This window comes from Lygodium microphyllum, chromosome 1 (assembly GCF_053477565.2).
Source record: "Lygodium microphyllum isolate KBCC chromosome 1, Lygodium_microphyllum_v1.1.10, whole genome shotgun sequence".
NCBI classification, from domain to species: Eukaryota; Viridiplantae; Streptophyta; class Polypodiopsida; order Schizaeales; family Lygodiaceae; genus Lygodium; species Lygodium microphyllum.
Window position 1 is genome coordinate 133,848,487 of NC_141135.1, and position 144,179 is coordinate 133,992,665.

Below are 144,179 nucleotides of genomic sequence, written 5' to 3' on the forward strand. Positions count from 1 at the left end.
CATAAGACACTTGTAAAAATTGTTATCAAAATAACTTTAAGTTGATGCCTAGTCATGGTAGGGTATCCGAATTCCAAAGCCCTAACTGCTAGAGTAAGGGAACTCCTACCTCAACTGCACTCTCACATTGAAAACTTGTATAGTCTTCAAAAGATAGGGTTTTATCTTTCACAATGATCACAACAACAACTTCTTCACCCAATGTAGAAAGAAACAAGACTCCATCATGTAGCTTCAAAACACTTAAGGGAATTAGGTTTGGTTTTTCATTTGAGCCTTTGCAAAAGTGCTTTCACTTTAAATGTTACGAATAGATTGTAAGGGGTTTTAAGCATTTGCATTTCATTTGAAGCTTGATTTTGTTGTGTTTTTAAAATGGATTTGTCTTAAAGGATATATTTCTTGTCAAAATGGTGGGGCTTCATTTAAAATTACTCTCTCCTATGGGTATATGTGAAATGATGACACTAAAAGAAGCACAAAAATAGTGCACAACAAAATCTATACATACACCATATTTTCATTTTTTGTGAAAAAGATAACAAGCACATTGTTAAAAAATCACTAAACAATATCCCACATAAGGGGGAGGGGGGTTACATCTATTAAAGTCAATGGTATGCTTTCAAGTATTGCGTACATGCATTTGTAAAGGATAGGAATACTCAAAATTAAAGGCAAAAGGCCTTATAATATCAAATGTATCAAAGTTTCAAAGAAATAATAAAATACAAAGGGGTGTGCTTTTTGGGGAAGAGGTGGGGTGGAGTGCACGAGTGATTATGTGCCTCTTTCCCTTCCCTCTCACTTCTCCAATCACATATTCTCCCTTTTGGTGGTGCAAAAAATTTGTCCTCTCTCCTTTGTGCAAAAGTTTCTCTTTCTCTTTCCCCCTCCTTTCTCTCTTTCTTGTGAGTGATGGAAATGGTAATATCTAATGAGGATGATGAAGACAATGTTTTTATTTATCAATAAGAGAGAGAGATTTCAGGTTTTGTTGTGGTTTTGAGATTAATGGCACTGACATGTGCATAGATTTTGCATGCTTCTACCTTGGTTTCGCGTTCATTTTCTGCGGTGGGAGGGCTGCCTTAATTTTTTGGTGTGCAGCCAAGGAATGAAACTGATCTCAAGTATTGATTGAGGCTATTCATGGTACATGCTCCTAAAGCAGAAGGTCAAAAGGATGCATTTTCAAGAGGTTGCAATCTGGTTTTAAAAAATGATGGTGGAGAAAGAAGACATCATGGGAAGATTTGTTTTCTTCTCCTCCTTGGGTCGCATGCACACATGTTTTCTTCTCCTCCTTGGGAGAAAGAAGAAGAAGAAGAAGAAGAAGAAGAAGAAAAGAGAAGAAGGAGGAGGAGGAGGAAGAAGAAGAAGAAGAAAAGAGAAGGAGGAGGAGGAGGAAGAAGAAGAAGAAGAAGAAGAAAAGAGAAGAAGGAGGAGGAGGAAGAAGAAGAATAAGAAGAATAAGAGCAGGGAGAGAGGGGAGAGAGAGGGAGGGGTCGGGGAGAGAGAAGAAGAAAGAAAGAAAGAGAGAAGAGGAGAGAGAAGAGGGGAGAAGGAGAGGGGGGAGGAGGGAACCGTTGAGGAGGGGGAATTTATTTTTTATTTATTTTTTTAAAAAGAAGATAAATAATAATAATAACGAGAAAAAGAAAAACAAGGGAGTCTCCCCTTGTCCTGCGCATAGCAAGGCGGGGGTAAAAAATTTTTCACTTGCGGGATCGGTTAACGGCCACGACACCAGCAGGGGGCGAACCGTGTGACGGATGCAATAGAGGACGCGTAAATTAAAAAACACGGATGTTCACGCACAATGTGGGAGGCGCATACACACGTAAAAACACGAAAAAATAGATAAAACCTAAACCATGCATCAAAATGAAATGCCGTAAAAATGAAAAATGTGTCGGAAGGCAGGGGAAAGACAATGGAAAAATGCAATAGGGGCTTCGGGGAGAATGTAGGGTATTCACATGGGACGAAGGCAAAAATCAAGCTCGAAAATACATATGGGGATTAATATCAGAAAATCCACACACCAAAATGTAGGGCAGAAAGAAGAAAAGATGTGCAAAATAATGTGCCCAAAAAATTGATCACGTCAAAACACGAGTCCGATTGAGATAGAATGTGTTCACATGGAAAAAACCCATAAAATAGACTCGATAATGGACTCGAAAATTAATACGAAAAGAACCCAGTACCGGAACAAAGGATAGTAAAAAAGAAAAATGTCCGAGGGAAGGGGATACACAGGGGGGTCACATCAATACTCATGTCGGGGGGAATGAGGAGGGGTTCACATGCGAAAAACACAAAAAGATACCCAAAAACACATTAAATTTTTAATAACCTAAAATCCAACTGGCAAAATAGGGTGGAGAAAAAAGAAAAAATGTGGAGAAAGGGTGGCTGGACACGGTTGGCAAATTGAACTAGAATGCCAATGAAAATAGGACATATTCACATGGAAAAATGTAAAAAAATATGCATGAAAATGTCCTAAAAACTCACAAACATTAATAACCTATGAACATGCATTGGAATGACAAGGTGTAAAAAGGAAAAATATCAGATGGAAGGGGTAGGGTAGGGTTGTCATGTCAGATTGTTTTTCTAAAGCAAAAAGAATGTGTTCACATGGAACACGTCCAATTGACAGAAAATCATTCAAAAATTAGTAACTCAAGAACTGAGGAACATAGGATGCATTCATATGAAAAAACTTCAAAATAAGGGATAAAGGGAAAGAGAGAAGGAACTGATCCAAGAGTGGGTTGAAAGTGAAAGGGCAGGGGGAAAGGGACCCCATCATGGTAAAAGCACGTCATGGCATAGATGCATGATCAAATTGAGGCATATGCAAGGGGTTATGCATCAAAGACGTGCAAGGATATGTCCCCACACTTAAAACCTTAACGGGAAGGATAAACCGAACATCAGGGACCTAGGACCACACATTAGACAAACAGCTGACATCCCCACACTTAAGACTTTACCATCACTAATAAACAAAAGGGTTAGGGGTAGAAAAACTTGGCTCATGTGGGAGAGAATCGAGGTTGACGGTCGATGTTGCATACTGTGTCGCAGTCGAATGGAGGAGAGACCAAGGTGTCTTTGCATCATGTACATGTCCAACAGGGTAGAGACCACACACTAGCAATACCCACGAAGGAAGTTTTGTTGAGGGAATCACGTGAAAACCGTCGACGACGAAAAATATTGCACTCAGCTCATGGTCACTCAAATGGAATGAAAGAATAGTCACTCGCCCCAATACTGACATCACTTGAGTGAATCATGATGAAAACCCAAATCTCACACTCAGATTAGGAATCGACAAGGGTGATGGTATAGAGGGAGTATGCCAGGGTGCATAGTTGATGGTACAGCACTGTAGCCCGCCCTGTCTAGCACATGTGCAGTGTACAGAACAGAGTGGCGTGTCCTGTGGTGATAGTAAAGATCAATCCTGTGTGTACATAGGGAAACGAGAATGTACTTGACACCAATTGTCGTAACGTCCCTCAATCCTCACCTCTCAATATGTGATTGAGGAAACACCAGTCATACTCAACCCCCCTCGATCTCACACCCTGTTGATAGATACATGAGGGCAACCTGTTTCTGAAACCCATTGATGTTAGCCTCATAGTCACTTTGTGTAGAGGTTGTATACCTTGTGCACATTTGATGGTGTTGCAGTAGTGTATCTCGCACTGTGCTGGCACACAGTGCGAGAAGGAATGCTAGAGATATAGTGCAATGCAAAGGAACATATCGTGCTTTATACATTGAGAGGCCCAACCCATGCATGAAACACTCCATTCACACATCACACCACTCTGTTAAATGTAAAGGGTAAGGAGTGGTCACTCACCCCACCCTCTGTCTCACACTCACTAATAGATATAGAGGGCAGATCATACTCACAACACATACTATTAGAATGAAAGCTCACATCACTCAACTGTTTGTCAATGAAGATTGCTTCATCTATTATTGTCATCACGGTGTTGAATATGAGGCATACCTAGGGAGGTGGCCAATATATCTAGTACTATAGATTTTTTGGAGATCATGTCATCTGTGTGAGGGAATCACATGTTCTGCAGGGAGTACAGAGATAGCACACCAAGGGAGGTGGCTTTGGAATTTCTTTTGGAAAAGTGACTACTGATGATTCAACTATCTTGGACCATGGGATGTTACCACCTTTTCCACAGCCAGCTTTCTGCCCAAGGGTATTTACCACATTTTCTTGGAATGAGGCCTGCTATGACATGGAATTTCTTCCTTTTCCCCCATAGCAGTTTTTTTTGTTTTTTTAATTTCTTTTCTTGTTTTTTTTCTTCTTTCCTACTCTTGAGGATATTTCCACCTTTTCTCGAAAAATAGGTCGACATGACAGGGACCTATGTCCTTTTCTCCCATGATCGATATGGTTTTTTTCTTTTTTTTTCTTTAATAAAGAGAATGGTAGAAATACCATGTGTTAGGACCATCCTTACCACCACTACTAGATCAGATGAGAGGAGAATAAAGTAAGAATGGGAGGTGTCTAGGCTAGCAGAAGAATGCCGCCTCATAAAGAAGAGCGTAATGGCTATCAGTAGCACAAGGAATAGGGCAGTGCGACTCCTAAAAGGGAAAGGGTGGATCGACTGTGATTGTCAAGATCTCCACGGAGGGAAGTACTTCTTCAGGCGATAGCCATTGATTAGGAAGGGATCATCAGAGGCATTAATTGTCTAGACTTGGACGGAGTCATTCAGATTGACGGAAAGTACCTTATAAGGACCCATCCAACGTTGTTGAAGCTTCCCTAGAAATTTGCCAAATTAGGAATCATTAGCGAGAACTAAGTCACCTTCCTTGAACTCCTTCTGCTTAATGAAGCTATCATGATAGACTTTTCTGCAAGCTTGCATGACTTCCATGCACTATATAGAGCCATCCTGTGGATCTCATCAAACACGCGTTCATTGATGGCCACACGCAAAGAGGGTAGCTTGATTTTAACAGGAAAGACGGCTTTTGCTCCATACGCCAACTGGAAAGGAGTTTATCCTATAATTGCCTTATTGGAGGTTCTGTATGTCCAAAGGGCCTCTATAAGTTGATCACCCTAATCAGGCAATGTGCGACAATCATCCTTGTTAGGATCGAGCAGAGGATGCGATTGGTGACTCCAACTTGGATATTGTCTTTGGGGGGTAATAGGGGGTGGACTTATGATGGCAAATCTTACACAGTTTTGTCAATTCTTCTATGATTTTGTTAAGGAAACGGGTACCTCTGTCATTGACAAGCTCTAGGGGACTGCCAAAATAAGTAATGATGTTCTCGTACAGGAACAAGGCCATGCTATTACCATCGTCCTGCTTCAGAGCTTTAGCTTCACACCACTTGGTGGCATAATCCGTACATACCAAGATGTATCTATTCTGCTTTTGTCTGGTGGGGGATCAATTGGACCCATGAAGTTGATGTCCCACTTCTCGAATGGCTTCAAGGGAAGGATAGGTTGCAGTGGCATGGCACTGGTCTTGGTGGGTCTTCCCATTTTTTGACAAGCATCACACCATTTGGAGTAATCATAAGCATCCTTGTGGAGGGTTGGACACCAATATCCTACAAGTAAGGCCTTTTTGGTTGTCGCTTCTCCTGTGAAGTGTCCACCACAAGGCTCGTCATAGCATGCTTTCAATACTATGCCAATTTCTTCTCCTACAACACATTTTTGCAAGACTTTGTCCTTTCCTATCTTGTACAGAGTGCCACCTAATAGGGTATAGGGGGATGATTCCAATAGAAGCTTCTTCTTCTCACGGCTCAAGATGCTAAGGGATATTGTTGGGTTGCCAGGAGGTTGGCTATGTTTGTGTATCATGGGGTAATTGTTTCGACTAGAAACAAGGAAGCATCAGGAAGGTCTTTCTCATCTTCATCATCGCTTTGAGGAATTTACAAAAGGTGATCAGTCAGGATATGAGAGCGACCGGGTTTGGTAACTAGTTCAAAGTCAAACTCTTGAAACAAAAGGAGCCATCTCATCATTCTTCCCTTCACATCGACCTTGTTCATCAGAAAGGAAAGGGCTTCATGGTCCGCATAGAATTTGAAATGTGTCGATAGCAGATAATGTCACAACTCCTCCAAAGCAAACACCATTGCTAGACATTCAAGCTCTATCATCATTATGTAGTTCTGCTCTCGGTTGGTGCTCTCGGTTGCTTACTTTTTGACTTGCATAATAGATTGGTTGATCTAACTTAGAGGGGCCCTTTTGGCATAAGACTGCACCTAGGCCTTCAATTGATGCATCAATGTGAACATGGAACTCCTTCATCCAATCAGGAGGATGCATGATAGGTGCTTCAATCAAACATTGCTTCATGGTGTTAAATGTCTCATCATAATCAATTGTACATGTAAACTTGACATCTTTTCTTAGGAGTTTATGTAAAGGGCCCTCGTTGCAAAGTGTGCAATGAATCTTCTGTAATAGCCCACATGGCCAAGGAATCCCCTCAATTGCTTAAGCTTAGTTGGGGCTGTCAAGGTAGCAATCTTCTCAATCTTAGTAAGATCTGTTGCTATCCCTTGTTGTTAACCCTTAGACGAACAAGGTGGAAAATCCGGAAAATCTAAAGCTGAAATGGAAGACGAAGGCGTGCCAAGAAAAATATGGAAACACAAGAAGTGCAAAAAAGTCTTAAATAAAGGAAAAAGGTGCACAATAAAAAGCGCAAGTCAATACTTTTGTAAAAGAGCACAAGCGCATCATGATTTAATTTCAAGAGTGTCGGGCTCTCATCCTTGCAATTTGTAAATGTAGACGGGCGGTGGAAAGGAAGCTAGGAAGATGGGAGGACAATGGGAAAAAGGGCCTAGGCCATGGCCGGCCATGTAAAAAGGGAGATAAGGGGATGACCGCCCAAAAGGGATTTAGGGTTTTGTATATAAAGTTGAAAAGTGAATGAGAAGCTCATTCTTGTGTGTGGCAAAAAGTGGCTCTCTTCTTCTTCTTCTTGTTGCTTGCTTGAGCTTGTGCTTGAGAGAGGAAGTGTGAGAGTGTGAGGGAGTGAGTGTGTGAGGGTGAGGGACTGGGGAGGAGAAGCTCTCCATCTTCTCCTCTCTTCTTCTCTTCTCTTCTCTTCTCTTCTCTTCTCTTGCTCGCGAAAATGGATCTTGGAGCGTGGAGCTTGAGGATGGAGCTTGCTTGAAGCTAGCACCTAGGATCGTGGAGCCACCGACTTGTGTGAGGGGGGAGGCAACTCGTTTTGGCATCAAGGTAAGCTCACTACACCTCGAGAGGATCGACGACACGTCGGCTAGGTGAGAGATAGCCACGAGAGCTCTCTTGGAATGCTTGAAGCAATAGGCAGTCCATGGGTCTTTGCGGTTGAGCGAAAGCTCCCACATTTTCGTTCCGTTGTCCGGACCAACGGATTCAAGTCTTGAGCGCTTGCGGACTTCGAATCGAGCATCGAAGTAGGGTTTTTCCCAAACCAGTGCTTGAGGTAGATAGGTAGGAAGAGAGGGAGTTTGAAGAGGTATTTAATCTCCTTAGCAAGTAGGTTTCTGGTTTTTGGACTTCGAAAAGCATGATGGAGTAGTGTAGGTATTTCCTTATGATTTTTCTTGCATATAGGAAGGATAGGAGCAAAACATTGGACCAAAAAGTAGGGTTTCCTATTGCTGTATAACATGCTGAAACAAGGAAAAGAAGGGCAAAAAAATGAAATTTTGGATTAAATGTTGGTGAAGGGAGCAAGACTAAGGTGAGTGCAAGCCTGGGCAGGGTGATAAGGGGCCAAGAGTGGCAAGAAAGGCCACATTTTGCATTGCAGGGTTTCATTGAAGAGAGCAAGAGAGCTTCATCATGTGGATTTGCTTTGATCTAGTCATCTAGGAGTTATTTGCCAAGCCCAAGTAATTCCACACCTTCCCCTATATGAGTAGCTTGGATCTGGAGATGCTTAGCAGGTAGGAAGCCCTCATCGCTCGGCACGACGAATTCTTTGAAGTCCGACAAAAATCGTGTCACGCTCAGCCCGTCCGAGTGATGGCAATTTTGGGCCAAGTCCCAAAATCGGCCCTTGGACCACTCGGCCCATCAGCCCTCGGATCATTCAACCATTCGGCCCGCTACACTCGGACGCCTTCCACTCGGCCCGTCGGAGTAAAGCATTCAAACCAACTTTTAAATTTGGCCCTCGGCCCTACCAACTCGACCCAACCCCACTCGGACAAGTTGATTTTCATCCCAGCCGAATTCACCATTCGGCCCTCAGTCCACTTGAATCGGCCCACCTAACTCAGCCCTCAGCCCTCGGACAACCACACTCGCACTGGCCGAATTTGACATTCGGACTAGTTACATTCGGCCCTTTTTCATTTGGCCCTCGATCATTCGGACGAGCCAAATCGGGCATTCAGCCCCTGCAATTCGGACCTCTTGGGCCGAATTTAGATCTTTTTTTCAAATCTTAACCTGTAGACCCTGAAACTGACCAAGAGATCATATAGAGCCGAAAGCACATCATAGACCTATCACGAGACTGAAATCTAGAGCAAGTAGTTCAAAACTTGGCTATAAACGGTCCTTCAAATCACACATGGCATTTAGTGTAACGGCCCTGCGGGCCAGTGGGGACTGTCCCCCCCCTCCCCCTGACCCGCGCAGAGGGGCCTTTGCCCCCTCCGCACCTCCCCCAAGTAGGTTGGAGAGAAAATGTAAATCGTGACAAGTCCTCCAAATTAAACCCTAGTGTAGTAATCACTCTACACAAGCATGGATTCTCACTTGCAAAAGAGCAACCAAAATCCCATACCCAAACAAAGACAAACAGAGACCCTAAAAACCTCAATGGGCAAATCTAGCCAACATGGGCAAAAAGGCCATACCACAAAATTACGTATGTGTTGCATTCGGACTGCATCTAGTCAAAGCGAAAAGCAACAACATCAAGCTACAACTACGAGGATGACTAGATATACAGTCCTAACGATAGACGCACCTTGAAAAGCACTATACAGGCGATCTAAGGCATAAGTGGAGAATACATATGTGTTCGTGCAGTTGGAGGCTCAAGGTCATTTGTCAATAGGCTTAAATTTATAAGCCAAAACCTAGAAGATGAAGACATAGTACCTCCTGCTTATCTTAGGGTCAAACTCACCACGAAAAGAGAACACACTATCGATGCTCTGATTGATGAAGGAGTAGAATTTAATATCTTGACCTATGAAGCATGGACCCTACTAGGCCAACCAGAGCTCACCCCGACTAATGCAACTCTTAGCCCTTACGGGGGGACACCCATAAGCACTCACAGGGAACTACAAAATCCTTGCAATGATTGAAACTCAAAGCTTGCCTATCCTATTTCATGTTCCTCCAAATAGTGCTAATTGCGGGAAGGAAACCCTCCTAGAAAGACCCTTCAAAAGGGCGACCAAGTGTGAGGCTGATTATGTAGCACAGAGGATACACTTGCACTACCGCATATGAGGATAGTCACAACCTTTAGCGAGAGTGACCTCATCGAACCTCGAGGGAAAGGCAAGGAAGGTGCTGACATAACAGGCAAGCCTAGTAATGGGAACAAGGACCTGTTGGAAGAGTTGATATAAGCACAGGTTGAACAATGAGAACCAGTGAGTGAGGCCATGCTTGAAACAAGGAGGTCAGGAGCCAATGCCAAGGATAAGCTTTGGACTTATGAATATCATAGAAGACCACAAAAGAAGCCCAATCCTTATAGACGAAGGCATCGATGGACAGCCAGCACAACGCCGAGATAGATATCCAAAGCGTTGCTACGTGCTCAAGGGTATTACGCAAGTAACCGATGGATTTGGATACCAAAACCCCCTGCTAAACCTCATCTATAAGCTAAAGGCCAGATGGTATCAAGAGTAAAGAAGCGTAGGAGGAAATCTAAACGAAAAACCAAGTCTCCAGTCAAAAACATTGGGGTGACCAAACCCCTCACGATCGAAATCAAGAAACCAAACAGGACTACTCAAAGAGTAGAGCCTCATCCTAGCATGCTTAATAAGCAGATGTCAGATGTAACCATTCAACATGCAGAAAGACCACTAGTGCTCAAGGAGCCTTTGATTTCCCAAGAGGATAACAGGCATCATAGCCACAACATTGCTCATGGCAAGGTTAAATGCTCAACAAAGCAAATGGCAAAATCATTTAATAGCCATGAGAAAATCTTCCAGCCAGTGTCACAGCCACTTAGGAGTCCCAAGTCTCCTATACCCTCTTTCCTGAAACGGACACAATAAGCACAACAGCAATTGTCAAGTGCAGCTGCTCAATCCCAATCTCTATCTCCATCTAAGCTTACAAATTTCCAAGAGGTGGGACATGACACCACTCATAGCTCTCAAGCCAAGGATATGCCTATGCAATCTAATGTGACCAGATCAATTGAGGCTTGATTTGCATAAGTGAATGTTCAAAGGGCAACAAAAGACACACCCACTTTCTATCTCTGCATGAGGAGCTAACACCGCAATCTACTAACAGTAGCCAGTACACTGAACTAGCCATTACTACTTCCAATCAAGAATCATAGCAGTCATAGCCTTTGTCCGTGACGATGCCCCTTGCAGAACATGTCCTTAGCCATTCACTTGTGAAAGAGGTTTTGCAACCAACATCTTTGACACCATTTTGTGGCACTGCCAAAGCACCTGAAGCCTAGGTTTCAGGAGAGACCTCTCAAAGATGTGGCCAAGAAGATGGCACATCCGACCAATCAACCTAGCAAGGTTGTTCAGTAGGTCACAGCTAAGTCCCATGAGAGCACATTAGAGAAAGAGAGTGCTAAGGCCCAACCAAGCTTGACCTAGTTCAAGGTCCTGAGTCCTGAAAGGAGACACCACAATTTCCCAAGAAAAAGTGGACAAAACAATGGAAACAACAGCAGTTGCAAGTGGTGGTAGATGCCGATGAGATCGAGACCAAGAGCACGGAAGAGTTGAGGAATAAAACATCAAGCCCATCCACCAATGGACCTATTGATGTCTCTCCTAGCAGCAGTGAAACCTCAGACACATCCAAGTGCTCTGAAAAATCAAAGCAACCATTACCATCAATGGTTGCTCACAACACTCAATCCATCGATAACAAAACTCGCATTGACCAATAAAGAGTGGATACAACACTATCACAGCAAGGTAACAAGACTATACCGGTCACATCCAAGGAGAACCATGATAGCAAGGCCTCAAGAGAAACATGGAAACCCTGAGAGCATAAGCAACCCTAGCGTTGACCAATCTTGCTCATCTAGGCCTGAGCCCCCAACTATGCTAAAGCCTAGGGAAACTCCTAGAACCTTGCATGAGATAGCAACCGAGCAAGCCCTCGTTGAACATAGAAGTGTCGTAGAGTGCTTAACTGAGTTGGATGTTAAGATTAAATTGTTCGCAGGTGTCTATGTTCTTGCAGACATGGGCGCATTCCCTAAGGAGCAGCTTGAAGAATACTTGCCATTCTCCCTATCCTGGGAAGAACAAGAACATCTTGACGAGCACTATGGCAGGCTCCTGCATGAGCACATGCGACTCACCTCTGACGAGAAAGCCGACGAACTACGCTTAACTGTAACATTCAATGATGTGCTCTGCCAACCAAATCTCTTAGAGATGGAGCAACTAAAGTGACAATCATAGGATCGAAGTCAATTTGAAAAACGTTGGTTTGAAAACCGTGTTGCAATGGCTGAACTAGGATCCCAAATTATGGCAGTCTCAGAGGAGTGATTGGCCAAATGGCGGTCTCAAAGAGACCTAACCTATGTGGCACCAACTTCCTTTTGAGTGCTGACTGCAATTCGAGGTACGCACTTAGCTAGAACTATCCAAGAGAACTCTCTCGCTAATAAGGTTCTCATTAAGGAGGAGTTACATGTTTGCTAGTAGACTCGGACAAGGTACCATACTACTCGATGTTGCAAAATATCTATCATTATTGAGTAAGTTGCCACGAGTACTGGATGCATGTGCCACACTCCAATACAATCTCGAGAACTAGAATTGGTTTTTATCCTCATGAAGTGACATGGATTCGTAAATATGTACATAAATAAACAATGAATTTTGTGACCCTCTATAGATAATATCAACACACACAAGAAAAGGTAGTCAAGTGCAGGGAGAAGAGTTGGTTTTGACAGGCTGAGCTCCTCAGGTCCTTCTCTCACCACACGTTTAGAAGTCATGTGACCATTCCCACCACCAGGTGGAGGGCATGCAACTCTCATTACCGCCACAGGAAACCCTAACCAACATCTTTGATGGTGTAGATGGGGCACCGTCCCTTTCTATACACCTTTCCCCTTTCTGGTCTATCCTTCAGGGGATGAGCCATGCTCTACTCCATGACGAACAGTCAAAGCAACTTAGCATAAGCCAAGATCTGCTAATGGCTAGAGGCACAACAAACATAATCACGAAGGTCGTCCCTCTACAACAAACACTGCATGCCTCACCTCTCCCCTCCTTGTCATATGCGCTTAATAAACCACTGTGTAATCCCTTCCATGTGAATAGTTTTATCTTGTCTCAGGGCCTAACCCTCGGTTCACATTTTGTAGGTTCCCCTAGGGTAGAAGTCATGGACCACATAATGCAACTGGCCTGCAAGGAAGCTCTCCGCTATCGGAAGGAGCATAAGGCACTAGCACCCCCACCAGAACGCTACGTGCCTACTCTGAAGAGACACGCGCCAAAAAGAGGCCCCAAATGGCACCGCCCAAGATGCAAGCCAAAAACTCCCCAAGCCAAGAGAACGAGGGCTCAAGGGAGCACACAGGGTGTGCAACACCAGCCGTGCAGGCCCCACCACACATACAGGCACCAGGTGCTCGAAAGAGAAGACGGCAGCTCGAGACAAGCAAGAATTTGATGCATTGTCCAAAAGCATTCTGAAAATAGTTGCGGCCAGGGACTACATTATTTGGGTCTCGACCAATATCTTTCCCGCCCAGCCTCACGGGAGCCCCTCATAGCACAGTCCTGATCGCCCGACCACCTGGGCTCACCCCGCCTTGTACAAATAGAGTAGCCCCTACATTGTATAAGCTGCTTAACAAAGGCCATCCTGCCATAACTTTTTGTCTTTAAATGGTTAAAGGGGCAAGCTCCCCACCTATATACACTTCCCTTACCTATTGCTAATATATGCCACGTCTATAACAAGCATCGGATTATACATCACAGTCAGCATCATAGGATTTTGATAGAGTAATATCTTATCGTGTTGCATCTGTCATTATACTTTATGCATGCGACTAGCATATACTCTCATGAAGTGACAAGTGGATGCAGGACAATGCAGGTCTTTGTGTGAAAGTGTTCAATGCCCAAGACCACCAACCTCACAAAGAGTCATGACAAAGTCACACTACCAAAAGCAAACATCTCCCTTGCCGATAGTCCACATCGCATGGCCCACAGCGTGATCAGTGGAAACTCTCTCTTTTTAGGTCAAACTCTACCCCTGGCACTCACAGCAGCTGTTACATCAATTGTACCAACATTTCATGTTACAAAGAGGTTTCGCAAAATCTCCAGTGTATCTCCCCATCTCAACAATTGTTCCTCCAGCAACAAGGCTGGGACACAATCATCACTGTCATATCCAGTTTTGTAGCCTTTGAATCTCGACATTTCCCAATCCAATTGAAAGGATGTGGCCTCAATGTATTGCAATGGTTGTACTCATGTTATTCTTTTTTTTTTTAAGTGTGTGGGAAAGAAAAGGAAATAATAAAAATAAAAATAAAAATAAAAAAGAAAATAAAAGAAAATAAAAGAAAAGAAAAAAGCACTCACAATCACAACACAACACCTCAAGTTAGGTACGCCCAGTGACCTTGGTTGGCTGGCTCCGTCCCTAGTCCCCTAGCCCTCTACACATCCCCCACAATTGCTCAGGGCCCATCAAGGGTAGGGCATACCTAGGGAGCTTGTCTCGCCTACAGTTAGACCTATCACCCTGACCCATTTGCACGATTCCTTTTTGCACTCCGCCTTAGTATCATTGCAATCAATCGTGGTAAGCACCGCACAAATGGCCATGAAAAGTACACCGTACTCATCGAGAAAGCCCAGTAGCTACTAGATACCAAAAGTTGTTGGGGGTAAAGGCGCCTCTGCCTAGCCGCCTGTGTATTACTACACTGACAGTCTCTCCCTTTCTTGCTCTTACTCTCCCGCCATAGCTCTCGAGTCCAACTTTCAATCCATCACTCCCTTTCAACTGGTGTCAGAGCTTTGCTTTCCGATTCTTGAGCTTGGTTTGTGGAATTCTCAACATCCCATCGACTCCCTACTTGCATTGGGTCTCCTTCCCTACAGCCATATCCGACTCCTTCGAGCTCCCGTCACTCCCTGGCTTCCCGAGCACCTTCCCGGCATTGTTGGGCACATTCAAGGCATTACATCATAGGTATTTGATCATTTTCTTCAGGTTTTACTTCAGTTCTCAGGTCTCACAGGCTGTAAACAAGATTGGGGTAGCCACCATTGAAGCTCCCTTGCTTCATATCTCACTTGCCTTTGAACAAGACTTGCTGGAGCTTGTTTGAGGCCTTCCTTGGCTTTAACCGGACCCCTCCAAAGCTTGGCCACCATTTTTTGCAGCCCCAGGACCAGCATTTATAGTTGGCTAAATCACACAGCCCTCCCATATATGTCTTCAGCATTGACAGTCACAACAGTAGCTCTCCCCCTCCATTGGCACTTGGAAAGGCTCCATTTCGGGCATATGAACATACTTTGATGCTTGGTTTTGATGGTTGATGTGTTGGCATAGCATTTGAATGATTTAACACTGTTTTGGAACTGTCATAATAGTCCACATGCAGTTTATGATAGTGTTACACTAACATTTGATGCTATAGCTTGTTTGGCTTTGTCATTTGATGTCTGGTTGGTCCCGTTTGATGCCCAGATGTTAGGGGAATGTATGCCTATTGTTTGGCAACCATTTGGAGCTGATTTTGGTGCTGAGATTCTTAGTTTTGAATAGCAAATCACTACTGTACACAGTTAGGCTGAAGTCATTTTACTCATGTATACTTATGCCTATGCTTTTCGAGCTATGTTTCGGACATATATGGTGATGTATTGACACTTGGGGCTCAACATTGTCAAGATTGTGGGAGAGAAGGAAGGAGTCTCACTTGTAGCTTTCTTGCTTGCACAATGGGGGAATACACACAAGGGTGGAGGCTGAAAACAGTTTTCCTCTTCTTAGTTGTGTAAGCCAAAAGAACTCAAGTACAAAGAAATAGAAGAACCCTCTATATGGGTCTCAAACCAAACTCAACTAACTAAGGTGGCATACTAACTGAGCCACGAACTAGAGTAGATAAGGATAGCTATCATGTAGCTATTATTCAGGGGCGGTGTACCAATCGCATCTGCAACTGACAAGTCGGTGACATAAATACACAACGGTCACCCTGGCGTATCACGAGTGGAGCTCGATATCTCAACACTCCCCCTCGAGCTCAATCCCAATTCCTGCACACCAAGCAGGTCTCTGAACTTGCGCAGCTTCTCTGCGCCCAATGCCTTCATGAATATGTCAGCTACCTGATCCTCTGTGCTGACATAAACTAGATCAATAAGACCTAGTAAAACCCTCTCTCACACATAGTGATAATGCACCTCAATGTGCTTTGTTCTAGCATGATAGACTGGGTTATTTGCCAAGTGTATACTACTCATGTTGTCACAATAAATGACAACTGGCCCATCTGTAGACTGATGCATATCATAAAGTAGCTTATGCAACCAAGCTACCTCACATGCAGCCATTGCTGCACCCCTGTACTCAGCCTCTGTGCTCGACAAGGCAACTGTAGGCTGTTTCTTGCTGCTCCAAGTGACTGCAGCACTCCCAAAAGAGAACACATATCCACTGGTAGATCGTCTATCAGAAATACTACCAGCCCAATCAGCATCAGTGTATCCATGCAACTGTATCTGAACCCCAGTCTCATAAAATAGTCCATACTGCAATGTGGACTTCACATACCTGAGTATGCGTCTAGCCGCATCCAAATGTGGTTTCCTTGGAGCCTGCATAAACTGACTTACCAATCCAATAGCATAGCTCAAATCTGGCCTGGTAATAGTAATATAAATCAAACTTCCTACTATGCGTCTACACATAGTAGGGTCTTCTAGAAACTCACCTGCATCTGTGCTCAGCTTCACATTCTGCTCCAAAGGAACTGAAATAGGCTTACAGCCTGTCATCCCATATTTGGACAACATGTCCAATCCATACTGCCTCTGCAAGAGCTGTATCCCACTTGGTGATCTAATCACCTCAATGCCCAAGAAATAACGCAGCTCTCCCAAATCCTTCATCTCAAACTTCTGCTTCAATAGCATTTTCACATGAAGGATATCTTCATCACTGTCACCTGTCATAATCAAATCATCAACATAAATGACAAGTAGCATAATACCTTTCTCTGTTTTTCTCACATAAAGTGAGAAATCTGCCTTGGAAATCTGAAAGCCAATAGTGACAAGATACTGTCCTATCTTGTCAGACCATGCTCTAGGTGCTTGCTTCAAGCCATACAAGGCTTTCTTCAACCTGCAAACAAACTCAAGATGAACAGCATGCACATAACCTGGTGGCTGCTCCATATAGACCTCTTCTTGCAAATCACCATGCAAGAAGGCATTCTTTACATCCATCTGATGTAAAGACCATCCCTTTGATGCAGCCATAGCAATGACTGCTCTTACGGTTGCCATCCTTGCAACCGGACTGAATGTTTCTTCATAGTCAATGCCATATGTTTGTGCATACCCCTTGACTACTAATCTTGCCTTGTATCTGTTCACAGAACCATCTGCATTGTGCTTCACCTTATAAACCCACTTACAGCCAATTGCATTTTTACCTTTAGGCAAAGGTACCAATTCCCATGTAGCATTTGCTTCCAAGGCATCCATTTCTTCATCCATGGCTTTCTCCCATTTTTCTTTTCCCATGGCTTGCTCAAAAGAAGTGGGTTCTGGTTCCTGTATCACCTTGACCATATATGCACAGTGAATGGCTGTAAATCCATCATATTTCAGCCTATCCACAGGATACCTAACTCTGGTAGACCTGCGCAAAGTGGGTTCACTCCCAGGTGCTCTCAAAACATCCCTGGTCTTCCTTACTCTAGGTGTAACAATAGAAGGAATACCCAACTCATCATCAATGCTCTGTTCTGAGCCACTGGATTCACCATCCACATAAGAGTGACCTGCATTCACATCAAACATAGGCTGATCAACCTTCTCTTTTCCTTTTCGTGATACCTGCATACCACTATCTGCATTACTTTGAGAAGATTCTCCTGATCTCAATCTGCCTGTCCATGGTGAAGAATGTGAACCACTGCTAGAGGACGCTCCAGGTCCACTAATATTTTGTGACTGCTGCTGTGAATTTTATGCAGCATTACCATTTTGTACATCTACATCATCAATCACATTTACTGGTTTATACCAGCTACTCATCTCATCAAAAACAACATCTCTGCTCACTGTAAACTTACGAGTAGAAGGGTTATAGCATCTATACCCTTTTTGCTGCAGAGAGTAACCAATAAAGATGCACTTCTCAGCTTTTGGATCCAACTTGGATCTCAACTCATCTGGCACATGTACATAGGCAATGCAACCAAAAATTTTCAAATGAGAAATATCTGGTTTCCTACCAGTATACCTCTCCTCTGGAGTCATTCCATGTATTGCTGCAGTGGGAGTCCTGTTCATTATGTAGACTGCTGTAGCAATTGCTTCAGCCCAATAAAAATCTGGCAAGTCTTTTTCATTGAGCATGGCACGAGATACCTCTCCAATATGCCTGTTTTTCCTTTCTGCAATTCCATTTTGTTGTGGGGTATAACTGCATGAATATTGCTGCTTTATGCCATGCTCCTGCAAGAACTTTGCAAACTCATTTGAGAGGTACTCTCCCCCTCCATCTGACCTTAGGCATTTTATTTGCAGACCTGTTTCTTTTTCAGCCATAGCTTTAAGGGTTTTGAAATGCCCAAAAACTTCACTTTTCTTTTTCATAAAATACACCCAAACTTTTCTGCTATAGTCATCAATAAAAGTGACAAAATAATGACAGCCTCCAAGAGATGCAGCTTTAGTAGTCCACACATCAGAGTGGATTAATTCCAATGGCTTCTCACTCTCTTGAACATGTCTAGGAAATGGTTTCCTTGCCTGTTTTCCAAACTGACAGGCTTCACATACCTTATGCATTTCTGCAACCTTGAATTTAGGCAATCCTGCAACAATATTTTGGGCCTGCATTGATTTAAGTCGCTGTACATTAACATGACCAATGCGTTTATGCCAGATATCAATATCTGCAACTACACCGGTCCCATGTGCAAACATTGCTGCACTCAATTCAGACATGTCTGCATCCAACGTAAACATTCTGCCCTTCTTCTTTCCTTTTGCTATCAAGCGACCTTTATTTTTCATATCCTCAACAAAGCATCCATGAGGATTAAATCTGACCTGCAAGCCCTGCTCAACCATTTGACCGACAAAAACCAGATTCTTGGTGATATTCGGGACATGAAATACATCGGACAGGTATTTCTTTTTCCCATCCTGCATAGACAAGGGAATTTTTCCAATCTGCACAATAGAATGTGCAGTATCATCACCAGTCTCCACAAATCCTGGTTTTTCCATTTTCCTTGCATCCTCCATCCATTCTGCATGACCTGTCATGTGGTTTGATGCACCTGAGTCAACATACCATACATCATTGCTTTCTTATGCACTTGTCACAGAATTGTTCATGTGCTGCACCATGAACAAATGCTCATTTCTGTCATCACCCTGTCTGCTAGAAGATGCATAATTCCCTTGTTGCAGTTTTCCATTCATGATGTCATTCTGCTTTTTATAGCAGTCTTTAGCCATATGACCCATTTTACCACAGTAGTAGCATTCAACATTATTGTTTGCATTTTGGCCTCTTTGCCATCCACCACGACCTTTTTGGCTCCCCCTGCCTCTAGAGTTACCACGTCCTCCTCCATAGGACTGGTTTTCTTGAGTTTGCTGCATATTCTGATTTCTGCCACGGCCTCCAAATCGGCCTCCTCTACCTCTGCCTCTACCTCTTCCAGCATTTGAGTAGAAGACAGCTTCTTTTGAAGTTCCTCCTGAAGAAGATGCACCACCATTTCTCTGTTCCTCAGAAATTAGAAGAGCAATCAACTCCTCAAAATCAGGAAATCTTTCACGAACTGAAATGGATGTCCGAAACTATGCATAATCCTTTCCTAGACCATTCAAGGTCACGGAAACTAAATCATCATCTTCCACTGGCGACCCAATGGAAGCAAGTGCATCTGCAATCTTCTTCACCTTCATGTGGTAGTCGTTGATGCTCATACTTTCTCTTTGCACATTATGCAACTCTTGCTTGAGCTGCATTTTCCTGGCTTGCGTATTTGTGCTGTACATTTTTGACAAAGTATCCCATGCCTCCTTTGGCGTACTTGCATCCTGAATATGCACAATCATAGAGTCTGAAATACTGATAGACAGCCAATACATAACTTTCCTGGCTCTCTCATGCCATGTTTTGAATGCCTGCATTTGCTGTTGATTGGGAACATCAGGAAGAACTGGTTTTTCTTCATTTCCTGCAACAAATTCCCAATATCCTTTTCCCATAAGGAAATTCGTCATTCTAAACTTCCATGCTTGGAAGTTGTTCTTGTCAAGCTTTTCAGTTACAATCTGTGAAAGAGAATCAGACGCCATTACAGAACACTTCGAAAAATTCTGTCACTGCAAAAACTCAGCTTCACCCTCACAAGGGCAAATCTGCAAAACTGGCGAAAGTGGTATTTGACCACACAGTCACTTCCTAGTGACGATTTTGCATAAACAGGAACCAAGGATGATTCTGAAACTCCCAATGTCTCTGCGCACAAGCATACGATGCAATTTCTACAGTAACTTTTCACCGACTTGTAGAACAGTGGCTGCACAGCATAAAACTGAACCTTTTCCTGAGTGCGTGCAGAAAACTTCCGTCTGCGAAACAGGCCCCGAAATGGCCTCAAATCAAAAAAACAAGGTCGCCCAGGGCTAAAGCCCTGTCCCGCAGCATATACTACCCTCTTGCTTCACCGCGAAGGGCGTCTCAACCTGAGACAATGCACTCCTGCACTTTCCGGCTGTGCTACCTGCAGAGATCTGCTCCCAAAACAGAAAATGAAAGCAACACTGCTCCTCTTACCAGAACACCGCGAGCTTGGCTTGCTTTCTTGAGCTCCTTACCACGAACAAGGCTCTGATACCATGTCAATATTGTGGGAGAGAAGGAAGGAGTCTCACTTGTAGCTTTCTTGCTTGCACAATGGGGGAATACACACAAGGGTGGAGGCTGAAAACAGTTTTCCTCTTCTTAGTTGTGTAAGCCAAAAGAACTCAAGTACAAAGAAATAGAAGAACCCTCTATATGGGTCTCAAACCAAACTCAACTAACTAAGGTGGCATACTAACTGAGCCACGAACTAGAGTAGATAAGGATAGCTATCATGTAGCTATTATTCAGGGGCGGTGTACCAACCGCATCTGCAACTGACAAGTCGGTGACATAAATACACAACGGTCACCCTGGCGTATCACGAGTGGAGCTCGATATCTCAACAAACATAGAGCTTGGTTTTGATTCGGGATCGTTGGTTGAGCTTGAGCTCGCTTTGCAAAGCATTTGAATGCTCCGTCTTGGATGTACTTATGGCATGTATGTTGCTTATGTCTGACCGTTTGACATGCTTAGCGTATGCCATTACTACATGCTAGTTACATTGTTTGGAGCCTATTGCTATTGGAGCTCTTGGCTTGACCTTGGATTCTTGGAGCTTACTTGAGCTATTTATTGTCTTGCCAAAGTTGTATCTTGGGATGTACTTGATGTCTTACATGCTTATGGATGCTTCATGCGGATGCTCTACCGTCTACATGTTCGAGATGTACTATTGAGGTATTGTCTTGGACTTATGTCATTGGCATTGTGTCTTGCCTTGGCTTGAGCTCTTGAGCTCGTACATACGGCTTTTGTGCCAGTGGGAGCATTCTTGAATGCTTATCAGACATTAAGCAGGCGGTACTTTTATGCATTGAGCCGTTACATGCTATTGACAGACACTTGAGACTTTGGGACTTCTTACCTTTTGGGATGATACATCATATGTCTTGGTTCACTATATGCTTATGAGCTAAGTCTCAATTTGGGATCCGTATCTTTGCACCTACTTGTGTCAAGTTTTGGTAGTGGCAGGAGCACTTTGCCCCGTTGCCTGGGGGGTGTGCCTACTCACTCGCATATGTTTGTATGACATACTTGGGTGTTGGATTCATGCTTATCGACCATCATATGCTTATGCTATGCCCGCATGATGCTGGATTTGGTCTTGACAGTATCTGATTGCCTTGGGATCCAATTTTGCACTGTTAGCTCTCTTTTACTAAAATCTGAAATTTATTACATCAAGCTTATATGTATGGACTGACATGGATTTTTCATGTTGAAACACTCTGAAATGATGTACTTTCACTAATACTTGGTGGGCAGCAGCTTTAGTTCCACTTTCTTCGCCATTCCTCGATTTTGGTGATCTTTTTATCATTTTCTGCAGTAAACAGCAAGCAATTTTGAGCTATCTACAGTCTTCCAACCTGCATTATGGCGAGTTCGTCCACTGATCATGCTATTTTCAACATCACTAAGCTTGATGGTACGAATTACTCTTATTGAAAGAGCCATATTTGGCATGTGTTGGTGCAAAAATCGCAGATCGAACCTTTGAGGTTAAGCGGACATCCGCCTGCAACTATGCCAGATGAGGAATGGCTTGAGCTTGATGAGTTATGCAAGTCCACTATTGTATTGTCTCTCACAGATTTGGTTCACTATAATGTCTTTGAGGAAGAACAGAGTGCATGGCAGTTGTGGGAAAAGATCAAAAATCTCTATGACAAGAAAAGTCTAGCGAGTCAGATGTATTGGCTAAAGAAGCTTATGGATTTGCGCATGAAGGAGAATGTGACTATGTCTGCTCAGTTGAGCCAGTTCCATGCTATACTCAAGAACTTGACTTTGCATGACATCACTTTTGTAGAGGATGTCACTCCTCTTTTCTTGCTTGGTACTCTTAATGAGTCATGGGATGTATTCCACACTACATTATGTGCCTCTACTGCTACCTTGAAATTATCTAATGTTGAGAGTGCTCTTCTGCAGGAAGATATTAACCGTAAGAATTTGAATGCCTCTCGTGTGTCTCATGCTATGATAGTTAGAGGCATGAATGATAGATATGGAAAGCGTGGCAGTGGTAGTGGCCATGGATGGGATTCTCAGAAATCTCGGTCCAAGTCTTGTAGGAAGTCACGTAGCAAATCCCGTGGCAGGAATGCAGATGTTACTTGTCACCATTATGAAAAAAAGGGCCATATTAGGCCACAATGCCATGGATTGCACAATGAAAGGCGCAAAGATAAGGGGAAAGAAAAAGTGCAAGATAAGTCTTCTGATCGCAGCATAGTACCTACAAAGTCTAGTGTTAAAATTGAAGAGATCAATGTTATGCAGCCTGAGAATGTTGATGATGATGATTATATCCCAGCAACTTCTTCTAGTGCTTTGCAGATGACAGAGATACACTCTATGTATGCACAGTGTTGGCTCTTGGACTCAGGTGCATCCTTTCATGTGACACCTTACCGAGAGTGGTTTCATTCATGCCATATTGTTTCGGGTTCTGTGCGATTGGGTGATGACAGCTCTCTTGATATTGTGGGCATTGGTGATGTTAGGCTGCAGTTTCCTTCTGGCAGCAGTTTTGTTATGCAGGATGTACGTCATGTACCTGCTTTGACAAGTAGTCTCATGTCAGCTGGACAGCTTAATGATGCAGGATATCATGTATGTTTTGGAGACTCGGCATGGAAGATCACTTGTGGTAGACTTGTGATTGCAAGAGGTGCCAAGGCTGGCAATCTCTACCCCCTGATTGCATCAGCTTCTTCCCTTGATCATGTTTTGTATGTGGGTTCTATCCCACATGTATCTCTTTGGCATGCCCGTTTGAGCCATATGTCTTTGAAGGGAATGAAAATGCTTTCTAGTTTGCAGTACTTACTACCCCTTGATTATGCATGTTTTGATTCATGTGAGCATTGTCTTTATGGCAGGCAAACTAGGTCTACGCATAAGAAGTCTGGTAGGCCACGCATGAGTGAGCCCTTAGCATTGGTACATTCGGATGTCTGTGGGCCCATGCCTTGTCAGTCTATGGGGTGGTGCAAAGTATTTTGTTTGTTCATAGATAATTTTTCATAAAAAGTTTGGGCTTATCCCATTAAGCTGAAATCCGATGTCTTGGTTGTGTTTCATAGATGGCTTGCATTGGTTGAGAACCAGTCTGGGTATAGGCTAAAATGCCTAAGGACAGATAATGGGGGTGAGTATGTCTCACGTGCTTTTGAGCAGTTATGTGATGAGAGGGGTATTAAGCATTAGTTGACTGCCCCCTACACCCCCCCAAGAATGGTTTGGCTGAGTGGATGAATAGAACTATCCAGGAGCGTGTACGCAGTATGCTTAGCCATGCAGGCCTACCATAGAACTTTTGGGCTGAGGCAGTTAGTATAGTTGTGCATGTCATAAACAAATCACCCTCTAGTGGTTTGGATTTCGAGGTTGCAGAGGAGGTATGGACTGGAAAACCCCCCTCTTATGCGCATCTCCGTGTCTTTGGATGTGAGAAATTTTTCCATGTTCCCAGGGACAAGAGAAGTTGGATCCCAAGAGTGTCAAATGCATTTTCCTAGGTTATGGGGATGCAGGCGAGATGGGTTACCATCTCTAGGATCCACAGGCACGAAAAGTCATCCGCAGTCATGATGTAGTCTTCCATGAAGACAAAATGCATAGGCATCCTAAGAGAGTTATTGAGATCTGCATGGTCATATTTCAGGAGGAGCCGAGAGCTCCCACACAGCCAGTTGGACAGCCTACAGCTGCAGTAGATGCTCATGGTCAGGGTGTTAGACAGGCAGTTGGCCAGGCAGCAGAGCCTACCGTGAGATGGTCTTTTAGAGACATATGTTCACCTAATAGATTTCAGCCCTCGATGCATTATGTCTTGGTTACAGATGCAGGAGAGCCTTTCACCTATGATGAGGCTATGTGCAGGGGTAACAGTCACTCCTGGGAGAGGGCTATGCAATTTGAGATAGACTCCCTACATAAGAATGACACTTGGGATTTGGTTTCCTTGCCTACGGGTAGGAAGGCTTTGCCATGCAAGTGGGTGTACAAGCTAAAAATTACCCCTGGACACCCCAAGCCGGCATACAATGCTAGATTGATAGCAAAGGGTTTTAAGTAGGAGCATGGTGTGGACTTTGACAAGGTCTTTTCTCTTGTGGTTAAGATGACCACCCTACGCTTAGTCTTGGCTTTGGTTGCTCAGCTTGACTTGGATTTATACCAGATGGATATCAAGACGGCTTTCTTACATGGGGACTTGCATGATGAGATTTATATGGAGCAGCCTAAGGGCTTTGCAGAACCTGGCAGGAAGCACCTAGTGTGTAAATTGAAGAAAAGTCTTTATGGCTTGAAACAGGAACCTAGGGAGTGGTATCATAATTTCGATGCCTTTATGCAGTCACAGGGCTACAGCCGGAGTGCTATGGATCCGTGTCTTTACACGAAGAAAGCCCGTGATGGTTCTTTAATGATTTTGGTACTCTATGTGGATGATATGCTGATAGTAGGGAAAGCTCATGATGAGCTAGATGCTCTTAAGGTTCAGCTCAAGAAGAGCTTTGAGATGAAAGATCTAGGACAGGCCACTCACATACTCAGTATGCGTATTAGACGCGACAGACATCAGGGACTCCTCTACTTGTCACGGAGGGAGTACATACATAAAGTACTTGAGCGCTTCCGCATGCAGGACCTAAAGCCTATTGGTTGTCCAATTGCCTTCTTATGTGAAGGTATCAGAGGCTGATTGCCCGCGGACAGATGATCAGAGGGCCGAGATTGCCAAGATTCTCTATGCATCTGCAGTGGGTAATCTTATGTATGCCATGATAGCCACTCATCTAGATATTGCCTTTGCAGTTGGTGTTGTGGCACGCTATATGGCTACACCTGGCAAGAAGCATTGGGATGCCGTGAAGGGTATCATAAGGTACCTGAAGGGCACTGCAGATATGTGCATATGCTATGGAAGCCAGGATAAAGGAGTCGTGGGGTACACTGACTCTGATTATGCAAGACATGCAGATAGTAGGAAGTCCACTTTCACCTATGTATTCACATATGCTGGAGGTGTTGTTTCTTGGATGTCCAGGGTGCAGAAATGCACGACCCTTTCTACTACAGAGGCCAAGTATGTTGCAACACTTAGGCTTGCAAGGAGGCCATTTGCTTAGGTCGTTTAGTTGTTGACCTTGGTATTGATGCTATCCCTACACTGCATTCGAATCCTACAAATCTGCTCACAAAAAGCCTCTCTACAGAGCGCTTTGCCTTCCTCAGAAGGTTGATGAGCGTGGGATGAGATGACGTCTTTCCTCATCCTGTTGTACATGTGTACATGTTGTATTGTCTTTTTTCTTTTTCTTTTCACTCCTCACTAGGGCATATTTGCCTTTAAGTGGGAGGTTGTTGGGGGTAAAGGCGCCTCTGCCTAGCCGCCCGTGTATTACTACACTGATAGTCTCTCCCTTTCTTGCTCTTACTCTCCTGCCATAGCTCTCGAGTCCAACCTTTGATCCGTCACTCCCTTTCAAAAGTTCGGTGTCAATGTGTTTGATTATGCTACATCGTGTTGTCACAACGCAAAGGATGTCTCATAAACCTTCATGTGTACTTCTTCTCAACATGGATAACTTTGCTTCATCTACACGTTGTTATGAGGAACCAGCCCAGGGTCTTCTTACTACGTAATATCTAAGTATGCACAAGCACTCACATAATATCTGCACCGAAATATATATACACAGTTTGGGTCCTCAAGTGCAGGACAATACTCTCAGCTTACTTAAGAGTTCGACCTGTCTCCCAAACTAATTGAACTACGCCTTGTGCACGATAAAGAAAACTAGTACTACCCCGAGGGAGAGACCATATATGAGAGGTTTTCAATTGCAATTATTCAAGACTCCAACGAAAGTGCCATTCGCTCTTCATTGACACTCAACTCTGAATTCTTATCCTTTATCATCCTGCAAGCCCGCTGAGAATCGTCATGTGTAGAATCCCCTAAAACCAATACCTGTGCCCGTCATCAATCCAATCCCCAACAAAGAACAGCCCTATCATCAACTCCAACAACCCTACCACTAGCCACCCATGCCAACAACATGCCCCCAATGACCTTCCTTCGCACCACCACCAACATGCCTCCACAGCAACCACAAATGTCCCACATCTTCGGTGCATGCCAAAGCCTACTACCTACGATGCTGAGTGCCATGGACTGGCACTTGTCTAGGAGGGGGATAATATTAACCCTCAGACGAACAAGGTGGAAAATCCAAAAAATCTAAAGCCAAAATGAAAGACAAAGGCACACTAAGAAAAATATGAAAACACAAGAAGTGCAGAAAAGCCCTAAATAAAGGAAAAAGGCGCACAAGAGAAAGCGCAAGTCAACTCAACCACTCGACTACCTGGCCCTCGGACAACCAAACTCGGACTGTCCGAATTTGACATTTGGACTAGTTACATCCGGCCCTTCTTCATTCGGCCCTCGACCATTCAGACGGGACAAATCGAGCATTCGGCCCCTACAATTTGGACCTCTTGGGCCAAATTTGGATCTTTTTTTCAAATCTTAACCTGTAGACCCTGAAACTGATCGAGAGATCATATAGAGCTGGAACCACATCATAGACCTATTACTAGACTGAAATCTAGAGCAAGTAGTTCAAAACTTGGCTATAAACGGTCCTTCAAATCATGCATGGCATTTAGTGTAATGGCCCTGCGGGCTAGAGAGGACTACCCCCCGCCCCCCCGGACCCCCGCAGAGGGGGCTTTGCACCCTCTCCACCTCCCCCAAGTAGGTTGGAGAGAAAACGCGCGTCGAGAGAGGTCCTCCAAACTAGACCCTAGTGTAGTAATCACTCTACACAAGCATGGATTCTCACTTGCAAAAGAGCAACCAAAAGCCCATACCCAAACAAAGACAAACAAAGACCCTAGAACCTCAATGGGCCAATCTAGCCAACAAGGGAAAAAAGGCCACACCGCAAAAACATGTATGTGTTGCATTCGAACTGCATCTAGTCAAAGCGAAAAGCAACAACATCAGGCTACAACTGCGAGGATGACTAGATATGATAGTCCTAACAATAGATGCACCTTGAATAACACTACATAAGCAATGCAAGACATCAGTGGAGAATCCACATCTGGTCGTGCAGCTGGGGACTCAATGTCATTTGTCAGAAGGCTTAAATTTATAAGCCAAGAATGAGAAGATGAAGACATAGTACTACTTGCTTATCTTAGGGTCAAACTCACCGCGAAAAGAGAGCACACTATCGATGCTCTGATTGATGAAGGAGTAGATTTTAATATCTTGACCTATGAAGCGTGGACCCTACTAGGCCAACCAAAGCTCACATCAACTAATGCAACTCTTAGCCCTTACGGGGGACACCCACAACCACTCACAGGGAAGTATAAAATCCTTACGATGATTGAAACTCAAAGCTTGCCTATCCTATTTCATGTTCCTCCAAATAGTGCTAATTGCGGGAAGGAAACCCGCCTAAGAAGACCCTTCAAAAGGGTGACCAAATGTGAGGCTAATTACGTAGCACAGAGGATACACTTGACACTAGCGGATGTGAGGATAGTCACAACCTTTAGCAAGGGTGACCTCATCCAACCTCAAGGGAAAGGCAAGGAAGGTGCTGACATAACAGACAAGCCTAGTAATGGGAGCAAGGACCTGTTGGAAGAGTTAATACAACCGAGTTAATACAACGAGAACTAGTAAGTGAGGCCATGCTTGAAACAAGGAGGTCAGGAGCCAATGCCAAGGATAAGCTTTGGACTTATGAATATCATAGAAGACCACAAAAGAAGCCCAATCCTTATAGACGAAGGCATCGATGGACAGCCAACACAACGCTGAGATAGATATCCAAAGCGTTGCTACGTGCTTAAGGGTATTACGCAGGTAACCGATGGATTTAGATACCAAAACCCCCTGCTAAACCTCGTCTATAAGCTAAAGGCCAGATGGTATCAAGAGTAAAGAAGCGTAGGAAGAAATCTAAATGAAAAACCAAGTCTCCAGTCAAAAACATTGGGGTGACCAAACCCCTCACGATCGAAATCAAGAAACCAAACAGGACTACTCAAAGAGTAGAGCCTCATCCTAGCATGCTTAATAAGCAGATGTCAGATGTAACCATTCAGCATGCAGAAAGACCACTAGTGCTCAAGGAGCCTTTGATTTCCCAAGAGGATAACAGGCATCATAGCCACAACATTGCTCATGGCAAGGTTAAATGCTCAACAAAGCAAATGGCAAAATCATTTAATAGCCATGAGAAAATCTTCCAGCCAATGTCACAGCCACTTAGGAGTCCCAAGTCTCCTATACCCTCTTTCCTGAAATGGACACAATAAGCACAACAGCAATTGTCAAGTGCAGCTGCTCAATCCCAATCTCTATCTCCATCTAAGCTTACAAATTTCCAAGAGGTGGGACATGACACCACTCGTAGCTCTCAAGCCAAGGATATGCCTATGCAATCTAATGTGACCAGATCAATTGAGGCTTGATTTGCATAAGTGAATGTTCAAAGGGCAACAAAAGACACACCCACTTTCTATCTCTGCATGCGGACCTAACACCGCAATCTACTAACAGTAGCCAGTACACTGAACTAGCCATTACTACTTCCAATCAGGAATCACCGCAGTCATAGCCTTTGTCCGTGACGATGCCCCTTGCAGAACATGTCCTTAGCCATTCACCTGAAAGAGGTTTTGCAACTAACATCTTTAACACCATTTTGGCACTACCAAAGCACCTGAAGACTAGGTTTGAGGAGAGACCTCTCAAAGATGTGGCCAAGGAGATGGCACATCCGACCAATCAACCTAGCAAGGTTGTTCAACAGGTCACAGCTAAGTCCCATGAGAGCACATCAGAGAAAGAGAGTGCTAAGGCCCAACCAAGCATATCAACAATTGACCTAGTTCAAGGTCATGAGTCCTTAAAGAAGATACCACAATTTCCCAAGAAAAAGTGGACAAACAACGGAAACAACAGCAGTTGCAAGTGGTGGTAGATGCCGATGAGATCAAGACCAAGAGCACTGAAGAGCTGAGGAATAAAACATTAAGCCCATCCACTAATGGACCCATTGATGTCTCTCCTAAAAGCGGTGAAACCTCAGACACATCCAAGTGCTCTAAAAAATCAAAGCAACCATTACCATCAATGGTTGCTCACAACACACAATCCACCGAGAATAGAACTCGCATTGACCAATAAAGAGTGGATACAACACTGTCACAGCAAGGTGACAAGACTATACCGGTCACATCCAAGGAGAACCATGACGCAATAGCAGCAAGGCCTCAGGAGAAACATGGAAACCCTGAGAGCATAAGCAACCCTAGAGTTGACTAATCTTTCTCATCTAGGCTTGAGCCCCCAGCTATGTTAAAGCCTGGGAAAAATCCTAGAACCTTGCATGAGATAGCAACTGAGCAAGCCCTCGTTGAACATAGAAGTGTCGCAGAATGCTTAACTGAGTTGGATGTGAAGCTCAAAGTGTTCGCACATGTCTATGTTCTTACAGACATGGGCGCATTCCCTAAGGATCAGCTTGAAGAATACTTGCCATTTCCCCTATCTTGGGAAGAGCAAGAACATCTTGACAAGCACTATGACAGGCTCCTGCATGCACGCATGCGACTCACCTCTAACAAGGAAGTCGACGAACTACGCTTAACTGTAACATTCAATGATGTGCTTTGCCAACCAAATCTCTTAGAGATAGAGCAACTAAAGCAACAATCAGAGGGTCGAAGTCAATTTGAAAAACGTTGGTTTGAAAATTGTGTTGCAATGGCTGAACTAAGAGCCCAAATTATGGCAGTCTCACAGGAGCAATTGGCCAAATGGCGGTCTCAAAGAGACCCAACCTATGTGGCACCAACTTCCTTTCGAGTGATGACTGTCATTCGGGGTACGCACTTAGCTAGAACTATCCAAGAGAACTCTTTGGCTGATAAGGTTCTCACTGAGGAGGAGTTACATGTTTCTAGTAGACTCGGTGCTACTCAATGTTGCAAAATATCTATCATTATTGAGTAAGTTGCCATGAGTACTAGATGCATGTGCCACACTCTAGTACAATTCGGAGTTCTACAATTGGTTTTTATCCTCATGAAGTGACATGGATTAGTAAATATGTACATAAATAAACAATTGATTTTGTGACCCTATATAGATAATATCAACACACACAAGCAACATAGTCAAGTGCAGGGAGAAGAGTTGGGTTTGACAGGGGGAGCTCCTCAGGTTCTCCTCTCACCACACATTTAGAAGTGGTGTGACCATTCCTGCCACCAGGTGGAGGGCATGCAACCCTCATTACTGCCATAGAAAGCCCTGACCAACATCTCTGATGGTGTAGACAGGGCACCATCCCTTTCTATACACCTTTCCCCTTTCCGGTCTATCCTTCCGGGGATGAGCCCTGCTCCACTCCATGACAACCAGTCCATGCAACTTAGCATAAGCCAAGACCTACTAATGGCTGGAGGCACAACGAACATAATCATAGAGGTCGTCCCTCTACAACAAACACTGCATGCCTCACCTCTCCCCTCCTCGTCATATGCGCTTAATAAACCACTGTGTAATCCCTTCCATACCACCAAAATTATATTTGAACTCCCTAGGCTTTGGCCCAATATCTTGGGTTGTCATCTTTGACTCCAGCAGATTGAACCTTGCGTCTTTATCTCTCTTCCATCTGTTATGCATCTCTTTTTTTAGAGAGCATATATCTTCAGTATGGTTCTTCCTCAAGCAGTAGGAACTGGAAAACTCCTAGGATATTAGGTTTTCGGGTACATTCAGTGGCTAAATGTCCCAATTGATGGCATTTTCCACACCATGTATTGGATCTGAGGGTGTCTTGCGCCACTCCTGTGGGATTAAACACATTGGAAATATTTACCTTCAGAGTCTGCAGCTACTCTATAATCACATCCATAAGCTCTTTCTTGATATTTGCAACTGAGTTAGATAAGTATTCCTTCAAGCTTTTGCCTCTTCCCACATTGGTAGCGGAGTTTTGAGGCATCTCTGTTATCAGTGTATAGACTAGTTTAGTTTATGTAGAGGGTCCTTTATTCTGGTTCTGCTTCAAAGCTTCAGTTGAGACTTGAGGTTGTTGATTCCAGTGGGTAGGATTCCACTATTGTTGAGTTGCCATTGGAGGAACTATTTGAGACCACTGTTGTTGTGGTTGATGAACCATCATTTGAGGTATTGTCATCTACAGCCACTGTGGATTAGGTGTATTGTACTGCGGCATTGTTTGCATTTGGGGATAGGAATAAGGAACTGTCCCTGGAACTACATTTGGTAGGTATACCATCCCTGGCATGGGAGAAGGTAAGACTCCTCTTCCTGAGGTCATTGAGCTTTGCTTCAACTTCATCATACAGTCTTGCACCTTCCATTGCAGCTTGCAGATTAACTGGTCTTCTCAATTCTACAAACTTGCAAACTTCTACTTGTAGGCCTCTAAGGAAAACTCCCTTCTGGATGCCTTCATCCAAATGATAGTTGGTCCATCTTTTTAGGATGGATTCCATTCACAAGAAATAAGCTTCTACTCTTTCTCTAGAGGACTCACTTAGGTTCATGAACTCCTCTTGCATCCTCTCTTCAAAACCTTCATGCCTAAATTTAGTAAGAAAGGCAAACTTTAGGTCGTCCCATGTGCCAAAAGTTCCTACTACTTGTCTCTCATACCACTAAAACACCATGCCCTTGAAAGTGGTAGGAAATATTGCTAACCAATGCTCGGGGGCTTTGGCATTGTTAGCCACACATGCTACCAAAAACTTTGTTACATGAAGATTAGGGTCTTCATTGTACTCTCCCTTAAAAATTGGCAATGGGACTACATTTACTGGCTTGTCATCAATATTTCCAAGACGAATCTGAGTAGGAAGGGGACCTTGAGTCGCCATGGGGACTTCTGTAAAGAGTGTTTTTAAGGCGTCAAAGGAGGCTTCTACTGCAAGCTCATTCTCAGCCTTGATTTTTGCATTCTCTCTTTTCACATGCCTCTGGACTCATTCTAGTGCTTCAGTCTCTGGAGGACTCTCTGGCCAACATCTCTTCTACTTCCTTCTTTTCTATGTCTCTGAATTCAGCTTTCAAACCACTATACAAGGGGAGATATTCCGTTCTGAAGGTATCAACATTCATTCTTCTGAGGATCATTGTTGTGCCATCATCATAATAATGCCAGCTTCTGATGGTTTCAATAGTGTATGTTGTAAAGAATAATTTATCCACCAACTTCCAATGGGCTGCTGATTGGACAAATAGGAGATTGTCAGTACACCTCCCATGTGTCCTACTGTTGAGCATCCATGAACAAATTCCAACCCTTTTCTTTCTTATTCTTGTGAACCTCCATAGCCCAAGACTCCTGAAGCTTCTTGACTATCTCCCAATTGATGATATCTAAAAATTCTTCAAAGGACAAATCCTCCATTAATACTCATTCTCTCTGTTCTACTCTTCAGTTTTGTGGGATGAACTTTGCTACTGTGATGCAAGTTTTGGCAATTTCAGAAGGTAATGGAAACAAACCATCACAGAGGGACTGCTTCAGAATGGCATTATGCTTTCTCCGTTGGGGGATGAATTTTTTGTGGAATGTGGCCTTGGCAAGGAAAGCTTCCAATTCTTCAATAGTGTTAGGAACTTTACTCTCCATTTCTTTTCTTTCTCTTCAACAATGCCACTTCTTCCATTTTCAATCTCTGTTTGTGCCTGTTGAATGCAATTTTCCCTGGCTGTGCACCAAAAACATGGAGCCCCAAGAGAGACACCAACTCATAATAATCCTTCTTTTGGTCGTGGATGCCCCTTCCAAGAGGTGTGTCTAATATGAAAGGTCACCAAAGCCACTACAATGACTCTTCATAGCTCACTACTATCACTTCACTCTAGTCTTGTTTTGAGTCTTCAGTAGCTACTTCTTCCACTTCCTTGAGTGTTTTTGAACTTAAACTCGTCTCTTTCCAAGGCTAGAAAAATTTCCCAAAATCACACATATAGTCCATAGAACACTCACATAGGCATACAAAATAGAACAAAATAGAAACAGAGCAGGAACAAAGGCTCTACAGAAGCTCAACAAAGGGTTACAATAGGTCAACAAAAAACATCACAACCTCATAACTCATACTAAAACTATTCCAAACTATCAAAAAACCATTAAATAAGCTTTCAAAAGACCTCAACCTTCATCAATCATCAATCCATGCTTCATACAGAAAAAAATCAAAACAAAACAAAAGCTAAATAGAAGATATCAGAACCAATCAGAACCTCAACAAAACCTATCAGAACATCACATAGCCTCATATTTCTACTGAGAATCATCATGATCATCCAAAACACTCTCAAACACTTCAAAAAAAACCAAACATCACTCAAAATCTATCAAAAATCAACCATTTAGGCCTCAAAAACAACAAAAATCAACCAAAAAATCTAGTCATTTCAGTATTCAACACATGCCAACAAAGTATCACCAATGACCTTCATCCCTACTACCACCAAAACTCCTCCATGGCAAATCACAGTAGTCCCTTCCACCCACGTCCTCTGTGCATGCCAAAGCATGCTACCTATGATGACGGTGAGTGTCATGGGACTAGCACTCGTGTAGGAGGCGGATAATGTTAACCCTCAGACGAACAAGGTGGAGAATCCAAAAAATCTAAAGAAGAAGACAGGGCCAAGGAAAAAGTGAAACGGAAGACGAAGGCGTGCCAAGAAAAATCTAGAAACACAAGAAGTGTAAAAAAATCCATGATCAAGGAGAGATGCACACAAGAAAAAGTACAAGTTAATACTTTTGTAAAAGATGGCAAGGCACGCCATGATTTATTTTAAGAGCGTCGGCGTGCAAATTGTAAAGGTAGATGGGGGGTATGAAGGAAGCTAGGAAGATAGGAGGACAATGGAAAAAATGGCCTAGGTACGGCTGGCCTTGTAAAAAACGGGATAAGGGGATGACTGTCCAAAAGGGATTTAGGGTTTTGTATATAAAGTTGAAAAGTGAATGAGAAGCCCATTCTTGTGTGCGGCCAAAAGTAGCTCTCTTCTTCTTCTTCTTCTTCTTCTTCTTCTTCTTCTTGCTTGCTTGCTTGCTTGCTTGCTTGCTTGCTTGCTTGCTTGCTTGAGCTTGTGCTTGAGAGAGGGAGTGTGAGAGTGTGAGGGAGTGAGTGTGTGAGGGTGTGAAGGTGAGGAACTGTGGTGGAGAAGCTCTCCATCTTCTCCTCTCTTCTTCTCTTCTCTTCTCTTCTCTTGCTCGCGGCAATGGAGCTTGAGTATCGAGCTCACTTGAAGCTTGCAATTGGATCATGTAGCTACCAGAGTGCTCGGGAGAGGAGGAAACTAGATTGGGCATGGAGGTAAGCTCACTACACTCATAGAGAGAGATAGTACGTCAGTTATGTAAGAGGTAGCCATTAATGCTCGGCTTGAAACGCTTGAACAATAAGTGGTCTGTGGGTCTTGGCGATTGAGCGAGAGCTTCCATTACAATGATTGATGCACATTATATAATATTGGTTGACAATATTGATATACATAAAGACTGTCACCTAAATATTTGCAATAACCTAATGGACCTTGTTCATCATTCCCAACATAAGTGAGCAATGAAGAAATAGAATTAAGAGGAAGATTTAGTCTAGTACTAAGGTCATTTAGATACAAGGAACCCCCAACCCAAAGATCAATAAATTTTTTTCCCTCTAAATAATATTGGAAAGTTGTATCTAGGCTACACTTACTATAAGAAGTCTTTGTCATAGCATACATCTCATCCACACAAAGATGCAAATCCACTTTTCTCTTTCGATTAATTATGTCCCTAAGCAATTCTATTAAGAAATGTTTAGAATTTAGGGTTTACAATTTTTAAAGGTGTATTATTGATTTATAAACCCTACATTCTAAACCCTAAACCCAAAACTCTAAGAAGTTCCTTTTTTTTTAACTTTAGGATTTAGGGTTAAGGCTTTCTAAATGCGTTGTAGAAAGTTTGTCAATTTTGTGGTATAGTTTACTACTTTTTTGGTTAATATCACTTAACAATTGGTTATTATTTTGCAAAAATGGCTTCATCATCTACAATGGACATGGAACTATACAACATCAAGAAATTTGATGGTATGAACTTCACTTTGTGGAAGGAGCAGATCTAAGATGTCTTATTTAGAAGGAGTAGTTAAGGCCCATAAGAGGCATAGATGGAAAACCAACAAGCATGTTTGAAGATGATTGGTTAGAGATTAATGCATTGGCCAAATCCAGTATTAGGCTGCACACTTGGTAAAATCTGTTACAATTGTGAATGGGACTACTGCACATGGCTTATGGAAGAAGCTATGTGATACTTATGAGAAAGAAACAAGATATATCTCATAAAAATTTTATTCGAGTTGTGCATGAGAAAATGTAAAGATTGAAGAAATCAATGCATTGACTATGCATAATGATGGTGGTGAGATGTTATTCACTTTTACTCTTCTTGCATATATGCTAGTTACAATAGATAGAGAGCTAGCTCAAGATTGGATTCTTGATTCTGATAGATCTTTTCATGTGACTCATCCTAAGAATTGGTTCTATTCATATGACACTAGTGCTCATGCAATGGTCCATCTTAGTAGTAACTATGTATGTTATATAGTTGGTGGAGGTGATGTGCAATTTGCTTTGTAGAATGGATCTACCTTTACTCTTTAGAATGTATGCAATGTATCTAAGCTTACTAAGAGCTTTATATTTGTTGGTCAATTGGATGACTTAGGATACTCTACGATTTTTTGGAGTTAGTCATAGAAAGTCCAGAAGGGATCATTTGTTGTTGCTAAGGGAGCCAAATGCGGTACCTTGTATCCCTTCGTATATCTTCTATAATAAATAATGTAATTGTAGTAATCAAGCAACCAAATGTAACTTTATGGCATCATTGGTTGGGGCATATGTCTAAAAAAGGAATGGAAATACTATCTCATTTGGGTTACTTACCTTATCTTGATTTTTCTAATATTTATGTTTGTGACCATTGTCTATATGAAAAGCATGCTTGTTCAGTCCATAAGTAAACCTTAAATAGGAAAAAGTGACCCCCTTAACTTAGTGCATAGCAATATATGAGGACCTATGCATAGAAAGTCTATAGATAATCCTAGTTTATCACATTAATAGTTAATGATGAAACTAAAAAAGTGTGTGTTTTCACTATGGGTAGGAAAGATGAAGCTTCGCCCTGTTTTTAGAAATTTCTAGAACTTGTAAAAAATTAGTTTAGTAAGAGACTTAAGTTTCTTAGAACTCATAATGGTGGAGAATATGTCTCTCACAAGTTCAAAAAATTTTGTGCAATGTGTGGGATGAAAATAGAACTCATTGCATGTAGTAATTCTGCCCAAAATGGTATTACAGAGTATATGAATAGGATGATAAATAGAAGGAAGTTGAGTATATTATCTAATACTAGTCTTACTCAATGATTTTTTATTGAGGCTATAGTGAGTGTTGTACACTTGATAAACAGGTCACCTAATCTTACTCTGGATAGTGGCATTCCTGAAAAGATATGGTTAGGCAAGAAGCACTCTTATCATCAATTCAAAGTGTTTGATTCTGAAGCTTATGTGCATGTGCCAACGGAAAAACACATTAAGTTAAAACCAAAGTCCACTAAGTACATCTTTTTATGTTAAGGACAAAGTGATAAGATGGGTTACATCATTGGAATCCAAATGATAGAAATAATGTCCATAATAATGATGTAATCTTCATTTAAAAGAAGATGTATAAGCAACCTCTTAAGGAAGTGGAAACAAGAAAGGTTACTTTCCAAGATGCAGCACCACCTATTATTTTGCCATGTAGGGCAAGTGCTAGTGCAGCTAGTGTGTAGACAAAAGGTACAAGTAATGCTTCAACTAGTGAGTAAGTAGGGAGATTTATTGAGTATGGTGTCCCATGAAGAATGAGTGGAGGTCAAAATACCTGCTCCAATTCAACCCATTGTACTAAATAGATCTACTTTTATCTCTCATTCCCTAAGAGATTTCAACCTAGGATTGACTATGTGATATTGACAAATTGTGGGGAGCCATCTTGTCATAAAGAGGCTATGACTTGTGATTATAAGATTAAGTGGGAGCTAAATCAGACAGGATTTGATTCCTTTGCCCAAGGGCAAAATGCTTTTCCATCCAAGTGGATCTATAAGTTGAATATTACAAGTAATGCTAAACCAAAGTATAAGGCAAGGCTAGTAGCCAATGGTTTCAAGCAAGGAAAAGGTGTAAACTTTGATGAGATCTTTTCACCTATGGTAAAATTGACTACTCTTCTCACCGTGCTTGCTTTGGGGGCTAAGGATGATATGGAGCTTGTACAATTGGATATCCATTTCTACATGGTGAACTTTATGATGAGATATAAAAGTAGCAAGGTTTTTGTGGAATATGGTAAATAAAAGCTTGTTTGCAAGCTAAAAAAGAGTATCTATGGATTAAAGAAAACCCCACAAGAGTGGTAAAATAAGTTTGATGCCTTTATGCAGTCTCATGGCTATAAGAAAATTGAGATAGAACCATTGCTTATACACTAGAAATGCTAAATATGATAGCTTGATAGTGTTGATCCTTTATGTGGATAATATGTTGATAGTTGGGGAAAACAAGAATGAGATTGATACCCTAAAGAAAACGTTATTGGAAACCTTTAAAATAAAGGATTTGGGATATGAAGTCACATTTTTCAACTTTTTACAATATACCTTGCTCTTGTTGACTTGTGCACTTGTGGAGCACTTTGTGATCCCATTGCATTAGCCCTATTTTTTCTTACACTAGGTGTATGAACAATTGGAATACCAATCTTCTTAACTATAATCTCATCTGAATCATCAAACTCACCATCTATATATGAATATCCTAAGAAACATATTTAACACCAAATGCCTCAACCACCTTTTTTTGTCCTTTTGTGATGCATTTCCTATACTTGTAGGAGTTCTATTTGCATGCATTCTACCTCTCCATAGTCTCTCAGTTTACCTAGTATAAGAGGTTTTCTAGTCCACTCAATGTGACTGTGGACCCACATTTTTTACAATCACCTTTTCTTTTACATTATCTGCAACAATCTATTTTTCAGCAGCATATCAACTACTCATCTCATCAAACATAAAATCTCTTCTCACACATGTAACTTGCTTATAACTAGATTATATCACATGTAATCCTTTTGCTCAAGAAAATAGCCAACAAATACACACTTTTTAGCTTTTGGATCCAACTTCTTTCTTAGCTCATCGGAAACATGTACATATACAATGCATCCAAATACTTTTATTGGGGTTGAAGGTGCATGTGCCTAGCCACCCGTAAATTAGTTACACTGATAGCACCTCGATAGTACCCACATACTTGTACACTGTAGGTGGTGGGAACCCATCACTATCACTTCATTCTTTATTCTTTCAATGACATTTGAATAAAGCAAAGGCCCAATCATGCATTGTTACTATTTTTCTACATCTTGTGTCTCTCTCCCTTTTGATCTTGCTCCTTCCACCATAGCTCTTGCTTCTGCTCCATGCATCCACTTCAAGGATCACTTTCTTTAACTAGTATTAGAGCCATCTTTTGGCAAGCTTGATCTATTGCTTTAGCTTCCATTCTAGCTATCTACAATACAAATTCACCATTGGCAACCATTGCTTCATCTCTTAAGGTTTGTATCGGTCATATATTGCTCCAACACTCATCAAGACCTCTTCAGGCATGATCTAGGACCTTGGTAGAGGTCATTTATCATTATTTTAATCCCTACTACGGGCAATAAAGGTAGTAGTAACTCCACGCCAATTGGTGCCTGTTTGTAGCCTATTTGGGACAACAACACTCCTCCAACATTTTCTCCTCATTGGACTGCTATTGGGCACTTAGAACTCCTCCTTGATGCTTAACCCTTGGCATTGAGGTTGGGAAACTAGTATTTAGCTCATTGATTTTGTATTCAACATACAATTTGTAAAAACATGGCAACCCCCTATCATTGATGCATGTTGCTTAGTGGTGATGCATAAATGATGTCCATTCATACTTGGTCGATGTCATTACATTTGTGGAAGCTTACCCATTGATTGTAGTTCATTTTGGGCTGATTAGAGTACTCCATTTTCTTATTCTAGACAAATATTTGCTACTTTTTATAACATGGCTAAAGCTTATTTTATTAGTGAAAGCATATGCATATTGCTCTCAGGTGCTTACGACTATTCAAGGTGATGTACCGACGCTTATGGATGATGTGACATGCTTTGCCATGGTTTTGAAATACAATTGAGCCATGATTGAAGCTCATTTTGATTGACATCATTTTTCATTTGCTACAGTAGGCATCCACTTGAGACGGTTTATGCCAATTATCCTTAGATGATGCTCGGGCTATCCACTTGAATGTTAGATGTCTGATATGGATGCTATATGTCTTGGCTATGTATGATAGACATTTGGACTTTTTCTTGACTTGTTTTTTTGAAGCTTTGGATAGTGACATTGGTCTATAAGTCATTTCCTTGCATGCTACAATGGATGCTTTGCCGACCATCTTAACTTGGGATACTCCTAGATATGTGCCACTTCGATCTTCGATGTATGGATGACTTCCACAGGATGTTTTCAACTTTGTTTGCTCATCTGGATTTATACTTTTCTTCTAGTGGGAGCCACTACCTAGCACTTGGATAAGCATTTGGTTATGCAGTTGAGGTTGAGGTTCTTCTAGTGAGACTGTGGGACTTGGTGACATGTACATGCTCTTGTCATGATTTATGTATGCAATTGATGCTTAGTGGACTGATCTAGCATTCCTCTTGGGTCAACACCTATCTTTGTCATGATGTTGTCAATCATGTATGCATCTTGGTTGGTAATGTATTGAGCTTCAATTATATTGATCACTCCATTGTGCCTTTAGTTAGTCTCTTCTATGAGACCCACTCTATGCATGATGGTTATGCCTATGGGATGTATCTCAGTCTGACACACTAATTCCTTGGCAGTCCTTGGTGCCAGTTGCATATTCACTCACTGCTAGCTGGAGCTATTTTGTGGCAGTTGCAGTTTGTCTTATATATATCAATGATTTCTTATTGTTATACTTCATTTTTAGCATGTTGTAATTACATCTTAGTGCACTATTTATGCAAGTAGTCACCTCCATTTGACAGTTCTTTGCATTGAGTTTGTGGCCAGTTCATTTCTTAGTTAGTACCCCTTGTTTTTCAGCTTGATTTAGCACTAGTTTTAGGGATTTTTGTAGTAATTATAGCAGCCTACTTTGACATTTTTTGCATTTGTTTGCCTTCATTATGGCTAGTGGCTTGAGTAATAGTGCTATCTTAAATATTGACAAGATGGATGGCACCAACTATAGCTACTAAAGGCCCAAATTTGGTAAGTTTTAGTGCAAAAATTGCATGTTAGGCCTTTGAGACATAAGGGTGTCAAGCTTGAACCTATTGATGCAGAGGATGGGGCTAAATTAAATGAGCTATATAAGTCCACCATCATATGGTCCCTCTCTCTAAGTAGGTATTCTATAATGTTGTCTCTGGTGGGCAGCCTGCATGGTACTTAAAAAGATTCACAATGTCTATGACCAATAGAATCTCACTTCTTAGATGTATTGGCTGAAGGGGGGCTGAAGCAACTCATAAACCTTTGCATGAAGGAGGACACTTCTACTTCAGCTCACTTAAATGAGTTTCATTCCATTATCACTCATTTGTCTTTGCAAGGGATTGAATTCAAGGGCACTCTACTCCCCTTCTTCCTCTTAGTTACATTGTCTAAATCATGGGATACATTTTGTACTCTGCTTTGTGTGCCAACATGCCTATTGATGGGGTATAGTTGCAAGATGTAGCACTCTTGATTAAAGAGGTTAACAAAAAGAATATCAATGCTCACTGCATCTCTCATGCTTTGACAATTAGAGACAATAATGGTAGGGGTAGTAATGCTTGCTGTGGGAGATGCTCTCAACAATCTCACTCTCAATCATGTGGACAATTTTGCAGTAAATCATGTAGTTGTCAGTCATCATTGACGTGTCATTACTATGGGGAAGCAAGACATATTTGGCTACACTGCCATAAAATGCGTGAAGATAAGTGCAAGGAAAAGGGTAATAGTGAAGTACATGACAAAAATGATAATTGCAGCATTAGTTAAGCGTTAAGATTGAAGAGATTAATGTTTTGCATAATGATTCTAATAATAATTTTGTACTTGCAACTTCTTCTCTCAATACTTCACAGCTGATTGATCCTTTGTCAGGGTATGCTCAATGTTGGCTAATAGATTTGGGGGCTTCCTTTCATGTGACCCCTCATAGAGAGTGGTTTCACTCCTATCGTAGTATGACTATATCTATTCATTTGGGTAATGAATGAGTTGACCCATGTATGAATCAACGAGAAAACCTAACCTAAAATATCGAGAATGTTGAAGCAAAAACAACTATGAAATACTTGACAACCCTGAAACCATCAGTATCAGAAAATTAAATAAATATTAGAAGTTTGTAGGACTTGTTGGACATTGATAAGAATTTGTCGATACAACTTCTAAAGTCTAAACAGACTTAGAAAAGCATTTGAAATCCTGCTAAGTGTGGATTATGGTAGAACAGTACATGAATTGCTTGCCATAGGTATAAATGCCCATATTATCTTTTATAAGGATAAAATAGACTTCAAAAAATAACTTACGGATCCCGAAAAAGAGTTGCAAGTAGGAAGAAAAATCCTAAGAATAAGGTGGGTCCTTAAAAGAGAAACCTAGATTTGGGTGGGGCTACTTCCTATGCTAAAACTGTTCCAAAGAAGTATAGTTCTTTGAGGTTTATACAAGATTTGCAACCAATTAATAAGGTCACCATAAGGAATGTTGGATCACACCCAATAGTGGATGAATTTGTAGAAGCACTTGTAGGCAAGGCAATTTACTCTACTCTATGGGAGATTTATATTTAGGATATGTTCAGTTCCAACTTGCATTAGAAAGCCGGGATATCACTACCATGAAGACACCACTTGGATTGGTTAGGATGTGTACGCTTCCACAGGGAGCAACCAATTCAATGGCGCATATGATGAATGATATGCATAAAGTTTTGAGGGAGTATATTCCTCGGTTATACTTGTGGAGTTTAGCTTCGCACTGATGCTCAATATATACATGGTAAGATTGAGGAATTGGTTGGTATACTACCTTACACTTAGGTCTCTTTGCTCTAAATCATACCATCTTTGTGCCAATTTCTCTTTCTCAAGAGGAGAGACAAACACCTCAGTCATAAGTGTCTTGCAAGCTTCCCAATTCTCTACAAGTATGTTTTCCTTTTTAATATACCTCCACCAATTATGCGCAAATCCCTCCAAATGCAAGGAAGCAAAATGAATCTTCATATCATCTGTCCTAGGAAATATATAAAATTAAGATTCCAATTTGGAAATCCATTCCTCTAGATTAGATGTTGAAGATGATTGACCATTGAACTTAGCCAAGATGATCTTATCTTTCATCTCTCTTTCATGGAAGGGTTGCTGTCCCAAAATAGACTGCTCATCAGTATTAGGCATTGAGCCTCCAAAATGAGATGGAGCTCTCCCAATAGGTGGCTAAGAACTAGTATGAAACCTTCCCATTGATAGAGAATCTCTAGGAAGTTAGGTATTCATCTCAAATACTTTGGGAATCAGCACCATTTAAATTTCTCAAATAGTCATCTTGCCTTTGTGAAGATTCACCTTCTTCATATTGACAATTGGGAAGGCCCTTTAGTCCAATGATAACATGACCTTGACCATTTTGGTTAGGTGGTTGAAGTGGGACTGAGGATTCACTGTTTGAATAAGCTTTCTCCTTAGCTTCCTGGGTTCCCATTTGCATTTGCATCCATTGGGAGAATTGAGCCATTATTTGAGCATTAGATTCTACTAACTTGTCAATTGAAGCCTTTTTTGGGTAGTGGAATCTATTGACTTCTCAATGGAAGACTTTGTTTGACTAGTAGACAATACTATCTGCTCCACTCTAGATAACAGGTCCATATGTCTTTGGGCATGCCTATTCTCATATTCACACATGGTATTATTGAGTGCACTAATTTTCTTGTGCACTTGAGGCTCTTCAAGGCCCTCTTAAGGTGTATTATCCAGCATGGAATCTCTGATTTGATGTGCATACTCATCCTAGGCCTTATTCTTGCCTTTATGACTTGCCATAGTAGTGCAGTCCTGCAGTACCCCTTGTTAGAAAATTGGCTATAACTTGAGCTAGAAAATCCGATTCTCAAACTTTTTAATTCAAATTTAAGCTAACAATGCCCTCTTTAAGATGAACTATAGCACATCATAATAAGTCTAGGACAAAAAATTCTGCAAGTCTTAATTGTCCAAGCATGCACCCTATTTAAACATGTAAGTATCATGTTTCCACATGCAAGAGTAAAATGGTAGTCCCAAATGGCTACCAAACCCTGTAAAGGGCTGAATATGGCCTGTAGGAATCCTGTAGCATATGCACCTATACTTCAATAATGAAGAAGATTCTTGTAATGACCTATATATACCTTGTAGTGACCTATAAATCCCTTGTTTTACCCTATTTTGCTCTTGCAGATACTTGAGTCTTTGAAAATGCTTCAATCTTCAATAAGAACCATCTCGCCACAAACATCCCTCACATGAAGTTCTACACTACTATGTTCCATGGGGCTGTCTACGAGGGGGATAAGGTTAACCCCATCATGGAGCAAAGCGTAAGAACGAAGGGATCGCAAACAAAATTGAGAAAAAAAAATTGTTAATGCAAGTGCTATAATCTCATCGAAGGAAAATATTTGTGACAATCAAAAGATATTGTATTCAGTGTGATACCAAGAGATAGGCTCACTCCCATACAAATTATAATGATATTAGTTGGAGGAGTCTCACTTAAATCTCTAAATGTATATATTGCAGAATCCGGTCATGAGGCAAAAAGTGTAGGCTAGATGCCCAAGAAGGGTGGAAACTATACCTATAAAACTTTCTTGCAAATTTTGGTATTGTATGCATCAAGATCATCAACATCTTTGAGTATAAATAAGGGATATATGCTTTGTCTTATATTTCAATCTCTAGATCTAGATAATAGTGGGAATACAAATGTCCATCAAAGCAAAATCTCAAGAGCAATCCCGTCATTGATATAGCATAATCCATAAGAAGCACAAGTTCCTCCAATATAATTTCATGTTACATGTCAAAATAGTCGAACATCTTGCATGTACATTGTGCAAGTTCAATGCCCATCAAGTAATATGGCAAATAATACATTGTTATTGCAAGATGAAGCAACACATAAATGTGGATTCTCGCAATGTGTATTTTGCAATGCATCATTGTGTATGTTGAATAGCAGTCCCATAAGCAAAATTTTCCAAATTAAAAGAAAGTGAACTCTAAAGCCTATGCTAATTAACTGATTGTATTGATCAAAGACATTGGTACAACCTTAAATACTTATAAGACATCTTATATTTTCCACTTAAAGGAGAAGAAAAGAAGGATATATGCAACATAAGTGAAGTTGACCTGTGACATTTTCAATGGGTTTGGATTGAATACTTCATAGTGAGTTTGTGATGTATGGTTTTAATTCCGTAGCTTGTGCTCTCGATTTTGAGATTAACTCAAATTTCACTCATTGCTAGGTAATTTTTGCACTAGGGCAAAGTATCACGGTTTGTGTGGGTTAAGAGAAAGCAATTGAATTATTCAATCGAACACAACATTTAGATAAGAGGCGTTTGAATACAACAAATCAATCACCATGAATCATCAAGTTACAACAATAAGAGCGCAAATATGTAACCAACACTATTAACAGTATGCCCTCAACATATGCACTATATTCAATAGAGATGAAAGAGGAGCAAAATGATCGATAACATTAGTATTAAACAAGTAGGTTACAAATATTAAATCCAATAATGTATGCCATAATAGGAGTAGGAGGCAAGCCTATTACCTGCATTCATACAACAATGTCTAGTGAGAACCAGAAATACCAATGCATATTATAGGTGTCAAAGGCCTATTGGCAATTGTTCTCCATGTCTACTTGTATTATGGATTTCCTTAGTGGAGTCCATGATTTTAACCAACTCAAATGGTATCAAACAAGGGTAGCAAGTAGCTCAATTGTGGAGGCCATCAAAAGAGGTAAAGTGACTATAACCAATGAGGGGGCTCAAGGACAGATAGACCTCTTTTTTGGGTGGGGGACCAAGTCTAGAATATGTAGCATGTGCGTGCGTGCGTGCGTGCGCTAAAATTGAATCAAATTATGTTGTATCCAACATCCCATTGGGAATGCCTAGACATTTTGATGTGTGGCCTGCATTATGTTATTCATGGATATATCATGCAAAAGGTAGGTGAAGTTATATCATGTACAAACAAGTATATACTTTGATCCAAATTAGGCCGAGACCAAACCATATGGGGATGGATTTATGATGCCATAGCCACATGTTAGTGTTATGCTATATGGGCATGAAACATAGGCATGGATAAATGATGGAATAGACATGTGTTGGTGTTATGCTATATGGACATGAAAGATAGGCAAGGGCCACTATTGTATTGCAAATAGCTAGCAGCTTTTTTCTTTTTATAAAGGAACATTCTCTTCTGCCAAGCATGAATGAGGGAGAAACCTAAGGGCCACTATGTATGCTAAAAGAGCATGCCCAACATCATGTACGTCAAGGAAATGTTGAGCCACCACATGTCAAGACACATAGTTATTCCATGATCAACATAATATGCATGGTATTTTCCCAAGAAACCATGGGCATTGTTGGAGTCTCATTACACAGGTCTAACAAAAATAGACACGGGTTGGGGTTATGCTATATGAGCATGAAAGACAAGCATGGGCCATTATTGTATTGCAGATAGCAAACAACTTTTTTTTAAAAAAGGGAAATTTCTCTTCTGTCAAGCATGAATGAGGGAGCAACATGAGGGCCACTATGCATGCTAAGAGCATGCCAACATCATGTGCATCGAAGCAACGCTGAGCCACCACATGTCAAGACACATAATTATTCCATGATTAGTCTAATATGCATGGTATTTTCCCAAGAAACCCTAGGCATTGCAAGAGTCTCGTTACAAAGGTCTCACAAAAATAGACATGGTGTGTGTGTGCACGCGTGCATGTGCATACACACATGCTTTGAATGTGATATTTAAAACACATAACAATTCGATGCAAAATATAAGGGATAAATCTTTAGGTCTTTAAATCCATGTGATATGGACTATCTATGTGTTACAAGAGTACCTTGATCTTGTCCGTAGAGTACCTAAGGTTATTGTGGATTTGTCATTTTGTTTCATAGGCTTTTAGGGAGCTCAAGAACTCTTGCTAAACTCTCCCTTGATGTCCCAAAGGTGATCTAATTAAGGAGGTTCTTGTATGCCTAAGTCTCAATTTCCAATGTTCACTAGTGTAGTTCATGTTCTTGTTAAGGTGGAGTTTTGATATCCACATGGGTGAACCTATTACTTCTATATTGTTTTTTATAAAGCTACTAATTTTGAGCAAGTTCGTATGGTACAATAGACTATGTTAGATCATCTCCTTTGTGGATGTTTGAGTATGATGTAAAATATTACACGGCGCAGAGAACAGAATCTGAGAAAGAGATAGAGAGTACACAACAGATAAGAGGAGAATCAGTAAATTCTTTAACTCCAAACAACTGATACAAAGATGGCTCTGTCCACCCGTGCGCTTCCACTGTGTGAAGCTTAGATGGCGATCTAGACAGAAGATAGGTGAAGAGCTTAAGGCTAGCTGGAACAACAACTCTGACTGGGTGAAAGATGAGTGAGTGATGGCTGTGAAGGGATTTAGCTTTTATAGCCTGCAAAGGTTGTTAGATCGGCCTGCTGACCGACCTACCATATGAGCCTCCACTAGTCGGCCAGGAAATATTCCCTTTACCATCAGGCCTGGGGCGCTGCCCCCGGACCCCACAATAGGGGCCCCTTTTAACTCCCTTACACCGCAACTCGATGCAATGCGCCTCGAGTTGCTACCAGCTTAACCACTCTGTCTAACCTAAAGATTAGACCCACAATGGTCACCTTTTTGCCATCCAGTCACATAGACCTCATCTGATATACAAGTCAGGACTCCACTAATGTCCGGGCTCACACTTGGCTTCTCCTCATAATGGGGGCCTTACAACTTTGAGCACCATGGATCATTGGTAGCACCTAATGAGGGTGGGGCATTGATCATATCTAACATATGAGACCTCAACATAAAGTGATAACATGGCCAACTCATGCACTAGTTGTTGCCATTGCAACTGTGCTACTTTACACTAAGCTTAGGTATTCTCCTTCTTAAGAATTGGTGTATGTCGAAGAGGTATTGAAAGTAATGAGGTACTCAAGCACTCCATTTATTGTTCCTATCATTTTGAGTTTCAAGTAGGTGCATTACCTAGATTTGCTTGGTGAGCCATTGTTTCTTCTTACTTGTGGGGTGACATGCTCTTTGATCTACAAAGCTTGTGAGACTAACTTTGGGTTTGGGGTTACACTTTTAGCAATGATACCTAGGAGTTCCTTTTAATGTATTTTTTTCTTTGCAGGTGTCATGTGCCCTATATGGGTTGGGCTAAAAAAACAAGCCATCCTAGATTCAAACCTTACTCTGCATGCACCCATTTTTCCTTTTTGATAATAAATGTATCTTGGTTTAAACTTGGTCATTATAGATCCTATGCATGTTAGAGACTTGGATTAACCATGCCCAAGGCTCAATTCTTCACTGCATAATTCTAAACTCGAAAATTCATTAGAGAGTGTTTTGCTCTTCCTAGTTGAGTTGAGGCAATTGTCTATCCTCCTAAGTAGTCTTCTATTTACATGTCAACTAGAATCTCTAATGCAAGCATCTCCACAAAGGCCTCTAAATTTATGTGTGGGGTTACATACTCATTAGGTCAACCTCTACTACTCAATAAATCAATGCTTTTGTTGCTTCTTCCAAGACATTGATCAACAACAACTTCGCCTATAATTCTAGATGAATCAATGGGGGATACAAATGAGATGCTTAAGATTGGTTCCTTGATGTAAGAACAAGTGAGCTTCCCCTAATTGCCTCCATAGTGGAAGCCAAAATACATATTCTATATAGCAATGGAATTTCATATGCAATCTCAATTAAGCCAAAATCAATTACATGAAAACTTCCCCCACTCGAACCTAGACTTTATGGAGGAAATGTTATCATCATTAGACTTTAGTATCAAAAAGTCAAGCTAGGAAACCAAAGTTAGCTAAATCAAAACCCCCACTTCATTAGAGATCTTATGATGAAAGATGAATCATGATTTATGGTGTACAAAAGACAATATAACCTACAATGAGGGACCTTGAGCCTCCTCCTTAGACTAAGAATTAAAACTAAATGTTCAAAAGTTTGTTCATAACCAACATGTGATAACCTAGAAACCATTTGATAACCACTCTGCATTAACCTTACTTTGTCTAAATGTGGAGTCATGGAGAGCTATATTTCTACCTTGATAAGCCTAAAAAGAGGCAAACAAGAAAAGTTAAGGAAAAGGTTTAGCTATTGCAAAAAAGGTAGTGAGAACATCTACAACAAATTTAATCAAAACTTGTAAGGTCCATGTGATACCTACCGACTACCAATTGCTCTTGCACATGAACTACTTAGGTAAACCAAAAAGTCCAATATATACTAACAATTCTTTAATTGTTGTGGATAAGAATGCCAAGATATACAACTCCCCACTATGATTGTTGGCTCAATTGCTGATGCAACCACTGTGAGAAGCCTAGATCTAACAACCAATCCTTAAGTCCTCCATAGAGGTGGAAATATCTATTACAAGGGTGCAAAATATTCTTGAAGATGATCCTCGGTTCATTACAAATATCATGTATAGCGTTAGCACTAAAACGTTTAGAGACTAACCTAAGTTACGAACTTAACCTTAAAACATTTGGATCACTTAATTCTAATGGTGTATCGATCATGCACTTGAGTGGGCTTATCTCATGACTTCTCTAAGCTTTTGCATATGAAAATGAGGGTGACTAGTTATATTCTATAATGTTAACATGGCTTGCAAGTAGGTGTCAAATGGTGAAAAAAAATCATTAAGGACTAGCAAATATGTTAATTGACCAAATGCTAGACAATATCGTCTTTATGGCCTAACCCAAATCAACCAATCCAAGTATACAAAGAAAATCTACACAAAAGCTAAACCATCAAAGACAATTTCACAAATTATAAAAGCAACATGGAGCTCAAAAGGCCAACCGGTTGGTGTGTCCCTTTTACCAAATGATACATATTAGGAGATGTTTTGGGGCCAATTGCAATTAGGTTAACTCTATCCATTATTACGTTAATTCTAGTCATAACTTGGATGTTGACGATAGTTTTAATCTTTACAATTCTAGTCTTAAAAAATAGAGCAAGCAACCACCGTGAGGTATCAAGGAAGAACCTCATAACTACCCATATGTGGATTTAAAAGGCCCATAATAACAAATGGATATCTCCAAGGGGAAGGGAGCTAGATGGACTTGAAATGTTGTTGAATGGCATCAAGGCTTTGTAATTACATTTAGGGTTATGCAAAAGAGAGGAGGGTGAACGTATACAAGAAAACTTAGGAGCTTAGTAGCCTAGACCAATGGTGGGAACATCAAGAAATATAAGATCATCAAAACAAATAAAACTGGTGTGACAAACTTTAAGATACGCGAGACAGTTGAGGGTCATTGTCAACCGAACATCCATACCAAGCCCACCCTCTTCCACTTCGGTATGTGCATAAATAACTTGAAAGTGTTGACATAACAAGTCAACTGGAAAGACAACCAGACATAATCAACAACATGAATCAACCCATGCCCATGATGTGTGCAACACTATTTATCATTCATTGAAAGTTGATTCTTGAGAGCACCTTCAGTTACACTCAATATATTTCCCAAAGAAGCATATGATGGTACACAGGGACCTTTGCATACATCGTTCAAATTTGCAATACTATACTTTTGCTCAAAAGAGTCAGGTTTCGGATAATGTGCTATTAGTAACTGATGAAAAATAGAAGCGAAAAGAGAGCCTGAATCTTAGCATATATGAGCACCCACGCATGCAATAAAAAGGTGTGCTGATATTTCAAAAACTCCACGCACATCATTACACTGATTGAGTGCAGAAAAGCAGCTTGTTGAGAGCTCTAAGATAGCTCTTAGCTCAACACTTAAAGCTAAAGATTAAACAACATGGCTAATTCTAACTACTCCATGATAGGCCTAGTATTTAGTGTTGTCTTCAATTTAGAGTTTTGGTTAAATAACATTCACTTTGGCATTGACTGGGAAAAAGAAATTTGTTAATTGCCGTATACATAAAGTAAAAAGATAAACTCTGAGTCACGTCTGGGAATTCCCAGCGATTCAAATCAATGGACTCACCTTGAAGACAAACACCCTTACAACCAAACACCACCTCTTTAGATATACAGCTTCTGAGCACCACAAGCTCATAATCAAGTTCAACGTGATTCTTACATATGTCAACTACTGCACCTGTTTGAGTCAGTCAACTAAGTACCCAACAAAACTCTTGCCTTGAAAAAAAGAGCCAGGAGCTATATATTGATCAACCGTTTGTAGAACAATATATATGCTTGTTCCTGCAAGACCTTCTCCGGTCCTACTATGGATACCAATCCATCATTGTACCGCAACCACCGACCATCAGGTTGCTTCGAGTCTGTAGTATAATGTCCACAAAAGGGATCCTTTCCATGGTGAGTCACAGTGGCCACAAGCTCATAGTGACGTGCCTGAAAACAGGTGCAAATACATGCTTAAACAGCAGCTACCATTCTCATTATAACTTTGATAGCTATTATATTCTATAAACTGATAAGCAACTCAAGCAAGTAAAAGTAAGGCTGCCTATGTAATAAAGGTACAACCTGACCTTTATTATGCATAATTCTAAATGTATAAATCATCTAGCTCTCTCATTAGGAAACAAAAGCGTTATGGAATAAATTTTACTAACAATCGGACCTCAAATCCAATATTCAATGGGTTGACAAGTAAATCCCGTCCCAAGGTGAGAGTAAGTGGGAATTGCAGAGTCTTGAACAGCTTACTGCTTCCTTCAGCACCATAGCTGAACCTCATTAGATGCAGAATCAACACCCTGGGCAAACTTTGCAACTTCACAGACTTGCTTGCGCTGACTACTGCAGCCTGAAAATGCCACCACAAGTATGTAAAGCAATTTCACAAATTATTAGAATTCTTATCTATATATCTCATTGAAGATTACATTCACACTTTCCCCATGCATGCATATGTACAAGCACAGATGCATACACATGTATACATGTACAGAGATTCTTCACTTCCTCGTCACAGATAGAAACAAATCACATTCAGATATATTGCCTGTGCATAACCATCTTGCTAGTATAGAAGATTACATATGCAAACGGAAATATACAGCCTTTCTTTAAGAGAACACTTAAACCTTTATAGTATCTCCCTCCCTATGCAAAAGAAAATATACAGCCTTTCTTTCTTCAATAGAACACTTACAGAGTGCCTCCCTCCCTAATTCTCTCCCTATCCCATGGCAGATATAGCCGTGGTTGGCCCCAGAATCCTACCAGAGTCTAACAAATAGCCCTGGATGAAAACAAACATAGCTGATTTAAATATAAAGGTAGCACATACCTTCCCAGCTGAAGTTTTGTACCCTTCAAGACACTCCGGAGCTGAAAACAGTCTCAATGCATCCTCCAATGTACGGACAGCTTCTGGCAGAATATCCAATTGGAGCACAAAAAAGGGTTGAATAGTTGCGGAGGCCTTAACTCCTATCCAGTAACAATACATAACAAGTTAGACAATCAGATTTATTATATTGATCTGCTCTACACATGTAATAAAACTGTCTAGTGATGTTTACAACGCTGTATACTTCAGATTCACCATAGCAATGTGCATTGCATATGTACACCTCCAGTCATTTTCTGTGAGACCACACAATTTTGGGGAAAACCATTTCAATGCGAGTTTAATAATAGTCCAAACCATCAAAAAGAGAGAGAATACTGATCTGGATCAGTATCAACAAATCTAAGACTCTATCTATACATCAAAAAAATACTATAAGTTATATTTTGAAAAAATCTATCTACTACCAAAACTGCATGGTTATGAGATTTCCATATGGCCTAGTCCCACAACATCATCCACATAAAGATTACATGACTATCATTACCGACCACATCTTGCATGAAAGTAATCCCCTTCATAGCAAGGAAGTTAGCTAGAAGGCTCTTGAGTAGTCCCAAGGGACTTCAAACAACCTTTTGCATTTTTCTCATTTTATCTCCCAAAAACCAATGACCATAATCTTCGTTCATTGTTTCTATGGCTGCACAAAATGGAACTAGGCAATGTTTGTCAAGAAAAGTGATGGGATGGTATGCACTCGTACCATATTAGTGAGAAGGTTTGCTGCAAGAATCACATAATGTATGGCAAACACCAAGAGAAGAAAATGCATAAGAAAAGTGAAGAATGATGAACACTGAATCAAGCTGATACAATGGAGCAATGCTCTGAGATGACTGCATTGTCCTGGCTGATCAAGCAGCAGCACCTGAAGGGAATCTGCACAGTGAAGGGAGTAAAATGCAGTCCTCCAGGCAGTAGAATATCAAAGTAGATGCTGAAAGATGAAGGATAACAATGTAGGGAGCTAAACACGGTCCTCAAGAATTATGAAAACACAAAAGCGTAGGTACCTGCTGTAGGGCTGATAAAGAGGGTGTAACCTGCTGTAAAAGGCCTGAATCTGCTGCAAACAAAGCCTTCAAAAAGTGGCTGATGGCTGGGAACTCTCACTTGGGTGCTAGGGTGGCAGCAAGAGCTAAAAACACATGATAATGTTGAAGATAATCCGCTGTACCAGTCTAGGGAGGAGTAAAACCAGCAAATGCAGTAGTAGGGATGATAAAGAAAAAGCTGCCAGGCTGAAAACACAGAAATCTCGAGTGTCTGATGGCAATGTGAAAAAGACCTCTAGAATGAAATCACATGCTGGTATGATGTCACGATCAGCTGGACACCACCATCAGCTGAGATATCCACCAAGGTAGGGGTGTGGACAGCAGTGGTAGAGGGCCAAGGCTGAAGGTGTGATGAGGGAATGATAATGAATGAATGAAAGAGTGAGTGTGAAGTGTAGTCAAGAATGGACGAACGCCCATGCCCTATTTATAGGCACATGCGCCATTGAACTCTCTCGGGTGGCACCCACTGACGTGTCTAGTTTGGTGCCCCGGCAAGCCTTTTGGGCTGTAAATGGAAACCAAAATAGGAATTAAGGTAATGAAATCAACTTAATGAATGGGTTTCTCAACAATGTCCACATTTTCATGTATGTAATCAAAGGAGCACTACTGTTCTACCATTTGACAAAAATGCATGATGCTCAATGTAGCTATTGGTATAGCAACGTAGCTTGATCCATTGGCACTCCAATGAAAAGTTCTCAACATAAAACACATATGGGTGACTAATTGTATGATCTGAAGACATGGGGGCACTAGTAAAATCTCCACATGAGACATTGGGTAATTTGCCATCTACGTGCTATGTGTCCACACATGAGACATTGGATGGCTCGTTATATGCTACTTGAAGTTGAAGTTCATGACAAATAACCATAACCAATAGAGACAAGGAACGCCTGTTCCGGCACATAGGAACGGATTAACGCGTTCCGAGGGGTTTGAGCCAAGGAAACGCTGGCGAAACGTTCTAGCCCGTTTCCTGACCCGTTCCCTCCCGTTCCAATCCGTTCCCTGGCCGTTCCAAGGCCGTTCCCTGTCTGGAACGGCCGTTCCAGCACGAGTTTTTTTTTTATTTTTAACTTTTAAGTTTTAACTTTATTGTAGGCGTTTCGCGCCGACTGCCCGTCTGTTGCCCGCGTTGTCGCCCGTTTCGCCTGCTCTCCTGCTCGCCTGCAGCTTTTCGACTACTCTCCCGCTCGCCTGCGCCAACTGAACTCCCGTTGAGTACCTGGTCCGCCCACTCCGCCTACCATACCGACTGTCCCCGCCCACTCCGCCTGCCCTACCGACTGTCCCTGCCCACTCCGCCTGCTCCGCCTGCCCTACCGACTGTCCCGCCGACTATCTCGCTTGCCCCACCTACCCCCACTGCTTACTCCCACCTGCTCTCGGGACTCGTCTACCTCTCCCGCCTGCCTGGCCCGCCTCTCTTGCCCGGCATGACTCCTCCGCGCGATCAGGTGAAGTCTCAAGGATCATTATCTCGATTCTCCCCTAAATTTGGGGCATTTTGGGTCAGACATCAGTTGTTGGTAGTTATCCCAAAATTTGGGCCTTTCTCAAGGATTGGATTCTGGAATTTGGGACTTAAATTTGGCTGCAATGTCCCCAAATTTGGGGCATTTTAAATCAGTCATTGTCCCAAATTTGGGAGCTGAAAATGCGCCAAATTTTGGGGCATTTTCAGCAAGGAATTGCAGGCTGGAATGCCCCAAAATTGGGACATTTTGAATCTGTCATTGCCCCAAGTTTGGGAGCTGAAAATACTCCAAATTTTGGGGCATTTTCAGCAAGGGAATGCAGGCTAGAATGCCCCAAATTTGTGGCATTTTCAGTAAAAGGAATCCAAGCTGAAGTAGCACCAAAGTTCTGGCGTTTTTAGCATTGCTAAAAATTTAACACACACATGTTGAAATTTTGGCTGCAAATTTCTGCAATTTTATTGAACTTTACTAATTGTTTGTCACTTTTATATAGATGGCAGCATTGACATCTATGGGATCTTCATCATCCTCAGCAGGTACTTCGTCAACAACTGAACAAAGTCAAAGCACTACTTGGTCATGGTGGGATGAGGTAGATGCAGGGGTGCCATTGAGAGGTGGAGGGGCTCGCCCTTGGAAATGCAAACTTTGACGTTATGCTCGCACTAGTGGGGCTGATAAAGTGAGAGCCCATCTTCTACATGAGGAGGGGAAAGAGGTGCGTTTTTGCACCAATGTATCAATTGAGAAAAGGCGGGAGTTACTTGACCGCATAGCCACATCTATGGGGAATTCACATGCCAGGAGGACGCCAAATATAGCAGTGGATCCAACAACATGGACTCCAAGACCAGCAGGGCATAGTGTTTCATGCAAAAGACCACCAGGATTAGTGGCTATGTAGCCTTCTCGTGGGCCATCAATGGCAACAGGTCGTGGTGCTAAACAAAGTTCATTGCACACTTCATGGGAACCAAAGAAAAAAGAGGAAACAGATGCAACAGTGGCACGCTTTTTTTACCATGACCATATTGCATTCAAATCAACCAGGTCACCTTATTTTTTAATTATGGTGACAAAGATTGCAAAGTATGGACCCACATATAAGCCCCCTTCATTAGAAACTATCACGACTACATTGCTTCAAAAGGAGAAAGTAGCCATAGAGATTGCAACAGCAAATATTCGCAATCAATGGGCAAGAAATGGAGTGACATTGATAGCAAATGGATGGAGTGACACACGCCATAGGTCCATACATGGTGTTATTGCATATTCTCGTAGAGATGTATACTTCATTGATAGTCATGATGCTTCAGAGACTGGAAAGAGTGCAGATGTATTGGCATCCGAGTGGTGCAAGGCAGTGTAGGCTGTTGGGGCAGAAAATGTAGTGCAGTTTGTGGTAGATGGTGAACCTACAAACAGGGCAGCAGGAAACATTTTAATGGCAATGTATCCACATATCACTTTTAGTCCATGCATGGCGCATTGCTTGAATAACTTGTTAAAGGATATTGGGGACTTGCCATGGATTGCATCTCTTGTTGCGAAAGGCAATAAGATTATCACATTTATATGTAATCATCAGTACTTGCATGCTGAGTTTCGCAAGAGAAGTGACAAAGAACTTCTTAAATACTCGGATACACGATTTGCATATAACTTTCTTATGCTTGGTCGATTGCACTATTGCAAAGGTGCAATTAGGGAGCTATTTGCTAGTGATGAGTATGAAAATTGGACTGGCACTGCCACTGCTACTGCTGTGTTATGTAATGCATATGTTTCTGATAGAGATTTTTGGGATGAGGTTAATCGCACCAACCAAATGGTTGATCCTATTATGCACATGTTGAGGCTTGCAGATGGCATGGATCCATGCATTGGGAAGATCTATGAAGGTATGGATCGCATGATTGAGAGGTTGGAGAGTTTGGAACCAAATGCAGATAGGTATGAGCAGATCAAGGAGTTATGCATCAGCAGATGGAATGAGTATGACTCTCCTATGCATGCTGCAGCATATGTGCTTGATCTTGAGTTTCAAGGAAAGATGCAAGAAAGAAACCTTGAGGTGGTCAAGGCTTGGAACACATTGCTTGCAAGGCTTTATCCTAGCCGTAAAATGCAATGCAAAATTAAAAATCAGCTCTCTGTATATCGGCAAACATTAGGGATGTTTGGTACAGAGGATGCACTAGAGGACAGGACAAATATTGGGGCTACTTTATGGTGGGAGGACTATGGGGCAGAAGCTCGAGAGTTGCAGAGTTTGGCTATTCGTATTCTTAACCAAACAATTAGCTCTTCTTGTTTAGAGCAACTATGGAGCTCATTCAATCACATTCACTCAAAGAAGAGAAATCGTCTTGGTACAATGAAGACGAATGACCTAGTTTATGTGAGCTCCAATCTTCGCTTGCTAGCTCGTACATCAGTTGCAAAGGCTGATTCTTTTATATGTTGGAAAAAAGATGACGATGATGATGATGGTGATGATGATGGGCAGGATGTTGTTCAGCAGGATGAGCATTCAAGCACAGTGGAGCCATCTTCCATGAATCAAAGCACTTAGTAGCTAGCCTTTTGGAACTTTAGAGTATTGACTTGGAAATTGGAGCTCTTGTAACTTGGATCTTTACTATTTAGGCTTTAAAGTTTACTGTTTAGTGCATATTTTGTGTTTTTGCAATGCACACTTGTTGCCAGTTGGACTTATGCAACATTGTTGATTACAATGTTGAATTATGAATGCGACAATCCATTGCTGGTTACAATGTTTTGAATCTTTATTATTGTTGAAAATTGAAACTTGATTATTATGTCTCTAGAGTCTAATTTCATGAATTATAATTTACGGTTGATATGATCTGTCTCTCTAGATTCTAAGACAAATGTTGACTCTCTCTCTCTCTCTCTCTCTCTCTCTCTCTCTCTCTACACACACACACACACACACACACACACACACACACACCGTTCCCTCCGTTTCCGTTCCCTCGCTTTGGGCGTTCCCCCCGTTCCAAGGGGTCCTGTTCCCGTTCCCGTTCCCTGTTCCTGGTAACTATGCCATAACCACCACTGAAAAATGATATGTACCAAGATAGAAGATATCATCAACCCACAAAGTGACCACATTGACGACACACAACTGACACATGATTGCATTGTATATATACGTTTCCAGAAAAGGCCCACTTCCAGGCCCAAATATTGTTAGTAAAAATTATGTATTCTGGCGACAAACAAGTCACTCTTGTTGATGTAGATGGAGCAGAACTCTGACTCATAATTGTTAGAAGTCAACCTCCCCATGTAGTGTGTGACTGTCTTTATGTACTACCGACATGACAGCTAGTGTACAGCTGTCTCCTGCATGTGACTACATTAAATAAGTCGGTTAGCTAGTCGGTGACCTGACTATGGTTAGTCTGTCTAGCCAGCATGTCACTTACTCTATGTTACTCTTATATGTGTGTTTTACTCTATGATGAAATAATGAGAAGAAGATGATGGAACCTGAATACCCTGTCTCTCTCTCCTCTTCAAACATGGTATCAGAGCAGGACTTGGTGGATCTCTGAGAGCTGGAGAAAGTGAAGATCTACTTCCAGGAAGTGAAGACTCATTCTTCTTTTGTACAGACAGGCTGCCATTGTGGACTGCAGGTAGGTATTTGTTCATTACACACTCCAGGGTCAAGATCAAAGCTTGTGGCTTCTTGAGAGCCTTGAGGAGGCTGTTTAGAGTGCATTTGGGTGTGGCATCAACATCACCATCATCATCTTCATCAGCAGGAACTGAAAACAGGGGTCTGCAACCAACGTGATTGCGCCTGTTTGGGCTGAAGGCCTGCACTATCTACTGCACTCAATGGTGACCATAAATGGGTCATGAGAAGCATGTATGCTTACTGAAAAAGGTCTTTGTGGAGTACATGGAGTAAGTACTTGTGGTTGAGCTCTGAAATGAGCTGAAATAGAGTGGGCAGAACTGTGTAAATTGTCTGCACTGCTGTATACACAGCATACATGGAGTCTACAACACTTTGAAGAGCATTGGAAGCTCTTGAGTATGCCCAGAAGCACCTGTGAAGTATAGGTACATGCTAGAGGCTACATGTACTTGTCTTGATCAATTGCAAGCTGAGTTTGGTGGCTGAAATATACAGATTTGAAGCTTCTTTTTTGGCTGGAAACTGTCTTGGATTGTGGGCAGTAAGCATTTTGCTTTCTATTGAAGCACAGAGTGCCAGATGCAGACATCTGAAAGACATATATGCTGTCATATGCATGTTAGAATTGTCTTGGGTTGAGAGGAGCATCAAATGCCACTGAATACTGGAAGTTTGCAGCTGAAATAAAAGAAATCTTGTCTTCTTGAGATGAATATAAATTGCAGACATTTTGTTTGACTTGCTTGTCAAATGTAGACAGGGTATTGTCACTACATAGTCATGTACTGACGGTGACATACTGAAGCAAATGTGTGGTCTGATTTAAGGACTTTTTTGAGCTAGTTGAAGCGGGTTATGCTGGTTTATTGACTGCAATCTTTACATAAACTGTTGGCATTGGTACTTATTAAGAATACACTAGCTAATGTCTCTATGCTTATGTCTAAAGTGACATATGTACCAGCAGTCAACTAAGCAGCTTTGGAACATGCATTACATGTATCCAGGTGGAGTTTGACTTTGGAAAGGCTGCTATAATTGCAGTTTACAGGTTTGGACTGCATGCTTTTGGACCCTGGCAGTGGATCTGCAGAAGTTAAATCTAAACCGAACATCAGGCATATGTATTGGCAGTTGTCTTTATGAGTTGGATCAACCAATTGTGACTTTGTTTGGGCTGATATTTGACTGAAATTTACTGGTTTTTTTTCCTGCAATTAATTGCAGAAAACTGTCATAAATAGTTCCGGGCTGAAGTTGAACTGTTAAGAAGATCTTGGTTTGCAGGTCGCCAGGCAACGTCTGCAACATGGCAAATGCTGATAGAACTGATAATGTAACCCAGATTGTGGGAGAAAAGCTTGATAGCAACAATTATGCAATATGGAAGTTCCGCATGGAGAACTTTCTGATAGGCAAAGGATACTCGGACTTAGTGACAGGTGTGAGGCTGAAACTGAAGTTTCAGATAGGAATCCTACAGCTGATCAAAGACGAGCGCATCGAGCCTGGACGGAAAGAGCTCATAGAGTTTTACATTGGCTGTCATTATGTATCTTGGATGCTATGGTGATGCAGATCATGAACTGTAAATCCCCAACAGATGCATGGAACATATTGGTCAGATACTATGACACAACTACGAGTGCCAGGAAGATACAACTGAAGCAAAAATTCAACAACATAGAGAGGAAGAACAGATCCATACAGGACTATGTCACGGAGATTAAAACCTTAGCAGATCAGCTCGCATCTGTTGGCTCACAGGTAGAAGATGAGGATATGGTTGCAGTGACCTTAAATGGCTTGGATCCAGAGTACAAGTCTTTTGACACTTCAGTATCTGTGCGGGCTGAGATGCCTGATTTTAATGAGCTGGTTGCATTATTGATTCATGAAGAGATGAAGCTTGGCTTAGCTACAGGGTCAAGCAGCTCAAAGAATAAGGATGCAGTTTTTTATTCGAATCAGCGTGGTCGTGGTAGCCGTGGTAGAGGCTATGGATCTAGCAGAGAAGGCCAGCAGAATGCATCCTAAAGTAATAGCAATCAGCAGTCATCAAATGCAAGAGGTAGTGGCAACTTTCGAGGCAGAGGAAGATCTAACTCCCATGGCAGAGACTCATGGCAGCAGCAGCGTCAGTCAGACAATCCAAATAAAGATAAGGATTATCACTACTGCGGAAAGTATGGGCATATTGCAAAGGATTACTGGAAGAAGCAGGGAAATCAGAAGGGCAAGCAGCATGGACATTATGCTACGTCCAGTCAGACAGATGACTCTGGTGATAGACTGTTTGCCATGCAGTATGTCAAAGATAAGGCTGCTGAAAAATCATCTGATGATGTAGTATGGTATATTGATTCAGGGGCATCAAACCATATGACCCCACATGGTGACTGGTTCACTGAGATGGTTGCAGATAAGTATGGCTATGTTTGCACAGGAGATGATACGCAGCATAGCATAGAGCACAAGGGGAAAGTGCCTCTGGTTGTACATGATGGCAGGAAGAAGAATCTTCATGATGTTTTGCATGTCCCTTCGATTACGAAGAACCTATTGTCTGTGGGCCAGATGACAGAGCAGAACTTGCAGGTTCGCTTCAATAAGCATGGCTGCTTTATTGAAGAGTTTGACAATGGATGCAAGTTGATCGCGAAAGGCCACAGAAATGGAAGAATGTTCACTCTTGATGCTACACTGCTAGAGCTGAACTCCGCTATGTTTGCCCAGGGTTCTAGCACTATCAGGGACTTAGAGATTTGGCACAAGAGAGTGGGGCATGTCAATTTGCAGAGGCTGCAGACCATGCAGAAGAAGCAGCTCGTAACAGGGTTACCTAGATTCCAATATTCAGATATTGGTCATATATGCGAGACTTGCCAGTTTGGTAAGCAGTCACGATTGCCGTTTGTCAGGCATGTAAGATAGAGTACACAACCACTGCAGTTAGTGCACTCTGATGTTTGGGGACCATCTCATAATGCATCTATGGGGGGTTCCAGATACTATGTATCTTTCATTGATGACTACAGTCGATATACCTGGCTTTACATATTGAAAACAAAAGATGAGGTCTTTGCTGTTTTTCAGAAATTTAAAGCACAGGTTGAGAAGGAATTTGAATGTTACATCTCTTGCTTGAGATCTGATAGCGGTGGGAAGTATGTATCCAATGAATTTGCTGATTTTTTGGCTGAAAATGGTATTCGTAGGCAGCTAACCTGCAGCTACACTCCGCAGCAAAATAAAGTAGCTGAAAGGAAGAACAGGGTTCTGATGGAAGCTGCTAGGGCAATGATGAATGAGAAGCATATGCCGCTTTACTATTGGGCAGAGGCTGTTGTGACAGCCGCATATATTCTGAACAGGACTCCCACTGCAGGCATTCATGACATGACACCATTTGAGAGGCTCTATGGCTATAAGCCGGATGTAAGACACATAAAGGTCTTTGGCTGTCTTGCTTATGTGCACATTCCAGATGAGAAAAGGAAAAAGCTCGATCCCAAAGCGCATAAGAGTGTGTTCATTGGATACTCGCAAGAGAAGAAGGCATACAAATATTATGATCCCTCTACCAAGGAGACTTTGGTAAGCAGGGATGTCATCTTTGATGAGTTGGGCTCATGGTATGTCTCACCAGTTGCAGTGCCATTGGATATGCCTTCCACTCATGTATCTACAGTTGAGTTGCAGCAGAACACTGATATGACACGACCTAGTAGTCAGCAGACAGTATCCCCATGGACAGGGAGATTGCAACACTCATCGTCCACTAACACTGGTATGTCAGTAAGGGGGAGATATTATGATGTCTTGGACAGCAAAGGAAAAGAGAAAGCTACTGAGGATGGTATGACGCCACCTGGCAGAATGACTTCTGGATACGAGTCTGCTGATACGTTAGATAGTGAACTTGGCATTCCAACTGTCTATACGCCTGGTACGAGGCAGAACAGGTATATTCCGCCTCATGAGAGAGGGGAATCAAGCAGTGCACCACAGCCTAGACGATCGCAGAGGGTCAGATACCCTGTTGACAGGTTGACGTACTCTGGTTATTCTGCAAAGCATTATGCATACATGACAAAAGTGATGGAGATCAAAGAACCAGATACTTATACTGAAGCAGCAAAGGATAAAAATTGGTGCATGGCTATGGACGAAGAGATGAAAGCCTTGGCTGAAAATCAGACTTGGGATTTGGTACCACAGCCTGAAGGGAAAAAGCCTATTGGCTGCAAATGGGTTTATAAAATCAAATGTAAGTCTGATGGCAGTGTGGAAAGGTACAAAGCAAGGCTGGTCACTAAAGGATATGCTTAGTAGTATGGCTTGGATTATGATGAAACATTCAGCCCGGTTGCAAAAATGGCAACCATACGAACTGTTATTGCCTTGGCTGCTGAAAAAGGCTGGAAATTGCAGCAGATGGATGTTAAGAATGCATTCCTCAACGGTGATTTAGCAAAGGATGTATACATGGTTCAGCCGGAAGGGTATGAGCACCCTGATTTTCAGCATTATGTGTGCAGGCTGAAAAAGGCACTGTATGGACTGAAGCAGGCTCCGAGAGCCTGGCATGCTAGGATCAGCAGTTACTTGCAGAGTCTTGGATTTGTTGTCGACAGGGCTGATCACAGCCTGTTTACAAAGAAGACTGACACTGGCTTGGTAGTGCTGGTCATATATGTTGATGACCTGATAATCACTGGAGATGATGACATGGGAATTCAGCATGCTATGAAGATGCTGAAATCTGAATTTGACATGAAAGATCTGGGAGATCTGAAGTATTTCTTGGGTATTGAGGTTGTACCAGCTGAAAATGGCTTATGGCTGATGCAGAAGCACTATGCCATGGAAATGCTTAAGAAGTATGGCATGGCTGAATGCAAACCATTGGATACACCTCTGGACCAGAATGTAAAGCTAGACATGAACACTAGGGCTGAAGTAGAAGATGTGACTATGTACAAGCAGATGGTCGGCAGTCTGATTTACATGACCATCACTAGGCCTGACTTGAGCTATGCAGTAGGGCTGATAAGCCAGTTTATGCAGAAGCCGAGAAAGCCGCACTTGGATGCAGTTAGATGCATCATGAGGTATGTTAAGTCCACTGTAGACTATGGGCTGTTCTATGTCAGAGATAAGCCCTTGACACTGATTGGATACACAGATGCAGATTGGGCAGGATGCTCAACTGACAGACAATCTACGAGTGGCTATGCCTTTGGCTTTGGTAGCGGCATGATCAGTTGGAGCAGCAAGAAGCAGCCTACGGTTGCTTTATCTAGTACTGAGGTAGAGTACAGGGGGGCTGCATTGGCAACATGTGAGATTGCTTGGCTGCTCAAGCTTATGGCTTATGGCTGACTTGGATATTCAGGTTGATGCTCCAGTGAAACTGTTATGTGATAATCTGAGTAGTGTACTCCTGGCCATGAATCCAGTTTACCATGCCAGGACAAAACACATAGAGATACACTACCACTTTATTCGTGAGATGGTCCTTGCAGGAAAGATTGATCTTATGCATGTGAGGACTGATGAGCAGGTAGCAGATATCTTTACCAAGTCTCTGGGTAAAGATAAGTTTTGTGGTTTTAGACAGCTACTTGGTGTGCAGATGTTGTCTTGAGCTTGAGGGGGAGTGTTAGAAGTCAAGCTCCCCGTGTAGTGTGTGACTGTCTTTATGTACTACCGACATGACAGCTAGTGTACAGCTGTCTCCTGCATGTGACTACATTAAATAAGTCGGTTAGCTAGTCGGTGAGCTGACTATGGTTAGTCTGTCTAGTCAGCGTGTCACTTACTCTATGTTACTCTTGTATGTGTGTTTTACTCTATGATGAAATAATGAGAAGAAGATGATGGAACCTGAATGGTTCAGACATTGCTCAACCCTGTCTCTCTCTCCTCTTCAAACAATAATAATGCTCGTTTGAAGCAGCTTGTGTGATTGAAATAAATTCTTTTGAGTCTCTGAAATAATTTGTTAGGTATTCAGGAAGGTCGCATTTAAAGATTTGATGTAACATAGAACGGCATTTCGAAGCCACCATAATGGACTGTACCCATTAAGCCAAATCCTGAGCAAAGGTCATTTTTCCACAGAAGAAGACTATAGTCCTTTACTGAGCCTTTCTTCTAAGGGGGGATGATAGTTGGCAGCTTTATATCCAGCGAAGGATCAATCAACATAACTACACTTTCCACAAAATCTTCATGAAAACAAAGTGTGCTTTAGCAAGGTCTTGCTGTCCAAAGCCATTGAAAGCAACATGTTTTTTACTTTGCCTCTCTATCTTAACAACCACCAAACATCTGAAAATTTTGATAAGACTAGTGGCATGGCAGGCATTATAACCATCCATATGACTGTTTAAGCTTCTATTTAAATTTGCCATTGTCGTAGCTTGTCTAATACATAATTAATCAGGCCATATGATCCCTGCTCGTGTGATGTCAAACATCTGTGGTTAGCATCAGAAGACTCACCGAGATGTTAACTTGTTACTTTCCCAGAATGTCCCACACAATCCAAAACTGAGGAAGAAATCTCCAAAAACTCCTAATAAAACATGCATACAAGCACACAGGCATACACGTGCACATAGCTATACAAGCCTCAAGGCCAATGTCAAGTGTAGAAACAGACAAGACTGGCGATCACCAAACTTGAAAAGAGGGCATAATTGATAGAGGGCTGATGAGCAGGACCTCTATAATTCATTGAGAGTAGAAACAGACGAGATTGACAATCACCGAAACTGAAAAGTGAGCACAATTCATACAGGGCTGATGAGCAGGACTCAACACGCACACACATTATGAAATAGGTCATACTGAGGTCTACCCAGTCCTCTAGAGACACCCAAACTCAACCCCCAGCCATAAACCCAACAACTTCCACTCAAGCCTAGGAACATCAGTATAATAGGCGACGCTGATGGTACAAGGGTTGGCATCCCTACCCACCAGCCCAAACCATCTGAGTGAGTGGACATGAATGCCTATGGGCCTTGAGGTCACACAAGGCACAGACAAGCCCTCGAGTCCTTTTTATAGAGCTCTTTAACCACCCCAGCCTATGGGTGCCTTCACCGAGTCACAAAATGGCCCAAGGCAGTAACCAATGATGCAGGCACCCATCCTGTATGTCCAAGGATGTAACAGAGCCATCAAAGATAGTAGCTTCAAAAGTTCCCATGTTTTGAAACTCAGAACTGCACTCATGAAAAGAGCTAAGCATAGATATCCAATCTCATAAGCATAGATCCAGAATAGTTTGTCAAAGCCAAAAGAAGCAAAAGACAATAGCTATCCCAAGGCTTGGCTGCAACACACTATACATCCTCCTAGTTGACTTGTCATGAAGTGAAGAACCCACAGCACTCAATGCAACGCTCCAATCATAGAATTTATGCTCATTAAGGAGAGGGATTAGCTGAAAGGGTTCAATGATGCTTAAAATCAGATTTCCACAAGGACCTATAAGGAATTTCCTAGAGCATAAATTCTAAATCTAGCAAACTTTTGGCTTCTAGAAAATGAGTTTTTCTCAGCTTTTCACTAGCCAAAGGAGGGTCAAATGCTCTACTGTAATGTAGTATCCTGACGAAATTTCCCTACCTGTCCATCGATCTTACAGTCCCTTTCTAGCTCGTCAGTCATGGCCCATTCTGTAGTAACAGGGCATGCACAAATGGATCCTTTGAAATGTACCAAAATTTATCTTTGCCATGTATAATCTCGGAGCATGCATTCAAGGACTTGTGCAGCAAAGCAGCTAACAATTTAATTCAAGGTTGCTATCCTTCAGAAAATTTCTGCAACATGGCTGCTTTTTCAATTAATTATGTAACGATCCATGTTAAGGATGTTCCATCCCCAAGAGAAAACTTCATGCATTGCCAAAAATCTAAATGTCTCTTGGTTTTCCGCATACATTCCATGGCCATAGACATGCACGCATCAATATCATCCATTATCCACATGATCAGAAGCAAAAAGAAATATATGCACACCATAATGATGGACTGCACTATACTCGGCCTAACATGCAATGGCCAAGGGAAGCTTTTACTAGTCAAATTTATTCTCAACTCATTCAAAGAACCATCGTTTGGTTAAAAGTGACAGTAAGACGCACATGATAATCCAAATCTCAAAATCACCCTGAGCAATAGCACATGATGCAATTCCTTGGCATTCAGGTGCAGAACTTTACACTTCCTCAAGTTGACATACAGCCGGTGCAAAAGTTTATCCTGCTGTCATTACGCGAGAGAGATCCTATTTTTCATTTCTAGGGAGAAAGGAAGAGTCATCACATATGTTTGAGCCCCAGAACTTGATTGATCCAAAGTTGCAAAACATGCAATTCATCAGAAGCCATTAGATAATCATGATAGGACAAGAAAGGATTGAGTCGTGATATCACAAAGCATAGAACTAAGATGGTGTCCATGTCTCGCAGATTTACCAAAGCTCCAAGATTCAGTAAAACTAGATCCAAGGACTGACATTTCACAATTTTACCCCAAAGTCTAATTCTGTCATCATTTGAGAAATAAAATCCTAATGCACCAAAATGAAAAGCATCTCTATGTCAATTTACCGCATTTAATGCAATCACCTACTACCAAGCACATCCAAAATGTTGTTACCTAATCAACAATGCTATTGTCAGCCCTTGGAAGGTGACTCCCTATTGTCCCCTACCTGTTGAAGCCCCCAGATGGCTGTCTTCCGCAGTAAATTGCTGTTCTATGATCAGAAAATGGACCAATAGCTCTCTCTCCCCCTCTCCCAAGCTGTAAACTAATTGAATGGCTGAGACCCAACCCCCAAAAACGTTTTCTCATTTTTCATAGGCATTTTTGCCAAGTGGCAGCCTTCTAAACCCATTTTTCAACATTATCCAACCACTCGATTAATTTTCAAATTTAAATAATCCTGAAAATTAATTTCAACCCTTCTGATCCTGTCCAAAATTAAATGCGCCCATTTATAATTAAACTGGCTAGGCCATTTGCAACTTGGAGTGGTCCCCAACATCTGTTGACCCTTAGACTAGCATTAGAGTTCCTATGAGACTGACCCAAGAAGCATCATTTCGTAATGATTTGGTTGCATAGGTGTAAATAATTGTACCTAAATTTTGACCTTTTGCCATCAAATTTCTCTAGAAGACTAACCTTTACTTCTTTCTTATGTTGATGATGAAGGTTGCCAATAGTAGCTACTAAACCTCTCACGCTAGAGCAGGCAACAGCTAGAATTTAGGGTTTTTCTAACGAAGAAAATCAAATTTCTCTCTCATCTTGGCTTTCTCTCACCTTCTCCAACCCATTCTCAGGGGATCTCAGCATTTTTCAATCATTTTGAGAAGATGTCAATCAAATTTGGTGGACAACAGAGAGATCTCTGGTGTAAATCCTAAATTTTTGCAGAAATTAGGGTTTGACACCTACCTTGAGACCCATGCTAATTGGTGAAGGCATCGTACACTGAATTCAACACCTAAAATTTGTGTAATTGTCAAGACATTCAGATGCCAGCCCATTCATTGTAATTTGGGGTAGCATTTGGTGGTTCTGTTTGTGCAAGTCTTGGGTGGAAAATCGAGGGGCAATTAGCCCGAATTGATTGCTGATTGTTGCTACAACAAAGAGGCCTTTTGGAATAGCAAAGGAGATTGTGAATCTAAGCTTGTACTCATTCCATTAGCAATGTGACAAGAGATAGAGAGCAGCAACTCTTATTTCTCTCACAAGAAAAGTACATCAACAAAGTACTTGATCATTTTTCTATGGCAAATGCTAAGCCACTTGGTGTTCCTTTACCACCATACCTTAAGCTTAGCAAAGCAAATTGCTCAAAAGATGATAAGGCAACCAGCTATGAAGGGTGTTCCTCATGTTTCTGCTTGTGGGTCACTCATGTATGCTATGGTTGCCACTATACCTCACATTGCTCATGCACTGGGAGTTGTGAGCAGGCTTATGTCAAATCTTGGCAAAGCACATTGGGAAGCAGTGAAATGCATCTTCTGGTACCTTAAGGGTACACAAAGAAAATGTATTTGCTATGAAAGGGCACATTAGATCTACAGGGGTATTGTGATGCAAACATGGCACGTGACTTGATTACTTGCAAGTCTACTAGTGGGTATATATTTACTTTGGCTGGTGGAGCCGTTTCTTGGTGCTTTAGATTGAAAAAGGTAGTACCACTTTCTACCACTGAGGCTGAATATATTTCAGCCACTGAAGCTTCGAAAAAAGTTGTCTGGCTTAGTCATTTGGTCAAGGATTTTGGACTACCAACCAAAACACCTGTACTTGGATGTGAAAGTCGGAGTGTTGTATGCTTGGCTAAGAATGCCATGTTTCATGCGCGTATCAAACATATTGATGTGCGGAATCATTTTATCAAATAGGTTTTGAATTATGGTCTAGTCACACCGACTACGATCAGAACACAAGATAACCGTGCAAACATTCTCACTAAAAGTCTTGCAAAGGCTCAACATGAGCATTGCATTCGGCTAGTGGGAGTTGATTAAAGCTTCACTTACGACCTTAAGTGGAAGGTTGTTGGGCGTAAAGGCCCTTACGCTACTCCCGTGTATATATTTACTTGCACATGTGAACACACCCTTGCGGATGTAAGTGTACCATACCTTAAGTATAAATACATTCTTTTATTCTTTGTGTGTACCACAATGGTACACACCCATCTCTCAACTCTCCACTCTCTCTCTGCACTGCACTGCTAAATACACTTTGATTAATCCGCACACTACCTAAATACTTTCTCTCGTGCCCCTTTAGCACTAAGTGGGGCATCCACTTGGGTTTCAAATGGGTGAGCAAGGGCTTTCGCTTTCTTGGTTTCCAAGTGGAACTCGACATTACCCCAACCTAGCAATTTCTCCTAGAACTCAACTCCATTAAAAGGAAATTGACTTGCTAAAGCACAACCCACCTCTCCCTAGCGAGCAAGGCCCTAGTGGTCAACCAGGTCTACTTAGCGACAACATAGAACATTGCTCCCTATTGGTGTTTCTCTTCAACACAAAATTCTCTTTGGGCTAGTTTAAATGCGTCTAGGGACTCCCAAGCCAAGCTGGCATGAGCAACTATCATCGAATATTGCTTTGAGGGGTGACTGGGGATCATCAACCCAAAGTACCAGAGTCTAGCCCTCTTAGGCAAGCTAGTGGTTGGAGGACTCACACCAAGGGGAAAGACATGGAAGGTCCTGCAAAAGGGCCTACGGGAGTGTAGTCCACAACTTGGTAAGGAGTGAAGGTCATCTAGGAGATGGATGTTCATGTCAGACCAAAGTCTAGCCCTCTTAGGCAAGCTGGTGGTTGGAGGGCTTACACCAAGGGGGGAGACATGGAAGGTCCTGCAAAAGGGCCTACAGGAGTGTAGTCCACAACTCGGCACGGAATGGAGGTCATCTAGGAGATGGATGTTCATGTCATACCTTATCACCCAGCCCAAATCCTTCTCCTTGCAGAGTCTACTATGGATGTGGCAAAGCTAGTATAAGGCCTTGATTAAAGGCCTTCAATTTGTCAAGAGGAGATAGACCATTGACCAATGGTCTGGAAACCCCAAGTTCAAGATCATGGCAAGATCCAAATCGGTGAGCACCTTCACGTCCAGTGGGTCGGCTAGGAGGCAAGCCATGCCCGTATTGTTAGAGCGTGAAGAAAGGTTTACAAGGTAGCCAACCATGCGATATTATAGCACACATCTTGTTGCCAATGTGAAACTAGGAGGGAGATTGAGGCCGCAATCACATTCACTCCATGATTCAGAACTTCATCATTCCATTCATTAGAGTTTCTTCTCTCTTCTCTTCTCTTCTCTTCTCCATGTTTACTGAGTTCACTCCGTGTTCCTCCCCGCAAACCCTACTGTCTCGCTGGTACGTCATCTTTTGACATGGTATCAAAGCTGGATCTGCTCAAACAGCAGCAAAGATCCTCCACTCCAGTGAAGGCAAAGACCGGTGGCGGGTTCGGTATCCACTTCTCTTCTTCGTCCGCTGCATCAAAATCTCGTTTTTGCAAATTTCAAGTGTTTCAGCTTGCTGCCCACAGCCTGTTCGTAAAGGACATCTCAACCGAAGATGTCCATTGCTGTCTCCATCAGTTGACACTTGATTTCCAGCCCTCTTCACGCAGTTTGGAGCTGATTTCAACCAGGCGACTGTTGTTCCTATGCAGACCTACTGCTGTACAGCCTACCACATCATCACAGTCCTGCTGCCTGCATTTTTAGTCTTTCTCTCTCCTGCAGGCTGTCCTGCCTACGTTTTTAGTCTCTCTCCTGCTTTCTGCGTTTTTAGTCTTTCTCTCTCTTGCATGCTGTCCTGCCTGCATTTTTAGTCTCTCTGTGCGTTTTTAGTCTTTCTCTCTCCTACAGGCTGTCCTGCCTGCGTTTTTAGTCTTTCTCTCTCCTCACCTGCGCTTTTCTACTGGTTGCAACCTCTTACTGCTGGTCGCATCATCCTCCCACTCGCAGCTCACTTCCAACCCTCCACTGCCCTCCCACCCCTTGAGGCAGACAATGCCGTTCATGCTTCACACTACCCTCACACCCCTTGAGGCGGACATTGCGGTTCGTGGTTCATGGTGGCTGACCTCTTCCTTCTTCAGCAAGGCACACTTGTACCCATGGCTTCTTTACCAACAGATGACCCGACTACTGGGTGCTCCTACTGTGGCATCACTGGCCACACCACCGATGCTTGCCGACTTCGACCTTTGCTTCCCACCCCTCCAAAGTATATGCATCTTCTACGAAGCACTCCTTGTGCCACCTCTCCTTTCTGGGCCGCAGAGATCGTTCTACATCAGCTATCAGAGTACTATGCTCAAGGCAATAAGACGCATCCAATGCGCACTAGGTCCTTTCAAGCACATGGAGAATCAATTGGTGCTATAACCTCCTGGAGATCGTCGCAATGCCAGCGGCAGACTTCTCCCACTTATTTTCAGATACAATGGCTTCCACGACCTACGGATTTGCAGTCCGTTGTCGTGCCGTTACGCGCACACCATGTAAAAAAATCTAGAGTGTGGCTTCCTTTTAGATTTAGAGAGTCAATGCCACTTTAGGCATTAGTGTTAGTGTCTATGGTTCAAAATATTAGATTGTTTTTTGACAAGTTTTTAGTCAATTTTTTATATTCTAGATATAACCTCTTGTAAAAATCCAATAGACAACTTCTAGATTAGGATGACATGTAAAAGAAAGCATGTAGCTTTCAACCAATTTGAGAGGATTTTATATAAAAAGAGAGATTGACGAAATCCCGCGACGCACGATCGCTATTTTCAAGCAGTGAACAGCACTCCGAAGTGGGAGATGAAGGAGTGATCTGGCTGAACTTTGGCCAGGCACCCTAGTATTTAACTCCCCTGTCGGAGCTAATGAAAGCATCAGATTAGTGATCTGAGCAATAGAGAAAGGTATTATTTTGTACACGTTTTTGTCTATTAGAGTTATATTTTCTCATAATGCTGAAAGAAACTGACAGACTTCATCTTTGTTAGTATTCTTTCATATTTTCTAATTCTTTTTGGGAGTATTCATATACATCTTCAATCTCTTCGAACACCTCTTCCGTCTACTCCTCTCCCTAAATCTACCTTCGCCCAGCCGTCTCTTATCTTCAAGAACTTGGCTTGAAACCTTTAACACTTCTCTTATCTCTACCATCTCTAGAGTAAAAGCTCTTGAACCCCCATACGTTCTTCTCTTGCCAAACCCCTATGGTGACCTTCAACCCTATGCGCTGCGACGTTGGTAAACCCGACGTGAAGGTCGATGTAAGAGACCTCCAAGATGGGGGATTCTTTAGGAGATACTCTACAACAATTGGTGACCATACTGCAGCAAACTCAACAACAACAAATCCAAATGTTACAACAACAACAAAGGCAAGACGAAGAGAAGATTGATTCTATAGCTATCAAGGCCTTAAAAGAAGTTGGGCGTGAATTAAAACAATTTAATGATCAAAATGTCTCTATTTTCACTCGTTTGTATGTTAAGAAAATGCTCTTCTTTGGTGTACCGCAACATACATGAAGCTGTTATTTTGCCAAACTAGCCAAGCATGGTCTTCAAGGAAAAATCCATGGTCTTTTCCAACAAAATGCGGATTGGGTTGCATTCAAAAAAGCCCTACACAAAGAATTCTTCTTAGAAGACTATGGCTTAATGATGAAGAAAAGTTTCACTGAATGGATTGAAAAACCCAACAAAGGTTTAGCTGCAATGGCTCTATACCATAAGTTTGAAAGTAAATTTGGACAACTTGATGCTGAAGACCAACAAAGTATGGAAGGTCAGAAGATTGAATTATTCCTTAAGGCTACAAATCCCATTCTGCAAGAAAAGCTTGTTGATCGCCTAGAAGATACTACCTCCAAATCAGGAGTCAAGACTGCATGGACAGATGTTACTGATGCAGTTAACATGATTGCTCGAAGAGAGCGGATGCGACTAAGATTGGGCTCTACTTCAACTTCAACTCCTCCATTGATGGAGCTTGTTTCACCTTCAAAATCCCCTATTTCTTTGACTAATCAATCAACTCTTTCTTCTTTTATTCCTTCTAAAAATGATGTAATGGATGAACTCATTAAAAGCATGCGTGACCTTCATTTGAATCTTACAGAAATTAATTTCAAGGTGGAGAAGCTAGATATCAAAGTTGAAGAACGAGGACGATCATAAACTCAAAGACCCATGAGAGAAGGCTTTAAGAGGCGTTGTATTTGGTGCAACAACCAACAACAAAACAAAAGGGAGTGTTCTGCCTTCCGTAAGGCTGAAGCACAGAAGCTCGTCTTTTGAAAAGACAGAAAAATTCATGCAACTGAAAATGGTCTTCCACTGGAGCCAAATCTTGGCAATGGTGGAATGAAGAAAAGATTAGAAGATTTAGCTGTAATGAATGCCTATGAAGCAATTGATGCAACTACCTATGGGCTGCAAGTTAAGCCAACTAAATCAAGTTTGAAAGCATGTAAAGCTAATGTGCAATCTAAAGTATGGATGCACGCACTAGATCAAATGGAACGTGGCAAAGCAACTAAAGAAAATTTGGCTAACGCCAATCAATGCATTCAAGGAATAACTAGTTGAAAAGAACCGATAGATTTTTTTTCCGCCTTTGCACATTTGGCTGACGTCAATCATAAAGAAGTCTTGATTGAAGAAAAGAGAAGAAGAGAAGATAAACCAAGGCCTTCCTCTTTTGGCCCTCCAAAACGGATAACAATAAGAACGCCTGAACAACCAAAGCTTGCTGAAAATATAACCCCAGATCAAGAGATGGAAGATACACCACAAACAAAGAAGACTGAAGGAAAGAAAAAATGCAAGCAGCCAAGCTACAAATTGAAGTCTAACATAGAATCTGCAACCGATCTCAAACGAGTCCTAGAAGAACGAATTCCATGAAGCAAAATCGCATTCACCTTAGACGAAATTCTTGGAATTGCCAAACGTAAATTCCATGATGTAATTATTAATATAATCAAAAGGAAAAGACAATATGTTGGTAATGAAGCTGAAAAAACAGTGCATGCTTTGTTACAAGTTCTTTGAGTTTTTGTGCAAGATGAAGAGAAGCTGACTTCACAAGGAATTCATCTTGAAGCGGTTAAAGAATTAATTGCAGCAATTGAAGCTGAAGATAAAGAAAGCATGAGTGCAAAAATTAAAGAAGTGAAAGCTGAAAATATAATGGTTGGCTGGTCCAAACCAGTTGGGCAGCCCACCTCTCAAAAAAAAGCATATCAAGAGGAAAGCTTATGGTTTTTTTCTTAAAGAATGACATCTATGGAAGCATGCAAAGAATAAGAAAGGAGCACCTATCCGAGTTGTAGGTAACAAAAGATTGCAACAACAGATAATGAAGGAATTTCATGAAAGCTTGTGGGTAGGACATAGAGACATATGGAAAACCTTTAGTAAAGTCAAAGAAAAATATTGGTGGCAAAACATGTATCGGGACATAGCACATTTTGTTGAAACCTGTTATGTGTGTCAGATGTATTCTATAATCAAGCATCAAGATGGGTTACAACCGACTTATCCCTTGTCTATACATTATAGATGGGTTATTGATCTTGTAACCATGCCTACAGGAATATGGAATATGCAGTATTTAGTGCTTGCAAGAGAGGATTTAACCAATCAAATTGAAGGCAAAGCCTTAACAACCAAATCCACTCAAGCTGTTTGTCATTTTTTGCTTGAAGAAGTGTTTTGTAGATATGGTTGTGTGGGTAAAGTAACTGTAGATAGAGGAGAGTTGGATGCTGAGGAGGCACGCAACTTCTTTGCTCAATTGGGTATTAAGTTGGCTTTAACATCAGCCTACAACCCTGAAGGCAATGGAAAGAGTGAGAGAGGTCATTAACCTATTCTCAAAGCTCTGGCAAAGTCTTGTAGAGAAAAGATCAAAGAATGGCCTAAAATGCTACCTTTTGCATTATGAGCTGACCACACTACTCACAATTCAGTGACTGGCTATATGCCAGCTGAACTTATGCATGGACAACAACCAATTATGCCAATTGAAGAATCTACTCTCACATGGAGTCTTCTACCTTGGGAGGAAGGCATCAGTAGAGAAGAGTTGCTGACTTTGCGCATATGGCAGCTAGAAAGAAGGTCTGAAGATGTTCAAGCAACTATTGAGAAGCTAAAGACAGCAAGACTAAAGAAGAAAAGAATATTTGATAAGCGACATCGACTTCGGCCAAGAGCAATTCAAGAAAATGATTGGGTGCTTTTCCATCCAATACAATGCTTCTAGGAAGATGGTAAAGCGTTGGTTTGGCCCATATGCAATAAAGGTCGTTCATGACAATGCCACATATTCATTGGCTGAATTGGATGGAAAAGCATGAAGATACCCATAGCTGGAAAATGAATCAAGCTCTTCAAATGAAAAAAAAGTTCAACATATGAACTAAAGGACTTGAACATAATTCAAGAGTATGAAGACATAGAGGAAAAAGAAGAGGCAGAAGATGAAGACATTGACATGGCAAAAGCTACTTCTTCTGACACTACAAATCCGTAAGACTTTTGACACATGCCACAGGATGTGCAAGTTAGGAGGGGGTGGATGTTGTGCCATTACGCGCACACCGTGTAAAAAGATCTAAAAGTGTGCCTTCCTTTTAGATTTAGAGAGCCAATGCCACTTTAGGCATTAGTGTTAGTGTCCATGGTTCAAAATATTAGATTTTTTTTACAAGTTTTTAGTTAATTTTTTATATTCTAGATATTATCTCTTGTAAAAATCCATAAAAACTATAGACAACTTCTAAATTAGGATGACATGTAAAAGAAAGCATGTGGCTTTCAGCCAATTTGAGAGGATTTTATATAAAAAGAGAGATTGACAAAATCGCGTGACGCGATCGTTGTTTTCAAGCAGTGAATAGCACTCCAAAGTGGGAGATGAAAAAGGAGTGATCTGGCTGAATTTTGGCCAGCCGTCCTGATATTTAACTCCCCTTTCGGAGCTAATGAAAGCATCAAATTAGCGATCTGAGCAGCATAGAGAAAGGTATTATTTTGTGCACGTTTTTGTCTATTAGAGTTATATTTTCTCATAATGCTGAAAGAAACTGACAGGCTTCATCTCTGTTAGTATTCTTCCATATTTTCTAATTCTTTTTGGGAGTATTCATCTACATCTTCAATCTCTTTGAACACGTTCTCTTCCCTCTACTCCTCGCTTTCTCTTATCTTCAAGAACTTGGCTTGAAACCTTCTCTTATCTCTACCATCTCCAAAGTAAAAGCTCTTGAACCCCCATACATTCTTCTCTTGCCAAACCCCTGTGGTGACCTTCAACCCTACGCGCTACGACACCGCTCCATCAAGAGACAGTGATTGTTTGATGCCGTCTCCTCGTCAGTCTGCTTCTTCGAGAGACAATGGCTGCTCGACTCCTTCCTCTTCTTCGACTACACAGTCTGCTCCACTAAGAGACAGCCACCTCTTGCTCATTCTGAGCCCCACCCTTCCCCACCCTCAACTACTCATGTTCGAGAGGCTACCTCTGGGAACTCTTCGGCACCCCAAATACCTTCTTCGGCCTGACCAGCAACACTCCCTTCGTCATCAAACATTTCAGAGTCCGTGATCCATGAGTTTTTGGATTCCCTATCTACTTCAAAGGGAGATTCAGAGAGGAATGTTATTTATTTGCTCTCAGAGGGGGCACCTACTTCTTCGACTTCAGTGGAGGCCCCTCCACTTCCCACCTCAGAGGGGGAACCTACTCCACATGAAGCTCGTCACCCATCCTCTACTTTCTTGGGGTGGTTGTCTTCGACCAGTCATCTCTTCTACTGATACCCAGTGTTAGATTACGGGAACAGATTTCTTGAGACTGATGAAAGCACGAGTGTTCTTCACCTCCCAGCCACGCCTAGATAAGTGCTGGCCTTCAAGCTTATCTCTTTGCTAGCCGTCAACTTGCTAGAGTCCTACTATTTCTGGACTCCCTTACTCTCTAGGCTCCCCTTGACCCCGTTCGGGCGCCCAAGAGCCCGGACGGTCTTTCTCGTGCATGTTCCCCTAAATTTACCTTAATGTAACATTAAATATTCCTTTTAATGTCACATTCCACACTTATGACCTTAATGTGACATTAAATATCACTTTTAATGTCACATTAATGTCACACCCAGGATCTTCACGTACCACCTAGATCAGGATCTCAAAGGTCCGTGATCCATGAGTTTTTGGATTCCCTATCTACTTCAGAGGGGGATGTTATTTCTTTGCTCTCAGAGGGGACACCTACTTCTTCTTCGACTTTAGCGGAGGCCCCTCCACCTCCCACCTCAGAGGGGGAACCTACTCCACATGAAGCTCTTCACCCATCGTCTACTTTCTTGGGGTAGCTGTCTTCGACCAGTTATCTCTTCTACTGATACCCAAGATCTTCAAGTACCACCTAGATCGGGACCTCGGAGGTTCAGCCGCGACTTGGTGACGAGGCCTTTGTATTCCTTCCAGCATGGATGCATGGAGCTAGTGGCTTCTCTCTCAAGGTTGAGTTTCGGATTCTCTAGTTTATTCTGTCTACAGTTCTTTACTGCAAGTTACCTTTCAAGTGGAAAATTGGATCTTCAAGATCCCCTACATCTTTCTCCTCCTCTTCTCTTCTTGCCTTGGTCACTTGGTCAGCATGGAGCCACCTCCCGAGATCGAGTATGGGCATATCCTTATGGTTCTCGGCACCACACAAAGTCCGACATTCCTCCTATGCATTACATGTTTTCATCATCTTTGTACTAGGGCGCTTGGGCAAGTGACCAATTTCCCCACGAGTGACACTTTCCAAGTGGCACCTGTTGCATGAGCATTCTTCAACATGTAGCATTACATCTCCACCTCACTCTTCTCTTGTTTTTCTTTTTAGGCCTAAGAGGAGGTGTTAAGAAACCTTTCACCCACAGTTTGCGTTTTTGCGTTTTGTGTTTAGGGTTTGTAGCCCCAAAAAGGAGCGCCATCCTAGACTGACTGTACCTATTTATAGGCCACTCTCTCATTCATTCCTTACAGCTGATTCATTCAATCCGTCACCTCTTCTCTCCAACCTCTCCACTACCCTCACACCCCTTCAGGAGGACATTGCGGTTCGTGGTTCGTGGTTCGTGGATGTCTTCATCATCTTCCTTAGGCTACAGCACCCTTGTTCCCTTGTATCACATTCACTTCATGATTCAGAACTTCATCATTCCATTCATCAGAGTTTCTTCTCTTTTCTCTTCTCTTCTCCATGTTTGTCAAGTTCACTCCGTGTTCCTCCCCGCAAACCCTACTGTCTCGCTAGTAGGTCATCTTTTGACACCCCTTTCCGTATTTCTTTGGCTTTATTGAAGAAAAAGTTGCTTTACAATGGGATTCTCCCGATCCCCTTCACAATCTAAACTCCCCTTGTTGTCCAAAGTGACCAGCAAGTCTTCAATCTGTTTTACCCCTTGATTCGGGCACTTAATTAGGCTTCCCCCACTTCACAGACGATGGAAATGCCCCGAATTCAATGGCCGGCTAGTGCTCCACCTGAATTTAGCTGAAATTCACCTTCGGTCCTAAAGAATCCAAGTCTTGGAGCTTCCAATTTTTGGCACGCTTTCCGAGACTACTGCTAAACGCTAATGTCTGTTGTAAATTAGGATTTATAACAAAGAAATTTGTAATTTCTCAGCCTCCAAGGATCCAAATGCTGTGAGATCTTCAGAGCAAGGCTATGAAATGGCTGGGAGATAAGAGAGAAAGCTGTAGAGAGAGAAAATTCAGAGTTTTGTTCCAAAGAATGACTGAAAATCAATCAAATACAACTACTGCCCTACCACAACAGCAGTAAATGCTATCTCCTACAACTGATACATCCAAATCAGCTGTTACCTTGTACTTGAATGCAATCGCCCAGCTGTGGAGGGTTCGAATCTGCATTCACCTCCTCAAAAGTCAATCGTGGTTGGCTACAATGGCTGAAAATAGGCTGGCCATGACTACTTACAGCTCTCCCACATTTACTACAGCAAGAGTCATCTCGTTTTTCCTCTTCTTCAACCTTTTACCAACCTATATGGACAAGTTTGCCAAGTGGCAACCTTCCCAAATGGTTTTTCCAACATTATACATCATTAAATATTAATTTTCGGCCTTTAATTACTAAAAATTAATCTAATAATTATTTCCGTGCCCATAAAAATAATTTGACTGACCAATAATTAAATTGGCTAGGCATCTTCCACTCCCGAGTCTCTCTGTGCCATCTTAGACCATTCGATCGGCGTTAGGTACCATTAAACGCCACATCTGTCACCAACTGACACTTATGGCCAAATGAATGACCTAGGCCACAATTGACACCAGATACCACCAAGTGCCTGTGCAACATAGCTTATAGCAACTTTTGCCATTGACATCTCGTGATTTTCTCAGGTCCCAAGCTCGTAAATTTACTCTAGCTCCAGTTGCACCTCACATGTGCAACATTTACTTAATCATGTGATTAAAAATTAATCTACATATTAAGTGAGGTTTTAAAAATGCATGTCCTCATGACAGAAGGCTAGCGCTCGACAAAGGCCACCAAAAGAAGGAGCTACTAGCTATACCTTAAAGAAGGATTCGTGTCATCAAACTTCAAGGGAAGACTTGGTTGTTGGACCCCAACATACCCTAGAGTGAGTTCCGAGAATGGCTTCTATGGATTTGGGAGAGCCGGCTTTTTGCTGAGGGAAAGTGAGATCCTGGAGAGTTGCTTTGGCCAGCCACTATAGTCACCAAGAAGCCCCATGGTTGCTTGGCTTCCATAGCACAGATTAGCAAATATGTTTTGATGCACAAGGACATGGATTGGGCACACTCAACAAGCAGTAGGCAATAGGCAGAACACAACATTATCGAGGCCTTCTGACAAACCTTTTGGCGATGCTTGTGGGATAGTTAGAGGCGCGGAGAGTGTCTTATATCCTATGGCTACTGGCACATGGAAACTTGGCAATTCGGAGTTGGTTGGTTTAAATGCAACAAGATGGAGTCTACAAGTGATGTCCACTACATCGCTTAGAAACTCCCAAGCACTGCATCTAGTCTTATGAGACAATGCAATTGGTGTGGAGAGGAGCATGCCACATTTGAAGTGGCGCCTAGCCTGGATTTTATTTCTTGGGGGACCTTCTACTAGCAAGCTTTTAGCCAAGGTTGCCATTAGTTGTCGTATGAGGCTGCAATGCATGATACTATTCTTCTTATCAAGGTAGGCTCCAGTGTTGTGGTCGGCTTGGAGGCACTACCCACCCAACATGTATTAGAGCCAACAGCAAAGCGTTCACCGTTTGGAGTTATGGGAGATTATTAAGAGCCTCACAATTTGGCACATCTCAAAGGCACGCTACGCTGTCAATTGGTTTTGGGCAGCAAGTGCTTGTCTAGTTTGGCAGAGGTCTGGACGTCAATCATCCACTCCCTCCATGGCCGTTGGGATCACATGCAAGGTGACTCTCGAGCTCATGAGGCATACCTAGGGTGGTCGTGATCTGTTCTTCATGATACAAGCAGGCAACCCTAGGTGGCAATACTCTCTTGCTTCGTGGCTTCTATCCCTCATTCCCCCCAGTCCGCCTTGAGAGGCTTGTATATGTGATTCCCACATGACTTTGTATCAGCTCCAGCTAGTCTATTGAGCACACATACTTCATTGTAAATTCTTCCAAGTAATATAACTAACCACCTTTTTCTTGAAAGGAAAAGTAGGTTAATTAAACAGTTTTGCTCTACACTCCTGTCCAGGTCACCATTTGATGTGTTCACAAATCTTCTAGAAGAATTCCAATTTGGGATGGTGTGAATTATATTTGATTTTTAAATGTCCTCATCTAAGCCTGTTTACACACCCGTCTTTTGATGTACTCACAAATCTTCTAGAAGAAATCCAATTTGTGATGGTGTGAATTATATCTGATTTTGAAATGTCCTCGTCTAAGCCTGTTTACACAACCCATCTCTGCATTTTAGGTCTATGTTGTACCCTCTCTACAACTTTTCCTATTGATCTAGAATAACACATGTATGTGTTCAGTGTCATGTACTTCGTTGTAGAAGTTGTGGCAATGGAAGATAAAATGCCATCAATGGATAAGATCACACCCCTGTGCATTGGTTCTAAATCTCTTGTCATAGTACTTCCAGGTTTTCTGTTTCCTTCAATCAGATACATGAGCTGGTTTCCATGCTGTTTATAATTCTTTAATTCTTTCTCTTCTGACGAAATGCTCTCCATGCATCAGTGTCACAATATCTTTCTCGCGGAGGATACTCACCAAGAAGCCAGCTCTATTATAGGTTTGATTGTTGGGCCCTCTTGCTTTTAGTGCGTTAAGAAGCAAGTTCCAAAGTGTGCCTAAACCAACTGTGCTGGCCTGGTCATGCCATAAAGTTGCCCTTCATGAAGTGACAGAAATGAATGTGGTTTGTTTAAAACAAGTGAGGCCCCAAGTGCAACGCACTTGTGGTCTACAATTTTGACAAGGTGCAAAAGCATACCTTTGCATGCATAATCGTACGGCTCAAAATTTTTTGAATTTACTAATGAAGCTTTTCTCAGTGGCTAAATATGCTTTGAAGCCCAACAAAGTTTCAATCTACGTAAAAAATTTGGAGTCTGGCAACTCTCCTGAGCTTATGAAGGCACACATAAATGACTTCATTATGCAGATTTGACAATCATGTAGTCACAAGATCTTAATTCTGATATTAAACAAGAAACAAAATTTCAAAGCTTCTTTCCTAAAATGTTGAGAACTGAGCTCTTCAATGTGACCTGTGCAACCTGTTAAACTAAAACTGGCACATGTACTGGAAACAGGAGCAGCAGTTTTGAAAAGGCCAATTTGAACCTTTTGCTCAAAGCATATTACTCTTGTTTCATTGCTCTCAAGAAATACACTCCAGATGTGGACCCAGATGAACCCTCCATTGTACGCTCAACTGCTATCAATGTGGCTAAGTGATCTTCAAGGTACCCTTGTGTGAACGAAGCTACTGATCAAGCTCAATCAGTCAACACTATTGAGGATATCTTCATTATGACTCCTCTTGATTGGCTCGAGATTCTCTTACCATGGCCTAACCTTGATCTTCTAAGGCTTCCTTTTCAAGCTTGGAGAATGAGGATGCTTAGATTAGGTTCACAACTATGGGTTCTTCACTTTCTACTTCAACTATGTTCCAAGTTCCATGGATTCACTCCGCATCTCTAGTGCTTCTAGAGACTTCTTCAGAGGATGGTGTATCTCTTATTCTCTGTTCTCTGTTATCATATTGCATATCACTCATCTTCATTATGAGCCTTTTAATTGATTGTCTTGAGATTCTCTCACCACGGCCTAACCATGATCTTCTAAGGCTTCCTTTTTGAGCTTGGAGAATGAGGATGCTCAAACTAGGTTCACAACTGTAGGTTCTTCACTTTCTACTTCAACTATGTTCCACCATTCATGGATTCACTGATCTTTAGTGCTTCTAGAGACTTCTTTGGAGGATGATGTCTTGGAAATGGCCAGTTTGACCCATGCAGCTATGCCTCGCTTTCTACAAACCCTAGATGAACAATAAGTTCCTTCCTTTGCAATTTTCCGACGATCAAAGGGAACTGAAGGTTGCTATCCTTCAAGCAGAGAAACTGTGCATATGTATTGTAAGTAGGGAGGTCAAATGTGATTGTTGACTCTTTCCAAAATTACTTTTTGTGCATAGCATTCATGGTCATAGCCATGGCAGCATAAAGAACTTAACTACTAGATATTTGGCTTACTTTCATTCCATCTCTAAATCGTTCTTGACACTAGACTCACCATGGGATCCTAGAGGACTTTACCACTAGACATTTGGTTTGCTTTTGTTTAATCTCTTGCATAATCCAAAATTCCATATGATCAAGGAAACATAAATCAAGATATGCTCAGCATTACAGAACACATAGAGATCCAAGAACATGCCATTAAGAAATGCTGACTGACATTCTAAAGCCACAACTGAACTGTTTCCAAAACCACACAAAGAACCAAAGTTATGAGAGCCTTAAGATACAAACAGCAGATCTAAGCAACCATAAGGAAGATTTTGCAATCGTATGGAGCAGCACCATCATGTACCTTTAGATTTAACTACACTGTATAACTGCCCCCCAAATATATTGCTGACAGCTGATTCTGTAAATGTGTGAGTGCGAACAACTGCAGTGCGTCTTTTTGGTCCTACAGTTTCCCAGTCATCAACTTCACCAGTGCCTGCCATTGGGGAGCCTTCTGCCTTTGAGGTGTTGCTTTTTCCAGCTAAGCAAATTAATTCTTCATGCAGTTTGTCAATCATGAAGCTAAGAAACTCCTGTACATCCTCTTGCCTGCCATAAAGGGGGAGAAAATAAGAAAGAAACTTCCAAGAATCACAGATGGAAGATAGTTTATCATGTCCAACACATCATCTCTTTTTATAAACCGAATTTGACTAGATTGCAAGATACTAGAAATTTAGAGAGAGCCCCATTGGCATCTTCACTTACAGGGTCACCAAAGTCTGGGGACATGAAAGTGCATAGAGTTGAGTGTCAATATTTAGGATTCCTTCGAGTTCTCTTTCAGCAGTTATTTCTGTGACCATTTTAACTAAGTGCATCACGTGCCTGAGGTTAAGGGCTGATCGTGTAGGATCTTTGTGCTAGCTGGAAGGTTGTCTCACCAATTCTCTTTGTACATCCCCTTTTGGTACTCATTTTGTAACTTCAAAAGGCAATTCCGCTGTATGTATAACAACATTCAAGCATGTAGCATTAGTACTTCCCACAGGTTGTTTTAATTGACATGTGGTGGCTGCCATTGCTTCTTTCTGTCTACCCACCGTACTAACTATGTGTTTCATGCATATACCTAATGAGCACATATGTCCATATTGCACTGTGAGTTCTGACATCTCCTAGTGTTATTCTGGAATCGTTGGTATTGCTGATCACATTGAGCCTGGGGTCATTGAACCTGTACCAACTGTATTGATCCTGCATTTGATTTGATCTTACGTGTCATCGTCTGTGTGCTGCCATTGAGCTACGCGAACTATTCGTTTGACTTGCGCCCACTATCCATTTGACATCGATGTTGAGACAGGCCAAGGAAGGATTGCCCTACGTGTTATCCTCCCTCTGTTGGCATTGACTTGGCTAGACACTGCTGGGCTGACAGTGCACTGAAGCTGACGTCCAATCTGCACATTGATCTACATCTGATAACATTGCCCATTCGTTTCATGGTTCATCAAGAATCCGTTCATGCGGCGAGGTTCATTGAGCTCATGTTGATTTAGTTCATGTGGTTGGTTCACATGCGTTTCATTGATTTTATGTTTGTCGTGCATGCATACATGTGATCACTTGTTCTATGCTCTAGTTTTGCAAGTTTATCATACTCCCTTTGTTACTCTCTCCCAACCGAGGTAACATGTAAGTATTATTTTCATTCTCATTCCACTTCATTATGGTTGTGTCGGTACCTTTGTGATTCCGAGATTCGTTCTTCTAACATATTTCACGGAGCTTTGGTGGTGTGCTATGGTGCTCACTCCTGCTTCCCAACAAGCATGTTGAATTGCTCCCACCTTTGGAGGACTATTTACTTCTATCACGATGCGGTGGAGCGGTGATCATGCATATGAAGGTGAAGAGATGGAATGGTGCGGCATAGTGTCACACTAGCAGAGAAGGAAGATACAAAAGACATGATGCTACTCTGTGCAATGGATATCCTGGTTGTGCTTGGAGCACAAGACCACGTACATGCTACATCCTCTTGGTTCGATTGGTGCCTATCGATGGCTCGAGTGGATGGTTCTTCTCGGCTTTAGTGATGTTGCACGCCCTCACATGCTCCTAGCCAAAAGGGCAAGTGTGAGGGTGGAGAGAGGGCATGCTGATGCTCTTTCATTATTGGTGGATTTGATGTGTGTCATCAAGTTCAGATCTTCTGGTGATCCAAACCTTGGACTGGTGTGTCCAACACCAAGTACATGCTAGGACGAGTGACATGATGTGTTCATATGGTCTCACATGAGGGGAGCCAAAGGGCATGCTGATGCTCTAGTGGAGGAATCTTGTTGTCATGGCAAGCTATCCATGGAGCTTGTATGGCTACAGGAGGTGCAGGTGGCTAACTCAACCACTTTGCTTTCAAAGAGAGCCTATGGCATTTGGACTTCTTCTTCAAGGTGCTTTCTTACCGAGGCGCATCCAATGGAGTGCACGCTACCAAGGTATCCATGGTGCATCTTGGGTGTTCTTGTTCGTTGCTTGTTCACCCATGCTTTGAGAGAGGGTGTTAAAAGTGGTCATATCATAGGTTCGCGGGTGCCCATGGCCCAATTTATAAACACTCTCTTTATTCTTTATTTGGTAATTGACCAACCTATTTTGTGATACGACAACTCCTTTATTTTTGTCTATAAAAAGAGGGAGTGTGGCCACAATCCATTGTCAATCCATCAATTCAAGTACTTGCAAATTCTTGGTGTGGAGAGAGGAAGCTTGTGGAGTATGTGAGCTAGTGTTGCTCAACCATTGTACTCTTGAAATATTGGATTCCTATTCCCGGTTACATCTTACACATTGTCTCTTTCATCGATCTTGTGTTCTTTCATTATTCCACTGCGTGTTTTGCTCTTCTAACAGAAATTCAAGCAATAATTGGCCCGACTTTGTGGTCTCCAACGCACAGTGAATGTTCAATATTCAATAATGCCAATGGCGAACACAGAGAGAGAGAGAGAGAGAGAGAGCAATAGTAGTCAGTGAGATGCAAGTCGTGTGGGTACAAAGAGTTGTAACTCTCTTAGGTTTTTTGTGATAGTTATATGTAAAGTACCAAAGTACAAGTACTAAGGGTGTGTTCATATATGGAGGCAATGGTACACCAATTGTTTTTTCCTCCTCCATATTGAAACACTGCAAAATCTTGGATACATACTCTTGATGTGACAGATAAAGACGACCTTTTGATCTGTCCCTAAGTATATGCATGCCGAGAATATGATTTGCTTCACCAAGATCCTTCATATCAAAGCTGCTATGTAAGTTATGCTCCAATGTGTATAACACATGAACATCCCTACCACCAATCAACATGTCATCCACATACAAAATCAAGATATTAAGTCTACCATCTGCTACCTTCTTGATATACAAGCAGTGATCCACTTGACTTCTGTTAAATCCTTGAGATTGCATGAATGTATTAAACTTATGATACCATTCACCTTGTGCTTGTTTTAGCCCATACAAGCTTTTGTTGAGTTTACATACTATCTTTTCCTACCCCTTGGCCACAAAACCTTCTAGTTGTTGCATATGTATGTCCTCATGCAAATCACCATGTAAGAAAGCACTCTTTACATCCATCTGTATAAGTTCCATATCCTCATATACAACCAAGCCCAATATGGCTCGCAAAGTAGTCATTTTGACTACAAGAGAAAAGATCTCATCAAAGTTAATCCCATGTTCCTACTTGTACTCTTTGGCAACAAGCCATGCTTTGTACTTTGACAAGGAACCAAAAGTGACCTTCATCTTGTAAACCCATTTGCATGGTAGGATTTTATGCCCCTTAGGCAAATGCATCAAATCCCAAGTACCATTTTTCTTTAGAGATTCCATCTCTAACAGCATAGCTTTATGCCATTTCTTGCCTATCCCTTGGCCACAAAACCTTCTAGTTGTTGCATATGTATGTCCTCATGCAAATCACCATGTACGAAAATACTCTTTACATCCATTTGTACAAGTTCCATATCCTCATATGCAACCAAGATCAATATGGTTCGCAAAGAAGTCATTTTGACTACAAGAGAAAAGATCTCATCAAAGTCAATCCCATGTTCCTACTTGTACCCTTTGGCAACAAGCCATGCTTGGTGAGGAACCAGAAGTGACCATCTTGTAAACCCATTTACATGGTAGGATTTTATGCACCTTAGGCAAATGCATCAAATCCAAGTACCATTTTTCTTTAGAGATTCCATATCTAATAGCATAGCTTTATGCCATTTCTAGTTGTCCTCTTTGTCCATTGCTTCCTTGAAGCATGACGGTTCACCACAATCTGTCAACCTGACATAATCAGCAACATAATTCGCACCACGAACAAACCTATCTGGTTGTTTAGTATTTCTAGTCAGCCTACACATCCAATGATCAATGTTTGCTTGTTGTTCACAGCCTGCAAATCTGTATTAACAGCTTGTTGTTCAAAAGGTTCAGCATGTTGTCCTACCTATTCCAACTGTTCCAATGGCACATTTTCTTGCTAAAACTGCAGTATATCATGAGTAACTTCTTACTGGTTAATTTCAGCATCATTCCCTACATTTATAGGGTCATTTACAGCAGATGTTTGCTACTGTACTGCATGCACTCTTTGCTGTCCTACAGGTATTTTTTCTCAAAACACAACCTTTCTGACTTCCTCTGTCTTTTCGAGCTATTTATGCATGCAATCTTCTCGAAAGATAACATAATTGCTGCGTATAATTTCCCTTTTCTCAAGATTCCATAATTTATACCCCATTTTACCCTCGTCACCATATCCTAGGAAAATGCATTTACAAGTCTTTCACTCCAATTTGCTATGTTGTTCCTTGCATATGTGCACAAATACCTCGCAACCAAACACTCTCAAGTGTGTATATAAAGGTAGCTTACCCGACCACACTTGTTGAGGGGCTCCCCTCTCCAAGGACCTGTTTAGTGACTGATTTATCAAGTATACGGCTATCATAATGACCTCTACCCAAAATCCATGAGGTAATGCAGCATGAGACAACATGGTACGGACTTTTTCCTAAATTGTCCTATTCATACACTCTGCGACACCATTTTGAGGCGGATCATAAGGGGCAGTGAGATCCCTTTTTATCCCTTTGCTGTCATTAAAAGGCTAGAAAGGCTTTGGACATATATTCCCCACCATTGCTAGAGCGAAGCGCTTTAATGTCTTGCTGGTCATATTTTCAACAAGTGCCAAGAATTTCTTAAACTTATCCAAAGCCTTGTCTTTATGGCGGATCAGATAAACCCATACTTTGCATGTGGCATCATCAACAAAAGTAATGAAATATTTATTTTCCCCTAGAGACAACCCTAGCATCTCACATACATCTGAATATACCAACTCTAAGGGTGAAGATTTTAATGAAATAGACTTTTTATGTGATATTTGAGCATGCTTGCCAAAAATACAATGATTACAATGGTCAAAATCAGCATACCTCAAACATGGCAAACAACCCAAACAAGAAAGCACTTTCATTCCGGTCACACTCATGTGCCCCAACCAACTATGCCACAGAGACACACTTGGCTGCTCGGTTATGGTGACAATATGATCACACACGCTAGATACATGTAATGGATAGAGAGTATCACTTTTAGAGCCTTTAGCAACAATCCTAGAGCCCTTACATACCTACCATTTGCTATCCCCAAAAGTGATGTGATAGCCTTCATCATCTAGATGACTTGTGCTTATCAAGCTCTTCTTGAGCTAAGGTACATGCCTCACGTTATGCAAAGTGAACATTGAACCATGTTGAAATGCCAACTACACACTGCAAATCCCTGCAATGTCACATGCATAATTGTCCCCCAAGTGGACAACAACATGTCTACCACCACTATAGTTAAAAAGCCACTCTGGTGTGGTGTTACATGGAATAAAGCACTTGAATCAAGGATCCAAGTGTACATGTCATCATCAGAATCTACAATCAATGACTATGCACTAAAAGAAGAAGCAAAGAGTACATCATTGCCACTATCACTCTTGTGACTGACTACATTAACTTCCTCTATCTTCACACTACTCTTCTTTGCATGTTGACTGTCCTTTTTCTCAACTTTGTTATCATCAATGCTTTTGCCCTTGCCCTTCTCTTTCTTCCACTTAAAGCAATCCCGTTTGAAATGCCCTTTCTTGCCACAATGATGGCACTCTACATTTTTTCCACGAGACTTGTTGCATGCTTTGTTATCAAAGTTATCCTTTCATTAGGATCTGCCTCTAGTATGCAATGCATTGGAGGACTTGTTTACTGAAATATTTTGCCTATTGAGCTCTTTCCTAAGTAAGGAGCTCTCCACATCTGAATATAACAGCATAGCATTAGAATTACTCATTGCTCTCCTAAAAGTGTCCCAACTTTCAAGCAAAGTGTATAGCAAGAATGTTGCCTTGAATTCCTCATCAATATGAAACTCCAAAGCAATCAGCTAGCTGAAAATAGAGTTAAACTCACTCAAATGTACAGTCATTGTTGTACCTACCTTCATACCAAGGTCCATCAATTTTTTCAACCAATAAATCTTGTTGGCTGCACTTTTCTGAGCATATAACTCCTCAAGTCATTGCCACATATCATAGGCAGATTTCAGTTTCTCTATGTTGAAGAGCAAAGTGTCTAACATAGAAAGCTCTATGGTACAGCATGCAAGCTCATCTATGGTAGAGCTTGCACGCTCCATGGTAGAGCGTGCAAGCTTATCTAACTCATCCCACTCATCTAGATCCATGGTTGCTAGTCTTACCCTTTTGTTTTTATAGGCTTCACTTGTTTCTTTTGCACCAAGACATTATAGCACTGCTTCTACCATACAGCAAAATCGTGTGCACCCTCAAGCTTCTTAATATGCGAAAGATTGCTGCTATCACTGCTGTCAACCATGATTTATAGCTCAAAAGTGACTCAAAAGTCAACAAATGTGAGCTCAATTGTCACATAAATGACCAAGGTACGAAGCAAGTACCAACCAGCAATGAAAATTCAAGTAATTGCAGAAATTTCAGATCTGCAAATCAATTTTCAAAGATATGAAATGTGTGCTACAGCACACCGCACGTATTGAAGCTGTATCACGAGCTGATACTCAATTTCTTGAGAAAGCCCCAAATTTTTGCTGCAATTTCTGCTCCAAATGCATCCATGGGCACGAATTTGACTTCCATGGTCAAAAACTCCAAAATTTCTCTGCTCAAATTACATCAAACATAACTCCCAAATGGATTGCACAAGCCAATTTTGCCAAAATTTCACAAATTTTGCAAAAGCCCCAAATTTATATGGGGCCCAATGTGCTCAATTTGCATAGAAATTGCACTATAAGTACATACAAGACCAAATTTGACCCAAATTTTGTAAGTTTTACAAAATCCCCAAATTGTACAAGGTCCACTGAATCAACATTTCAAGAATTGTACCTGTTCCACTGCAATTTCTGGACATGCGTGAAAAGTCCCAATTTTTGAGACCCGAGTGTGCAAAATTCCACAAATTTTCCTCAACCGGGTAAATTTTTCGTGCATACGCCATCCCCAAATTCAAGGAGTAAATGCGTACCAAATCTCTGAGGTTTGTCGAGCTGTGCTTATACACACATGACAGCCCATAGAGCACCAAAGAAAAATAATTTCTTTTTTTTTTAAAGACCTGTCGGCAGATCGGCAGCACACGACCTGTGCTGACCCATCGGCAGCTGCCCGTCGAGCCACCTGCCTGCGTATTGCCTGCCTGCATCGCCTGCCCCCTACACCAACATGGCCTGCCTCTCGCCCGCTAAAGCCTGGCGTAAAGAAGATTGTGACCTGCTCCTGTCTTCGACCTGCCACCTACGCCTGCACTTGCATGGCCTCCAGCTTGCATGGCCTGTCTATTTGTCACCTGCCTGCATAGAACTCGAGGCAAGCGACCTTCAGCTCTACACGAAACTCGAGAGGCGAGCAACCTTCAGCTCTCATACCAGTTTGTGATCTCCGAGGCACAGTGAATGTTCGATATTCATTAATGGCAATGGTGGAGAGAGAGAGAGAGAGAGAGAGAGAGAGAGAGAGAGAGACTGTGTGTGTGTGTGTGTGTGTGAGAGAGAGAGCAGCAGTAGTGAGTGAGATGCATGACGTGGGTACAAAGAGTTGTACCTCTCTTACGTTTTTTGTGATAGTTATATGTAAAGTACTAAAGTACAAGTGCTAAGGGTTCGTTCACACCTAGGCACATATGAAAAGCACGGTGGCCCTTTATTCCCAACGGAATTATTTGCTTTTTGTTGATACAGCAAGGGGTTTTTGGATCAGCCAAGGAGATTGTGCAATCTTGGCTTCTACTCAATCCATTAGCAATTAAAGGTAAGAAAATACCAAAAGGAGCATCAGTTTTGGGGCCAACATGGTGCCTATTGTCCAAGATTATTAAGATAAAGTGTGCATTTCAATTTATGCTCATTTATTGATTGTTGTAATTAAGTGTTTAATCAGGTGTTGCCAACCTATCCGAGAAGGAAGGTTGGTTACATTACCTTTCACTATTCCGCCTGTACAACCACACACCACACTAGGGGAATCTTCACAACATGACAAAACCTACTAGGCCATCCTATACCTTTTTGGCAAGCGGACCATCCACAAGATAAGACACGTTTTATCGAACCTAACTTTACCACTTGGTCAAATCAAATGCGGCATGTCTTGGATTGCCAAGTGGCAAGGCTTGTGGGAACTTGTTCAGGGGCACGAACCCAAAGTTGACCCCCATTGGTTCTCATGAAGGTAGTTTGCTCTTGGAAGCGCTGAAATGACATAGCCATAGTCAAGTTGATGCAAGGTCTTATGCCCAAATTTCACTCTCAACTCCAACACATTTACCTTGCCTTTGAGCATTGGGCACATCTAGTCGACGGCTACTCAACTCATAATTGTACCCAACAAATCAACCTTAACCATGAGCTCCAAGAGTTCAAAATCACTAAGAGATATGATTTGACTATCAAATTAGCCGAGTATTGGTGATTGCCCACTGAATTCACCACCATTGGCTTACCCAACAAGTCTCAATGATCAAGTCACTTTGTTCATCAATAAATTGCCATAGAGATATTTCAATTTTATTCAAAAAGTCATCTCACAATCTTACTTACCCACCTTCTATAAGTTTGAGTATCAACTACTGCGTTACGCTTGATTGTTCAATCAATTTCAAAAGAAACATCAATATTCAAAGAGGGTCTTGACTTCCAAAAAATGAAGTAAGGTAGTGAAAAGAACAACACAAAGACTAAGTTAGGTGGTGATGAGCAAAGTAGCTCTCCTCTAAGATTGAAACCACATTGGTAAAATGTCCCCAAAAAGAAAAAGGTATTGTTAGCATTGCCAAAAGGCTAGTCATTTTGACGATAAGAGTCACTCAAAGACCAAGGGCAATTTTCCCGGACTAGACCCTCTTCCCCACCTAGGAACTCGAGTACAAGTGAGGATCCCACAACCACAACTAAGAGGGAACCATCCTGCAACTCAACCAAGTAGATCCACTACTCACATGGCAACAAGATCATCTGCCCCCACTACACCCGAGGGATTATTTGATTGGTCTGCCCATACCACTACTATGGACTTTGGTCCTCAAGCACTCCTTGTCTCCTTTGAAGATAGACTTGATGAGTCCCCACCTATTTTTGAGTTGTCCTCTACATCAAGTGTCCAACCAAAAGCAGTCGAGCGCACTACCCTAAAGATCCTCCGATCCAATGGATCGTGGAGCCTTCTTCTAGTTCAAATATCTGTGATGCTTACTACCAAACTCACACACCTCTCCCCTGCATATTTGTTGATTCTTGCACGGCATAGTCTAGTCTAGCTTCAATATCTAGTTCAAATATCTGTGATGCTTACTACCAAACTCACACACCTCTCCCCTGCATATTTGTTGATTCTTGCACGGCATAGTCTAGTCTAGCTTCAATATTCCATTGCATATTCTACTTTTCTAAAACTTTAGTGTGCCTAGCGTTCAATAGTGAAACCATTCCAAAACCCAACGTCTTTAGTGTGCCTAGCTTTTCAGTAGTGGGACTTTGGTCCTCAAGCACTCCTTGACTCCCTTGAAGATAGACTTGATGAGTCCCCGCCTATTTTTGAGCTGCCCTCGACATTAAGTGTGCAACCACAAGCAGTTGAGTCCACTACCCTAAAGATCCTCCGATCCAATGAATCGTGGAGCCTTCATCTAGTTCAAATATAAGTGACGCTGACTACCAAACTATCACACCTCTCGCCTACATATATTTGTTGATTCTTGCACGACACGCTCTAGTCTACTAGCTTCAATATTCCATTGCATATTCTACTTTTCTAAATCTTTAGTGTGTCTAGCTTTCAGTAGTGGAACCATTTCCAAAACCCAACACATTGCACTCACAAGCACTTGTCATTGAAGTTGAGACATGCATGTTTTATGGTCTCATATGGTATTTTTGCTCCTAACTTATCTTTTGCATGGTGGCACTTACATGACCTATCAATTGATCAGAGCAAAGACTTGGATTGTTCGGCACTCCTTTCCTTGGTTGCCCTTCCTTGATAGGACTTTACACTCTAGAACAGCAAAGAAGTCTTTTCCTCCCAATGTTGAGTTCTTGCCTTACTTAAGGCAACCTTTAAGGCTTTCATTTCATAGGTTTTCAGCTAGACATGCAATTCACTCTTCTTCCTTGGATACCCCTCCTTTCCCCCATCAACATTGACATCTTTGGGGGAGAGACGATGCAAAATTCTCCTTCCACCATCTGATGATGTCTACAAGATTTTCACTACTTCAGAGCGTTATTTTTGTACTTTGCATCATTACCAATATCATTAGGATGATTATGATTGGAAAAGGGCCCTTGTAACAAGTGACAATTCCCTTGCGAGGGTACTATCCAAGCGCAACACCATTGCATAGCATTTTGCATGAGCATGACATCTTATGTTGCTCTTTCCATTACCCCATGCATTTGGTATTCTATTCTTGTAAATCTGCATTTGTGTGCATTTATTCCTTTTCAATCAAAGAGTGGTTGGCTCTCAATCCACCATATTCATGGTACTCCCATGCCACTCTCCTACAGTAATCTACCTCCCTATATTCACAACATAACCCCCAAACTTTTTCATCATCCATACCTAAAGGCGGTGGTGATAGCTAGTCCATTTTATGATGTGTTGTGTCTAACAATCCCTTTTATTCTCCCCTAGGGGCACATATTACTCAATAAGAAACTATCATTCAAAACACTCACAAAATTTTAAAAAAGTCCATTGAGGTCCAATCCAACTTTGCAAATCTTGGTGGGCCATTGAGTAGAGCACCCTTTGTCCAATGCCTTGGCCTCTCTAAGGTGATCACTTGGGCTCCCTTGGTAAGATAACCATCACCTCTGTAGTATTGGTAGGTCATTGGGCAACCAGCGAGCACCCTTTGTCCAATGCCCTAGCTACTTTGGGGTGGGATGAATTGGGATAAAAGAAAATTTCAACTTAAGCTATCTTGTCAATCCCTTCCTAGCTCTATTTTTGGGCCTAAGAGCAGGTGTTGAGCTTAAAAAGGCATTATTACTTAGCTCTTAATAAGAGCTCCAAAACTCAAAGCTACCAAACTTTTACTAAAAAGAAAAACACAATTCTAGAAAGTCTTTGTGTCCCATAAGCCAAACCCTCATTTGGGAGAGCCCATCCATCTATAAATAGATAGGCAAACCACCTTTCCTTTAAGGAAAAGTGTGATAATAACCTAATTTACACTGATTACAACAATAATAAAACTCACATGCACTAAAGTGTAACATTATCACTTAATCTTAGACAATGACAACCTCTTGCCCACAAAACCAATACTCCATGCGGTATTTTTTTATATTCTACTCCAATTTGAATGGAATACACTGAGATTCTTCAAATCTTCTTCGCTTTCCAAATGCCTCTTGCTATCACAAATGACCAACAAGCCTTCAAACCAATTTGCCCCTTGGTTTGCTGAAGGAATTGGCCTTCACGATACTCCTTGAGAGACAAATTCAACCCCAAATCACTGTTGGCTGGCTAGCCTCTTCAGTCTCCTAAGATTCTTCAGTTTTAGTTACTGAAATTCAAGTCCTAGGCCTACAAATCCGAGTGCACTTCCCAAGGTAGCTGTCAAACCCTAATCTTGCCTATAAATTAGGTTTTAGAGCACAAATTCTTCAAAATCTCCACCTCCAATGGTTGGAACTATCAAAATTTGATAAGTGAAAATAAGAGATGGTTGGAGAATGAGAGAGAATGCTACGCAGAGAGAAAATTCATACTTTCATCGCAAGAAAATGAAAGAAATCAACTACTACCTTAACTAGACAACCATGGAAGCTGTCTCCACTAATGGGACGCATCAAATATGCTATTGCCTAGCTGAAACAACCCTCAAATTGCTGTCACCTACTACTCCAAAAAAGTCTCCCAGATCTAGTGCTCACTACTACAACCTCCCCTCTTTCTCGCAACCTTCACTCAACTGCAATGACCATTCTCCAACCTCCCATCAGCCTCTCGTCACTTGCATGGGCAAGTGTTGCCAAGTAATGAAATACCCAGACATCGATCTCCAATATGCATGCACGACATGACACAAGCCATACAAGCATATATACTGAAACATAAACAAACAGACATCAAACCCACATCTCCACTGTAAAGCTAAACAAGCTCATCCCCTGCCTAGGATAAGCAGCATATCGAGCCAGCCTCCCATCACAAGGATTGGCATGCCATATCATCAACCCATGCTATCCTAGTGTGTGGATGGAACTGCCTAGAGCCTATTGTAACCAGCCTTCTTCCTCTTAGAGAGAGTGGTAATAATCTGATTTAACAGTAACTATAATAAGGAAATAAATCACATAAACTGAAATGCACACTTTACCACTTTAATCTTGAACAATGGACAACCTATTTGCTCCAAAACTAGTACTCCCCTTGTGGTATTTTCTTTATCTTCAATTGCAAATGGATAACGTATGAGATTCACTAATCTCCTCCACTAATCCAAGCGCCTCATGCTATCATAAAAGACCAACAAGCCTTCAAACCAATTTGCCCCCTGGTTTCCTTGGGGATTGGCCTTCACCTTGCTCCTTAAAAGACAAACTAAGCCCTAAATCTGATACGGGCTGGCTGAACTCTTGAATCTCCCTAAAATTCTTGGATTTCAACTACTAAAATTCAAGTGATAGGCTCTCAATTCTGAGCATGCATTCCTAGGTGCCTGTCGAACCCTAATTTTTGCTGTAAATTAGAGTTTGCAATAGAGACTTTTCAATATCTCCACCTCTGATGACTCAACTATATGGATTTTACTAAGATAACTTGAGAGATGGCTATAGGATGAGAGAGAATGTTGTAGAGAGATAAATTTCAAATTTTCATCGCAAGTAAGACTAAAAAACTGCTACTGCCTTGCTCAAATAGCCATAGAAGTTGTCTCTTACAACTTAGGATCAACTAGAAAGACTGTGGCTCACTCCTGCATACTGTCATCTACACTAGAAGAACCTAAGGCTACTGTCACCTACACCTAGGGGGCTCCAAACCGCTATCACCTAGTATAGGACTGATCCCTAGTAGTTGCAAATCACATCACAATATCTCCTTGCTCTCAAACAACCTTCTTCTCTCTCACAATGTTGAAATAGATTTCCGCCAATCCCCAAAAATGCTTTTCCCACTTGCATAGGTAAGTTTTGCCAAGTGACAGCTTTCTAATCCCATTTTTCAACATTATCCAACTTATTAAATTAAGTTTCAAAATATTAATTTTGAAAAGTATTTTAATAATTATTCTAGTGCTCAAGAAATTAATTTCCCCAACCAATGATTAAATTGGCTAGACCAATTTATCTTTCAAGTATCCCTGAGCAATTATTAGCCCTTAAACCGGCATTAATTAATTAATTAATACCTAGTCTCTAGTGTCACCGCCACTAACATTAGTGGCCAATAAATTGGCCTAGACCAAAATCTAACATCTACTACCATCGAGTACCTATTAGGCATAACTTATTACAATTTTTGCCTTTAGCATCAATTAATATCCTAGGGTCCTGGGTCCCACGTAGTGGAATAATTAACTTGCATCTCATATGTGCGAGTCACATTTGCACACTTGATTAACTTTTAATCAAATTCTTAGCAAAGCAATAAAATCTTACATCCTCATAACATCTATTGTCCCCAATAGTGGATCTCACAAGAGATACTACACCAACAATCCCACAAGATACTACACAAATTATGAGCCCTAGGTCCTACTTTAAAAGACTCTTTAACCACCCTAACCCTCAAGCACATTCACACTACAAAAGCCTTTAACTAGTCCTAACTTTTTGGGAATGTTCACACACTACCACCAAAAGTCATTGGTCAATGGCCATGTTGTCGGTACGACACGCCCAACAAAGACGTCCAAGGATGTAACACCTAAGAATTTGTGGCTATTGTAGCAAGAACAGAGACTATTACTGACACATGGATAATGATGTAATTGACTTCATGGGAAGCTATATCCAATTATATTAAGCCACTTGAAGGGTGACAAGAATGGGTCAATGTTGCTTCCCAAGTTGCAATTGGAGAACTCGCATGTTGACCATTGCTAAGGCTTCACAAAATGATTACCAAGCATTGGTTTAATCAAATCTACCCATACAAAGATTATGCAGACCAGACGATATTGTTTATGTTCCAAAATTTGTAATGAACCCGGTTTAGTCATCACTCACCCACCTTAGAAAAGCCTTCTACTTTGAGATAAATTGTGGGGATCAATGAAAAAGGACACTACAATAGGGGAGATCACATCCAAAAGGATCCACAAAGGGGAGCCTTACAACTCAATTCACTTGGCAGTTTCCAATCTAGCTAGTGCATCGAATTAGCGCAATTGAGGATTGAGAAGTGCCTTGACGAAGCAAACTGCATTGTTCCCATTTCAGATTTAAGACTTGATACTTACAGTCACTTGGTGCTTTCCAATCCTAGCTTACGCCATGAATCAGTATGATTGAAGCTATGTTAACTCCCATTCCTCATGGTCATAAAATACCAATTTCAGCCAAATTGAAAACTGCAATGAGAAATCAGGCTGCAATGTTCCCATTTGAAATTAAGAAATGGAATTTGGAAAAATATTTTTTAAAGGCAAAAATTTACAAAACCATCGGCTTTACGCATTTCAGTTGTTGACAAGACTCAGTCAGATGCATCCTTGCAGATGAGTGTGCTTGTGGAGCAAATTTTGCATCATCATCTCATATTGGCAGTCAGTTTATATATTCACACACAAATTGCACAAGTGAGTGAAGCTAAACAGCTCAAGGTACAATTACTTCAACAGAAATAACTAACAAGGGTCACAAAAACAATTGACTGGTCTAGAAAAAAAAACTCACAATCTTAATTAAAGAACACTTCTCTTACAGTAAAAAAAGCATGGCATTACTGCGTTTCATTGGAAAGAAGCTACTCTATAGGGCACAAAAGAGGAGGCAGAAAACAATGCTGAAAGCCTAACGAGCCATTTCCTTTCATTAAGAGCAACTGTAGGCTCACCCTTTAGTCATCTAACCTGTGATAATAGTGCAATGTACCCATGACAATTATTATAGAGACTACTGATGAGGAGAGTAATATAGCATGTACAACCAATTCAGTCACAGGTTGAACCTAACTGGGAAATGCTAGTACACTTCCTGAAACAGTCTCATGCTGACAATGATTGTGAACATGACAAAAAAAAGATCCCGAGTAATTGAACCTCCAACCAATATGTAACAGACTATGATTTGGAAGATCTCAGGTAGACATGTAACCAAATGCAAATACATGCAACCAAACCCCAACAAAGATTCTTCCTTGAGCAAATTAAGGCACCAACTGTACCTATTTCTCCCAGAATTTGTACTGGGCTGTTGTCGGCTGAATGTTTGGAGCAGTTGATTGAACATTACAGGAACAAAGGACTTTCCGATAAACGAATCAACACCTCTTTCCCTGTCATCATGCTGCAATTCAAACTCCTTCATAAAATCAATGCACGCCAGTAAAGCTGGAAAACCGACCTGACAAAGCTTATTAGTGAGCCAATTGCTCTCCCTCCCTCTCTCACTCCCTCCCTCCCTCTTTGTGAAAGTCAAAGTCCTTTGACAAAGAGATTTTAAAAATGAATCCTATGGACGAATGAATCAGAAGTGATAAGTCATGATGCTGCTTCATTCCAATGTAACTATTCACTGCATAACCAAACATGTACTTGAAGAAAGGAAAAGAAGAGGAGAAGAACTGTAAGCACACAAAACACCCCTAAGTTACTCAAATAAAGCACTCCTATTTTGTCTAACATTGAAATCTGGATGCCAAATCAACACAGATCAAACAGAGACCACCCACTTTTAATGACAGATGATGCACACATAATAGCATCTCATTGACCCAAGTAATCATTGATAGTGTTGGTACTAGACACATTTTCACTTTAGACTTTCCAACGTACCCTCCTTCAAGTCAAAGATGTGTAGTATCTTGCAGATGCCATTTCCATAGGTGCCAAGAATGAGGACCAAGGGATGGGGAACCTAATCGAAAGGGGGAGGTAACATTCTGAGAAACGGGGTTTTAAAAGGTAAAATTAGAATTTCTTATGATCTTGAAATAAACAGTTTTAAGAAAGGAGTGCCCAGTGTGTGTGAGAGAGAGAGTGACTGAGTGAGACTGCAGCAAACTGGGAGGAAAGAAGAGTGAGCAGTGACAATGCAGGGCGGAAGACAGAGAAACAATTGTTCAGAAAACTCAATCCAAAAATGTCAAGGAAGAAACAAAGAAAGGCTAGATTACCCATTTCCTAGAAGGGGAACAGGACAGGAACTTCCCCATTGGGTCTCAGCAGCAATGCGGATGGAGAAAAAGAAGACATTTGCTGCAGCAGTCAGTCTCCAAATGCCTTTGATCCCTCCCCCAGAAGCAAGGCCTTCACCATGAGAGTCTTACCTCTTGCAAGAGCTGAAAACAGTTCAAAGAGAGTTGACAGAAATGAAACCAGAAATGATCAAGAAGGAGGAACACATCAAAGAACTGCGAGAACAGCTGCAAGGCATGAAGGACAGACGACAAAAAGCAAGAGGAAGAGCCCATACCAAAGCCATTACAAGCAGAATTGGCTAACTAGATACAAAAAGTGAACTCATCTGATTCCACACATTTTTGTGAAGAGGATTGTGACAATAATTAAGGAGAATGACAGGATTGAAAGTAACAAGAGAGAGATAAGGATTGGTAGTCTCCCCCCTGGATCAAATAGGGAGAATCTGGCTCCAGAGCTTGAACAAGATTTAATGCTAGAAACAGATGTTTTATTAACACAATCAAGCAAGGTTGTCCCTTTCATAGATTTGGGAAACACACAGCCCTCGGTCCATCAGCCCTCTACACTCAAACTAATACCACACCCCATCTAGAGCTGCTGCTGGTCCATCTCAGCCGGCTGCGCATCTGAAGGACATCATCATTAGTACAGGATCACCATACAGCTAATGCCACATCAAATGCCTGCTACCACAACCACATTACAGCTTTCCAGCTGTATTTTGCAGGCTGCCAGCTCCTGTGCAACCCGCCCTAGAGCTGGTGGCATGTCTTTTCCACCAAGTGGCCTGATTGGCAACCCCATCTAGTCTGCATTTTGCTGTTTTCTGGCCACCCAACAGTTATCAATACCATCTCCAGCTGCATTTTCAGCTAATACAGGCTGCCCCACAGTAATACAGCCTGTTGCCATCATTGGAGAGCTATCATCATCATAGACCTGATCAAATCTGCATTTTACAGCTGGTAGACCTGTGTTTTCTACTGCCATCTTCATCGGAGACTGTTAGAGTTGCTGCCCACACCCCATCCAAAGCTACTGCTGGTCTATCTCAGCCTATTGCATATCCAGAGGACATCATCATCAATGGAGGATCACCATACATTTGATGACACATCAGACACCTGCAGCCATGACTAGATAATCAATCGAGGACTTAAGTGTCCCAAGAGCATTAAGTTAAAAATTCATGACCTCATGCCAAATAATCCTGGCTTGGGCAGTGGGAACAACGGCAGAAGTGGAGGTGGAAAGGTGTCTCTGTGTACCAAGCGTCAAAGAGGGCTTAGGAATTTAAAATGAGGCAAAGCAATGGCCAATTTTTGGGCAAGGCCAGGCAACTTTAAATTTCCACAATTATTAATTGCTAGAAATTCATTTCCAGAAGTCGATTTATGCATGGGCAGGTTTGATACATGTGAATCAACGAGGAAGCATGCCATCCAAAGCTAGAGAAGTTGGTTGGGGGCAGTTTGGGCTGGCTAGAGGAGGTAGAGAGATCGTTTTGGGCTGGTGACTGCTCATCTAGGGGGATTCTGAGTTGCTGAGCACCAAATTGCTGAAGGCAACCTGTTCATGGCATTTTGTTGCTAGAGCCATCATTCTGAGTGTGCTCAGCTAAAGGCAACCTGATTTTGGTGCTTGTGAACAGCTAGTGCTACTGTTTATGCTCCCTTTCTGGCCGGATTCAAGAAATACTCTCTCATCTACTGCTCATCTCTTCCTCTGCAAATCTGAATATTCTCAGCGCTGAATTGCTTTTACAAACCTAATTTCAATAAGAAATAGGGTTTATCAGTGTGAAAGTTGAAGACCCAAGTTTGCTCCCCTGAGTACTCAAAATCAAGAGGCAAATTGGGGATAATTGCTCCTTGTCATTTGGGGCAGCAAAAGGTTCCAAATTTTGTGAGAGACTGCGCTAATCAATAGAACAATGTGGAAACTCTTGGATGCATTCCTTGAGTTTGTAGCAAGGCCCACCGATTTATCGGGGATTAGGTCATTCTCTTGGTTTTACAACAAGACCTTGGAATAAAGATTAAAGAAATACCGCAAGAGGTGCCACTTTTGGGGCCAATTGGTGCAGTTGGCTTATGTGATTGGTATATACACTTGCTCTAAATTGCTGGTAAATCAAGTAGATCACCGCCCTCTCCGTCAAGGAACGCTAGTTTCAGCTCACCTCTACCCCAATCCTTCAACCCAAAGGTTCAAGGCCCCATTGTATCATTTACATTCCTATACACTTATCTTCATTGAGCATTCATCTAATTCTCTTCATCATGTTATCATACTCTTTGCATTTCTCTGTATTTGCCCTACCATCTCTTTACATGATATCAAAGCCGGGTGCTCTCAACTACCTTAAGCTTTGACCAAAAAACAAACATTCCAAAGCAGGGCAACAACACCTTTCGAGCATTGAAAACCAGCACGAATTACCTCCAAATGAAAGAAGTGGTAGTACCTGAGGGATTCCTCGGGCTTGTAGCACATGAAGCAAATGCACAAATGGGCTACATGATATAAGAGCTTGTAAAGTTGCATTCAGAAAACATGAAGTTCCTGTATTGATCAGGCCTCTTGGTTGGAGTCTCTTCCCACATGTATCGAGTGCCTTTAAGCTTTGGAGCCAAGTTTCACCTGTCAAGTCTGTCACCTGTACTAGTTCTTTAGCAGTGCTGCTCTTGTCGGCGGTCAGATGCATTAGTTTGTCCTTCTCATGTGAACCAGTTTGTCCATGAGAGTGAGCTATGGAGGGTCTTGTTATTGGAGAGTTGTGGCCATTGCCATGTCTTTTCAGGGCATTCCCATCCATGCTATGCTCCTCCAACTTGCAAACTTTCACAATGTCAGATTCTATCCTTATGTCTGCCTGTGTATGATTTCCATTGCCCATGGTTCTGGCATTCACTTGACCAGGCACACTCGTCAAAAGCTCTTCACCTCTGCGGTAAGAAGTTACTGAAACCCCTTCATTTTGAAGCTGATCAACAAATCTGGGAGAACTCGACTTGGAATTTTGAAGCTGATCAAAAAATCTGGGAGAACTCGGCTTGGAATTAGCTGTGGAAACTGAATTATCTGCAGACTGCCTAAGCTTGACCTTCGCATCAGGGCTTATGTCAGACGGAAACTTATTGATGGTTTCTTTGAACCCATTTGACTGAGCTTTTGATTCAGTTGGACTCTGTGGCTGCTTCAAGTGAACATTAGGAATATCATGGCCTCTGTATGTCGGTGAAGTTACATGATTCACTTTGCCTAGTAGCTTTGTGTTATTCTGTTTCAATGCAGATTTTTGAGAGAACTGAAAGCGGCTGGCTTCATCCTCAGAAAAAGATCCAAACAAAAACACCTGCATACAGGATGTCGGCATTAAAGTGATAATAGCATCATGCCTTTGCACATTGAAGGGAATAAACAATGGTTATCCAAAGTGATAATCAAATCATGCATTTGTACACTGAAGGGCAGAGAAACAATTTGGTTATCCAATGTGATCATCTAATCACGCATTTGCACATTGCAGAGCAGTAAACAATGGTTATCTCAAAGCATGCCTTTGCACATTGAAGAGGAGTATTAAGGAAATAAGCAAACGGCTATCTAGATTAAAACTTGATACCTGGTTTTCCATTGCCAACAGAACTCTTCAGTGTATCGCCATGTTACATCGCAAGCCAAGTGATATGATGTGAAAGCTTTAGTAGAAGAACAAGACCGGAGCTTCAGAAAGAAATTCCAATTTCACAATGCGTTTTCGCGAGGCAACAGCACGAAGGCAAGATAACAAAGCTTATTAGAGACATAAAAGTATGGAAGCTGTTGATAAGAGAGAGTACGAAAGGGAAAAAGCCTGCTTTCCTTTTCTATCTTGATCGGGTTAGCAAACAGTGCAGGGACAGCCACGAGAGAGAGAGAGAGAGAGAGAGAGACCACGAAGAAGACCAGATTAAGCACGCAGGAAGCCGCCCAATCCTAAGTGTTTCATAAAAGGAGGAATGGAGGATGCACAGAATTTGTTGAAGCCCGTCAGCTCGAGATAGAAGAGCCTGGTGAGTGAACTGTGCAGCGTGCTTTGAGCGAACAAAGACCTCACCGCGAGAACAGACACCGGCCGCTAGCAATCCAAGAAATTCATCCAGTAGCTTCGACGAATAGGAAAGGTGACAGAGAGAAGAAACGAAGAGAGAATCCGTCGATGCTCTCTCACGATTGCCTTAACCCTCCCTCCCTCTCTCGCTCTGCATTATATGCAAAGCCCATCAGCCCTGGGCTTTCTCAGAGCACGAGTTGGCCGCCCAACTTTCTTAGAAGAATTGAATCCCGACCAATTTTTCTTTTTTCTTTTTTCTTGTAAAAACAAAAAATCTGTATCTATATCTATACTCTATACTACTTTAGAATTAGAATGGAAAGAACTATCGAGCCTCAATCCAACCCTACATAGCAAGAAACTCTCCACTCCTAAACCAAACTAAACATAAAGCTTTTTTTAAAGCATATTCTTAAACTAGGTTGACACGTTCAGGTAAGTAAAGGAGTATGAAGGTCCATATACAAGTCTTGCATGTTTGTTATGTAGCTGTTTTACTTATGATGTTTAGACATGTGACATGGTTTAAAGTGAAGTACGTTTGTAGATAAGATTTACAGTTATTTAAATACATGGAGAATCTCAAAAAGAGTATATGTATACTTATATAATTCAAGTCAATGATCATGCGTTTGAACATTCACTTTTTTTTTTTGCTATTTTGAATGAGCTTTCTTCTCTACAAAAAATAATACTTTTTACATCTTGCTAGATATCCGTATAGGTTGTTGTACTCTATCACGATTGCATTTTTCTTACGGATGGTAGCCTGCTCAAAATTCCTAGCCTTGTCTATGCTATCTACTATCACTTCTATGTTAACCTCGAAGTTATCCTCGAATGGTTGGAATGTTTCTATATCTTTCTTCATTTTCTTGACAGAATTTTTTCAGTGTTGTTGGATTCTTTTCTTGATGTTGGTCATTTGTCCTGCATACTCCTTGCCATTTTTCTTACATCTTATGCTGTGGATAAAGTACTTGCTTTTGTGTCTCTACATTGATGCTTTTGTGTCTCTACGTTGACGCTTCTGGACTGGCTTGTGGGTTTTGGTTGCAAACGGTGCTGGATGATATGGAAGTACTTGAGCTGGTGGCAAGACTTGCAGTGGTTGATGCTACAAGTTTGGCATTGGGGCAAGAGTATGGTTTCTTATTGGTTTGCTTTTTTCTACATTTTTGCGAGAAAAGTTGATATTACTAGTTTTTTTTTTAATGTTTGAGAAGAAGTGGTGTTTGAGAACTTGCTTGTTACGTAAATTGTGTTGTTAAATGGATCGGAGTTGGAATTGTATTTCTAGGTGTAGACCTCTCTACTCAATAGGTATGTGACATTCTCGATCGTTATTACAAGATTGTCCCAACCTGATTGTAGTGATTCTTTTTCATGTAATCTTCTAGTATGTCCTTGCCTTCTTCTTTCATGACTTCTACCAACTGGTTGAGCAAGATGGTAAATCCGTAGTGTAGTAGCTCAATTGGGTACGTTCCCTTGCCATTTATTCTTGTGTTCAAAAGCGTTTGGGCCATGCTTGTTCGTAGTGGATTGTCAACCGATTCTTCATGCTCAAGTTTGAGTCTATTGAGTATGTCTTTGACAAGTCCTACATGTTAAGTGCATATGAGTTAGCATTGTTATTTCAAGTAAAAATGAAGGTTGCAAAGTTTGCAGGAGGTTGTGTATCAATTGTGAACTTGTCATCTAATGCAAGATGTTGTTCGTTGTGTCAAGAATTTGAGTGGATATGACCATCAATTTTTGGAGGTTGTTGTACATTAAGAAGCCATGGATGTATGTTGATGGCTTTTGCCCCAGCAATGTTTGCCATTTGCATTTGGTTTGTTGTTGTGTACTTGCGATTCTATATATTTGTAGGACGGTTCTCAATCTAGCACTTGGTGTTTCTCTGGTTTTGAATGCATAGCTAGAACATTTGCATGCATAGATCAATGTGGTTAGGTGAAGTAATATATTTATATTTTTTAATACTTACTAGGTATCATTTGGATTGTGCGTACCTCATCCAGAGATTCTTTGCCTCTAATGAGTAATGTGTATCTATAAATGATAAAATTAGGAAAGCACATTAGTATGTTAATAAATCTATTAGTAGGAGAATAAATTTAGGAAAACACATTAGTATATTAACAAACAATGTTTGAAAGAAGGTTTAGAAGATTGCTTTATTGCTTACTACGAGAAGCATATAAGATTTTTGTGTGATGGAATGTGTTGTATTTAATCTTTGTTTGTTTTTTGTTGAGCTGTGATGTTTCTCTACTCGAGTCATGGTGTCAGGAAAAGTGTTGAAGCGAAGGTAGATGGATTTACAAGGCCAACGATATGCAAATTTCTTCTTTCAATCATGCAAGAGAGCATTACATAGACTAATCTAGGCGTGAACACACTTATGTGTAGAAGTGCTTTTGGTTTTGACTATGGCTCCTTGCGATTTGTGATCGGTGATCGCATATGCAAGTGTCAATGAGAATGTGGATTTATGGTACTACTTGCTATTTAGTGCCTTGCGTTGGTACTCGCTACACCGCAAGGTGAGCAATTGGTTTGTTGACTGGATCGTGACCTAGTTTCCTAACATCGTTTTGTCGTTTGATGTATCGATACAATCAATTTGCTACAACTATGATGAGGCCAATCTTCTCATTATTGTAGTTGCCTCGCTTGATATCTCCTCTATCTCATAGAAGTTCTTGTCATGTAGCTAGGTTTACAATTTGGCTCGTTGTTTGCATTTGTTTGAACTTTGATGGTGTGGATCTGTTTGACTGTGTAGCATGTGTGAATATGCTTGTTGTAGTTGTGAACATCTTCCTTATGTGTGCATATGATTGTTGTTATTTAGTTGACAAAATCTAGGATGTCCTTCTTATCGATCATGCACTGATGTAAGTATTCATGCATCTCTTGCTTTGTTGGACAATGATGCCCGATCACTTGTAGAAACTATAGGAATGCCAAGTCGCGTGCATGTCAAATTGAGGTTTAAAGAGTGTGTTGCTTTCCATGTGCCCAATACAATGAGGAGGTGATGTGACATTGTTCGTAGAACTTGGTTTGATAATGTAGATAGGTGGTAACTATACAAGATCGCCAAAGAGTATCATGAGCTTCTTGTTGAATGGACTGAGCAACAAGCCTTGGCAGACACTCACTATCTGGCAAACTATTATATTGAACGTTGTCCATGTTAACATGGACATCTCATCAATGATGATTGCATCAACTTCTCTGATTGCAATGTAGCGTTCGTCCATCTCTTGCAATGTATTGGATATTGATATGCACGTAGTGGTATCTTGAATTGGTAGTAGACCATGGTGGATAGGCTGTATAATCTAGTTACATCTGCTCATGTGCTTAATGTCAGCAGTATGCTTTTAAGCTTGGCAATGAGGTTGTAACTATAGTAACGTATGAGGAAGCTCTTTCCATTGCCTGGTGTGTCGCTGATGATGTGTAGACCGTATGTTGCATTGATGAGGTGGTCGTAGACATCTCATTGTTTTGTTGGTAGAGTAATGTTAGGAATTGTTTAAAACTCTTTTGTGAGTTGTAACATCTTTGTCCATATTGAGTCAATGCTACTTTTGCAATCAGAAGCTATTGGAGGTACTGTGAATGCCGCTAGGTTTTCTTTAATGAAAGGGATCTTTTGAATAATCATGTTCATTAGTTGGTGGATTCGGAGGCAAGCGAGTTTCTTTGCGTGCAGTCTCCATGATGAATATTTCATGGTCTTCCTAATTGGCCACAAGACCACAAAGTTGACACTCGATGTAGTATGATTGTGATGAGTTTTCTTGACACTTATTTGTTCACTCTCTAACCTAAATCTTATTCATTGCAGTAATGTGTTAAAGAAGAAACCTTCAGTTTGGTGGCCTAGTGAAAATCAGTGAATCATACCAATCTAGTATACTGCTCCATGGTATTGCCATAAGCATCATAGAGAGTGGGTTCGAGGTCAGATGTAGTGGTGGTTTTGGTGATGCTATAATTTCAGTGAATCATACCAATCTAGTATATTGCTCCATGGTATTGCCATAAGTGTCATAGAGAGTGGGTTCGAGGTCAGATGTAGTGGTGGTTTTGGTGATGCTATAATTTTTGTGGTAGTGATAGAATGTTACATGCTTTAAGCTTGATGGCCGCACACAATAAAAGTCTATAGGGTGCATGATGATATTCCATGTCCTTGTGAGCTTGCGCTGTCATATTTGTGCAAGGGAGTTGTCAATGTACTTGATAGAATCACTTCATGTGACTATCGGAATCTGCATGCAATTTAATGCTACTTTAGTGGGTGACACTGGCTTGTACAATATTATGGTAGAAATTACATTTAGCTCATTTGAGTCCATCATGTAGTCCCAATCTCTTGGCATCTTCTATCTAAATGTTTAATTTTCCAATCGATTTTGCCTTCATTGCGTACTTGAGCAGGTAGTAAGAGATGGAAGAGTTTGTTACTCATTGAATATTCATGTGTGTTCCTCATAGGACATAGTGTTGGGTGATATGGCACAACATTTTGATGCTCGTCTCCAAGATGGTAGTAGATGTATCATTGAATTTTAGGGTCTATTGTTGGTTCTGGATAGTCGCGTGAGGCATACAAAAATCCATACTTACATTTATCATGGTAGTTACTTTTGCTTATGTAGCTGGCATGATGGCACCTGTGAATTTGCTTTGTCATGATGAGGGCTCCTTGTTTTCTTACCGAATTGCACAGACCATCATTGGGTGGAATGTACACGCATATCTCGTTTGTTGTATTTGCAACATCTGCCTCATGTAACCATATAATCACATGTGCATGTAAGGAGCCCCTACATTGGATCTCATACCTAATGGCATGGTGCTAGACACGTCCAATGCAAACAGCTCTACCAATAATGTACTAGTGGAAGAAAAGGTGGAACCTGATATTATGGAAGAGGACGGTGCACTCAACGGAGTAGTCTTTCCATGAGAATTCAAGATTGAACTTCTTTGCAATGCATTCCAACTTGTTGATCTCGATCCACCCAGTATTGGTGACCTTATTTCTAGTGAACGTAAGGAAGAAATGATTCATGCCCCATATGTCGACCATTGTGATAAGGTTCTTCAAGTTATGCCAAGGTCAAGATGGGGATCCTGGTATTGAAGTGGGAACACTATAACAGAGGATGTGCTTGACAACCTCCTCATTGGAATTGTTCTGGTTTACACGATTGTAGTTGTCGATGTCCCTTTGTAGGCAAGTTGTGCTTGTGCTGTTCGTGATTAAGATAGCCTATTTTAGCTTGTATAGAATCAGGTTGTAAGGCTTATGTAAGGTGTATATAGATAATAGAGTTGATGCCTACATCTTGATGTATTTACTAAGATAGACGTTGCCATCATAGTAGGTGCCATGGCCAAGTGGAAATAGGAACAAAAACATTGCATTTTCCAAGGTGATATCTAGGCAAGGGGAGCTTCTTGCAAGCAAGCCATCTATCTTAAATGTTATTGTTCATTCTATGAGACAATTATTATTCCATAATATGATGCATGTGAACTCGTGTTGATTGGCTCTTTGGAATGCTTGTGTCGTCAGCTTAGCTCAATTATATTGTCGAGCAAACTATAGCCTCTTTCATTCTTGTGTTCTACTTGGAGCATTGGGTTGAATAGAGAGCTTTCATGATGGCACTCTAGAATCCTTTCGATGGATTGCCTATTGAGGATGCAAAGCCCTATCCTTAGATGTGGATGTTTTGCTATAGCCATGTACATCTAGATCAATGGATTATGTAGCATGTTGAAAGCAAACACATCCGTGATATCAGATGTAGTCAAGTCAATTCTAGTAGATGGTTGCAAAAGCGATGCGTCATTCCAAGAGACTAGAGGATTATCAAAAATTGATTGACGGTCCAAGGTTCCATTCACAATTCGTTGTTGTTGTTTTGGAGATCGAGATGGATGTATCAATGATGTTCAAGAGTTGAAGCTGTAATGGCTTTGCCTTGAGAATTCATTTTGTGTAGTATGATAACAATAAGACCACATATTTGTTTGTGTCTTTGTTCATGAGACATGGTTGGCATTTCGTTATCATCATGTTGATTCTGTGTTGTTGGCATGCAAGGATGAGAATAATGCTTGAAAAAGCCATTGTTACTTGTATTTTTTCTGTAGATGCATCATTCTTATGCAAGATGATAGCATGATGTTGCATTGTGACTACACCATAGGATGCACACATTGTTAGTGCTCCAATGATGCTTTTACATTTTGTTACCCAAGATGATTTGAATTTGTCTATGTTGTACCAAGTTGCAGCAAAGGGTTTTAATGATGTTTTTCTACAAGGCATAGTTTTCCTTTTTCTAGAAGTCCTAAAGAATGCCCAGTGACTGTTTTTGAATAGTGTCCATTGGTACCGATGAGAACAATACAAATTATCATTCAACTACACCACACTTGTTCATGAAAACAACATGCTACACTTTATAGCTACATATTTTAAAAAAATACAAAAGTTAGTTTATCTCTTTTACATGCAAGATTGATGATTTTCAAAAATTTTACTTAATAGTAATTCAAATAAATAAATAAAATCAATAAACATCAACAATACTTCAAAAACTAAATGAATTTAAAAAACATGCTATATAGTATGCCAAAGAGTTGGCATAAGTCTCTTCATATATAAATAATTATGGGGTAAGGTGCCATTTCCCCGTCCATTCAAAATATGCCATTTGTTCAAAATAAATACTCCTTTTTTTTTCTAGTATGTTTGAAAGATTGTTACGCTTTTGTTTTTTCCATATGTTCAAAAGATCGTTTTCTTTTCCTTTCGTTTGACTACTAATTAACTATTAACTAATATAAATACTACTGATACTACATAAGTCTAACTACTAATACTGCAACTAATAATTAACTATTAACTACTACTGATACTGCATAAGTCTTATTAATTAACTAATAATAGTACAATTACTAATACTACTAATAAACGAATAAGTCTAACTAATTAACTACTACTAATACTACATAAGTTTAACAGATCAACTAATAATACTAACAAGTCTAACTAACAAATACTACTTAAGTCTAACTAATTAACTAATAATAGCACAACTACTAATACTACTTAATGCTACTAATAAATTAATAAGTCTAACTTATTAAATAATACTCCTATTGCTACATGTCTGGTACTTGCTTCCCCATGCAACTCTCTGATGTCGCCTAACTACCACAATGAGCGAGCTTGTGCGATGTTGCTATGAGTCGACTCTCTGCTCTGCCGTTGGTGGCTGATGATCTTGATCTTCTTTTCTGCGATGCTTCCAAACGAGATGGTGCCAAATGAGTACGAGGCTTATAATACAAGCATGCCAAACGAGTGAAAGGCTTATAACACGAGTGCCCCACAACATTCGACGTTCAACGAAAAGCAAAGAGTGTAGCGTTCAAGCAATTTTAGCAACAAAAAAGTAAAGTAATGATAGTATTGGAGCGATTTTTGTATTTTCAATGAGAAAAAATATATATTTTTAAAAATGTTACAAAGCTAAACATGTAATGAAGTAGACCATTGAAAGCTTTTCGTGTAGGTTGAAGAATACGTATGGCAAGTAGTAAACTAAAGCTAATTTTGGTTACTTAACTAAAGCTACTTTTTATTACTTAAATCAAACTTTCATTTTGTTTCGTTTTGAGCTTTAGTATAACTTAATCGAACGTGCAACAACAATGGCATTACGAGGCATATAATCTAACAACGACATTATGCACAACTTGCACAAATTGAACACAACTTAATTGATGGCAACAACAATGACATTATGCACAATGGGTAGATATTGAATGGGTAGAAATTGAACATGATGAGAATGACACAAACCTATATGATTGGATGACAGCAAAAATCCAATGAGGCAAAGCAGCAACAATGGAACGAACTTGGATAATTGGATGATGGCAATTCTAGATGGGACAACACGATGCAACACAAAGATGGACTCACAACACATATATAGCAGAGGGAGATAGCACAACATGGTCATAGATAAGCTTTTTACAATAAAAACAAAACACGTTTGATATTCAAAAGCTTTCTTAAAAAACTAGTTTTTCTCTCAACAAAAATTTGATCATTTGGAAGAAAAGTGAAAAAATGAGAAAAAAGATAAATCAAAACCCCTCATTAGCTAAATGTCTAAAGATAAATACCTCCATAAGAAATGTCAAATTTGGTGCCAATTTTTGCATTTGTTTATAAGAGACTTTGGATTGCAACCTTGGTTTGTGTGCCACCTTTGCATTCTATGTGACACCACCACACTACATTGTTTGTACCTTGCCATGTGTATCTATGCAAGCAAACAAGGCTTTGACAAGGTGCACTTTTTTGATACTTGGCTTGACTTTTATGACATGCATGCCCGATCCACCAATGTGCTTGCACCGAGAGAGAGAGAGAGAGAGAGAGAGAGAGAGAGAGAGAGAGAGAGAGAGAGAGAGAGAGAGAGAGAGAGAGAGAGAGAGAGAGAGAGAGAGAGAGAGAGAGAGAGAGAGAGAGAGAGAGAGAGAGAGAGAGAGAGAGAGAGAGAGAGAGAGAGATTATTTCTATATCACCCACCCCACCTGCTACTTTTTTTCTGCCTTTTATACCATGCTTGTTGTGCTTGCATTCTTATACAAAAAACTAAGAAAACTTAATTACAATGTAAAATAAGAAGCAAACTGTGCTTGAGAGAGAGACAAAGTGACAACAGAGTAGACATGGGAGAGAAATGGACACAGCTAACCGGAATGCAAGGTTGCTAGGGTTGTGCACACAAGAAGCACAAAGCGAGGCAAATTGTGATCTAAAGAGAGACACAAATCAAGAACAAAGGAGATAGGACAAAGAAATGGATCATAACCATCTGCCTTGAAGTGAGGGAGAGATCTCTCTCTTGCATAATTTTAAGAGACTGACAGTACATCTATGAACCTCCAATAGTCAAGAACATACATAGAGAGATATCCCTTAGTTGTTTTGTAGACCTAACAAAAAGAGGCATGCATTCACAGTTGGGAGGAGGGAGGAGGGGAAGAGGGGAGGAAGAAGGGAAGAAATTACCAAAATAATGAAGATGGAAGGGAGGAGTGTGGATCCAAACACATGCCATTTGACATATACCAACATTCTAGCTATTAGAGCAACCGCAATAAACGATTTCCTACATTTTACCCTTGAGTGAGCACTTATCCCCTCACATACATTAGATATAGCACTTGTTTGATCCTAATGAAGTGTGTAAAGGAGTCCAAGCCATCTAGGTGTGGGGGTTTAAGGGGATTCAAGTGAGGTTAAGAGGACAAAGTGTCACATTTTGGGAAATAAGACGAGGGACAATGGGTCAAATCCCTAACCAGTAAAGGACTCTCATTAATAAAGGCCACGATATTTAGTTAGAAAGGCGCCTAAGTCATGTATGTGTGGTGGATTAGACACCAATATGTTGGGAGACTCGGCCTTGAAGTTCAAGATATGCAATTAGGTAGTGGACTACAAAACACCATGTACTAGCGTGAAGTGAGGTTGCTAGCCTAGATACTAGTTGCTCATGGCCGTAAGGCCATGGGGCTTAGGTGTTTGAGGTGTGAGAGTGTCCTTTGAGTGAGAGAGCCTCTATCATGTCTATTTTAGGTCCCAATAGGTTGTGTATTTATCAAGAGTCTTTAGGATTCTCACTTAAGGTTTAAGACCCATGGTTCACATTTATATCTCCCTATTTGAAGGCAAAAAAGGAGAAACAAGGAGTCATTTCTAGTGGTTTCAAGCTTGTATTATGGCTTCTAGGATGAGTAGCTTGAACAAGTGCTAAAGATGGCATATCAATCCTTTGTGGATTGGCAAGGGTTATTGTTGGCCAATGGGCCATCCTATTAAATCTTTGCCCCGCAAAAATGACCTCGTGTTTGAATTTGAGGCATTGTAGGTTAAGTCTTTCTATACATGCCGTGCAAATAAATCTAGTGAAGTGCCTATATGGCATTTTCACTTTGAGGATGGTAAAAGCATTATATAACACATGACTCAAGATAAGAGTGCACTTAGACCTCCCATGCACAATGTAATGTGCCGCTGTCCAAGCACGTTTTAGAGGTCCATCAAGAAACGAATCCAAGCGTCATTGCCTGGCACTCCTATGGAATGTTCTGAGGTTTGTCACTTAGGGTTTCCCAAGTCCAACGAAATGTTCACAGTCAAAACCCACTAGGATCGACTTGAAATCTGGGTTCCTAGTGGTCAAGATCTTCTATTAGTAATCTAGCATCGGGTCCTCGACATCCTACTTTATGCAAAGATACCTAAGCCGAAGCTGACCCATGCCGCACTTGGTTCACAGAGAATGGGAAACGAGAGGGATGCACCGCTCAACCTCTCTGCCCATAGGGCATAGTCCCATTCCAGTCCCCTAAAATGGCATGAATTGGGTTCTAACCTAACAATACCTAAAGGTCGTATGACTGTAGAACCTTGTGAGAAGCCTCCCAGTCCTTTGGGACCACCCTTCTGTAGGACGGACCCGTCAGGGATTCCGCCCACCCGCTTCCCTCAATAGGTGTTCTTTAGTTATTTAATTAGGCCCTACCACATTTTTTGTGTGACATTTAAAATCAGCTTCCTTAATTAAGCCTTTTAGGGAATAGGGTTCGTTCATGTAACTTACGACACTGACATGAAAACCGTTTGAAAAAGTTCCTTGGAAGCACACTTTATATTAGCATTTTAATTGAAATACAAGTATTGCCCAAAAAGGACGATTTCTGCAATCCGTGAGGATGCACCTTATTTCTTCCAAGTTTCCATCCTTGCACTAGTAACAGGGCCTCGAGAATCCATCTTGAGTCACGTAGATCGTTTGAGTATAAGACCCGGTGGCAGGGAATTTACAGCTAGAGCCCCTTGTGGCATCCAAGTGTCCTCCTAAATACAAAATAATCTATGGAGAGACCTCTCGTGGTGGGTTCGGTCCATGTTCCCGTCACGGTTATTTAGAACCCCCTTGGCTAGGGTTGGCAGCTAGCTGGGGGTAGCTTGGCATGCCCTCCATGAATTTAGCCTGGTTCATTGTTCAAATTTCTTTTGTGAGCTTGGGTTATACATTCCTTTCACAGATAATGATTCTAGATTTACAAGCACAAATAATATTGAAGGCGAGTGGTTAGAACATCTGCTAAAGTGGAGTTCCTTTTTTTTTTTTGAATGCTTAGCGTTCACCCCCTTTTTGGGTTTTTCTTGTCTTGATATCAACTTCCGTAATCTTCTAAGGGATAGAGAATACCCTCATTCCGACCTCAATCCTATATGATAGGAGCGAGCAATTTTGCTATTAGATCTATATCTAATAGTTTTTGGATGGTAGTACCCCTAATTTTCTAGCCTTTAGTCTGGGATTCTTATCTTAAGGCCATAGGTCTTAGATGATTCAAACTAGGATTTCAATTGGTTAGTTGGTAACCCTTTTCCCACCTTAGAATTTTATCGGGGATTCTAAGTTTACCCTAGGGTTTCCTTCCCTCAAGATAACATGAAGTTTTGTTCATTCCTCTCGCAAGTCAAGAGTAAGCTAAGCTCTTTTTCAATCCTTAAATAGTTGCAAGCATTGAATGTAACGTGGCGAATGGTCATTCTTCTTGTGGTTACAACATTCGAGTTTTCTTGTATTAGCTTCGGGATGTATCATATTTTGAAAATGATATCTCCAAGGGTGTTTTGGACTCATCGCGGCTAGTTATTAGGATAGAGACCAAAGAGCATGTTTACTTGACTCTAAGTCAACATATGGCCGTAACAATAATTTGACCTATATTTACAATTAAATCCTAATTGAGTTGAATAAAACCCTAGCCTTACTTATAATTTAGGATCTCATTTACTGAACTACCTCTTGCAATCAAGTTTAGCAATTCACATACCTATCTTAAATCTATCTTTTAAGATGAATCCCTATTCTGTAGTGCAACTGAAATTGTCCATGATGCCATGCAAATCTAGATGCAAGCAGTTCCTAAGTTGATGATACGATGTGGGATTCCCATTCATGAAAATTCATTCTAGTGCATTTACACAAATCATAAAGCATGACCTAAGTATTTAAGTGCGAGTATACATGAGTTCGTTGTAAACACGAGTTAATTCATTCTAATGGTCTACATGATGCAATTGACCAACGTGGAATATTTATGTACATTGGCAATCTATGATGCATTTGTAAAAGTTCAAGCCTAATACTTGGCTTAATTCTGCAACAACCCGTAGATGCTTAATCTATTTGTGGCAAATCATAGTTATTAAACCTTTGCAACTACCTTTCGAGTTATGCAAGTTACGCGATGCGAAGTATGACTTCTTCCTAATGATGTCCATGCTTACTGTTTTGTTCAAGGTATTAGACACAGTAACGGTACCTGGTTTTGGAGTGTCGAATTAGCGTTTGCTCGAGATAACCCCTTTGTGTTGATGGTGGCATCTTTGCCCCAATCCTCCTTTCATAGTTCCGGCTTTCCCGGTTACTTGCGAGAGTTTGCGCTTCGGGGCCATTTTGGAGCTTGGGATACAACCTTCACTCCTCTCGGAGGACTTCTTGGTGTTAGAGTTCCCTACGCCTTGTCCTGACTTTCGCGATCTCTTTGTCAACTAGAGGTAGTCGATGGAGAATCACGAAAATCGTGATGGGGAGAGAGGGTACTCGTAGCTCCATTCAAGAAAGGAAATTTCCTTGATGCTCCTCTCTCTCTCTCTCTCTCTCTCTCTCTCTCTCTCTCTCTCTCTCTCTCTCTCTCTCTCTCTCTCTTTCTTCCTTACTATGAGATTTTATTCCTTACTGGCATATTCTTCTGGATAGTCGTTCCATTGGATGAGGTATTCTCTGAGAGTTCTACTCCTTAATCTCTTCTAGGATTTTATTTGGCCAAAGCTCAAGGACTCTTTGGCTTGGCATTACAACTTGTTGATCATTGAGTACATGGCTAGGATTAGATACATATTTCTTTAGTAGGCTAACATGAAATACATTGTGAACCTTTATGTTCTCGGGGAGTTGGAGTTTGTAGGCATTGGACCCTAGGCACTTGAGGATCCTATAGGGTCTACAACACCTTGGACTCAATTTCTTAAATTCTCCCAATGATAAGAACTCTTCTTAGGTCGTACACGAATAAAAACCATATCTCCCACATTGAAGAGTCACTCTTATCTATTTAGATCTGCATAGGCTTTCTGTTTATCCTTGGTGGCTCTAATGTCTTGTTTGATGACCTTGACCTGCTCATCCATTTTCTTAGGCATTTTCTTGGAAGCTTCTACCCTTAGGATAGGATCTAAAAAGTTTAATGGAGTATGACAATCATTGCCATACAATGCTTGAAAAGGCATCGTTTGAATGCTTTGTTGGTAGGAAGCATTATAGGCGAACTCTACCAATGGTAGATATTGGGTCCATTTCTTGGGCTTGGAATAGCAATATGCCCTAAGAATATCTTCAATGACCTGGTTGACTCTCTCCATTTGGCCCCATCAGTTTGAGGGTGATAGGCTGTACTAAAACAACAGAGCTGAGTCCCAATGGCCTCGAATATCCCTCTCCAGAAATGAGATGTGAAGAGGGAATTACGGTCACTCATGATCCTTTTAGGAAACCCATGGAGTTTGAATATCTCCTTGATGAATAATTTGGCAATATCTGAAGCTTTATAGTTTGTCTTGATTGGAATGAGGTGTGCAACCTTGGTGAGCATGTCTACTATAACCATAATTGAATCGTACCCTCCTTGAACTGAAGGTAACCCAACAACAAAGTCCATGCTTATAAATTTCCACTTCATTTGGGGGATGTCAAGAGGTTGCAGCTTTCTAGGCATCTTGACATGTTCTGCCTTAATGCGTTGGCAAGACAAACATTCCATAACATATTTGAGCATGTCTCCCTTAAGCCTTTCCCAATGGTAGCTCTTTCTGACCGTGTTGAGGGTCTTAACATATCCAGGATGGATACTTGACCTTAAGTCCAGGGTTTAGGTCTTTTTTCAAAATCTCCTTCATCATCTTTAGATATTTTGGGTCATGGCTAGCTTCCTCCTTGGCTAATTCAAGGATAGGGTTGCTAGGCATTGACACCATGGATGCCAATGATTTCGCCATCAAGGGTTTCTCCATCATAAGAGAGTTGAGGAACACTTTGCATTTTAAGGCATCAGTGACTACATTCTCTTTGCCAGGCCGATACCTGATCTCGAAGTCATATTCTTGTAGAACCTCAATCCAACGATGTTGCCTCATATTGAGGCCAGTCTGGGTGACGATCCATTTAAGGCTCTTGTGGTCTGTGACCAAAGAGAACTTGTTACCAAGCAAATAGTGTCACCAAAACTTAAGAGCATGAATAACTGCTAGTAGCTCCAAGTCATGGGTGGTGTAATTCCTTTCATGGGTTTTTAGCTTTCTCGAAGAATATGCTATAGGATGGCTTTCTTGCATTAGTACTACACAGCCTAGTGCAAGTGAGCTAGCATTCATGACAACTTCGAATTCCTTGCTCAAGTCAGAGAGTTTTAGAATTGGTGCTGTCACTAAGCTATGCTTAAGTTGATCAAAACTTGATTGTTTAGTGGGCGTCCACACTATGGCAGCCTGCTTTTTTAGCAAATTTGTGAGGGGTGCTACGATTAAGGCATAGTCCAACTTGTTAATCCAAGGAAGCCACACACTTCTTTAACAATAGTTGGTGGATGCCACTCTTGGACATCCTTAACCTTGATAGGATCTACAAAGATTCCTTCATTTGATACAATAAATCCAAGATATTCGATCTGCCTTTTGAGGAAGGCGTACTTTTTCTTCTTAGCATAAAACTTATGAGTCCTCATGGTCTCAAGGATATTGCAAACTTGGGATTCATGATCCTCCTCTTCCTTGGAATAAACCAAGATGTCATCAAATAAGACAAGCACAAAATCATTAAGATATGGTCTAAAAATGTCCTGCATTAGCTTGTTAAAGGTAGCAGGGGGATTAGTCAATCCAAAAGACATTACTGTGAATTCAAAATGACTATATCTGGTGTTGAACACCGTCTTAGGAATATCTTCTTCCTTGACACGGATTTGGTAGTATCCTAATCTCAAATCAATCTTAGATAAGATTTTTGCTCCCTGCAATCGATCAAGTAACTCGTCTATCCTTGGGATAGGATATTTATTCTTGATAGTTACTTGGTTCAGGCCTCTATAATCGATGCAAAGGAAAAGTATACCATCCTTCTTTTGGAACAAGACTGGAGCTCCCAAAGGAGAACTACTGGGGCGTATGTACCCTTGGTCCAATAACTATTTGAGTTGTTTCTTTAACTTAATAGCTTCAGGAATAGACATCTTGTAGGGCCTTTTTGCGTTGGTGCAGCCCATGGTATTAGCTTAATCTCATGATTCACTTCCCCAGGTGGTGGTAATTCAATCAATTCTTCTAGGGACACATTTGCATACTCTTTTAGCCATGGTTCTTCATTGGAGTCCTCTACCTGCTCCGGTTTCTTTAGCTTGATCAGATAGACCGGTAATCCTTTTCTTATCCCTTGAGCTATTCACATTGCCTTAGCTAGCTGGATCTTTGGTCTACTTGCTTCTCCTTGTGTTGTAACCTGCTCACCTTTAGGATTCCGAAAGGATACTTGCCCTTCCCCACAATGGATATGAGCGTCGTTGGGGATTAGACAATCCATCCCGAGCAAGCACTCATGGACCCCTAGATTCATTGCCCTGAACTTAACAGATGTGGGCTTGTTTTTAAGTAGGAATTCCACCTTAGTAGTTTGTCTAGTGCAAGTGATTTCTCGCCCATTCACTAGTTTGAAGGAAAGTGGGTGCAACTACAGTGGCTATCCCTAACATTCCTACACAAGCTGGTGAAATGAAAGAATGAGTGTTGCCATAGTTAATCAGGGTTTTGAATTTCTTACCTTGGTAATCCGATGGTGTTTGGATCACTGAAAATTTGCGATTCGGCCCCTTTTTATGGAGAGTGGCATGAATGGATGCCCTCTCAATCTCAGCTTCCATGGATGAGTCTTCTTCTTCACTGATTCCCTTAGTGGAGATATTGGAAGTTTTTGCCCTTCCCATTGTTGCATGATTGTGGCCAGAGGTAGCTCTGGCTTGGCCATCGAATTTCCCTTGACGACGATTTTTACCAAGTTTGGGACATTCCCTTTTGAAGTGCCTAGGTTCATTACAATAGAAACATCGTACGCTTTAGTCACTTCTTTGAGTGGGGACAAAGTCACTGATTGCATTTGCCCTCAGCTTATTCCATTGGCCTTGACTTTGTCCTTGCGCCCTTTTAAATTGAGCTTTCAACATCCTTGGATTCTAGTCTTTGTGAGACCAAGGTCTATTATTCCTAGGCTTTGGCTAGACTTCTTGGGTGATAGGTCCCGCTCTTATCAATGCATCTTGTAAATAGAAGGACACATTGACTCCAACCGAGTGTTCATTGGTGGGTTCAGCCCATCATAGAACTTTGAGACGTTGGAAAATATTCATTGTCGGGGCATATTTCAACAAGAGAATAATCTCGAGTAGTACACCTCTAGAGAAATGCCCAACTATTTCAATTTGAAGAACTCATGCATCTTTTGAGTTATGTATGGAGGTGGCATGTACCTTCCCTGCACTGCTTACTTTAGCTTATCCCAAGTTATTGTGCTTTCTCCGATTGCTTGGTCTTTATACCATTGCTTCCACCAAAGCCTAGCTTCGTCAGTAAGCTTGAGCTTGGCAATCATAGCCTGGTTTACAGGTGCTGTTCCTGCTACAGTGAAGTAATCTTCCATGGATTCAATCCATATTTCAGCATCAGCTTTAACAATCTTCCCTTTTTCTTCAAATTTTGGTAGTTTAATTTGTTTGAGAAGAAACTTCTTCTCTTATGCCTCCACTAGGCTTAGTGTAGAAACAATATTCTAGTTCTACGCTTGGGGTTGTATCTAGTTTTGCATTAAAACCTTTACGTTAAGATTGCATTTACACAATTCTTCACAACTTATCTCAATATGCATATTATTTTTCATCAATACTATGCAACAATTCAAATGAACATAAAATTCTTATTTATCCATAAAGAAGCGTAAGCGTCAAGTACAATTATTTGGGAATAGATAGAGATTGGCTGTGATGAGTTTTCAGGAGATACATCAACGCCAGGTTAATAATTCCCTATTGGATTTAGCTACATGGATAGAATAGTAATATAGATTGGGGGAATGGATTGTCAGGAAGCGGTAAGTCATGGGAAGTTCAAGAAATCCCTGTTTTTGATATCCATGATGTTCGTTTCACCCCATTACTTTAATTATGTTCGCTGGCAAGACTTTGACCACCTCCTCATAGATATAACGATTTTGTTCTACTTGCCAGCTTTCGATGTGTAGGGTCAAATTTACACGAGCCTCATGGAAGATGAATAACTTGATAACCTTCAAGTTCTCCAACCATTTTAGCCTCTTTAGATTGTTTTAAAGATAGGCGAGTTGGTTGGCATCTATGTAGCAGTATTCCGCACTCCAAGTCCAATGCCTTTCCATATACAATGGTGAAGTGTTGTAGAGCCAATCCAGGATCCCCATCATGTCGGACCGTATGCGATAACTTGAAAAGTTTATAGCCATCTTAAACATGATATGAAATTCGAGGAACCTGCTCCATGCCTCGCAAGTCTGGAAGTAGCAACAATCTACAAGTGAGTAAAAGAAAAAAAATGTTTCCTAGTGAAAATATCACTTCACTTTTCCTGATTTATTCCTATCCTGATTGTTTTATTCGTTGGTTTTCTCTGATACCAACTATAACGTGCCTGCCTAACACCTATCCAAGCACGTTTTAGCGATCCATCGAGAAACAAATTTAAGTTCGCTGCACGGCACTCCTATGAAATGTTTTGAGGTTTGTTGCCTAGGGTTTCCCGAGTCCGCCTCACAACAGAATGTTCGCAGTGGAACCCACTAGGATCAACTTGAAATAGGGGTTCCTAGTGGTCAAGATCTCCTGATAACAATCTAGTGTCATGGGTCCTGGGTATCCTACTTTACATAGAGATACCTAAGCGAAAGCTAACCCAAGCCGCACTTGGTTCAAAGAAAATGAGAAATGAGAGGGATGCGCCGCTAAACCTCTCTGCCCGTAGGGCATAGTCCCATTCCAGTCCCCTAAAACAACACAAAACAGATTCTAACCTAACAATACCTAAAGTATACAATTGTAGAACCTTGTGAGAAGCTTCCCAGTCCTCTAGGACCACCCTTTCGTAGGATGACAAACCCGTCGGGAATTCCGCCCACCCATTGACCTCAATAGGCATTCTTTAGTTATCTAATTAGGTCATACTAGATTTTTTGTGTGACATTTAAAATTAGCTTCCTTAGTTAAGCCTTTAGGGAACAGGTTCGTTCACGTAACTTATGACACTGACATGAAAACAATTCCAATAGGTTCCTTGGAAGCAAACTTTACATTAGCATTTTAACTGAGATGCAAGTCTTGCCAAAAAGGATGAATTTCGCAATCTGCGAGGATGCGCCTTATTTCTTCCAAGTTTCAGGCCCCTTACACTAGTAACAGGGCCTCGAGAATCCATCTCAAGTCACGTAGATTGTTTGAGTAGGACGGAGGTAGGGAATTTACAGCCAAAACGCCCCCCCCCCCCCCCCCCCCCCCCCCTGCCCCGCCCCGCATCCAAGCATCCTCCTACGTATAAACTAATCCGCAGAGAGACCTCTCCTGGGGGGTTCGGTCCATGTTCCCATCACGGTTATTTAGAAACCCCTTAGCTAGGGTTGGCAGCTAGTTGGGGGTAGCTTGGTGCGCCCTCTATGAATTCAGCCTTGTTCATTATTCAAAATTCTTTTGTGAGCTTGGATCATACATTTCTTTCACAGATAGTGATTCTAGATTTACAAGCACAAATAATATTGAAGGCAAGTGCTCAGGACATTTGCTAAGGTGGAGTTTTTGTTTTTTGAACGCTTAGCGTTCAAAACTTTTTGGGTTTTTCTTGCCTTGATATCAACTTCTGTAACCTTCTAAGGGATAGAGAATACCCTCATTCCGACCTCAATCCTATGTGATAGGAGCGAGCAATTTTTCTATTAGATCTATATCTGATAGTTTTTGGATGGTAGTACCCCTAATTTGCTAGCCTTTAGTCTAGGGTTCTTTTCTCAAGGCCATAGGTCTTAGATGATTCAAACTAGGATTTCAATTGGTTAGTTGGTAACCCTTTTCCCACCTTAGAAATTTATTGAGGTTTCTAAGTTTACCCTAGGGTTTCCTTCCCTCAAGATAACAGGAACTTTTGTTCATTCCTCTCGCAAGTCAAGAGTAAGCTAAGCTCTTTTGCAATCCTTAAATAGTTGCAAGCATTGAATGTAACGTGGTGAATGGTCATTCTTCTTGTGGTTACAACATTCGAGTTTTCTTGTATTAGCTTTGAGATGTATCATATTTTGAAAATGATATCTCCAAGGGTGTTTTGGACTCATCACAGCTAGTTATTAGGATAGAGACCAAAGAACATGTTTACTTGACTCTAAGTCAACATATGGTCGTAACAATAATTTGACCTATTTACAATTAAATCCTAATTGAGTTGAATAAAACCCTAGCCTTACTTATCATTTAGGATTTCATTTACCGAACTACCTCTTGCAATTAAGTTTAGCAATTCACATACACATCTTAAATCTATCTTTTAAGATGAATCCCTATTATGTAGTGCAACCGAAATTGTCCATGATGCCATGCAAATCTAGATGCAAGTAGTTCCTAAGTTGATAATACGATGTGGGATTCCCATTCATGAAAATTCATTATAGTGCATTTATGCAAATCATAAAGCATGACCTAAGTATTTAAGTGCGAGTGTAACATGAGTTCATCGTAAACACGAGTTAATTCATTCTAATGGTCTACATGATGCAATTGACCTACATGGAATATTTATGTACATTGGCAATCTATGATGCATTTGTAAAAGTTCGAACCTAATACTTAGCTTAATTCTGCAACAACCCATAGATGCTTTATCTATTTGTGGCAAATCATGGTTATTAAACCTTTACAACTACCTTTCGAGTTATGAAAGTTACGTGATGAGAAGTATGACTTCTTCCTAATGATGTCCATGCTTACTGTTTCGTTCAAGGTACTAGACACGATAGCGGTACCTGGTTTTGGAGTGTCGAATTAGCATTTGCTCCAGATAACCCCTTTGTGTTGAAGGTGGCATCTTTGCCCCGATCCTCCTTTCGTAGTTCCGGCTTTCCCGGTTACTTGCGAGAGTTTGCGCTTCGGGGCCATTTCGGAGATTGGGATATGACCTTCACTCCTCTCGGAGGACTTCTTGGTGTTAGAGTTCCCTACGCCTTGTCCTGACTTTCACGATCTCTTTGTCAACTAGAGGCAATTGACAGAGGATCACAGAAACCATGATGGGGAGAGAGGGTACTCGTATATCCGTTTAAGGAAGGAAATTTCCTACACTCCAACCGCCTGTGCACCTGTCGCCATGCAACCTCAAATGGAGGGGTAGCGGGGGGGTTGGCGGCGACACACGTGTGCCCCTCACCCCATTGAAATCATCATCATCGTCGCCCGTTTGGTAATACCCATCAATTCTTGTGGTTTTGTAGTACCCTTAAACGAGAAGCTCAAAAATGGTATAGAAGTCTACCTAGAAAAACCATCAGCTCAATCCAAGAGCTCTATGACCTTTTTCTAAACGAGTTTCAAAAGAATTTACATATGGATCCAATTCTTGGAAATCTCTTGGCTACTAAGAGGCATGCTTATGCTAACACTAAGTCTTATATAATTGCCTTTGACAATTGCCTTAGGCTTTGGCCAAGGAGGTTTAGGTTTAATCCATTATTTGATGATGCACTAAGAGAACTATTTATTAATGCACTAGACCTCAATGCTACTATAAATATTACACGAAGTAATCCAAAAACCCTAGCTAAGGCCAAAGAACAAGCAATGCAGTATGATATGTTAGAGCTTTCACAAACTAGACCTCAATGCTATTATAAATATTACACGAAGTAATCCTAAAACCCTAGCTAAGGCCAAAGAACAAGCAATGCAATATGATATGTTGGAGCTTTCACAAACTTGATCGCCAAACTTGACATAACAGTTATTGTTTCAAGCGCTTTGTACGATTTGGAAATGGCTACCTCTCATATTGCCTATACATCCTCCAAACTCATCGATATATCTATTATTCTCCCCAACCACATGCAAGCAAGAATGAATGAATAGAGAAGGGTGTAATGAGCTCATCGTCTTACCTTCTCCTCATCAACATCATGAAGTGAAGGCTTGATGGTGGCTCCACGATCTGTGTGATGGTACTTGATTTGCAACCTCTACTCCACAACTCTCAATTTGATCTGCAAGCACCCAATCCGCGGGAAATGTGAAGAAAAAGAAAGACCACATGATCCCCCCTCCAATCTGCCTCTCACCCAAGAAGGGAGAAAGAGAAGATTTCACACAAGAAAGGAGCTTCACCTCTCAAGTCCCACACTCTCCCCTTCACTCTCACTCTCCCTCACTATCCCCTCCACTCTCACTCTCCCTCACTCTCAAGATGGAGCATAAGTAGATATAATAAAAGTAAGAAGAAGAAGAAGCATGATCTCAAGTGTGCATACTATAAGAATGAGCCTATCCATTCACTTTTCGATTTTTGTGAATGGGGTTTTGAGTTTGGGCTTCCGCTTAAGATGATCACCCATCTCTTCTATTTGGCTATTGGCTTGCTTTTTCAGATTTATGCATATGTATTGGATTGCATTGACCATCATGAAAGTGAATAAAAGCTAGTGCCCATGCCCTTGCCAAGCTACAAGTCTTTCTACCTAGTAGAAAATATTACAACTTGCACAGGCACTATACTCAACTTTCAAAATAATATTATAATTACAATTGATTATACGATTGCGAGCTTTGACCAAAAATTACATGCATTATGCCCTTTACTTGATTTGCACTTCTCTTTACTTTTTTTGGATTTGTGCATCTTTGCCAGTGTGTGTGTGTGAGAAGCAAGCTTTTTGAGGTAACCTCTAATTCTGATTCCACATAGTCCATTTGCTCCTCCTCTTCTCCTAGGCATATATCAAACACCACTATTGCTCCTCCACTGCCACCACCATCTCCACCACCACCACCACCACCAATGTCACTACCATCTCCACCGCTTTCACCACCACCACCCCCACCCATGTTTCTCCCCCCCATGTTAAGCACCTCAAGTAGAATTCTCTCTCTCTCTCTCTCTCTCTCTCTCTCTCTCTCTCTCTCTCTCTCTCTCATCTCCTAAAAATTATTTTCTCTCTATTTTCCCTCCTCCTCATATCTCTCTCCCTATCCCATGTAGCAATCTCTTTCTCTCTGTCTCTGTCTCTTTGTCTCTCTCAATTAGCAACTTACTGCTTTCTCTCTCTCTTGCTCTCTCTCTCACTCTCGCTATGTGTGTGTCACTCACAAATACACACATACACTCCCTCTCCCTCTCCTCTCTTTTTCACCTCAATTTATCTCTCTGTCTATATACCACCTCTCTCTCTCTCAAACACGCTCTATCTCTATCTCTCTCTCTCTCTCTCCCTCTCTCTTTATTTTTTCCACCTCTCTCTCTCTCTCTCATCCTCAATCGCTTAGTCTCAAACACAGATTCATGTTATGCATCCGTTTTTCACAATCCTATTAATTTTGCAAGGGAGGGTTTGCATGAGATCCATTGTCTCTGACACTTTTAGTAGTTAATATCAGGGCAATAAGAATATCACATTGTTACTCCCATATGGATATATACATTTATATTTGTCTATGCTCTTATGTGTCTATTTTGCAATTACATCCCGATATATCAATACAATTGCACACACATGAGTGAAACTACAATGCACATGTTTTCTCTACATTCAATTGTACATTATTGCATCAACTTACTACAAGAGGATACGATATCAAATATTTTCTTACTTCAAAAATGGGCGATATCAATTGTTTTTCAAATTGTTCAAATAGTTAAGATCAAGACAACAATAGTACCTCATTGTTAATCAATTGTGCACGTATGCATTCCACATGCGCATACATCTACATTCTACATCTCTCTCAATTTTTTGCATGTGCTTTATTTACACATCTTATAGTACTGCAATTGAGCAAAACCACATACACAATTTGCTTCACTTGCACATTTCTCTCTCTTTCTCCGATTCTCTCTCATCTTCATTTGTTGTGCTTAAAAATTAATACAATCAAGTAATTATGAAAGTACATATTCATTGTGCACATCAAATATCAATCGACTTCCATTGCTAGAGGGTAAAATGGGTGATCCCCAACAAATTCCAGGACCAAAGCATGGAAGTACGCTAGCTCAATCAAGTAGGGAAGCATCTGCTCCAAGAGGATAGTGTCCATGGGGTTTCCCTCAAATGGGGGTGGGCATATAAAGGCATTGGATGGGTTCCTCTGTATCTTCTCCACATTGTTATCCACAAATAGTATTGTTGTTTTGCTGAAGTGTGGTCAATCAATGTCATCAAAATATTTCATAAAAAAAGGGGCTTCGTGTAACTCCTTTTGGAAGAAGTGGGAGTTGCTTTGCATTTTCCTTGTCCATATTGAAATACAAAGGGTTCACCTGGTTCTAAATTCATAGTTAGAGAGTTGCATCCATTTTTGTTTGATTGGCCACATCGCCATATCGTACTCATCATGCACTTGGTAATTACTTTGGGATTAATGTAAAATGGAGGACCAAAATATTGGAAATGTCAAAGAGATGATGACAATAATGTGTGATGAGGCAATATGATAAATTAGGGAGGAGATGGCTAAAAAGATGTAAGAATGGAAGAATGACATATATGAGGAGTTACAATACACTTCACCTCTTAGAAAGCAAATGTTGAAGCCTCTCTAGAAGAAAGAAATAGGGCGATGGAAGAATTTCAGCATAAGATCACCAACTATCAAACCCAATTTGATCTCCTTAAGAAGGAGAAATCATGAAAGAAATGTCCAACAAAGGACAAATTGAAATAAATGAGTTAAAGACACACATGATGAAGGATATCAATACATGGGAAACCATAGTGAAACAAGCACAAGCTAAAATGGTTGAAAACTCCAAATTGATCAAAGTGGCAAAGAAGAGACCAACAAAGAAGGAAGAGCTTGTGAACACAACACTTGAAGAGGAGAAGAGAAGAAAAATTAGAGCTCTACATGTGCGGGTGGTTGGATGGAAAGAGGGAGATAGCGCTAAACAAGATGCCAAGAGCATAGGTGGAAAAATGGGAGTGGCAGAGCCCTCCATTGTGGAGAATGTATGGTGCATAGGGAATGATCAAGAAAAGGGCCAGCCCCTTATCCTCACATTTGCTAATTTTGAGACACAATGAACCTTTCTCTCCAAAATGAAGGCCCTCAAAGGAGAAAAAGTCTATCTTGAGGATGATCTCACACCTGACCAAGTGGCCCACCATAGGAAATGCATGCCAAATAGATTATGAAAACCCACAAAGTGGGTAAATGCATAGTATACACATATGGACACATCATTATCATAGATGGGCACCTATGATAGGGCCTATGAGACGCACTTGAATTTCGTAGTGTAGAATTGCAATGGAGCCATGAGGATTGATGCAAGGCTATTCTAGGAGACCTTCATTGGTAGAGACATCATCTTATATATAGAAACACACTAGAGCATGCACTTGCCAGAGGTGAGAGGCTACATATGGGAGACAACATGCTACCTTAGAGCCCAATCACAAGATGGGGGAGGAGGGCGGGGATAGAGGGTTTGGAGGAATGACTATACTTTACAGGGAGGAGCTATAATATATGGTGCAAATCATGCGGGGAGGGATAAGGAGGCTAGCTTTAGGTGGATTAAGATTACATACAGATCGCCCCCATGAGATATATACATGGTGGTGTGCTACTTTGCTCCAACAAATTTTCCATATGCATTATAGAGGGGAGAGTCACCATATTTACTACTATGCGAGGATATTATGCATTATTCTAGTATTGAAAATGTACTATTGGTGAGGGAATTCAATGCTTACATATCATAAAGACACGTTCTTTTCTCTGAGAGCGAGGACCACATGTATAGTGAGATAGCGCTAGAGGAGATGTGGCTTAGCTAGACATCATAGGACACATCTGAGTACATAGACTATGGTGACCACCTCCTAGCCTTGAGAGGCACACATGGATTAGGCATACTTAACAACTTGGATAGATGGCATGGATCGAATGCTCTCACATGCTTTTCACATAAGCATGCATCTAGATGTGTAGGAGGAGGCCCTTATGGAGGATCTATACAAAGACTAGGAGTGAGCACGGTGCACTATCTCTTAGGAACCTTATCCCTTATCCTTGACATATAGTCTTTTAGAGTGTCCCCTTGTCCACCAACAGTGGTAGTCGACCATGCCTACCTATAGTTTACCATCACCTATAGACATGATGTGATCCCTCCATGACCAACCGCTTGAGATTCCCCAGATACCACTTCACCATATTGACAACGAGTGCCTACTCAAGTCATCACTATTGGAGCTTGTAGGATCTTCCCATTATCTCCCTAGATACGTGGCATGCATATGCTACCTTACTATACCATGTATTCGGGCACAACCCTCACTACCTTAACCATCGGAGGATAGACCCACATCATTTTCCTTCTTTAGCATAGCAAGGGTTTGCAATGCCATCAATAGACTCTAGAATGGTCACGCCCAACACCATGATGGACTGATAGTAGAGCACCTATCACATGCTAGAGATATCCTCTCACCCTTTCTAGCCCACCTATTCAACTCGACATGTATGAAGGCTTCCTTGTAGATAGTTGGTCAATTAATAGTATAGTACCAATCCTAAAAGTTGGAGACCCCATGGTTCCTATGAATTATAGAATTGTCATGGTTGGCCATGTGCTACCCAAGCTTCATGGATCAATACTAGAGCATGAGTTGAGAAAATGGGCAAAGAAGCACCAACATTGAGCATGTGGACAGGTAGGGTTTAGGAGGAGATACTCTACTCTTGATCATATCCTCACACTCTGAGCCATCATTGAGGAGAGTAGGTCATAGAGGAGGCAAGTATACTGATGCTTTGTGGATTTTCATAAGGCCTTTGACATAATACCATGTGCCAAGCTCATGTAGAGACTACACGAGTTGGAGGTCCCGATGGAGGTGAGATGGGGGGTACTAGCACTGTGTGTCTATTACAAGACGAATATGTGTGCTAGGAGGGCTATCAGAGGAGATCACTAGCATCATTGGAGTGAAATAGAGATCTCCTTTGTCACCTTACCTATTTGGCCTTTATATTGATGAGATATCACATACATTGATAGACTTGGAGGGGAGGGAGCTAGCCTAGGGGAGGAAATTGATACTCATATTATTATATGTAGATGACATAGTCCTCATCTACAACACACCTAAGGGATTGCAGTGCCACTTAGATGCGCTACAAGCCTTCTGTCAAGACATAGGTCTCATAATGAACCTTGGGAAAATGGGAAAACCAAGGTTATGGTGTTTAATACTTCCCCCTAGTGGATTTAGCAATTAGTACCCCATTTCACATATGGAGAGGAGACAGTGGAGGTGGTCCAGAGATATGTTTACTTGGGGATTACATTTTCGAGGCTGAGATTCACTTTGACGAGGGTATCAAAGGATAGACTGACATGAGGCTATGCAACTCTAGGACCAATGAAGAGCCAGTGTGCATGCATATAGTTTCAGGAACCATGATCAAAGCTCTAGCTCTTTGACACTTTGGTCACACGAAAACTTTTTTATGGGGGGACCATGTTGAGGATGAAGCCTCTACCAAACAAGGAGAGCTACATAAGATAAACTATTACCCAAGGGGAGGAGATATATGAGGGGTGGGAGTAGATGGAGGGACCCCTAGTACTAATGATTTCATGGATGATTCTGAGTAAGTCCTCTGTACCACATGAGATTATCAGAGCAGAGATGGGAGCACTACCCATAGTGGTAGAGGCCCTCTTCCATCCAAATCAAGACTTTCCTACATAGGCTTTGGACCTTGCCAATATAGAGATACTCTCGGCTCATACTACAGTAGTCTCTAGACAGTTAGCATTACAATGGGATACTAAGTACTGGTATGCTTGGACACATTTGGAGCTCAACCAAGGGGAGGTGAATTGCATCATTAGGATGGACATCATTTAGATACACATAACTAGGACATGGGCAACATCTACCAAGGATCTAGGGACGAAGATGGGCTTCTACAGAAATCATCTTCTGCACATATTCCATTATGGCTTCGCTATCTGCTTGAGATACATGGATGCAGACATCTCATGGGGTACAATGTGCCATTGGACAACTCTGCACATCCTCATACCAACTATGAATTGAGTTAGATAGATATTGCATAGACTCCCTCGCCCTAGAGGATAGGATTTTCTAGCTCTATCAAATCGAGTCGAAGACAAAGGAGCAATAATTATGTAGATGTCCAATGTATTATGAGATCAGAGGGTGTTTCCATTGCCTATTTAGAGAGGGATTTGAGCCAATATCTAGGGTGATGGATTTCCCAAATTTAAGATGTTTTGACCTCTTTTTATTGGAGCTACGCCATCATAGAGAGCAACTCTTATAGACCATGATTAGAGATAGGGAGCTGCACACCAACATACACTTATAGAGTTTTATAGAGCATCGACTACTCCCTCTACTACAAATCCCTCATGGAATTGACTAGCAGTCCCTCCATAGGGGACCACCTTAGACATAGCCATAGAGAGACGTAGAGCTCATCAATCATGCCTAGCTAATCCATGCCCTCATGGGAGGTATCGTTTGCAGCTACAAAGGATACTACATCATCCCACACTAGATTGACATTTTTTATTAGATACATCTAGTCCACAATATTTTGAAATCCATAATTCCATTATTGGGAGTTGCAACTTAAGTTTCATCAATCTATAAGAGTATCATTCATTTTGTACTCATATAACTCTATTATGTTTTTCTCTCTCTCAACCCTCTTATACTCCATAGCTTCTACCTCGCATCTCACTATTTCTTCCCTCTCAACTGGTACCAAAGCAATATTTGTTGTTTGTGGGAGCTTGTGCTTACTATGAGGCATGAAGCTTTGTCATGAAGGTTGAGAATTTGAGGTTCTTCCTCAAAATTGATATTTACTATTCGTATCTTGTAGAGGTACCATTCTCATAATTAGGATCTAGATTTGCATCAATTAAGTGCTCGAGAGACTAGAATAGCCTATTTTGGCATTGATTTGGGCAATCGTTAGTGGTTGTTATTGAAACCAAAAAGCTTGGCTTTGGATACTTTGGAAGAGGTCTTGATACGTCGTTTTGATAAATGCAAGCATAGTGTCTCCTTAAGAAGGGGGTGGCTCATCTCCTGGAAGTAGGGGGCCTGCTTGTTGTAAGCAGAGGGTTTAAGTAGAGGGATCAATATGGGGCCTTAACCAGTGGCTCTAATTGTGTATGTAACAAAGAGAGAGAGAGAGAGAGAGAGAGAGAGAGAGAGAGAGAGAGAGAGAGAGAGAGAGAGAGAGAGAGAGAGAGAGAGAGAGAGAGAGAGAGAGAGTTGATGATTTGCAAAGATCGTGATATGTATGGATTATATTACTCATTTGAAAACATAAAGAGGTTGTTTATGCTAAAAATAACATTTGTTGATGCATTTTGCAAAAATCACGATATGTATGGATTGTATTACTGATTTGAATACACAAAGAGACTGTTTATGCTAAAAATAACATGTGTTGATGCATTTTGCTTAATTACTCTACTCATATAAAAATTTCACTTTTTCTAATGTTCTAAATAACATGCTTGACCTCAAATTCTCCATGATCTTCAATCTAGATGTGATAGGGGATTAGATCTCTCCCCCCTCAGTGGTGAGCTATGGTATGGCTGGAGCAAGGAAACATGGAAGACTCGGTGGATATTCATGGTGCTAGGGAGTTGGAGTCAGTAAGAAACTGGGTTGATCTTGGCTACAATAGTGAAGGGCCCAAGTCTTTGGTGGTCTAGCTTGGTGGAGGGCCTTGTTGTTTGGAAGTTATGCATGAGTAACCATACTTTATCACCAACTTTGTATGTTGGATGTTGAAGATGATGTTGGTTCGCATAGTGCTTGTACTTATTGTGAGCCTTTTGGATTTGTTCCTTGAGTTCTTGGTGTATATTTGCTAAGTGTTGAGCTTTATCTTGGGCGGCAGGGTTTTTAACTTGATTGGCGAAATATGCATTCATCCTTGGATGTTGCCATAGTTTGCAAAGAAAGGAGTTTGGTTAGTAGATTCATGGATACTATTATTATAAGCAAACTCTAGAAAGGGCAAGAGCTCAAACCAATCATTTTGATGGTAGTTGATGGTACAATGAGGATATTATTTCAAGACTTGATTTACCCATTCTATTTGACCATCAATTTGTGGATAACTTAAATTGGACTTCAAGGAGGTTGCAAAGGCTCTTCCAAAAACTAGATATGAATTGGGAACCTTGATCGCTAATGATGTCATCTAGGAGTCCATGTAATCTGAAAATGTATATGAGAAAGAGCCTAGCGGTAGCTACGCTTGTGATGATCTTGGGGTAGAGATGAAATGTGTCATTTTTGCAAACCTATCTACCACAATAAGAATAGAGTCATATTTGTCTGATTTGGGAAGATCTGTTATGAAATCCATCGACAGAGAAGACCAGGGTCATACTAGAATGGGCAAGGGTTGCAGGAGGCCATGTGGTTTGTGATGAGGTACATTGGCCCTGTTGCTGGTATCACGTGATTTTATATATACCTTAACTTCTTTCCACATTTGGGGCCACCAAAAATCTCTTGAAATAAGCTCTAAGGTCTTATTAATTCCAAGGTGTCGTACTATTGGGGTGTCATGGCATTGTTGGAGTACCTGGAGTCTCAGCTTTCCTTGAGGGATGTAAAGTAGATCCTTATAGTATAATAGTCCATTAGTTTCCTGAAACTCACAAACTTCATTTCTTTTTCCCTCTTGATTTTTTCTCTTGACATTGTTGGACAAATCATCATGTAGCAGGGCTTCATGGATTATTTGGATCAAGGTAGGGTCATCTTGGTGACAATTGAATATGGCTGGTAGTTGGAAGTGCTTTGGCTTGAGTAATATTGCTCATTGTTGATCAAAAGCTTCTTTTCCCTTATTATGTGCCAGTTGGATCTTCTTAATAAAGCATTTGATTGGCATTGTTGGTGTCCTCCTAGGCGATAGGTGATGATAAAGTCAAACCTACATAAGAAGTTACTCCGGTGCGATTGTCTTCAATTGAGGATGTCAGTTGTCATAAAATATTCTAGATTTTTGTAATCTATATAGACAATAACTTTATGGGATGCATCCTCTAGATGATGACTCAAAGTATCAAAGGCATCTACCATGGCAAGGAGTTCTTTGTCATGGATCTCACAATTTATCTCTGGAGGGGGAGAACTTCCTTGAGTGGAATGCCACTGGATACATATGACCATCATCTCCATGCTAGGACAAGATGGCTATTTTATGCTGTGCGACCATTATTCTACAGGTCGATGAAAAGTTACTGTAGAAATTACATCGTATGCCTATGCCAGAGACATTGGGAGTTACAGAATCATCCTTGTTGCCTGTTGATGCAAAATCATGACTAGGAAGTGATTGTGTGGTCAAATACCACTTTCGTCAGTTTTGCAGATTTGCCCTTGTGAGGCTGAAGCCGTGTTCTTTGCAGTGACATAATTTTTTGCAGTGTTTTGTAATGGCGTCTGATTCTCTTTCACAGATTGTCACTGAAAAGCTTGACAAGAACAACTTCCAAGCATGGAAGTTCAGAATGACAAATTTCCTTATGGGAAAAGGATATTGGGAATTCGTTGCAGGAAATGAAGAAGAACCAGTTCTTCCTGATGTTCCCAATCAACAGCAAATGCAGGCATTTAAAGCATGGCATGAGAGAGCCATGAAAGTTATGTACTGGCTATCTATCAGCATTTCAGACTCTATGATTGTGCATATTCAAGATGCAAGTATGCCAAAGGAGGCATGGGATACTTTGTCAAAAATGTAAAGCACAAATACGCAAGCCAGGAAAATGCAGCTCAAGCAAGAGTTGCACAATGTGCAAAGAGAAAGTATGAGCATCAATGACTACCACATGAAGGTGAAGAAGATTGCAGATGCACTTGCTTCCATTGGGTCGCTAGTGGAAGATGATGATTTAGTTTCTGTGACCATGAATGGTCTAGGAAAGGATTATGCACAGTTTCGAACATCCATTTCCATCCGTGAAAGATTTCCTGATTTTGAGGAGTTGATTGCTCTTCTAATTTCTGAGGAACAGAGAAATGGTGGTGCATCTTCTTTAGGAGGAACTTCAAAAGAAGCTGTCTTCTACTCAAATGCTGGAAGAGGTAGAGGCAGAGGTAGAGGAGGCCGATCTGGAGGCTATGGTAGAAATCAGAATATACAGCAAACTCAAGAAAACCAGTCCTATGGAGGAGGACCTAGTAACTGTAGAGGCAGGGAGAGCCAAAGAGGTCGTGGTGGATGGCAAAGATGCCAAAATGCAAACATCAATGTTGAATGCTATTACTGTGGTAAAATGGGTCATATGGCTAAAGACTGCTATAAAAAGCAGAATGACATCATGAATGGAAAATTGCAATAAGGGAATTATGCATCTTCTAGTAGATAGGGTGATGACAGAAACGAGCATTTGTTTATGGTGCAGCACATGAATAATTCTGTGACAAGTGCAGAAGAAAGCAATGAAGTGTGGTATGTTGACTCAGGTGCATCAAACCACATGACAGGTCACGTAGAATGGATGCAGGATGCAAGTAAAATGAAAAAACTAGGATTTGTGGAGACTGGTGATGATACTGTACATCCTATTGTGCATATTGGAAAAATTCCATTGTCTATGCAGGATGGGAAAAAGAAATACCTGTCGGATGTTTTTCATGTCCCGAATATCACCAAGAACTTGGTTTCTGTTGGTCAAATGGTTGAGTGGGGCTTGCAGGTCAGATTTAATCCTCATGGATGCTTTGTTGAGGATATGAAAAATAAAGGTCACTTGATAGCAAAAGGAAAGAAGAAGGGCAGAATGTTTACATTGGATACAGACATGCCTGAATTGAGTGTAGCAATGTTTGCACATGGGACCGGTGTAGTTGCAGATATTGATATCTAGCATAAACGCATTTGTCATGTTAATGTACAACGACTTAAATCAATGCAGGCCCAAAATGTTGTTGCAGGATTGCCTAAATTCAAGGTTGCAGAAATGCATAAGGTATGTGAAGCCTGTTAGTTTGGAAAACAGGCAAGGAAACCATTTCCTAGACATGTTCAAGAGAGTAAGAAGCCATTGGAATTAATCCACTCTGATGTGTGGACTACTAAAGCTGCATCTCTTTGAGGCTGTCATTATTTTTTCACTTTTATTGATGACTATAGCAAAAAAGTTTGGATGTATTTTATGAAAAAGAAAAGTGAAGTTTTTGGGCATTTCAAAACTCTTAGAGCTATGGTTGAAAAAGAAACAGGCCTACAAATAAAATGCCTAAGGTCAGATGGAGGGGGAGAGTACCTCTCAAATGAGTTTGCAAGGTTCCTGTAGGAGCATGGCATAAAGCAACAATATTCATGCAGTCATACCCCACAACAAAATGGAATTGCAGAAAGAAAAAACAAGCATATTGGAGAGGTATCTCGTGCCATGCTCAACAAAAAAGACTTGCCAGATTTTTACTGGGCTGAAGCAGTTGCTACAACAGTCTACATAATGAACAGGACTCCCACTGCAGCAATACATGGGATGACTCCAGAGGAGAAGTATACTTGTAGGAAACCAGATATTTCTCATTTGAAGATTTTTGGTTGCATTGCCTATGTTAATGTGCCAGATGAGTTGAGATCCAAGTTGGACCCAAAAGTTGAGAAGTGTATCTTTATTGGTTACTCTCTACAGAGCAGAAAGGGTATAGATGCTATAACCCTTCTACTCGTAAGTTTACAGTGAGTAGAGATGTTTTTTATGAGATGAGTAGTTGGTATAAACTAGTAAATGTGATTGATGATGTAGATGCACAAAATGGTAATGCTGCACAGAATTCACAGCAGCAGTCACAAAATATTAGTGGACCTGGAGTGTCCTCTAGTAGTGGTTCACATTCTTCGCTATGGACAGGTAGATTGAGATCAGGAGAATCTTCTCAAAGCAATGTAGATAGTGGTATGTAGGTATCACGAAAAGGAAAAGAGAAGGTAGATTAGCCCATGTTTGATGTGAACGCAGGTCACTCTTATGTGGATGGTGAATCCAGTGGCTCAAAACAGAGCATTGATGATGAGTTGGGTATTCCTTCTGTTGTTACACCTGGAGTAAGGAAGACCAAGGATGTTTTGAGAGCATCTAAAAGTGAGCCTACTTTGCGCAGGTCTACCAGAGCTAGGTATCCTGTGGATAGGCTGAAATATGATGGATTTATAGCCATTCACTATGCCTATATAGTCAAAGTGATACACGAACTAGAACCCACTTCTTTTGAGCAAGCCATTGGAAAAGAAAAATGGGAGAAAGCCATGGATGAAGAAATGGATGCTTTGGAAGCAAATGCTACATGGGAATCGGTACCTTTGCCTAAAGATAAGAATGCAATTGGTTGTAAGTGGGTTTATAAGGTGAAGCACAATGCAGATGGTTCTGTGAACAGATACAAGGCAAGATTAGTAGTCAAGGGGTATGCACAAACATATGGCATTGATTATGAAGAAACATTCAGTCCGGTTGCAAGGATGGCAACCGTAAGAGCAGTCATTGCTATGGCTGCATCAAAGGGATGGTCTTTACATCAGATGGACGTAAAGAATGCCTTCTTGCATGGTGATTTGCAAGAAGAGGTCTATATGGAGCAGCCACCAGGTTATGTGCATGCTGTTCATCCTGAGTTTGTTTGCAGGTTGAAGAAAGCCTTGTATGGCTTGAAGCAAGCACCTAGAGCATGGTCTGACAAGATATGACAGTATCTTGTCACTATTGGCTTTCAGATTTCCAGGGCAGATTTCTCACTTTATGTGAGAAAAACAGAGAAAGGTATTATCCTGCTTGTCATTTATGTTGATGATTTGATTATCACAGGTGATAGTGATGAAGATATCCTTCATGTGAAAATGCTATTGAAGCAGAAGTTTGAGATGAAGGATTTGGGAGAGCCGCGTTATTTCTTGGGCACTGAGGTGATTAGATCACCAAGGGGGATATGGCTCTTGTAGAGGTAGTATGGATTGGACATGCTATCCAAATATGGGATGACAGGCTGTAAGCCTATTTCAGTTCCTTTGGAGTAGAATGTGAAGCTGAGCGCAGATGCAGGTGATCTTTTGGAAGACCCTACTATGTACAGACGCATAGTAGGAAGTTTGATTTATATGACTATTACCAAGCCAGATTTGAGCTATGCTGTTGGATTAGTAAGTCAGTTTATGCAGGCTCCAAGGAAACCACATTTGGATGCGGCTAGACGCATACTAAGGTATGCAAAGTCCACATTGCAGTATGGACTATTTTATGAGACTGGGATTCAGATACAGTTGCATGGATACGTTGATGCTGATTGGGCTGGTAGTATTTTTGATAGACGATCTGCCAGTGGATATGTGTTCTCTTTTGGAAGTGCTACAGTCACTTGGAGCAGCAAGAAACAGCTTGCAATTGCCTTGTCGAGCACAGAAGCTGAGTACACAGGCGTAGCAATGGCTGCATGTGAGGTAGCTTGTTGCATAAGCTACTTTATGATATGCATCAGCCTACAGATGGGCCAGTTGTCATTTATTGTGACAACATGAGTAGTATACACTTGGCAAATAACCTAGTCTATCATGCTAGAACAAAGCACATTGAGGTGCATTATCACTATGTGCGGGAGAGGGTTTTACTAGGTCTTATTGATCTAGTTTATCTCAGCACAGAGGATCAGGTAGCTGACATATTCACGAAGGCATTGGGCGCAGAGAAGTTGCGCAAGTTCAGAGACCTGCTTGGTGTGCAGGAATTGGGATTGAGCTCGAGGGGAAGTGTTGAGATATCGAGCTCCACTCGTGATATGCCAGGGCGACCGTTGTGCATTTATGTCACCGACTTGTCAGTTGTGCAGATGCGGTAGGTACACCGCCCATGAATAATAGCTAGATGACAGCTATCCTTATCTACTCTAGTTCATGGCTCAATTAGTATGCCGCCTTAGTTAGTTGAGTTTGGTTTGAGACCCATATATAGGGTTCTTCTATTTCTATGTACTTGAGTTCTTTTTGGCTTACACAACTAAGAAGAGGAAAACTGTTTTCAGCCTCCACCTTTGTGTGTATTTCCCCATTGTGCAAGCAAGAAAGCTACAAGTGAGACTCCTTCCTTCTCTCCCACAATCTTGACAACCTTCTTGTGTGAAAAGGCCGTCTTTCACTCATCGTCTCCTTCTCTGATCCGCACAAGATTGCAAGCTCCTCGTACATCAATCGTTGTGAAGATCTTGGCTTTTCTAAGGCATTCCAACAGCTTTGTTATCAATGGCAAAGGGCATTGATCCTTGACTATTATCTTGTTGAGTCCTCGATATCCACACACATTCGAAGTGACCCATCTTTCTTCTTCACGAAAAAAATTGGGGCTCTAGCAAGAGACATTGAGTGCCTAATGAATCCCTTGGTTAAGTTCTCATCAATGTTCTTGAATAGTTCAACTAGTTCATTAGGGAATAGCTTGTAGATGGGTCCAAAAGGTAATTGAGCCCCCTCATGGAGTTCTATAGCACAATCATACAGTATGTGTTCAGGCAAGATATTTGCATTCTTTTTTTCAAGGACATCTTGGAAATCTTGATACCGGCTTGGTAGCTTGATTGACTCATCCTTATTAGGTTCTCAAGCTAGTATATGATATATCATGTAGGTCGGTTCCTGCCATGTTGTGTACGCAAAGGCTTTTGCTCCTAGATATACCAACTTTCCTTGATTTTCATGACGTGTAACCTTTTGCTTAACCCAATCAATTTATGGGTTGATTTTCTTTAGCCAAGGCATCCCAAGGTTGATTGGATTTGTAAGACTGGATATGACATTAAAGCATACACGAGATTTGTGATCAGCAAGAGTTACCATGAGTGGTCAAGTTTCCTTGGTAATATCTCTAGATGCTAGTGGTCTTCCATCCACGACTTCAATTGTTGTAGGATTGGTCTTTTGGAGTACTAGAATCACGTATCTATTCATAAACCCATAATCAATGAAACATGCAGAGGCCCCAGAGTCGACCAGGGCTTTGAGGGAAAGGGCCTTTCTCGACAGGATCATCTGGACTATGACAAGGAAAGTTTCCATGGGTGTGGCTGGGATCAAGAGACCCTTTCTTATATTAAGATCCAATTGTATGGTCTCATTTACAATTAGACATCCTCATTTTCCTGCTCGAGGATGGTCGTAACAACTCTTGGGGTTCTTGCCATCCTATTTGGGCAATTTAGGGAAATATGTCTAGGGTTTCCAGAATATAGACATAGACGATTCTCTATTTCTCTTTACTTTTCTTGTGGGATAAAGGGTAGGAATTTGGTATTATCTATTTGCATTGGTTTGGGCTTGGTTTCTTCTTTGATTGGGTCTCTATTGGGGGGCTGGGTTCCATTGGCAAGGCCTTAATTCTTCTCAATTTTCTTGCTTTCTCTCAAACAATCTATTACCACACTGGATGGTTTGCATGATATAATCAGAGTGTTTTTGCGTCAAGCAACATAGTGAGCATGAGGTCCTTGATGCCTTTGCCTTGATGCCATCTCGAAGGCCCCATTTGAATTGGCTGATAAAATACTCCTCATGCCAAGTGAGGTCACATATTAATTTCCTAAATTTAGATGTATAAGTAGAGGCAAGGTGGTTACCTTGTTGTAGCTTTTGAAGTTTTCTTTTTGGTACTCAACCAGTGTCTGCATCTCCAATTATGGAAGTGAGCTCGCAAAGAGATGCCTCATAGAAGTGTTGGCATATTCCTTTCCAAGATTGGGGCAAGCCATGATAAAGCTTGACCACAAAGCAAAGTCCCAATGAATCCCGCCTTAGAAGCATCATCTAGATACCTATTCGATTATATGGAGATATAGAGCTTTACTTGTTGTAGGAATCCTGTGAACTTTGAATGGTCACCATTGAACTTCTCTAGCATGTTGATCTTGGGTTCTCTTGTTTGGGGCTCATAAACACACGAAATCATCTGATCACTTCCTCAATTGTTCTGCAAGTCTTGGATATGGTCTTGCATCTCTTGAAGTGCACGGCCTAGATGCATAGGGTGTTCTATTTCAACTTGCTCTTGTCGTTCATTCAAGTCTTGAATTTGCTGTTGGAGGTTTTCAAGGGAAGCCATGATTCTTTCAAGGGTCACCTCCACAGTGCTCAGTAGGGCTAGAAAGTAGTCTTGCCAAATTGTTATGGGAGCACCAACTCTACTTGAGAGACTAGATTAGATGCAAGTTTTGTTACAAGAATTCTGATTACAAGATAATCCCATGTAGGGGCATAACGTACAATGATAACTTAAAATTAGAATTAGTAAATCTCCCTTGACGATGATGAACAAGATATAAGATAGTACTAGACAATATCTTGTACTACGAGATTACAAGGTGATGAGACAACATGAGTATAATGGAAGATAAGACAAAACTAGATACCATGACTAGACAAGAACTAGAACTGGAACTCGAAGTTACTTACTTGGATGTCTCAACTCCTTGAGGTCCCAAGACTAGCATTCGCAAGACTGAGGAGCTCCATGGCAAGCCCCTCCTTTTATAGGTGTTGAAGGGTGTTTAAAGATCTTCTAGAATGTTCCACGATGACAACTTTAATGATGTAAGCGATGACATGCCATATCTTCTAGAAGGTTCTATGATGATATGGCAAGGGTGGTTCACATGGTTGGCTCGAGGATGTCTTGTTAAGGGTACATTCGCATGGGGTGTGGATTCATATGGCATGAGTAAGAATTAATCCATACACTTGATCATGGCATGTCTATGACAACTAGTTCACACTCGAAGGCTCACAAATTACTCCCGACTTTGGATTGTATAAAATTTGGACAAATTTACTATCTTGGATATTTCTTATGCTCATTTTGTAGAGATTATGTGATTTGAAATTTATTCTAAAGATATTTCACATGTATTTGCTCTCCTATGGCTATTTTATGCTCAAAAGACAATTTGAACACTTGGGAAAGATTGCAAAAATTCATGTGCCTTCAGGAGCTCTAAAATATCATTTTTACATAAGTCTTATGTTGGTTTGATATTTGGATAGTTGTTGCTTGGCTTTGTGGGGCACTTCATTTGTAGTTCACTAGTCTATTTTGAGCTTGTAGTTAGGTGTACATTGTTGTTTTTGGTGTGTAGACATACATTGGTCCATTATGGCTTATTTACCGAGTTCAAAAAATACACTCTTTAATATTAACAACAAGTGAAGTTGATCAAATGTAGTGAAATTAAGCTTTAGGACATGGATGCAAATGTATGGGAGAAATTGGATAAGCTAGTACACCCCACTATTATGTTAATAGTCTAAAAGTCTCTATATTTTAATGTGAAAAATACGATAGATGCATATGATCTATGGAAAAATCCTGGTAATCTATATGGAAAAGAAAGTGTAGCCTTAAAAGTCTATTGGCTAAAAAAACTCGTTGATCTTTGCATGGAGGAGAGGGCTTCGATGTCTAATCACCTCAATGAGTTTAACACTATTTTTTGGCCAAGATATCTTAAAAGATCATCTTTCATGATTTAGTGAAGTTCATGTTCTTATTAGTCACATGGTCTAAGAATTGGGACACTTTTAGGATTGCCATTGGTAACTCTGCACCCACATGTAGTCTTATGTTGAGAGCAATTTGTTCACTAAGGAGGTGAATAGAAAGAATAATGCAAGGTCAAAGAGCCCCACTATACTTATGGCGAGATAAATGTTAAATGCTAGGGGGAACTCTCGTGAAAGAGGTAATTCAAGGAGCAAGTCAAACATAAAAAAGGATGTAGAATGCTTCTTTTGTAGTAAGAAGGGACACCTAAAAAAGGACCACTACAAGTGCAAAAAAGTAAAAAGGAAAATGAGAATGATGGCAAAAAAGAAGAGAAAAGTAAGGCAAAGATAGAGAGGAGATAAATGCATGCATTAGTGTTGATGGTGACTATCCTCTATGTATGATACATTATTGGTTGCCATGGATTGGTTCTCTATTTATGATGCTAGAAAGAGAGGATGTGTTCATCATGGAAACAACTATGCATGTAGCATTGTTAGCATTGGGAATCTACACTTGTCATTACCGAATGGTTCTTCTTTTGTCTTGCAAAATGTACATCATGTTATAGACTTGATAAAAATTTTGGTCACTATAGGGTAGCTTGATGGTTATGGTTATAGAGTGATCTTTGGTAATCATGTGTGGTAGATTTGTGAGGGATCTCTTGTTATGGAAAAAGGGCAGAAATCCGATATTTTGTATCCTTTGTATGTTTTTGGTGTTAAAGTCCATGTTGTAGCTATCACTAAATAGCTATATGTTTCTTTATGGTATCACCATTTGGGGCACATGTCAGTTACTAGAATGAATGCCTTGTGCCAATTGAACTATCTTTCTTGTCTAAATTCTTTGTATCTTGGCTTTTGTGAGCATTCTCTCTTTGAAAAGTAAATGAAAATGTCACATTAGAGAGGTAGTGAGGTTAAAAGATCAAAGTGTCTTGACTTGGTTCATAG

General features: G+C 41.2%; 1 protein-coding gene across 3 annotated transcripts; it reads right to left on the minus strand.

Moving 5' to 3' along the window:
* Nucleotides 1-50,959: 50,959 nt before the first annotated feature.
* LOC148041703 (ubiquitin carboxyl-terminal hydrolase 24-like) lies at nt 50,960-104,285 on the minus strand. Of its 3 annotated transcripts, none has more exons than XM_087681489.1 (8): nt 104,063-104,285; nt 103,674-103,774; nt 102,513-103,403; nt 99,067-99,245; nt 83,413-83,660; nt 52,369-52,511; nt 51,697-51,882; nt 50,960-51,464 (listed from the first exon to the last, which is right to left on the minus strand). In XM_087681489.1, exons 2-8 carry the CDS (start codon nt 103,683-103,685, stop codon nt 51,267-51,269), a joined length of 1,857 nt encoding a protein of 618 aa, XP_087537615.1. In that variant the 5' UTR covers nt 103,686-103,774; nt 104,063-104,285; the 3' UTR covers nt 50,960-51,266. The 3 variants fall into 3 exon arrangements, with proteins under 3 accessions (XP_087537615.1, XP_087537606.1, XP_087537597.1); XM_087681480.1 differs by having other exon boundaries at nt 103,985-104,285; XM_087681471.1 differs by having other exon boundaries at nt 103,674-104,285.
* Between the last annotated feature and the right edge of the window lie 39,894 nt (nt 104,286-144,179).

What these genes read in the sequence shown, in the direction of transcription:
- LOC148041703 (XM_087681489.1), bottom strand. An exon ending in CAGTGTAGTTAAATCTAAAG is followed by an intron (nt 52,512 to 83,412) that starts GTACATGATGGT and finishes GTTACTGGATAG; the next exon opens with GAGTTAAGGCCTCCGCAACT. An exon ending in CATTGAATATTGGATTTGAG is followed by an intron (nt 51,465 to 51,696) that starts GTCCGATTGTTA and finishes ACCTGTTTTCAG; the next exon opens with GCACGTCACTATGAGCTTGT.